The sequence below is a fragment of the Capra hircus genome, chromosome 18 (assembly GCF_001704415.2).
Source record: "Capra hircus breed San Clemente chromosome 18, ASM170441v1, whole genome shotgun sequence".
Classification (NCBI taxonomy): Eukaryota; Metazoa; Chordata; class Mammalia; order Artiodactyla; family Bovidae; genus Capra; species Capra hircus.
Window position 1 is genome coordinate 18258452 of NC_030825.1, and position 143846 is coordinate 18402297.

At 50.7% G+C, this 143846-nt stretch overlaps 1 protein-coding gene across 1 annotated transcript; it reads right to left on the bottom strand.

Annotated features, from left to right (window-relative positions):
* NKD1 (naked cuticle homolog 1) lies at positions 18625-114119 on the bottom strand. The gene is made up of 10 exons (XM_018061939.1): positions 113906-114119; positions 113745-113777; positions 112952-113085; positions 50623-50689; positions 35171-35277; positions 31049-31144; positions 25106-25253; positions 24530-24614; positions 23187-23314; positions 18625-22383 (listed from the first exon to the last, which is right to left on the bottom strand). Exons 1-10 carry the CDS (start codon positions 113928-113930, stop codon positions 21791-21793), a joined length of 1416 nt encoding a protein of 471 aa, XP_017917428.1. The 5' UTR covers positions 113931-114119; the 3' UTR covers positions 18625-21790.

The following is a 143846-nucleotide window of genomic DNA, read 5'->3' on the forward strand; positions in this document are numbered from 1 at the left end:
CTAATTCCACCTATTTATTTATGTGTTAGAAAATGGGAAGGCTATCCAAGTTTTATTACAAACCAAACTGGATTAAACAGAATGGCACCTGGCACATAGTAAATGTTAGATATTTCTCTTTCCTTTACAAAAGACTTTGTCTCCCTATTTTCAATTCTTCCCCCTTCATGTTGGTGACATAAATGTTCCATATTAAATTAAATGCATTTAAGTTAGGAAAAGGGAATTTCATGAATTGTGGCCAGGTGATGGTGGATATGGCAGGAGTTTCTGAGAAAAAGAAGAAGGGAATCCTGAATGCTCGTCCGGACTCTGATGCAGAATGGACAAGGAGGCTCAGACAGGGGATAGGACGTGTCTAGAGTCCCATGCAGGGCTGGTGGTAAGGCCAGTTCTCTGGACTCCCTGCCCCAGTGCTCTTCTCCAGCTGACCAGTCAGCCTCAACAGTCTGTGATTCATGATGCCTCAAAACTGGGCTGCCACTGTCTTCCCAGAAACTTCCCTCTACCAAGTCCCGTGGGGACCCCTACCCCCGCAAGCTCAGAGTTCTTGGCCCATTTAATAACCCAAGCTGTGGGCGAATCCTCCTTAACAATCCCCAGACAAGCAAGACTGGAAATCATGTTTTTGCTTTGAAAACTGCCACTGACTGCCTTTCCCACCTTCTGCTCAGCAAATCTTCACAGGCCGTGTTTTAAATACTTTTTTCTCCTTTCGCTGTGATCAAAGGACTTGCTTGTTCCCCTGATAGGTGACAGAAGATGTCAGGGAGACTAATGAGAGAATGTGGTGGCCTCCCTCTTCCTTTCTCCCTGGGGAAGAAGGCTCGCAGGGCGTTGTGGGCTGGGTGGCCTTTAGGATTTGGGGGTGAGCACAGAGAGAAGGGTAGAGGCTACAAGCAGGGATGGAGGAAGGGACCTCTGGCAGGCTGATAATTTGGTTCTAGTGGTTGACATCAGTTGGGTGGATACTCCCAGCATGCATTTCTCCTGGGCAGAGCGTCTCAGTTTTGCTTTAGGATAACCATCCTTCCTTCACCCTCATCTGTTTCAGGACGTGTTGGCTCCAGCCTCAGCTATGGGCTATATGCCTGACTCAGACCTTGTATTCTCCTGGCCCTGGCAATTATGGTGGGCATGTCAGCCCATCAGAACCATGGAGAAGCAACCTTGAAGTTCCAGTTGGATTGACTATGGACAGAGAAGACAGCTCTTCCAGCTGGTGAGATAAAATGCAAGCCGGTAGCTGCCAGAAAGTTTGTGCAAGAGGGACTAATGAAATGGAGCCCCCAAATGGAGAAAGAAATGGACAGACACTGAGTCTTGATGATCTTAAACTCCTTGATTGAACCACATCTGGATACAAAAACAAAAACTCCCTTTTGCTTAATCTGTTGAGGTTTTTCTTTCATCATGACAAAGATGACCATTTCATGATCATCTTTTATTATCTGAACATGTGTCTTCAGGCACCTCACTCCCTGCAGTGACCCCACCCTATGCCCAAGGATATAAATACAATTTCTTCCATTCTCCCCATTTCTGGGCACAATTTTGGCCCTTTCCAATCTCATCACACACCAACACTGGACGACTCTCTGTTAGAGGACACGAGCCCGATTGTGGAAACTGAGGCTCACTCACATAGGGTGCAATAGGGAGAGCTCCAGAGTCACCTCTCTGGGATGGTCTCTGCCCAGGTATCTTCCCACCCAAGAGACAGTGCAGAAGAATGGATCAAACATTCTCCCTAGTCCAGGGACTCCCGCAACTCACACTCCTTGAACATGACTGTCCCATTTCCCAGGTTCAAGGCTGAAGCACCTGGGACCAGCACACCCAACACTCCTGCTCTCAGCTCTTCATCTTGACATGCACTTAGCATATAACCCTCCACTCTGCAGCTAGGAGAGAGGGAGAATGAGAGCTGAAAACGCTGCTTGTGCTCCTGGGTTCAGCCATGCCTGAAGACCCTAGACCTACCTCTTGGATCTTTCAAAGACCCTTAAGTCCTTTTTTTAGGCTAAGACAGGTTACGGTGGCATTCTGTCACTTGCAACCAAAAGAGTCCTAATTATATAGCTGCTTTCAAGTCTTCAAGGGTCTCTGTGTCATGGACAAAGAAACAGGTCTATCCAGCCAGCCCCAGAGGTCAGGAAGTAGACCTGTCACAGGAAGCTCACATTTCATGGGCCTCCCTAGTTGTCTAAGTGGGAAAGAGCCCCTGGAAGCAGAGGGAGGGAAGGCTGACAATGTGGGGACGTGATGACTTGGATGCATAGGTGACCACAAGTGCCAGGACAAGGTGCCCCTGAGATAGGGGCTTCTCTTTGAAGAACTGGAGCCATAGGTACCCCAGACCAATGGTCCTCAAAGTGTGGTCTCTGGATCAGCAGCATCAGTGTCACCTGGGACCTTGATAGACGTACACATTCTCAGGCTCCACCTCAAACCTACTGAATCAGAAACTGGGTTTGACACCAGCAATCTGTGTTTTAATAAGACTTCCAGGGGGTTCTCATGCTGAGCAAAGCTTGTGCACTACTGATTTAGACATTTAAATAAATTCAATGTGCTTAGTGAAGAAAGCAAATTATTGCGAAAAGATAGGGGAGCCCAGAGCCCAGCTATGGAGATTTCCTGTTCACAAGGAACTCGGGGATCCTCAGCAGATATATAGGCTAGTACAGTAGCCCTATGCCTCTCCCACAAGCTCATGCCAAGCAAGGTGGCGAGGCAAGGGATGCCACCGCCTAAAAGCCCCTCCAAGCCCACTTGCCTCAGCCTCCTCTTGAGGACCCTCCTGAACTGAGGAAACTCCAGGAAACAACTGCCAGGCCCGCATACAGAGAGGAGAGCATAGCACAGACGGTATAAGCATTGTGCTGGGGTTGACCAGATGACCTATAGCCTGACCAGCAGCAAAAGTAGATACTAGCCAGATTCCTGACTGTAGCCCTTCTTCTGTCCCCAGATCCATTTCAGTAACTCCACCTCATAATAGTCAGGATAAGGCTGCATTGTCCTAGCAGTAACATGCTATCCTGACCTCTCAGTGGCTTTGTACATCGCATAATACTTTCTTGCTCTCAAAAAGTCCAGAGCAAGTGTATGACTCTCAAGGATAGCTTTCTTCCTGAAACATCATCTTAGCAAACCAGACTGCTTTCCTCTTGCAGCTCTGCCCTTCCAATACCAGGCTTTAGGGGCAGGGAGAACAGGGAGGGATGGGCACAAGTTCTTAAATCCTTCCACCTGGGTCACTTCCACTTGCAGTCTACCAGCCAGAGCTGGCCTGTGGCCCTAGGTAGCTGCAAGGGGGCTGGGACACATGGGGAAACCTGTCAGACACCCCTGGCTGTGGTCCCATCTGCCACCCTCCTGGGATCACTCATTCCTTCACCAGACACCTATTGAGGGATGACTAGGAGCCTTCCCCATGGGCAGCATGGGATCCACCACCATTAAGGGGACAGACTTGGTCCCAGCCTTAAGGAGTTCATGGGAGTGGGATGGGAAGATCAAGCATACCCTCATCAGTTTCTCAGGCTCCCATTTCTGTGTCACCCCTTGGTTATAGCATCACCATCCTTCCTGACACGCCAACTATGATTAGTCATCTTTCATTCCTTGGCTGAGCCTCAGTTTTCTCATCTGTATAATGGGGATAATGAGGGCAACATCATCTGATTAAAATGAGATAAGTCAGTCACTTGGGCTCAGATGGTAAAGAATCTGCCTACAATGAGGGAAACCTGGGTTCGATCCCTGGGTTGCGAAGATCCCCTGGAGGAGGGCATGGCAACCCACTCCAGTATACTTGCCTGAAGAATCCCAATGGGCAGAGGAGCCTGGTGGGCTACAGTCCATGGGACTGCAAAGAGTTGGACATAACTGAGCGACTAAGCACAGCGCAGCAGATGTCAGTCACAGACTGAAGAAGCCTCACAGTCCTGGGCAGTGGAGCCGGAATTCATCAGTTGATTCCTTGGTTTGAGTCTCTTCAGTGGCTCTGGTCTTTTCAGATCTCCCTGGGTGAGTGGCTTCTGCAGAGTTCCCTGCAACCTTTCAAACTCTACAGTGGGGAGATCTGACAGCCCAGCCTCCTGGCTAAAGCCAAGGTTTGCTGTGCCTGGCCTTGAGCCAACTTGGTCCCCTGAAGACTACTTAGGGACCTGACCTCTAAGGCACCCCTGGAGCCAGCTGCTGGCTCGGGTCATTCCAGAAGGGTCTCCCAACCCACTCCACCCCCGGGGCCATGGACAGAGTCAGCTCCGAGCCCCTCACCCCCCACTTCTCTTTCTCCAGACTTAGATGTGGTTGAAAAGCTTACCACGGGACCAGCAAGGCCACCACCACCACCATTAGAAACCTGATCCCGAGTTGCTGATTAAAACCAGGAGGGGGTTTTAATCAGCTGGGGCCATATGCTATTTAACTGAAGATGAAAGGACAAATGATAAGCATCATCTCGGAAAGGATGTCGTTAAAGGAAGAGCAGAACAGCAAGTGGCATCTTTTATCATTACAGCAGCCCCTCGCAAAGCTCTCGTTAGGGGTTTTGAGGACCATCTGGGCCGGTCTTCATTATGCAGCACTGACGGTGTCATTGTGTTTGACGGCGGCTCCCGCGCCCATGCCACGCTAAACTCCTAAATATACAATTAATGCCTATTAATTATCGTTTTCAAACCAGCAAAATGATCCTTCATTAACTTAATCGCCTCTTCTATTTTATCAGGAAATTGTGTCCTCTCTTTTCATAATCCCCACGTCTGAAGCCACCCGTTGGCGGCGGCATGCGCTGCTCGGCCGGCTGTTTATGGGGCAGGCTTCCTGCCGGGGCTCCTGGCCATCTCGACCCTGCCCAGCCCAGCCTTGCCCCCAGCCTAGAGATGGGGAGCTACCGCAGGCCTCCAGAGCATTCCTACAGGTTGTCTGAGCAGGTGTGGGGTCCAGAGGATGGAGGCGAGGCTGGGGCAGCTGCCATCCCGGGAACCTGGTCAACCTGGACCCTGGGTTGGATCAAACTGGATTTAAACCATCATGGGGGTGCGGGGTGAGGTGGAGGCTCAAGAAGGAAGGGGTATATTTATATATGTATATATACTTATGGCTGACTTGCATTGTGTGTGGCAGAAACCAACACAACATTGTAAAGCAATTATCCTCCAATCAAAAATTAAAAAAAAAAAATGAAATGTGAAAAATAAATAAATAAATCATTGTGTGGGGGGCCATGTGGAGAGGAAACGGGTCATCACCTTCTGACTGTGTATAGTTCTCATCTTCACTGCTGGAGTCTACCCTCCCAGCCACAGTAGCCAGCTACTTACAGTATTATTAACCCATTGCATGGATGGGAAAATTAAGGCTCACAGAAGAGAAATGATTTCCTCAAACTTGCAGAGCAAGTCAGCTGCCAGCCTGGAACCCAGACACAGGTCGTTTCATCCTGTTTGTACATGTAGCGTCAGCACTACTGGACCGAACATTTCCCTGTCTCTCTGCCCACATTGTGGTGGCTGCTCTCCTGCCCTTTTGCCTCTGGGCTTGGCCGTGTGACCTGCTTTGGCCAATGGGATGGGAACAGATGTGATGCCCACCACAGCCCCTGCGTAATGGATGGTCAGGAAATGCTCAGGGAAAGAAGGGAGGCGGGAGGGTGGGGAGGGGGAGAAAAGGGAAAAATGTCACAGAGCATGAACTTTGCAGCCTGAGTGGGCCAAACGCCTTAGAGAATTGTATAACCTACCGGCTTTACCGTCCCCATCTGTAAAATGGGTGGAATAGAAAATGGACCTCACAAAGTGAAGATTAAATGGGCAGTGCTTTGCCTAAAGGGTCGCTTTGCCGCCAGTGGGATTGGGACAGCGTGGCATCTCAGAGAGCCTAGAGGAAGCGGCTGCATCCTCACCACCCCCACATGGTTCACAAGCCTGTCCCCTGTCTCAGTTCAGTTCAGTCGCTCAGTTGTGTCCAACTGTTTGCAACCCCCATGGACTGCAGCACACCAGGCCTCCCTGTCCATCACCAACTTCTGGAGTTTACACATACTCATGTCCATTGGGTCAGTGATGCCATCCAACCATCTCATCCTCTGTCGTCCCCTTCTCCTCCCACCTTTAATATTTTGTTAAAGCCCTATTACAGTTATCTATAAATTAAAAGGGTTTCTGCAATGCCCTCTGCTCCAACTTCATTTTTACAGCCTTAAGATCTATCGTTTTATCTCTTCAATGCCTTAAAGTAGTTTACAGACCAACAGCTGTGATACGGGGATGGGGGGTGCAGTGTGGGAGGCTCAGGAGGGGCACATGTCCCAGCCTAGGGGATCAGGGGCTTGCTAGAGGAGCCAGGTCTCAAAGGAGGAGTGGGGCAGATTCACACAGACCCAAGGCCACCTGTAACTTCAGCTGTGACCGCCAGGGACAGCCCAAAGCACAGATTCACACTGCCCTGGCAGGAGCGCATCCATGTAGAGTCCCGGGACCCTCTGCAGTCACCCAGGAACCCGCATGCAAGACACAGCCTGGTAGTAAGGAGGCCTCACCCAAGACATGGGCTGGGGCCAGAGAACACGTTCCCCCGCCTCTCGTCCTCCCAGAGGCCCACCGCCTCCAGGGGCAACCGCGGGGACACATCCTAAAGTCATCCTGTCATCTGTCTCACTCTCCTGCTCCCCTGACCCTCTTCCCTGCATCACTCTCCGCAGACATGGTCTGTTCTCATGTCCTTGTCTTGGGCTCTGCCTTGGGAACCCAGGCTAAGACCAATGGCAAGAGTAGGCTTTGCAGGGAGGAGGAGCAGCGTCTTCTAGGGGAAGCAGAGGTCTCTCTTGTTCAAGGACCACTGGAGGTTCAGTGCAGCAGGATGGAGCACAGCAAGAAGCAGGCAGGAATAGCTCGTAGACGGCCTGGTCTGCTGGCCTGGGACTGGGCCCTTGTCCTCAGGGCAGCAGGTTGGGTCTGCAGTAGGGAAATGTCACGGTCAGATTGGCGTTTGAAAAGGCACTTTCTGTCTACACTGTGAGGACTGACAGAGGGAGCAAGACTGCAAGAGGAGGTGATCAGGCTGGGGACAGCTGATGGGCTCCTGGTGGGCCCAGTCCCCGAGGGTCCTGGCAGCTGGGATGGAGGAGCTGGGGAAAGGTGGAATCTCTGGAGGATGCAGAACCAAAAGTTTTCAGTGACTGGACTAGGGGAGAGGGAGGGAAAGTAGGGAAGAGGGAGGGAAAGTAGGGGAGGACACCCAGGCTTCTGGCTTGGGTTACCTGGTGGGTTATCATGCCATTTACTGAGCTTAGAACAAGTTTTGAGGTGGGATGACATGCTTCCTTTGGGGGCATGTAGTTGAAACTCCTTATCAACAGCCTTGAAGTGGTCATCAAGGCCATGGAAGTGGGTGAGGTCCCAGAAAGTGAGTCCATGGAGAAGACAGGGAAGCCAAAACTGACATTGAAGCAATGCCACTATTTTTAAAACTTTTTATTTTGAAATACTTACAGATTCTGCAAAGATAGTACAGAGAGGTCCCATGTACCCAGTTTCAATGCTGTGATTTTTAAAGGAGGATTAGGCAAAGCTGACTGCTTAAAAGCAGCTCAGACAGGCTGGAGAAAATCCAACAGGGCTTGATGTCAGGAAAGCAATTTCACTTAGGATTTAATTTGGCTACAAGGGAGAGTGGTTTAAACAAGTGAGAAGATGATTCCTTCCTCATTTAATAGTCTAAATGTTGGTGTCCAGTTCTGGAATAGAAGCCCTATTTCTCTAACTCCTCAGGGACACAGGCTTCTGCCAGTCACCGCACCATCTCTGAGGTGTTATTCTTATCCTCATGGTCCAAAATGGTGACTAGAACACCAGCCATCACATCTGCTTTCCAGGTAGCAGAATGGAAGAAGGGATGGAGAATAAAAGGGAGAATAGGAATAAATAAGCAAATTCTTAAGGTGGATTTCTGGGAACTGTCACATAGCACATAATACTGACTACATACAGTTCAGTCACAAAACTTGGTTGCAAAATAGTCTGAGAACTGTACTGTTTATTTTTGGACTCAAAAACCAGAGATCCTATTACCAAGAAGAAAAGATGAATGGATACAGGGGAGTAACTAGCAGCCTACGCACAGAATCCAATCATGGAGGGTGTTCTGAAAGGAGGGGTACGGTCACTACCATGAAATATAGCCAGGAAGTCAAGAGATGTAGCTGCTGAAATTCCCATTGGATTTTGGGACCAAAAAAGTGGAGATAATGATCATTGTCCATCCCGAAGCCCTTCATCCTAATATTTTACTTTTCCAAAGTGGGCATTTGTCAGGTGGATGGGGCAGAAGGACAGTAAGTGATGGAGTTGAGAATGGCGGAAATCCAGATCACCTACTACAACAGAAAAAGCAGGAAGTAAAGATGAGAGAGTGAAAGGGAGTAATGCATTGGGGAGAACCACAAGGGACGGTCAGGAAGACAGGAGTGAGGACAGAGGGAGGTAACAGTCCTTGCGGCTTCCAGGGTGGGATGCTTCTGGGGCCACAGAAGGATCAGGAGTGGGTGGCTGAAGAAAAGAGGAAAAGGGGTTTGTTTCTGGGAGGGGGTTGGTTTACAAAATTTAGAGATCGGATCCAGATGAGTGCTGAAGTCCCCTAAGATGCTGGCTGGATGTCAGGTAAAGGTGGATGCCCAGCTTCCTGGAGAAGACCCAGGCCAACCTCCCCTCCAACTCTTTAAAATTATCATGGTCATCATGACACTGCCCAAATAGTTGTCCTTGAAGAGTTGTTCATGGATTCCTAGGAAAACATTCAAACCTGTCACCTTTTCCTCTGAGGTTCTCCATGATCACCGGGCATAGATTAAGAAGCTGTCAGCAACAGAAACCCCAAGCAACGGACGATGCCAGTGTGTGGCCCGAGTGCCCGGATGAAGCATTTCTGCCTGCTAGTGCACTTCCCAACTCCTAGCGCTTGTGATACATTATGGAAAGCTCTGCCTGGCCACTGGAGCTTGTCCTGCCTGTGGTGGGAGCAGCCCTCAACTAATGACTGAAGGGTGATAAATGCCCAGGCTTGCTGGTTCTGTGGGTGAGTAACTCTGAGGGGCATTCAACTTGGGTTCCCAGCAGAATCAAGCTCTAGTTACCTCCCCTTCCCTGTCTCCCTCCTCACTCCCCTCCAGCACTTTCCAGATTGCCTCAAAATAAACAGCTTGCCCTCAAATCTTCATCTCAAGATCTTCTCCTGAGAAAAGCCAAACAACCAGGGTACAGATGATAAGTAGCCACTGGGTACCCTACAAGTGGTAGTTCAGTGGTATCCTCTAGGGCCTGGGTTCTTACCCATGTCTGCTCTGCGATCCTCAAGCTGGTGGCAAGATGGCTACCACCCAGATATGTTACAGCCCCTCAACAGAGTTCCCTTCAGGTCTCATTGGCCAGAATAGGGTCATGTGACCTCTCCTGAACCAATCACTGGCAAAGGGCATAGTGGCTTTATCAAGACTTGCTGAGACCAATACAGTTAGTAGAGAAGACCCCCTACTTCTGTGAACTTGTTGAAAAAGATGGAGGAGGGGGAAAGAGGAAGAGGAGGAATGGGGATGGGGTAGTAGAGGGAGAAGAAAAGAAGATGAAGCAAGAAAATAAAAAGAGCCCAAAGGTATAATGCTTAAAGAACAACCTTACAAGCTAAAAATTTTTTTGGTTATGTTGTCCATATTAAAACCAAAGTGTATTAAAAAAATTATAAAATAAAAAAAAGACTGGCTTAGACTAATCACCAAGAGACAGAAAGGATATTGGGGTCAACTATAAGGACCAAAGCATACCCTCTTCTTCCCTTCCAGTCTGAATCTTCCACCATAGATGTGAAATACTGAAACGAGGGAGCTGGTTGATTCTGAATGCCATTCATTCACTGATTGCGTTCACTCAACAAGCATTTATTGTTTTGCCCTTGCCTTCAAAGAGCCCACAGGCTAGCTGCTGGGGGTGGAGGCTAGGGAGACAAGAAAGGCGCCGAGGGCTGAGTGTGGTGGGGGCTGAGCAGCAGAGGCATGATTCGGGGATGTCCTGATTCAGCTGTTTTGCCATCTAGAATCTCACTCCCCCTCCCCCCAGAAGGGTTAGGTTTAGGGCCCCACTGAGTCACTCTCTTCCAGGAAGCCTTCCCTGATTTCCAGGCCTCCAGTCTCTACTATGTCCTGAGCCCCCTGGACTCTGGATGGATCAGGCAGGCCCTGGGCTGGCACTGCCTTGGATGGCTCTGAAGTGCCCTTGTGCCATTTGTCTCGTCTTCCCCCTGAAGAATGAGGGCTCCTAGAGGGAGGGGTCGTGTCCCCAAGTCTGACCCAGAGCCTAGGCCAACCTGCCTGATCCCATCTCAGCCCCCTTACCTGCCTTGTGGCCTCCTCCCCCTCTCCCTATCTCTCCCATCAATTTCTTATTTCATAAAAATCAATTTTTGTCCCGTTTTTGCCATCTACATAAAAGACTGTGGCATCAATTAGCCTACGTTCTCTCTCTCTCTCTGTCTCTTTTTTTCTCTTCCTCGTCTTTTTTGGAAACCTCTTTGTAGGGAAAATCTCATATTTCAGCAATTTGCATTATCCACACACCCAGCTTTGAAGTTCTAAGTTATGGTAAGAAAAGGACCCACTTATCTGCCCATAAAAAATGTTCAAAGCTTATAAATTCCCTGAAACAGATGTACATTATCATTGGATTTGCCTTTCTTTTTGCTAGAGCATGCCTAATAGAGTTTCGGCCGCCCCCTGGTCCCCTTCCCCCGCCCCTGTTAGCATCTAGTCTCCACAGAAGCCCACTCCCCACTGGGCCAGGCCGACTTCAAAGGTCCCAGGCTGTCTGTTAGCAGCAAAGCACAAAGTGGGAACATAGGGGCCTTTTAAATCCCCCACGTTTAAGTCAATATCGTGCCTCCCTTCTTTCCCCTTTCCTGGCAGAGGGACGTAAGTCAGCCATTCCTTTTCTGCCTTCATGAGCGCCAATTCAGCAATTACCAGAAAGAGGAAAGTGAGACCTCTGTCTCTCTGTCTTTGCCCTCATGTTCTTTCCAACTTTACTTCTGTTCCTTCTCACGTTTAAGATGTTGTTCCGCATCAGGGAAGGTGTTGCTGAGCCCGGGTGTAGACAAAGGCCCTTGTCTCCTCTGACAATCGCTTCCTCTCCAGGCTACTGTTTCCGGTTCCTTCTGCGGTCCTCTCCCGTCTGCTGTCTGTGCTCAGCTTCTCAGACAGCTCCAATGGCCTGCCCTCTCCCTCACCTCAGGCCCTTTGCTTGAGCTATTTCCTCTAACTTTCACCTGGTTCATTCCTCCTCCTCCTTGAGGTCCCCACCTGATGTGGCTTCCTGCAGAGGTCTTCCTCTCCAAGCCCCATTCTCAATCAGATCCCCTCTGTTATTCCCTCACCTGCCTCCCCAGAAGTTATCACAGTTAATAACAATGTGATTGTTTGGTGTGACAGCTTTCTCCTTACCAGACTGAAAGCTCTCTGAAGGGAGGCAGGGACGCCTGATTTATTTCCTGCTGAGTGTGATTCCTGACATACAGCGGTTGACCAGTGAGTGTTTGAGAGTATAAATGGATCAAGGGAACTGGAGATGAACTTGAGACAGGTGTGGTCCGGGGAAAAGCCAGCTGGGCCTGAGAGGGGCCTCTCTGAGCAGTGAGAATCAGGTTTTGGTCACCCTTTGCTGGGAGCAGGTTTGATTTTGGCAGCTCCCTGTCACCAGGGGGTGGTCTGACCCCAGAGACTGACTTGCAGTAACTAAACTGCACAGCAAGCCCCAGCGAGGTCCTCAGATGATAGATTCTTTCTCCACAATGAAAGAAGGAAGGAGAGAGGGAGGAGGAAGGGGGAAGAGGTCATGTGGACCACATTAGAATATTCTGGTATTCTGGCTAGGAATTTCTGAACAAATCACAATCAGATGCTGCTTTTTGAGAACAGAGCCAGAGGAAATGTAACCGGGTGACCTCTGTTAAGATGGCCAAGCACCCGCCCCATCAGAAGAGAATCTGGCCAGGGGACTGACCCACTCGAAGTCACCCAGGACTCCGGCCCCTGGTCTGTGCTGGGAGCCCATAGGCCAAGCTGCCAGTGGTGCTGCCTCTCTGCTCCCCAGCACCCAGAACATCCCCTGCACATCCCTGGGTTTCAGTCTGTCCAGAGGCTGCTACCCCTTCCTGGAGGCAGAATGAGCATGTCAAGGAGCCTGAGCAGGACCCTGTGAGCGGGTGTCCCCCGCCTGGTTGTCTTTATGAATCCAAACTACAGAGGCATGTTGAGTGCCAAGAGCAGGCCACATGCAAGGTCTGGCTTGGGGCCGGGTGGGCAGGCCAGGAACGTGCTATGGTTCAGGCGCTCGGTAGATATTTAACAAGCACCTATCTTTGCTGGGCCTTTGGGATTCCAAAATAATCTTTGGTGAACAAGATAATGCTTTAGTGGAAACAGATGTTAACCAAATAATCAGAGGCACAAACGAGCTCCTACAGTCGATCCTGATTATTCACAGATTCTTCGTGAATTCGCCTGCTCACTAAAATTTATTCAGAACCTCAAAATCAATACCCACGGCGCTTTTATGGCCATCCCTGCTCTTGCACAGAGCAGCGAAAAATCTGAGCCATTAGCTGTGCATGTTGTCAGCTGACATCAAACAAGGCAACACTCGGCCTTTCCGTTTCAGCTCTCGTATTATAAATGTGTTCTTTCCATGGCCTGTTCAGCACTGCACTTTTTGCGTTTTTGCGCTCAGTGTTAGCGATGGCTGAAGGGCTGACTAGTGGTCCAATGAGCAAGAAGGTTGTGATGTGCCTTATGGAGAAAACATGCGAGCTACGGACTTCCCAGGTGGCCCAGTGGTTAAGACTTCACCTTCCAGTACAGGGGGTGTGGTTCGATCTCTAGTCGGGGAGCTAAGATCTCACATGCCTTGCAGCCAAAAAACCAAAACGTAAACAGTGGAAGCAATGGTGTCACAAATTCGGTAAAGGCTTTAAAAAGATCCACATCAAGAAAATCTTAAAAAGAAAATACATGTGCTAGACAAGCTTCATTCAGGCACGGGTTATGGTGGCTCTGGGCCCTGAGCTCAGTGGTAACACATGAACGTGGTAGAATAAACCTGGTGTCTTTAAACAGAAACACATACAAAACAGAGCTGATGGAAATGTTGTGATCAGAGGCTCACAGGAACCTAACCCGATATTTCCCCAAGATCAGTGGTTCAGTATTGGCTAAATCAGTGTTTGTGATGACTTTACTGCGAGTAAAATGCTGCAAATAACTAGGCTCAGCCGCAATTACAAACGTGATCAGTGCTATGAATGAAGGGATGGCGGGGCACCCAGAGAGCGTGGGTACCATCTTGCTGCAGCTGAGAGCTCGGGCCAGGCCAGCAGCTCCACCTCCCAGACCTTCCCTTCACTCACATTTCCCTGGGCTTGTCTGGGCTGAGGGCAGAGGAGTGGGAAGACTGGTCTTTGCTAATCTTTGTCCATGCCCACAGGCTCCTGGCAAGGGAGGGTTGAATAACAAACAGCTTGTCCCCGTGGACAGGTATCACGCTATGTTTAACGCTACCACACACTAACGATGACCCTGCCAAGTCACTTGGCTGAAATGTAACTTGGTTTCCTCCTTGGCTTCCACACAAGGCTTTTCGAAGGACGTCAGCAAACGCAGGTTGAGCATACAGTGAGTGCTCCATAATTGACTGATATGGCCATTTAGCTTCCTCGTAATCCTAGGGCTCTGGGTCTGGTCCCAGGGGCTGGACCAGATTCCTGAAGGGACAAGGAGAGACCCAGATGCAGGGCAGCCAAGGACTGTTCTTGGGGCTCCCTCGCTCCTCACCAGGGGCAAGGAGCTGCTGGGCATGACTTTCAGGCTGCCAGTCCCAACCACTGCCCCATCCTTTTGGGAGGGCAGAGCTGCCACCCCCAGGCCCAGTTTATCAGAGCCATATGGGCAATCTCATGCACATTTGGGATTGCTGGCCCACAGTGGCCTGGGCTTCCCCAAGTTCACACCACAGGTTGGATCTGGAGGGAATGGAGTGAATTCACTGAAGGTAGAAGGGAAAATTAACTAGGCAGGTGGGAAATGGCACGCTGCCACCACTGACCCCCAGGGGCTCTGCAGCTGGGGTGGGAGTGGGGCACCTGGCATCAGTCAGGACTGCACCTCCTTCCCCACAAGCCCTGCGGGGTCAGATTCTCAGAATAGTAGCTGCCATTTCCTGAGGGCCTGCTCTGCACCCAACAGTGAGCTGAATGCTTCAGGCCCATCAGATCATTTAATCTGATTCTCACCACAGCCCAGTGAGCTGGGTACTCTGATTAGTCCCGTGTTGCAGAGAATGAAGGGCTTTCCCAGTGGTTCAGTCAGTAAAGAATCTGCCTGCAATGCTGGAGACCTGGGTTCAATCTCCGGGTCAGGAAGATCCCCTGGAGGAGGGAATGGCTACTCACTGCAGTATTCTTGCCTGGAAAATCCCATCAACAGAGGAGCCTGGTGGGCTATACAGCCCCTGGGTTCGCAGAGTTGGACATGGCTAAGCGACAAACACTTTCCCTTTCACAGAGAAGGAAGCTGAGGCACAGAGAGGCGGCGCCTCTTGTCCAGGGTGGCACAGCTGGGAAGTAGCAGGTCCAGGACTCAGTTCCGGTCTGCCTGACTCCAATATTCATACCCTCCACCCTGGGCTGTCCTGCCCATCTGAGCCAAGGCCCCAAGCCTGCGTTCTCTGGTCTGGCTATTAAACCCAGTCACCTCCTCAGCTCTACCCACCAAGCCAAAGCAGGCCTGGTAGAGGTACCATAGGGCGCCTGTATGCTTGGGGACCAAGCCCCGGTCTGCAGCATGGCAAAGCAGCGTAGCTAGGTGGTCACATGGAGCCTCCCCTTCCCCAAGGCTGGCTTTGACCACCTGCACAAGTGCTTCTCCAGGGAGCCAGGGCCTCAAAGCACAGCAGGAAGACTGGGAAGGGCCCACGGGGATATCCCCAAAGAGCCAAGGGAGGAAGGGGAACACGGGATCCCCACACCGGGGGTTACTGTGGACACACCCTAGTCGGAGCACCTGCCTTGACTCCTGCCAAATCTGGGTCTTTGGTGCCTGAAGTTTTATGAGGAGGAGCTTGGTAGGTTATTGAAGGCCTGAGAGGCAAAGCAGGTAGGAAAGGAGCTCAACTGACACCTACAGGAGAGTCATTAAATTCCCCATTTGTGTCCTCTGGCATGGTCATGACCACGTGCTCCAACATCATGAGGCTTTTTGGAGGTTCTGGGTGGGGCAGGTATGTGGGGTGCTCTCTCTGTCTCCCTTACACCTCAGGGCACACACTCCTTATGCTGGGCCACCAGAGTTCCACCCTGCTTGTGCCAAGGCCCTGGGCTCCTCACACTGTAGTCTGCAGGGCCAGCTGCCACGTCATGTCCTGGGGTGGGTGCTTGTTAAAAGCGCCGATCCCCGCGCCCAGCCCCAGGCCCATGGAATCACAGTCTCGGGGGGTGAGCCTGAGTCTCTGCATTTAACATGCTCCCTGAGAGATTCTTATGGCCCCTAAAGTTAGGCATGGCCCTCAAAGAAGGTCACCTGGGTCCTCAGCCTGTCTGCCCAAGAACTTGGAACACCTTGGTACCCAGGCCAAGGAATCTACACCATCAGAGGTGGGGCCCGGGCACCGGAATTTCAGAATCTCCCCAGGTGATTCTGAAGGACTCATAGGATGAGAATTTCTGATTGTAAGCATTCCATCCCTGCCTGTTCCCAGCCCCCTCCCCCACAGGCTGGTCTAGGCCAAAGTCTGGAGGGTCTCCATTGAGGTAGAGACCCTCTTGTCTCCACCAGGCATGTGAACTGGACGCACCACAATGCTCCTACTTTATGGAGAGAAAATGGAAGGGAGAGGAAAGCTCTGGGGCAGTCAGGGAGTAGATGGGGAGTCTAGGCAGGCCTCTGCCATTTCCTCCACCTCTGAGGTCACCTTCCGCTACTAGGAGATGGACCTCATTCCCATTCCCTCTTCTCACACTAAAGCAAAGTGGGGGTGCACAAAGCCCTCGGCAGGGACATACATTAATCAGAATCATTCAAGGGCATGAGCCCCACAGGAGAGGGGTCAGCTGCTTCGCAAGAAGGTGACAGGGCCAAGAATAAGATCAGAACCCCAAACAAGGGACATGACAGTAAGAAGTGATACAGCTTCAGTGGTTGGAGAAGGGTGCCCTTATACAGCCTTTGAGAGTCAATACACAGCTTTTGAAATAATATAATGCAATAATGGAATACTTGCTTGTATGTGTTAGTCGCTCAGTCGTGTCCAACTCTTTGTGACCCCAAGGAATGTAGCCTGCCAGGATCCTCTGTCCATAGAATTCTCTAGGCAAGAATACTGGAGTAAGTTGCCATTCCCTTCTCCAGGGGATCTTCCCGACCCAGCAATCAAACCTGGGTCTACTGCACTGCAAGCAGATTCTTTACTGTCTGAACCTGCTGGGAAGCTAATACACAGCTTTTAGGAGTCAACAAAGCATTTGTCTGAACCACCTGTATTGGTTCTGCAAAACACAGCCACGTACACATGGGGAGAAGGGGTGATATTGGGGCTGGTCCCATGCCTGGAGGAGCAAAGGCAGGAGCTGGGAGGGTGGGTACTGGGGCAAGGGGCAAGGCTGCCTTGGGGTCCTTGGGGCCTGCAGTCCCTAGTATGTGCTAGTGAATTCCTGTCTTCCGAGAGGAGGTGAGGGCGGTGGGGGTGGGGTGCCACAGCCCGCTGGCACAGAGCACAGCTCAGGGGACCCCTTTCATTTCCAAGAGCGCTGACAGGCCTCACAGAAGCCGGTTATTAGTGCAGGCAGCCTTCCCCTCCTCCTGCGACCTCCAAGGTTGCCTTCCCTCTGGCCCTGTAATGATTTGACATCTGAATGCTGAGGAAAAGGTGGGATGGGAGTCAGGGTGGGGGAGAGTCAAAGCAACTGCTCCTGGCTGTTTCCTTTGCCAGAAACTGTAATTGGCACTGCTGGATATGAAGTGCACGGGCCCCTCCACCCCCTGCCCACCTCCTCCCCGACCCCGTGTGCTTCCTGGGTGACTAGAGCCTCAGCTTAGTTGGCTGCCTGAGCCAGACATCGCTGGTGTCAGGGACAGATGAGCAGAAGCGGGCATCCTAGTGACCAAGCACCCGGAGTTTTGCACATGCGTACAGGCGGCCGGCAGACCCTTAAGTCGGGTCCCTAGATCCCAGGGAAGGTCCGGCCCTCAAAGCTCAGGGCCTGGGGAGCTAGAACAGTTCCTCTGCAGCGGGTGTCAGATTTGCTTGCAGGAGAACGCTCACGACCTCACCAAGAAGCATGGTTTACCGCGCGTTCATCCTTTCACTCCTTCCCTCCCTTCTCTCCCTCCCTCTCCTTCCCCCCTTTCTCTTCTTCCTTTAGCTGCCGATGACTGGGTACCACTTCTTTTAGAGCTCGTTCACAATCGATCAACATCAAATCGCACAGGCTCTTGAACTCAGCAGATCAGCATTGGCACTCCAGGTACCAGGGCTCCAGCTGGTGGGCACCAGACAAGCCAGGCACAAGGATGTGCCTTGGCCTAGGAGGAGACCCACCTGTCTGCAGGAGGGGAAGGGCAAGCCTCAGTGGGGATGGCAGTGCCTCAGAGCAAGAGAGGGCTTGAGCAGCTGTTGGAGAGGAGCGGGCAGAGTTCTGTGATGGACACAGGGAGCTCACCAAATACATTAGGTCAGAGAGGAAAAGGGCCTAAGTATGAATACTATGCTACTCCTTGGGTAAAAATAAAAGGGTGTGGTGGGAAGAGGATTAAGTGGTAACTGCAGTGTTTTCTTTCTTGAAAACAGATCTGAAATAAATATTGCAAAATGTCAGCATTTGTAAAATCTGGGTAGTGAGCCTCACAGTTACTGTTACTCAGTTTTCTGTTTCAAAGTTTGTTAAAAATATTTTTTAAAATAGCAAGGTGGGAGGGTAGGGGAGAGATGACTAAGCAGGGCATGGAGCATTTTAAGGGTAGTGAAAATACTCTGTACGACATTATAGTGATGGAAACACATCATTATATGTGTGCGTGCGTGCTAAGTTGCTTCAGTCGTGTCCGACTCTGTGCGACCCTTTGGACTGTAGCCCATCAGGCTCCTCTGTCCATGGGACTCTCTAGGCAGGAAACTGGAATGGCTGCCATGCACTCCTCCAGGGGATCTTCCTGACCCCGGGATCGAACATGCGTCTCTTAGTCTCTGGCATTGGCAGGCAAGTTCTTTACCACTAGCACCACCTGGGACCCTCACACATCATTATGCATTTGTTCAAACCCATTGAATGCACACCACCAAGAGTGAGCCCCAACATAAACTGTGGATTATGGTGTGTCAGTATATGTTCATCTGTGGTAAAAAAAAAAGAAAAAAAAAGTACCCTCTGCGGAGTGATGTTGATAATGGGGAAGGTGATACATGAAGCAGAGAAAGGCTATATAGCAAGTCTCAGAATCTTCCTCTCAATTCTGTTGTAAATCTAAAACGGCTCTGAAAAAAATAGTCTTAAAAAAAATAACAGAATTTAAATGGGGAGATATCTCATTTAAATGTATTTATTTTTATAAAAACTGTCAGTGACACTTTCATAGTGTTCCTGTGGGCCAGAAGCTGTTTTAAATCGATGAATTCTCACAACAGATCTGTGGGGTAGGTCTCTTATGCTTCCCCCTTCATACATGGGAAGCTGAGGCTTGAGAAACACACGTAACTACTAAGGGAGGGTGTCAGGATTTGAACCCAGGCAGCTGGGCACCAACATCTGTGCTCACACCACCACGTCACACTCAAAAGGCACCAGGAAGCTGGGATCAGGGAAGTCAGAGGGTTGTGTGCTTTTCTGCGTGCACTGTTGTGAACTGTTTGAATATTCTACATGTGCATGTTACTGCTGGTTTTTTTAAGTTAGGTAAATTCCAGGTACCAAGAAATACTAGAACCCTGACAGGTGTGGGGCTGGGGGAGGCGGCACGGACCTCCTCCCAGAGGCTGAGGAAACACTCTAGAGCCACCAGGCCACAGAGAGGCTCCCTGCATGGACCCAGTGCCTCGCTCGTTCCCATGGCTGCAGCAGTTCTGGGCCTGGGGCGCAACCCACTGTCTGCTCAGCATCCCTCTTCTTCCTTCTTCTGGCACAGACCCCACCCCCTCTCCACAGGTTAGACATATGACTCCAGGGGGCCACAGTGATTGGTCCAGGGATGGGTACCGGACCCAAACCCAGCCAATCAGAGTCCTTCCCTGGGCTCGTCTTAGTGGAAAATCCTTTTCCACTGTGGGTGCCAACAGCACCCACACCATGGCAAAGCATGTCAGTGGAAGCATACATCCAGAAAGGGAGCAAGAAGAACCAGGGAGTCTCAGCTGCATTCATAGCCTGTCATCTCAAAAGCAGCTCCCTCCCTGACTTCCCTGGTTTGGTTACATTCCTATCAATTTCAGTTGGTTTCTGCCTGAGAAAAGCCCACAGCCCCAAACTTGAGAAGCCCAGATCCATTGGTAAAGGGGTCCTGAGAAAGACTAGAATCCCACCTCTGCCACTTGCTGTGTGTTCTCAAGAGAGTTACTCAGTCTCTCTGAGCCTGTTGTACTTACTCCCTGAGCTTCTCCTGGCTGCCTCAAAACTCACGGTTGTCACAAGAATTAACTATACTAACCCAGTTCCAGGTATGGCAGTAAGTAATAAAATTAATATGGTGACAACAACTCCACACACTATCTTCAAAAATTACTCCTTACCAACCCCAGTAAACCAACACCACCAAAGGCTCTGGAAAAGGGGGTCCCTGCTGGGAGACCAAGTAGCAGAAAGGCAGGCAGCTGGAGCCACTTTTTCTTCCTGTGTCCCTCCAGATTCACCCTCCACTCTCCTCTTTCCTGGAAGAATGCCCGTGTGACCCCCATCAGTAACTCCCTTGCTCTCTGGTTCCTGGTGGCTTCAGCCGAGGAGGCCTCAGCAGGACACAGGAGGCAGGAGAGAAAGGTCCAGAAGTCGTTTCCCTGGAGGGTCCCCACAGGCTGGCTGCACCCTTCCAGAAAAGGCCATGGCTCCTTCGGGTGCCCCCAGCCTTCCGTCTGCTGACGATGATCCCCCAACCCCCACCCCCTCCACTACAGGGGTAGGAATGGCACCCAGAGTGCCGGCACAGGGCCTTTTACTCTTTTAAGAGGCTTGCCCCCACTATGTAGATATTCCCTTTATTAAGCTCACGCACTCATGTTCAGTCGCTTCATTCATGTCTGACTCTTTGTGACCCTATAGACTACAGCCTGCCAGGCTCCTCTGTCCACGGGATTCTCCAGACATGAATACTGGAGTGGGTTGCTGTGCCCTCTTTCAGATTAAGCTCACTCCATTATCCAATTAGAACGTGTGTGTCACCAGTTTTCACAAGGTCCCTGACTAGTTGACAGGGGTCCTTTTCCTGGCCTCCCCAGGTCTCAATCAAAATTCTCTTCTACAGAGGACACTGCTCCAGGGTCCCAACTCTGGCCACTGTTCCCATTTCCCTCCACACTTCCATAATCCCACAGTCCTCTCCAAAACCTATCAGATCCTAAACCTTGAGAAAGGACCCCCTGGTGAGGGGCAAGTGGCATTTAATGAACAGCAGCCCCACAGGGAGGCAGACACAGGGTCACTTCTGGACTTTGGATGTGTCTTGAGAAGCAAAGCACCAATTTCTGCACACCAGAAAAGATACCTGAGAGTGTATATTTATAGAAAGATACATAGAAACGGACAGATGGCATCTATCTACAGATACAGGAAGCTCTGTTAGAGAATCACGTAGGTATGTATATATTTGCCAATGGCAGGACATGAGGTTTCCGCATCTTCGTTCACAACCAACAACACACAATTGCCTGATCTTGGAAAACCACACTTGTTTATGTGGTTAGTTCCCTCTCCAGATGTTTCCAAAGTGAGAAGTTTCCAAAGTGAGAAGGCTGGTTTCAGGGGCAGTCTTTAAATATGTGTGTGTATCTTTCTAAAGAAGAGAGGAGGAGAGAAAAAGGAGAAATGTATTTTCACGTTGCACAAGGCAGGAAAGATGGGGCTGATTTGGGGCAGGGGGTGTGATCCCACTGGAAAGGTGTGAAAGGTTAACTCCAGAAAGGACAGCTAAGGTTTCTAGGTTGGGACATCAAAACACAACAGCCGGGAAGGTCGCGCACTCCGCTGAAATCCCTTGTAGCACATTACAATCAGTTAAGGGCAAAATAAAATCAGAATCATACTAAGAGGTAGCAGCTGTTTATCTTCTCGGAGATTTCGAGGGTCTCTGGAAGCCCGGCCAGGTAAGGGTGTTCTTCTGGAGTGGGGCAGGGCTCTGGCCCAGGGCTCCAGGGGTGGGGGTGGGGCTGGGGGGGGGAGGTGGGGGAAGGGAAGGGTGTGGGATGGCCCAGCGTGGACACTGGCAGCTCCGGAGCCCCAGGGAGCCTCTGCCACTGCAGGCCACTTCCAAACCCACAGTCACTTCTTGGGTAAGTTATGCAGTCCCCACAACATATAAATAAAAGTTTAGTTCTGTGTTTCCATATATCTTCTACATGGAGGCTAGCTGAATATTAGTGGAGTAACAATAATTATTAATAAACAATAATCGTCATAATAACAATAATTAATAGAATAATAATGCCTTGGGGGGCTGGGGGGGTCCTTCATATGGTGGGGGCGGGGCAGGGGGCGGGGCTCTATGTCTCTATGTCTGGTAGAAGTGATGGTAATGGTGGTGGTGTTCGTGGTGGTGGTGATGTTCGTGTCTCTGGACCGCCTGGCCGGCCTGGCTCTCGTACACCACCACGGCGGGCAGCTCCCTCAGGTGGTCCCGCCCCACGACGGTGCCACCCACGGCCAGCGGCGCCTGCAGGCCCCTGCACCCTTGCTGGCTCTCCTTGGCGCGGTGCTTGTGCTTCCGGTGCCCGAGGGGCGCCAGGGTGGGAAGGAGGGCCGGGCTGGCGGCCAGGTGGGCCGACGGAGCCACCGCAGGGACCGCGGGTCCCCCGGGGGGCTTGCTTCGCGCCCCTCTGGCCATGTGGCCCACACCCACGCTCTTGCCCTGGGCCTTGGGGGACCTCACAAAGTGCTTGCTCCCGTCCTGGGTGCCGCCCCGGAGCCGCTGCTGGACCTCCGAGGCCTTGGCGAAGGGGGCGTCAAGAAAGTGGAAGGAGCCGGGGTCCGCGCCCGGGGGCTTGCGGTGTGGGACGTGGATGGCGTCCGGCTCGTGGGAGCGAGATCGAGTAGGGTTGGAGGCGCGAGGGGGCAGTTCTGACTTCTGGGCCACGGACGGGGAGCCTAGGAGTCAACGCAACAGACGTTTAGTGAGCACCTACTGTGTGCTGGTGTCGCAGGGTGCCCCAGAGATCACCCGCACCCCTGGTTCTCCCATACGGAGAGAGGCAGCTGCTCCTTATCAGAGCTCCTCTTCCCCACCCACTGCCGGCTCCTCCCTGTCTTGCAGGAGAGTTTTCTCGGATGGAAATTTGCCATCTGCTAAGTGGGGAAAAAACTGTTTCTTTGTTAGGTCTTTAAAAATAATTAATTCTCCTTCTGAGAGTTTGAAAAGAGAGGAGACAGAGACACTGTTAACTGTCTAAGGCCACCGGGGCACGAAGAAAATCTATGAGCATGTTCCTTTACTTACAGAGGTAACCCAGAGAGGAATTAAACACAGGAGGAGGGGGAGAAGGGCGCCGAGGGGAGTGAAATTAAGTGGGCTGCGTCTTCATTTATCATAGCAAGAGCCAAGATGTCAAGGGCTCATAAAGACAGAGCGGTGTTTTGCTTAACCAAGCCCCGGGTCCTCACTGGAAGAGAGGGGAACTGGGTTGGGGGGGGGGGTCAGGATACAGCGCTGAACTGCTGTTTTCACTGAATTAGAAACCCTTGGATAATATTTGATTTTGTTCAACTTCGTACATGTATTACTTTAATCTTTCAAAAGTTTTCTGGATCGTCTCCTCGAAGACTAGAATCACTCTAGCAAAAGCTACGCCTCCCCCCAGCCCAGGGAGCCAGTGAACACCTTCGCCCCGCCCACCTGCCCGCCCGGCCACGCCCTCCCCTGGCCACCCGCTCAAGTAAAGGCGCTCCCTTACCAGGCCCAAACTGGGACGTGTAGTTTTCTATCCCGGCGAGATCTAAGTAGTGGTTTCTCCTCTCAATGTTCTCATCCACGCAATGGTGGTAGCAGCCGGACTGCTCCAGATGGCTGTCACCCTGGAACCTTTCGGGGAAGGCAAGCGAGAGGGTGGGCCCTGGCCTCACAGTGGGAGAGGTCTCACAAAGCTCCTGGGAAGTCACCAGACAAGCATTTCTGGACCCTCTGTTAATTTCGGTCTGGGTCTTGGGAGCGGGGGAGGGAGTGACCACTTCAGTACTCGGGCCCTGCTTTTCCTCCCCTGCCTGGCCTCCCTGGGCCAAAGCAAAGGAAAAAGTAACTGATCAAAAAGATGGTCCAGAGCCAGGCTTCTAGCCGTGTGCCCCCAGTGTGCGCCTGGCTCCCCAGGGGGTGGGGAGAACAGACGCCCCCAAGCCATTGGAGTCCAGGTCAGCAAACTTGCAAAATCCAGCATGGGCTGTCCCCGTGTGTGTGTGTAATGGTGTGTGTGTGTGTGTGTGTGTGTGTGTGTGATCAAGGGTCTCTGTGATCTGCCCATGCTAGCTTGTCTCCTCCCTGCTCCCCTTAGGACAGCCTCCCACATCTGTAGCCAGCCTGGGCACCCCTGATTCCTAGCCCTCTCCTCACACCATGCTGCATCCCTGCTTGGATCCCACCTTCTCTCTCCCCTCTGTGCTACTATTTCTCAAATCCCAGTCATTTCCTTTCCACATACACAGTAGATACTGATACATCTTCATGCCTCCCACGTTACTATTACATTATATCACTGTTTAACTCAACAGTTACTTTACTCAGTCTCTCTCTTTTCATCCCTCCCTCCCTTTACTTCCTTCCTTGCAGTTAAAGAAAAACAACAGGTGAAAGCTAATTGCAGTCTTACAATCCTTTATCCACATTTCTGAAATCCAAAACGCCCCAAAACAAAGATTTTCCATAACTCGTTTGGCAGCCAAACTTGCTCTAAACAGATGTGAAGGTAGCTATAGTCTATATCTCACTTAGCGTGAATATTTATACATGTCCCTGCAGAAATATTTCTGTGCTAAATCCTGGGTTGCTGCTCAGACCTCAAACAGAAATACAGTGGAAGCACCTTTCTAAAACTCAACAAATGCCAAATTCCAAAACAAATCTGGCCCACAGCATTTTGGATGAAGCAACGCAGACCTACATTTAGGTATTTTGGAAAACTGAGCTTGATTTGTGAACCTGTCCTCTTAAGTCACACACCCCCACCCCCACTACCACTTCCCTCCCCAGGAGGCTGCAGAAGCTGGTACACAGCTGGTGCTCAACCCGTGCTTGGGACCGCCTTACCTGAGGAGGGCCCGCTGCTTCTTCTCCCAGCTTCGCAGCTCCTCAGCAGGCTTGGTCTCGGCTCTGGGCCTGGCACTCTGCAGGTCTGAGTCCCATCCAAAAAACAAATGGCTGAGCTGCTTGCTCCTGTGCCCACCCACCTCCCAGCCCTTCCCAGGCTGCCTAGCACACAGTCCTTAAAAACTGGCCCACAGAAGCTTCACAATAGCTCTGTGGGGAGGGTTCTCCGAGCCAGGACTAAATAGAGGGGTCTTGCAGCTATGTGCCTGGCTTAACTCCTTCCCCAGACTCACCTCCTCCCAGACCTCTTAGCCACCCTTCGAGGCTCGGCACACTTGCCCACTCTCCCCATGCCCAGGCCCACCTCCAGCACTTTGCTCACCCAGGGCCTTCCATCTCTAGCCAAACCCTGGTCCTTCAAGAACCTGCTCAAACCCCACTTGTCCACGGAGCACCTCACAGGAAAAGCCCTAGGCTCCCCAGCCCCACCCCCGCACTCCTCCCATGTGGGCCCTGAGCCTCCCTGAGAGCCTGTAGTGGACGACCCCATGGCCAGCATGGCATGCCAGCCCTCACCGGGGTGATTGAGGACGATGCCCTTTTTGCTCTGGCTCCCATCGGGGGCCACCGTGAGCTTGACCCGCAGCGTCTTGCTCGATGTCGGGGAGTGGTTGACTGAGGAATCGACCACCTCGTAGATGGTGTGCAGCAGGCTGGTGATGTCCTGGATGGGGAAGGAAGCAGAAAACCACGTGCATTTAAAACAGAGGACTCGGAGGGGCAGTGCAGCCTGAAAGGCGGAAACCTCCCCAGTTCTCCCAAAGCCCAGCCTCAGGCAAAATCTAGGATGTCAGAGGCTCACCTGGACCAGAAGCAAGAGTGAGGGAGAGGGCAGGAGAATGACCTGAATGCACAGGAAGAGCGGTGGGCAGCAGGGCTCAGTGGCGCCTGGGCCCACAGAGGCACTGAATGGAAGTCGCTTCAGAAAGCTCATGCCTCGCAGGTGCAGAGTTGGCCCAAGGATTCTACATCCTCCGGACTTCCACAATGTCCTGCCAACACTAAGCCATCTCCCAGGGACCAGAGAAAGCTCTTCCGCTGGGCACCATTTAACAGGTAAACTGAGAGGAGGGGCTCAGATACTGTGGGCATGAGCATCAGCAGCATCTGCTTCTGATTCGAAGAGTGAGCACCTTCTCAATGAAAAATAAAAAAGTGGATGCGTCCCTAAAGATAAACTCTTTTGTGAGAACTTAACCAAAACTCCTCTTCTCTCTAGACCTCAGTTACCCCCTCAACCAGAACAGGGCTCTCCAATCCTTTGGGTTGGGGGATGGAGCGGGGACCAGGTCCCCCAGTAGGTCCCACCCGCCACATCTGCCTAAGGTCCTTGGCCTGAGGGGAGGCTTCATGCTTTAAATGATGTTGGAAACCTCTAGAAAAGGTATTTGCCCTCTATAAGGCCAGGCTCACAGACTCTTCTGCCCAGAGACTCTTCATGAATACAGATGGACTCAGCCCCCTGTTGCCCCCTCACCCATAAGCCTTTAGGCAGAGGTGACAGCAAGTACTGCCACGGCTCTGAAGTAGGGGGATAGATGACCAGAGGTGGTGGGACCAACTGGGTACATCGCCACCCGCAGGAGGTGGCAGCCGCCCAACTCAGCTACTTGTAATGTGACAATGCTGGCTGAGGGTCATTCCAGAGAAGCCAGAAATCCAGAATCTCCTGTTACATTTTCAGAATCTTCGATACTGGCAACTAATTTTTTTTTTCCAACTCGGTTTCCTTCTGCCCCCAGCCCCTGGCAACCCCCATTTTATTTCTGTCTCTATGAATCTGACTATTCTAGATGCCTCATATAAGTGGACTCATGGAGTATCTGTCTTTTTGTGATTGGCTTCTTTCACTTAAAATAATGTCCTCGAGGTCCACCCATGTTGTAGCATGGGTCAGAATTTCCTTTCTTTTTAAGGCTGAATAATATTCTATTGTATGGATATATCACATTTTGCCTACCCATTCATTATTCATTCATCAATGGACCGGAGAAGGCAATGGCACCCCACTCCAGTACTCTTGCCTGGAGAATCCCATGGATGGAGGAGCCTGGTGGGCTGCAGTCCATGGGGTCACTGAGGGTCAGACACAACTGAGCGACTTCACTTTCACTTTTCACTTTCATGCATTGGAGAAGGAAATGGCAACCCCCTCCAGTGTTCTTGCCTGGAGAATCCCAGGGACGGGGGAGCCTGCCGTCTATGGGGTCGCACAGAGTCCATGGGGACACGACTGAAGTGACTTAGCGGCAGCAGCAGCAGCAGCATCAATGGACACTGGAGTTTGTGCTCACCTCTTGGCTACTGTGAATAATGCTACCGTGAACATGGATGTGTGCAAGTATCTCCTAGAGGATCTGCTTTCACGTCTTTGGGGTATGTACCCCAAAGTGGAATTTATGGGTTATATGGTAATTCTATGTTTAATTCTTTTGAGAAAACTCCACTATTTTCCATAGTGCTGAACCAATTTACAATCCCACCAACAGTGCACAGGGGTTCCATTTTCTCCACAATCTCACCAACACTTGTTATTTTTTGTCCTTTTGATAACAGCCATTCTGACTGTGAGGTAATATCTCATTGAGGTTTTGACTTGTATTTCCCTCATGATTAGTGATATTGAATATCTTTTCATGTACTTATCAGCTATTTGTATATCTTGTTTGGAGAAATGTCTAGTTAGTCTCTGCCCATTTTTTAATCAAGCTGCTTGTTGTTGCATTGTAGGAGGTCTTTATATATTCCGGATATTAACTCCTTCTCAGACACTTGATTCTCGGATATTTTCCCCTATTCTGTAGCTTGCCTTTCATTCTGCTGATTGTGTCCTTTGATGCACAGAAGTGTTTAATTTTGATGTAGTCCAATTCATCTATTTTTGCTTTTGTTACCCATGCTGGGCTGAAACCCCTGGGGGCTAGATGGGGGTTGTTGGGGGCTGCCAGTTTGAGACCTGGGCTCCAGCCTCTCACTTGCTGGCTCACTGGGCATCCCAGAAATTCTAGCAAGGCCCACAGAGGACTCCCTCTTTCTTCTTCTCTTTCCCTTAAGCTGCCCCACACCACCACAATTGCCCACCCTCTCTCATCATCTTAGGAAGCCCATGAAGGCGGCATCATTACCTCTATTTTACAGATGAGGAAAGTGAGGTCCATCAACATCATTGCCTAAAGCATCACATACCAGGCCTGGGGCTCTGGGATGCCATCCCCGAGGGTCCCAGAAGATTCAAGGTGCAGGAACAAGTGTGCTTTGGTAGTCCCAGCTGGAAAATCAGCCCTGTTGATTACACAGAGTCCAGCACAGAGGAGTAGGTGCCTGTGACTATTTATTGTACAAATGAACACCTGAAGGATGAACAGGTACTTTCTTCTGAGTTGGGAAGCTGGCCCAGACGCCAGCTGTAGACTGTGGTTGCAGTGAGGTGGGAATCTGAAAGCCCCAGCACATAGGAACGAGCATGCTGACGGCCAAAGCGCGTGGAGGGAAGCGGTATTTATAGCCAGATTTGAGGAGTGGCTTTAGAGCTAAAAATAAATCGGGGGAAACACCAGGCTGGGTCCTCCCTGGACTGGGAGCCAACCTCCTTGCTGCTTGGCAGGAGACAGACACCAGTGAAGGCTCTCCCTGCAACTGGGCTGGGGCACCCTCTTTGGAAATCTTCACATCCTTGCTGTTCCTCATGTTAGCAGGGGGTGAAGGATAGCAGAATAAAGAATGAGAAAGCAGCATCTGCCTGCAAGTTTTCGTGAGGCCTCCGAGGTGGGGGCAAACCCTTTTATGATCAACTCCTGAGACTCCCTCAGTCTCTTCTGAACCAGAAAGGAAGAGGGTGGCTACCAGGGGCCACCGCACATGTTAGGAGAGGTGAAAGGCCACCACACCCCTGAGAAGCCCAGTCTGGCCTTCCCTTGAATTGCCACCTCCATGCATTTCTGTTACCCAGGCTTTAAGCCTGGGATGCATTCTCCTGTGAAGATAATGACTCCATTCCCAAATAGCCTGGGAGGGGATGAGGGCATGGAGGGAAGAACAGGAGCTTCTCAATCTGAAAAAAACAATGACCCCTCACAGACAGCATGATAGCTGGAGGGCACTTGGGTGTGTGTGTGTGTGGCGGGGTGGGGGGGGGTGGTGGTCTCACCTATAGCATCCCCCATCTCCCCAGGGTCCCAAACCGGGAAGGGTCTCTGCTGCTTCCCAAATACTCAGGTCTCTCTGGGGGCTTTGCCTGCTCAGAATTCATTCCCTTCCCCAAATAACAGACCCTTGATTTCATTTTGTGATCCAAATCCATTCCATTTTTCATTCTATGTGACTCGCGCGTCGACTTTCCCTTGACTCCAGAATGAGCACATGTACTCAGAACCAGCCATTAAAAGCATCACAAACTTGTGGCCAAAATGGTTCTGGACCAGTCATGTCACTCAGTCAAAGCTGGTCACATTCAGCTGTGGAGCTCCACGTGACATTCTGAATTTGGGAGCACTGCAAACAGGCTGGGGTATAGATTGAAACTATCAGTCATTATCTTGCCAATGGGAGAGACTGTTGATAATGAAGGAACACAGAGGAAAGAACCATGACGAACAGCTAGTCCTGAAGACACTGAGCCTCTGGATCCAGCCATGCCTGAAGTCAGTGCCCATGGACTGAATTCTCAGTTACATGAGCCAGTATGGTCCTCTCTCTCTCCCTCTCTTTTCTTAAAAACTTACAGTAGTTTGTACTGGGGTTCTGTCACTGACACCCAAAGAATCCTGAATGATTGAAATTCACTCACAGCTTCTTCCTCCAATCTGTTCTAACATCCCCTAAACCACAGCCTGAGGAAGAGGTGGCCTTTTGTCACCTGGGTCTCTCCTCTGGCAGCTTCTCCTGCACTATTTACAGAGAAGAAAATACTAAGTCCTGAACCGGGACAGGGAGATAAGATAGCAAAGTTTCAATTCTCCCTGGGAGCAACCTGAGGCCCTCAGGTGCTGGGCGAGAGGCAGGCGTGGAGCCAGACATGCTCCTCTCGGGTCTCTGCGGATCTGTTACAGGCCACACACCTGGGCCTCCTGGGGAGGGAGTGGATGTCAGAGAGAAAGAAACAGGGCTGAAAAGGCAACAAGGAGGCAGAAAGGAGGATATCAAGGCCCAGGCAAACGAGAGGCAGCAATCATCAGTAGTAACTCAGATGAGGTCACGCGCCAGCCTAAGTAAGCCCTCCCCTGGCTGAACACCTGAATTGAAGTCAGGTTGCCAGCTGCGGCCTCCAGGGCCCCGCACGACACGTCCTGCTGGCTCCTGGCTGCAGCCCTGTCTTTCCAGATAAGCAGCCATCGCACCAGTCTCCTCTGGGTCCTTAAGCACCCTGGTGCTCTCATTCTCCCCAGCCCAGGGCTCTCCCCCAGTTTGGTACCTGCAGGGCTCAGTGCCCAAGTCATCTCCTCCAGGAGGCTTCTCTGGTCACTCCAGCCCATCTCATTCCTGTGCATGTGCTAAGTCGCTTCAGTATCATCCAACTCTTTGCAACCCTATGCACTGTGGCCCGCCAGGCTCCTCTGTCCATGGGAGTCTCCAGGCAAGAACACTGGAGTGGGTTGCGATGCCCTTCTCCAGGGGATCTTCCTGACTCAGGGATCAAGCCTGTGTCTCTTATGTCTCCTGCATTGGCAGGCTGGTTCTTTACCACTAGCTCTACCTGGGAAGCCCTTCTTAGTCACACCACTCCATTTATTCCTGTCACTGAACAGATCACAGCTTACAATGATCCTACAATGGTTCAGGCTCTGCTTCTCTCAGCTGACTGTGAGAGCTACATGGCTAGGAATTGCATCTGTGCCATTTCCCCAAAGCGCACCCAGTGCACAGGAGGTGCCCGCCGTAGATGCGCCGTCCGCAGACCCAAATATAGAGGAAGGTGAGAGGAGCCCAGGGAGGAAAGAGATGTGGGAGAGGTTTGAGGGGAGAGAGAGACACACGGTCTGCAGCGAGGTGCCGGGTGGGGTGGCGGTGGACAGGCTTGTAACAGAGCCGCTGGCAGCACCCTGGGGGCTGGGCTGCTCATTTTTGCATCAGTGTAGAGAGGCACTGGGTGCCCAGCCCACCCCAGCTCCTGGGCAGACTGGCCGAGATGGGAAGTGGCTTGGGGCGATCTTGGAGCTCCAGGACCACAGAGAGAAGGAGGCTGGACAGACTCTCTGGGGACCGGGTCCCCGTCTAGGGAGGCCTGGGGCCCTGCGCCTGCCTCTTGCCCCTCCCCAGCCGAATGGTGCCCAGAGCAGCCTGGCGGCCCTTCCTCTCTGTCGCCTCTCCCTTCTCGCTGGTTTCCATGAAGCTCCCAGGGGCCTCACTCCTGCCCTCCCCATCTGCCCTGAGGAGAGGGGAAGGGCCAACAGGGGTGGGTGCACGACAAAGGGTCCTGCGCCGAGGGCGTGGCCTGGCAGGAGGCCCAGCGGGTACACTCACCTCTCGGGTGACCTTGCCATTGTTGTCAAAGTCGTACAGGGTGAAGGTCCACTCCTGCCGGCTGTCTTCCTCCACAGACACGTCACACTGCAACTCCTGAATGTAAACAGACAACAGGCACGCGTGGCCGGTCACTCGGCGCCTGGGACACCTGGAGGCTGGGTCACAGGGCCGCCAGCCTCCCCGCTGCCCACCCCAGACCCTGTGTGAAGGAGAATGCGATGACCAAGACATGCCAGGCCTGGGAGAGAGGCCAAGCCGGGCTGGGGAGCTTGGGCCTGGGGAGAAGGGCCTGCCAGTACCAGACACTCTAGGGTCTTCAAAGGCCGAGGAAACACAAGGGAGGGCCCTGGGAGGATGCGTGTGGCCTCAGGAAGAATGAACTTGGAGCCGAGGGCAGAAGCTACCGGAAGACACGTGGGGTAACTTAGCCATGGGCAGCCACACAACCTGGAAGGCAGGATGGGAGGAGTGTTAAGAGCTGAAGGGTCAGCCCCAGGTGCCAGCCTGGGCTTGGCCCTCTGCAGTGGCGCGACCTTGGACATGGCCTTTCTCTTCTCCGTACCTTAGTTTCCCCTCATGCAGACTACAGAAGATGATGGTACAGACCTCAGAAGGTTGCTGCGAGCATTAACTGCCCCGCACCATGTCCCCTGAGCCCCCTCCACGTTCCCCTGTAGTTGTGGTGGGCCACTCCCCACCTCACTCTGTGTGCCGAGGTGGCCGCCTCATGCGAAGGGTTGACTCATTGGAAAAGACTCTGATGCTGGGAGGGATTGGGGGCAGGAGGAGAAGGGGACGACAGAGGATGAGATGGTTGGATGGCATCACTGACTTGACGGACGTGAGTCTGAGTGAACTCCGGGAGTTGGTGATGGACAGGGAGGCCTGGCGTGCTGCGATTCATGGGGTTGCAGAGTCGGACACGACTGAGCGACTGAACTGAACTGAACTCCCCACATCCCACCTCAAGCATCCAGCCTCCCTGTCTGAGGAGTCAGGGACTGAAGATCCCCAGGAACCAGAACGAGGAAGGGGCCAAGCTGGGGAACACATCTGAGACTTTCAGCGTGGCTCTCTGGGGAGCCCTGGCAGCCAGAGCCCTGCTGCCCAAGGCCTGCTCTTGAGCCAACCCCCACTGCCCCCAGTGACAGGCACCCCTCCTTCCCTGCTCCCTGGGGTCACCTCCCAAGTCCTGTCTCAGGGTCTGCTTGGAGAGAACGGGACAAATACGTAAGCCGCTTGGCTCAGAGAAAAGCCCAATTAATGGTGGTAGCTGCTATTGTCTTTGCTGGAATGACTAATACAGCAATGACGTCATCACCGTGGCTCCCACAGCCCGAGGTGTCCAACCGCAGGGACCGTGAGCAGGGAATCGGGGAGCTCCGTCACTGGCCACCTGCATGCAGGGGCTGGCTGAACCCCAGACAGGTCCAGAAAGGATGGCCGTTTGGGGAAAGAGAATCCACAAACAGCCTTTTAGGTCCACAAGTCCTATGAAAACAAATGAAGACACCCCCATACCATCCAGTTCCATGTCTTGCCTTGGCCCACTTTTCCTTCTGCAGGAGGACAGACTCAGTGCCCCCAGAGAGGGGCGGTGCCTGGCCTCCCAAGGCTGGCGGGAGTGAGCCCCAGCACGGCAGCCCTGCCCCAGGCTTCTGCGGCTCACAGCCAGCTCCCTCTAGCAATTCTCGGGCGGCCCACGCTGAGTTCAAAGCCGGCCTTCCCTCAGTTGTGACACGCCTGTCTGATACCTGCCAAGTGCCTGCTCTGCTCTCCAGCACTGTCCTGTAGCACTAACCCTGCACACATGCATGTACACAAGTGTGTGTGTGGGCATGTGCACACACACGTACATATGAACACACACACAGACATATGTCTACACACCGATACACACATCTGCATACACATTCATACACACACGCACACCTGATGCCCTCTCCCAGCCCCTCCACTTGGCTCCAAAGACAGCTCCGGTCAGAAGTTCAGAAACATGGGTCAAGTAACTACCCCCACCTCCCGTGACCTCTGTCACATATGTCTTCTTGTCCCCCCAGCCCCGGACTCTCAAGTGAGTCCTCCTCGGAGACCATGGGTGACTCACAGGCATCAGCCGGCCCCTATCTGGAAGCAGACCCACTTGGGCTTCCAGGAAAGCTGTCTGAGTCTGGGCCTTTCCTCTGCCCTGGCCTTGATGTTGGCTTTGCCAAGCACCCCCAGAAGACCCGCAGAGACCCAGGGTGGAGGGCTCAGGAAGAAGTTAGCAACCCCAGCTCCTCAACGAGACGCTGCCTGCCCCCTCGGCTCCTCGGTCAGGAGGATGCAGGGCCCTTAATGACCTATCTCACCCCCTCTTCTGCATCATCTCCCCTTTGCTATTCCCACACAGCCAGCCAGCACTGGCAAGCCTCCAGGCCTTCTGCTCTTCCCTCAGCTGGGAGTGTCCTCCTGATCCCAAAGGCTCCCCCATGCAACACCTCTCCCCAGCTCCTGCCTCTATGCCCAGAGGCTCAACACAGACACTTGCCCTCCCCAGCTTCTGCCTGCAGCCCTGGCTCCCACCTCAGGGCACTGTGCAGAGTTTGGAATTGCCAAAATGCCCATCACTCTGCACCCTCTGAGCTGACTTAGGGGACCTCTCTGTCCCCTCTCCACACTCTCAGACCCCCATCACAACACTGACCGTGCTGTTATTGGGCCTGGGTCACTCATCTGTCCCCCTGACCACACTGTGCTCCGTGAGGCAGGAACAATGCCCCCCACTGCCAGGTTCCCTGGAACCAGCGGGTGCCAATCCCCATTGCTTGGAAGGAAGAAGGAAAGTACTTATTCTGCACTGGACACCTTTTTAAGCACCAGAGATGCCTTAATTCATCATGTTTCCGACATCCCAGCAGATAGATATTGTCAGCAGTCACCAACCTTTTTGGCACCAGGGAACAGTTGCATGGAAGAAAATTTTCCACAGACCAGGGGGTAGGGAATGGTTTCAGGATGATTCAAATGCATTACATTTATTATGTACTTTATTTCTATTCTTATTACATCAGCCCCACCTCAGATCATCTAGCATTAGATCCCAGAGGATGGGAACCCCTGGATAAAACGACTATCGCCATTTTACAGGGCAGGCGAGTGAGGCAGTGGCAGAGGTGGGAACTGAACCCCCGTCTGTGGACCCCAGGGCTCTGTCCTAGTGATTTTGTAGGGGAGACAGAGCAGGAAGGAGGGAGGGTGAAAGGAGGGTGGGGATAGGCCGGTAAGCTCCCTGCGGGCAGCCTGGGTCTCCCACTCAGCACCTGGACCTGTGCTTGGCACACACGAGGAGCTTAATATACCATCTACAGAGGCAGGACAGACGGACTGTGGGCTCTGAGCGGGCATGTCTCTTTTGCTGTTGACCATCTCAGTCCCACCTGGGTTTCCCATGTGGTGCTAGTGGTAAAGAACCCACCTACCAATGGCAGGAGATGTAAGGAATGCAGGCTCGATCCCTGAGTCAGGAAGAGCCCCTGCAAGAGGGTTTAGCAACCCACTCCAGTATTCTGCCTGGAGAACCCCATGGACAGAGGAGCCTGGCGGGCTATGGTCCACAGGGTCGCACAGAGTCAGACACGACTGAAGGGACTTAGCACACACACATCTGAGTCCCAGAGTGAGGGACCTGCCCAAGGCCTCCTGGTCACCTGCCCGACCTGAGAGCCACATCGTGGCCCCCTGGACAGCCTTGGGAGGGAGCTGGTAGCAAAGATCTCCTTCACCCACGAGGAAACGGAGGACCAGAGAGGAAGTGCCGGCAGTCACGGCAGCACCGGGGCCAGAGTGCCGTCTCCCCTGTCCCCTCTCCTGTCTTTCCCCCAGACCAGCGGCCACCGCCTCTGGCCACCACCCCACGGTGAGAAGCCAGGGACCTGAGCTGAGAGGGGAGGGCGGCAGGGAGTCCCCAGGGCCTGTGCTGAGCTGGGGCAGCCCCAGATGTGGCAGGAGGAATGGTTGTTCATGAGGGAGGAGAGGGGCCGTCACATCTGGAGGGGCCTCAGTATCCGCCCCATCAAAAAGCAGCACCGGGCAGAGAAAACTTCTGCCCAGGGCTCAGCACCAGGAAAGGAAACTTACTTCGAATTTCAGCTGTTTCTTGGAGCCCGGGCAGGGTTCACCTGACTTCTCCATCCTCTTCTCATCTCCGCTGGCCAGTCCGTCTGTCTTCTCGGGAGGCAGGGCTACTGCGGGGGGAAGGAATAAGGGAGCAGGCGTGAGTTGGAGGGCCCCGAGCCGCCCCAGGCCCAGACCCTGTGGCTCTGTCCGGAGGCCATCCTCACCACAGCGCAGCGGACCCGCTCTGCCCAGCAGCTTTGCTAGAGTCAAATCCCCTCCCAGGGTGCCTCTTGGCCAGCCGCTCAGGTTGCCCAGTGGACCTTGCAGGCCTGTGTTTTCTGTGGCCCAGAGAAGCAGCCTGAGGCCACCCACGGCATCTTTGGCCCAAAGAGCAGGTGAGTGAGGACAGAGCGGAGCTTCTGGAGACCCCAGAGGGAGCTCTGGACCACGGCCGCTTTCTGCAGTCTCCCTGTCTTCCCTGAGAACACTGCAGTGACCTCAAAGATGCCACCCGCCTGGGCTCAGCATGTCGCACACGGGTGGGTGGTCAGGAAGGGGAACAGAAGTGGGGAGTGACGGAAATGGAGGTCACTGAGGTAGGGGAAGCACACACACACACACGTGTGTGCACACACACACTCATGCACACCTTGGCATCTTCAGGAACCAGCTCACCCTGGGCCTTCCGTCTGCCTCTGCTCACCTAGAAGGGCCTCCCTCTGCCAAAAGTGTGGAGTAGAGGGGTCTCTGGTCCTTCCATGCCCTCCCAGGAGCAGTGGGAAGGTGGGCATGAAAAGCTGGTGGTCTGTGGACATCACTTTCCCGTGAACACCCCCAAAGGGTGCCAGGGCACAGGGCTGGGAGCAGCCATCAACCCTGAGCCCACGGCTCCATCAGATCTTGACTGTCCCAAGAGAACCCTCCAGCCAGCCCCTTCTGTCTCTGCCTGATAAACGGGACTCAGGTTTGCTCAAGAAAGTGCTTTCTAGAACCTCACAGCTCCTCTCCTTAGATTCCCTCAGCTTCCCTGGGGCAGTGATTCTGTTGCCCTGTTTTACAGGGGAGAAAACAGAGCCTGGCTCTCACTTGAGGAACTTTCCCCCTATGTCCAACTAGGGGTGGCCCAGGAGGGCCTGTGAGCAGCTGAGATACCTGAGCAGTGGCCCCAACCAGGGCTGGACTTTCTTGGGAAGTCAGGAGCCTGGAGATATATGTCTACCAGGCCAGGAAACCAGGTGGAGGGCCTTGCCTCTCCCCTGACCCTGTTCCTCACCACACTCACACACCCCAGCTTTGCAGACTGGGACCCAGGAGTGGCTGCTGGGGAGTGCCCCAGCTCTCCCACTTGACCCCTGCCCTGTGGGCCCAGCAGTTATTCAAAGCCCTTCCTAGGGAGCCCTCAGAGCTTCGTGGTTGACTACACTGCTCATTGACTCACTCTGTCCTCACAGCAACCCCAGGAGGCAGGTACCAGGATCAGCTCCACTTTCCAGTTGGGAAAACTGAGGTACAGAGAGATGAAGTGCTTTGCTAGTAAATGGCAGGGCTGGGATTTGAACCCAAGCAGCCTGGCTTGTGCTATTGACCACTCCGTGCTGGTCTTGGCTTGGTTCAGCAGACTTGGTGCCAGCCCTGGAAGAGGGTACTCTCTGCTTGGGCTCTGATCCTCCCAACACTGTGTGGCTCCAGGCAGGTCACATAACTTCTCTGGATATCTCCATTTCCCCAGCTATACAGTGGAGATGATAATAGTCCCTTCCCCAGAGGACCCTTGTGTGGATTCGAGGAGCTGCAACTGAAAGGGCTAAGAGCCCGGGGTCAGCACATGGGGTCCAGCCATTAGTAGTGACCGTCTGGCAAATGATGTCCCTGGGTCTCCCCGGGTGGCTCAGTGGTAAAGATTAAAATCGCGCCTGCAATGCAGAAGCTGCAGGAGATGCAGGTTCAATCCCTGGGTCGGGAAGATCCCCTGGAGGCTGGCGTGGCAACCCATTCCAGTTTTCTTGCCTGAAGAATCCCCAGGGACAGAGGAGCCCGGTGGGCTACAGTCCATGGGGCCACACAGAATCGGACATGACTGAAGCAATAGCACACACACATGATGTCCCTACACATTTTATTTTTCAGGAATCAGGAAGTGAGTAGCAAAGTTTTCGAAAAGCTGAGGCTTTTGGATGCAAACGGACACAAAAAGTGTCATATCAGCCTGGGTAGGAAGCAGGACAGGGAGGAAGACATAAAGATAAGGATGCTCCAGCCACCAGGCCAGACAGGTGGGGACACGAAGGCCTCCACGGCCAATGATGTCCTGGCTCCATCACAGCTCCCTTCTTGACTGAGCCTGGGGGCCGGGCTCAGTGGGATGCAGGGAGCCCCCAGATCTCCATGCTTGCACAGCCGACAAGGGCTCCAGCTAGAGTCCCCATCTCAGTCACAGACCCCAGCTCCTCCCTGGTGGTTTCATAGAATGAGGCCACTGAGAATAAACCTGAAAGATGCAGGTGGGGGCACCTGGCATCCTCATGGCTGGGGTGGTTGACAAGAGGAAGGTCAGGATGCTGCCTGCTCCTGGCGTAGAGGGTGAAACCAAGTCCAGCGCTCTCTGCTCCTCCAAAGCAAACACCTCAGTGGCCAAGAGGTCTGGTTGTGACACTGAGCCCTGGAGAAGTCGGGTGGGAGACTGGCCAGTGACCCAAGGACAGTCAAGCACACAGCCTGCACCACCCTGACCCCTCCATCTCAAATCTACCAGCACACCGCTGGGCCAGAGCTGCTGCCATCGTGGGAAGAAGAAAAAGAAAAAGAAGAAAGAGAAACAAAAGGCAGCTCCATCTTCAAAGCTGCTGCCTCCCTCTGCCAAGGTCCTGGCTGGAGATGCAAGCCGGCGAGGCTTATCGAAACCAAACTTCAAGTTCAAAGGGAAGTTATCAGAAAACCACCTTCAGGTTCAATGTTGCCTTTCAAGTTCCACTTGATAAAACCCAAAGAAAAGAAACCTCTGTCCCTGCTCTCTCCTCCTCCGGGGCACCCCTCCCCCTGACACCCAGACAGCCCATCCTCCCTTAAGCCCTCCCCTAACTGCCCTCCTCTCTCCTCTCCCGGGGAGGAGGGGAACCTCCCCCTCGATCCCTTATCCCCTTCATACATCTTCTCCAAAGACCAGGGTTTGTCCTTTCTTCATCAGTGGGTCCCACCTCTCAGCCCATCCTAGCTCAGAAGACCACCTGGACACCCCCCAGGGGCCCCTTCCTAGCATGAGGGGCAGGCACAGGTGGGTAGTATTACTGGAAGCCATCTACCCTGGGGCCTGGGACCAGGAACAAGGACAGTCAGCACCCCGTTGCCCCCACCAAAGAAAGCCTTTCCCTTTCACTGTCCCCTGCCCAGGGGCCAGAAGAGGTGGCAGATGATCAATCAGAAAGCCGTGCAGACCCTGGTGCCAGACGCCCAGGCTGGGACTCAGGGGCCCTGCTTCTATATCCACATGTGAGTGAGCCCCCTGAAACTAAATGACATCAAACCACTGCCCACCCCAGCCACCCCTGTGCAGAACACACCCCCTTCTCTCCACTGTCCAACCTCGGGCTCATGGGTAGATAAGAGGGTGAATGGGGCTCAACTGCTGGCTTCCCAGGCCCCACCAACCGGAGAACAGTGTTTTTGTCAGGATGGATTTTAGCACCAGACCCTGAGCCCATTCATTCCTCATCCCCTACGCTATGCCTGTTCAGCCCACAGATTCCCCCACCCCTTCCACAGGTGATCTTTTGGGGGGCACGGTTTCAGGGGGGCTCTGGCCACTGTTCAGTTGCAACAGTTACAACATGGCTAGTTGGAAAGCAGTGGAAGGAGGAGGAGAAAAACGAAGGGAAGGGACTGAGTGAGGAGGAAGGAAAGCCTTTCACTTAGCATGACATATCCTTGGGTGACCTAGAGCAGGGGCTGGCAAACTACAGCCCGTGAGCTAAAGCCAGCCCACCACCTATTTTTGTAAATAACATTTTACTGGGACACAGAGACACCTACATCCTTTGTCTATGGTGAAAGAGAGTTGAGTAGCTGCAACAGCCACTCTAATGCCCACAAAGCCTGAAATATGTACTCTTCCTGGCCCTTTAAGTAAACGTGGACTGTGCAGTTTTGCACACCCATGAGGATACAGCCTTGATAGGCAGAGCGCAGGGTGATTTCACCTGCTGTTCACCTGCTTGACTGGAAATCCTTGTGCAGTCCACAGCCTGCCCAACCATACACAGCAGCCATAGAAGAAAGAAAATGTCAACTCTGCTTTCTTAAAACCAAGTCTCAACTCCAAAGAGTGGGGCAGCGTGCGGAGCTCCTTCCCCGTGGAAGCTGTCCCCTGTCCCTCCTCTCACCATAGCCATGACCATGAGGAGCCAGCCGGCCGGCTGTGTTTACCAGATGATGGCTCTGTCCCACATTAGCTCCCAACCTGGCATCTCTCCACCCCCAGCAACTGCCAGATTAAATGCATTACTTGACCATCTTCACCCGGCTCCCTTTGATGTTCCCTTCTCAAGCTTCAAAATACCTTTTGGAGGGAGATCAGACAGCATTAAACAGAATTACTAATTAATTAAGCAAAGTTAAATTTTAAACACTGTTTGTTGTGTTAGCCAAAAGCCTGAACAGAACAGACTTTTTTCCTCCGCTGAGATCAAAGACAGCCTCTTCCCTCTCCCCTCCCCCAGTTTAAAAAGGGGGTGGGGGTGGGGAGGAAGAGAGGGAGAAAGAAGAGAGTGTTGAGTACCTCCAGGGAGAATAGGAAATAACCTAAACGGGGGCAACTCTGATCATGGGCCCCCCATGAACCTAGTGGGAGGCATCCGAGGCTCCCTTGGAACCTCACGCTGTGAGAGCCACGGTCACTTTCTTGGGACTGTTTAGCAGTGATCCAGGGAACAGGATGGCATAGCCAACCCAGCCAGAGCTGTTGACAGCTGGCGCCGCCCAAGCAGTATGGAAAGAAGAAGGGCTGTGAAATGAAGCAGATCCACCCACCCGAGACCCCACCCTCCTGAGTAGGATAAGTGCCCCAGGGCTCCTCCCTTGGGTTTGGGGTCAGGGTCACTTGGGGTCATTGGGAGACTGGCTCTGAGAAGCCGACAACTGTGCACGGTACACCTCAGGGGCGCCATTCACATGCCGGACATCTTCGGTTGTGTATTGTTCATGACAGATGGACAGATGGCAGAGAGGTGTCTTGAGGAGGGGCCCCTTTTCCCACTTTGCACAAACGCATTTGTTGCTAGCAGAGGGCTGTCTAAACTCATTCAGTCTGCAGTCCTCTCTGGGATTTTCTGATAACGATGGGAGCCTACCATGTCCACGCGGCCAGAATGCAAGTTTCTCAAGAGCTGGCCCTGCTGGCTACTGCCCCGCAGCTGCCCACAGTGTACCACACGTGCACAGAGCAAATATTCCATCCCAGGATGACCCACTGCACCAAATCCCCCAGGTGGACAGAACATAGGCTACGTAACAAACACTATGAATTCCGGTGTGGTTGGGAATGGAGTGGGAAAGAGGGCAGTTTACAAGGGGTAGGTCCGTTCTGAATCCAAGACATCGGCTAAAATCCAAACCCTGGATGATATCAGCAAATGCCAGCTTATTTTAACACAATCCAGACGGGCCTGGTAGATATTAAACTTTGGAAGAAGAGACAAATTTGAAACACAGTATGATTAAGTCAGCCCCACCAAAGACCAGAAATGACTAATGCCGGAAGGCCTGGCGGACACTTCTCTTAGCCTGGTTACCTGGCAGGTTCTTCTCAGTTGATAGAACATAAGATTTAACACAAGCCAGAGCTTCCTGGCTGGAGCTTGGACACTGGCCTTAACATACCCACAGGCCTTTCTCAATTGTCCACGTCCAGATTATCTGCCACAAATATTTTAGGCTCAGGGTGGCTTGCCAGGATGTCTCTGACTCCCCAACCCTTCAAGAGCAGCTGTTAGAGGGAATGCAGATGAATTTTAATATTAGCCTATGCCAAATATAATTAGGAGGGTAAATCTGCTGCCAGTAAAAAGAGAAAGATATCGTATGTGCATTCCAGACCAAATGGTTTCTTGCACTATCTGCACGAGGCTCTCCTCGGGGCACGAGCGTCCTAGAGACACACAAATGTGTGTGTCCTTGCACACAGCAGTGGCTTGTCCGGGGGTGCTGGTGAAGTTAGTGGGTACACACATTATCCCATTATGTCCTCTTAATATCACCATGCAGGGTGTGGTACCGCCTGCATTTTACAAGAGGGAACTAAGTGGAAGAAGGCAACTTGATGGAACCATCTCCCAGCCCTGTCTCTCCACAGAGCCGGTCTTCCCTGCCAAGAACACTCTTTCTGTCTCTCAACACCTGCTCCTCCTTCAGGTCTCCAGGTTAAACGTCCCTATCTTCTGAGAAGCATGCCCTCCTGTGCTCCAGGGCTGGGTTAGGTTTCCCTGCCCTGATTACACTGCTATCATCAGCACTCGTGTGACTGGATCTTTCTGCTGCAGCCCCAGCCTGTCACCCTACATAGGACTGTATCATCATCGTCATCAAAACGCAACAACCAGCAGCAGCAGCATCAGGATGTGAGCACAGAAGATGCAGAAACAGAACGAAAATCCCTGTTTCCTGCCTCCCCAGCCACTGGTCTGTCCACTCCGTCACAGGACAATGGCTAACACCTGTTCCTGCCTGTCCCGCAACCACGCTCCTCTTTCTGATAATAGCATCTGGATTTTCTCCAGTGGGCCGCCCCTCCCCGAGCTCAATCCCTGTGGTTTATGGGGGCGCTGATCCCACTCCAAGCTTCCTGGAAGCACCCAGACCCGACCAGCTTATTTTATCCTGGTGGCCCTGTGTCCTCTCTCTAATGCCAAAGGACAGTTGTTCGTGAAGCTGACGAGGTTAAAGTTGCTGGGCCTCTGACTTGCACGGGCTCCTTCCAAGTTGGAATGTGTGGACGTGGTTGGTTGTTTTTGTGACGCTTTCAAAATTAGGTATTTTATCCTCGCTTGGTTAAGAATGCTGTCTCTTCCCATTCTGACTTCCCGCCCGTCCCCTTGTGTCATGTGGTATTGGAGTGAACACAAGCATTTCTGGAATCGAGCTAAGGGGAACTTGAATTGGGGATATATTTATTTAGGTTTAGTGAGAAATAAATGCGTAGTAAATAGAAATATGTAAATACATATATTTGTATATAAATGGTCCACAGTTATGAAAGAGAATCGTGTATTCTTTCCCTTAAAAAAGACAACCCCCAAACTGGATAAACTTGGGTCCCACAAAAATCTAGACCTACCCTGGCCAGTAAAGTAAGAATCAAGCTTTTGCAAGAAATAATGGACTTCGGTACTATCTTTCACCTATGATGGCTCAGCTCATAGGATATGAGGACTCAGAGCCGGGTAGTCACCTTGGCCACCTTACTGGGAGGGAAACGGAAGGAAACAGAGGGAAAACGGAGAGATGATGGAGACAGAGAGAGAAAATGAATGAATGTGTGTGTGTGTGTGTGTGTGTGTGTGTGTGTGTGTGTGAATGACATGGTTTGAGCTCCTGGATCAACCAGCCCTTCTTTGGCAAGATCTACCTTAGGATTTTTCGATTCTATGAGCCAGATTTAAAAAAAACAAAACATTTATTTATTTATGTGGTGCACTGGGTCTTCAGTTGTGGCATGTTGGACCTAGTTCCCTGACCAGCAATTGAACCTGGGACCCCCTGCATTGGGAGCCTGGAATCCCAGCCACTGGCCCACCAGGGAAGTTCCTATGAACCAGATCTTAAGCAAGTTCAGGTTGAGTATCCAAAAGACCCCAAAGAATCCTGACTTAACTCTTCATCACTTGGGGCCCTTGCTTTTCAGGAAAAACAAAACCACCACCAACACATAATTGACCCAATGCAGTACTCGCGAAGCAGGCTTCCAGCAGTTTCTGACAGTGGGTGTCTACCCCTTCCAGGGTCTTTTTCTCCTCACTCCTGCTTCCCCAGGTTACATTTTTCTGTAAGTAGATTTTATTTAAGGGCCAGTTGTGACTGAGGGGAAAGAAGAAAGGGGGAAAAAAAACCTTCCCAACAAATAGCATTCTGGCCTTTTTTTCTCATCAGAGCATAAGGTTGATGGCCATTCTGCTTTGAGGTTTGAATAGGATTGAGACGAAACATCTGTTGGGGGAGGGAGGGGAAAACGCCAGGAGAGGGAGAGGGAAAGGGAAAAAAGCCTTCTTTGGGCTAAAAATATCATGTCCCTGCCACTCTCCCCCCATCCCCGCCCAAGTTAAAACATGTGATGAAATTCAACTTTTAAAATCTAACCCCGAGCTACTTGAAGCTATGAAAGCCTCCTCGGTATCTGACACAAGTCAGAATTTCCACTGTTCAAGCTGAGCTTTTATGAAGAACAGACTTGAGAGAGACTGCTGTCACGGCTGCGGCCCGGGCTTCTGGGGGGACTGCAGTGGACTGGAGTCGGGGCGACTGACACTCGCCGGCAGGACAGGCTCTGAACTGAGGGAGAGGAGCCAGCGGGGTGTGGCCCGCCTGCCCCCTCCATCTGGGGGTCCCTGCTGCTCGGCAGTGAACTCCCCTTCCTCCCAGACTGACGGGAGCCACCGGCTGCCCCATCGATTGAGAGCCTCGCCTGGGACTCCAGGGCTCTGGTGGAGCTGTCTGTGGCCTCTTCCTGAGAAGTCCCCTCCCTCTCTCTGTCTTTCTCTCTCTTCCCCGGCTGCTCCCTGAACTCCAGACTCGGTGTCCATCTGTCTTCTCATAGCCCTACCTGCATGTCACACAGGCCTCTTGAAGCCAACACATCCAAAAACAAAAGACATCGTCACCTGCTGAAACCGCCACCTCAGAAGTGACCGCTTAGTTCCCGAAGCCCAATCTCTAAGGCGTCCCTGGGGCCCCTTTCTTTCCTGCACCCCCGTCTCCCAGCCCTACCACCCCACCCCTCAGGCCCCTCGACGTCTCTCCAGCCCCTCAGCCCCACTAGGCCGAGGCCATCACCTCTCCTCTGCACTGATGCAATCGCCTCCTGTTCTCATTGCTTCCCCCCACCTCAGAATGACCTGGCCTTCACAGAAGCCACAATTCGCTGGTGAAAAGGGAAGTCAGAATCTGGCACTCACCTACCTCAAACTTGCCAGCAGTCTCTCTTCAAAAGCAGCGTGAGATCCCAGCCCAGGGCCCCACCCTTGCCAGCTGCCCCACCCCCATCCCCCAGTCTCTGGCTGCCACCTGGGCCTCCCTTCTGTGTCCCCCAAACCCCACAGCCCTCCCACCCTGGGGCTCCCCTCACTCCTCTGACTGTTCACCCCTCACATCCACCCAGGGCGGCTCCTTCCTGGCACCTGCATCTCGGCTGAAATGTCACCTCCTCAGAGAGGCCTGTCACCCTCCACCTTCCCTCCACCTTCCCTGGGTTTTACCTCTTCACAGAACACCCCTCCCAGAGCCTTGTGTGAACCCGATTATCAATTCTCTACCTGCCTCCCTCGTGCCAACGCCCTCACAGAAAGGCCCACCTACCTTGTCTGTGGCTGGAACCCAAGGGCCTAACAGGGCCCCACACCTGCAGTAGGCACTCAGCAAATACTGAAACATGCTGAGTGGAGAATAGACTGTCCTCAGGTCTGCTGTGTGACCTGAGACAGGTCATGCCCCTCTCTGGGCCTCAGATTCCTTACTACAGATGAAGGGGACGAAAGGCCTCCAAAGGTCTCCTTCTCTCTGTGAAGGGTTGACATTTCCCACCTGGGAGCCTTGATGGGCTGGAGGGGGGCACACGGGGCTTTCCTGGGAGCTGGACTCCAGTGACTTCCTGGTGTTGGCTTCATTCTTCCAGAGAGCACAGTTGGGGCCTGACTAACAGTTTTTTTTGACTTTACAATGGTACAAAAGTGATACACAGCTGTATGTGGAATCGCAAGTCTGGGTCTTTTCCCAGGCTGGCGATATGTGGTACAACTCCTCTTGTGATGCTGGACAGAGGGTCCCAGCCCCCAGTCAGCTACGTAATCACGAGGGTCAAGAACCCATACACTTACAACCATCCTGAACTCAGACAGCCAAACTTTTTTTCACTTCCAGCACAGGATTCAGTAGATGACACAAGCTATTCAACACTTGATTATAAATAGGCCTTGTGATAGATGATTTCACCCAAGTGTAGGCTAATGTAAGGCGGGCAAGGCTAAGCTATGATGTTCAGGAGGTTAGATGTATGAACGCACTTTCAACTAATGATATTTTCAACTTACAATGGGTTTATTGGGACGTGACCCCATCCTAGGGCTTCCCAGATGGTGCTAGTGGTAACGAATCCACCTGCCAATGCAGGAGACATAAGAGACATGGGTTTGATCCCTGGGTTGGGAAGATCCCCTGGAGGAGGGCATGGCAACCCACTCCAGTATTATTGTCTGGAGAATCCCATGGACAGAGGAGCCTGGCGGGCTACAGTCCATAAGGTCACAGAGAGCTGGACATGACTGAAGCGACTTAGCACGCACGCACGACCCCATCCTAAGTCAAGGAAGATCTGTTTTTATTGAGCACTATGGCATGCCAGACTATGTCACGCACTGGGAGTGGAAGGAGACATTCAGAGATTCTAATAGGATTAAAGAAGCTTTGAAAATAGGCCGTCTTTGATCTGGACTAGTAAATAATTACAAACACCAGTTGGCTCTTCTTCAAGAAAGAGGAACCCACGAAACAAGAGTCAGGACAGCTCACAGACGCTGGCATACTCTGAACCAGCGCTGCACTCTGGGCTTATATAAATAACCTCGCTGTTACAGGCCCTCAGAGGAAGACGTGCTATCTCTGCCCCCAACAAGAAACTGAAGCACAGAGAAGTTAAGTGACTCTCCTAAGATCACACAGTGAGCTACAGTACAGCCAGGCTGGATCTGGGGTCTGACCGCAGAATAAAAGGAGAAGGGTGCCTCTCATGTACTCCCATGGGGTGGCAGGAAGACCAAGTTCGGGCCATGCCAACTGGGACAGGCCCTGAGCTCACAGTGGGGCTGCTTTGCCCTTGGGTGTCAGTCCCGACGCCACTGCTCTGCTCCACACAACTCCAGGCACCTCCCTCTCGGGCCAGAGACGCCGAGACCCCTGCAGACTCTGCCAGGTGACACCTGGGTTAGGCCAAAGCAAGGCCTGTCTGTCAGCAGCCCTGGGGGCCTAGGGGGGGCCAGGCCCCAGAGGGAGGGGCTGCCCGACTCACTTTTGGTCCTTAATAAATGCACGACCAGCAGGCAGAGCTCTGTGGACTCAAACTTTCTATGGAAGATGCTGAGCTAACGCACTCTGCCCACTTTCACCTCCAAGCAACGAGGTAGAAAGACAAGAAACAGTCATGATGTTGAGGGTTGGTGGTCAGAGGTCAAGGGTGAGAGGTGGGAGTGGGCAAAGATGCTGGGCAGGGATGTGGCCAGCACTAGGTGGGGGAGAGAGGGGACGCAGGGAGAGAAGGGGCCTGTGGCTATGTGCAGGTCCTTCTCCCCTGAAGAGCGCAGAGCCAGAGTTCAGTCTGTGCTGGGTTGAGAGGACACGCCCAGACACAGGGCTTCCTGGAGCCCCTGACACCAAGGTCCACCTCAGGCCACAAGCCACAGGCTGCCACCACCTGTCGTCCTGCCCAACTGGGGAGGTGGGGACCTCAGGTGGGCACTGGAGTGAAGGGGGGGGGTGACCCTCCCCAGTCCTCAGTGCCCTGCTGGGTCAGCAGAAAGTGGGGGGGTCCCTTTTCCCTCCCCCTACAAGCCGCAGGTCCCGCCTGCTGCGCCAGGACAGCTCTGGAGCGCGGGACTTTTCATGCTTACTTTGTTCTCTCCACAGTTCAAAAGGAGCTCGCAGTCCCAGCCCTCACTCCGGGCCCAGCCTTAATCTCCCATCCCTCGAGCTCCCAGCTGGCCAGTTAAGGCAGTTAAGACGCTGGATTAGGGCCGGCTTTACATAACAACGCTGGAGCTAAAGCCATCCTCTCCTGGGATGGCTAAAAGACTTCTTTTTATCTTCACGCCTCAGATGGCCTTTTTTCCCCCTTAACAGCCCTCCACCCAGCCAAGAGGCAATGAACTTGGCCAACAGGAAGACAAAGAGGAGATTCAGGATTCGGCTTGCTCTCCCTTGGCCCAAGGCTCGGAGGGATGCCCGCAGCCCCAGCTCCAGGCCAGGTGGCTGCTTCGTCGTGGCCAGGACGTGGCAGCGCCCACCAGGCCTAGCCGTCCACAGCCACGTCCATCATCCTGGGAGTGCTGCCTCGGACCCGGCACCAGCGGTGGCCCAAGAACCACAGGCGGCCGCTGGGGCCAGCATCCCTTCCAAGAAGCCTCAGGGGCCACACAGGCAGGCCCAGCACTACTGCCTTATTTACTTATTGTTTTCACTTTTTAATTCTGTTGTTAGTCTTTCGCTTCAAAGGAATACATGATCACGTTCTTCTTGTAAAAGTTGAAACATTAATTACAGTTAATACTACAATCCTCTGACCACGCTTTCCAATTTTAACTTCTCCTCCCCTATTCAGAAGGAACTACTCTTTCTGCCTGTCTAAGCTTCTAGCTACACAATTCTATACATACATATGTGGTCCACATTCATACACACAAGGGAATACAGAGTGCTGTCTGGTACCCTTTGTTACATAAAAGGTAATTAACATACTATCTCTAACACACTGCATCTTTGAGCAACCCGGTCTGTCTTACATTCTGTGCTCTGTATAAGGTTTTGTTTGAAGAAAAGGAGCTGGAAACTTGACCACCAACAACCTAGTCTAATCCCTAGTTGGAAACTGAGTCAGGCTGGTGGCTCCCAACTCCTCCTCCCCCCGCCACCAATGGTGGTACTGATATACTTGGACGCTGTCAATGACTGGCAAAGTGCCCAGTCGAGGCACCTTCGAAGCTGTCCTCGAAGCCTGACCTACAGCTGGTGGACCACAGGGATGGACCAAGTGCCACCAACATCCCCACACTTTCTCTGACAGGAGCTGGGACTCTTGGGCACCTCCTGTTTATCTCCCCTCCATCAACCAGTGTTTAGAAGTGCCACCCCACAGCAGTTTATCCTCTCTACAGGGCGCCCACATCCTCTGCACATGCGCGGAGCCCACACCCCCATGCATCGTGTTAGAGAGGGAGGAGCCTGGCCAAAAGCCATAGCGAGTCTCTGTGGGAGCAGGAGGGGAGCGGGGACTTGGAGACAAGCCTGTGGGTTCCTCGGCCAAGGGCTCCTGCTGCTGCACCCAGCAGGGCTCATACTATGATCAGAGGTTGGACAAAGCCCCCTCCCCTTCCGAAGAGGAAGATTCCATGGGCATTTCATGTCTGCAGGGAAAGATGCCTCATGTGAAACCAATTACATGATCTCAGGCTGAGCCTCAGTGGCCAGAGAAGTGCCTCATTTGGGGCAGTAACCAGGGACTCAGCAAATGATGAAAATATAGACAGAGGGTGAGATGAGTGAATGACAACTGGAAGATGGTTAAATGGGTTAAGGAATGAGTGATAGATGAGGACAAGATGGGTGAAGGATGGATTTTGGACGACTGGGTGGTAGATAAGGACTGGCCGGATGGGTGACAAAAGAGCAGGTAGACGAATGAACAGGCGGTGATGGAAGGACGGGTGGGTGAAGGATGGAGCAAAAGATGGATGGATGAGTGTTGGATGGGTGGGTCATGGATCACTGGGTGGATGATGAGTGAGTGATGGGTGGATGAATGGATACATAAGTGGACAGGTGGGTACTTGAATGGCAAGGGATGGATGGAATAGATGGAAGGATGAATGAATAAGAGGATGAGCTTGCTAAGTTACCAGGTGACTGAGCAAATGAATAGAAAATGGAATGAGTGCTGAAGCCCATGTAATCCTTGTCTGGGGTCACCTTAGCCCCCAGATCCTACATCCTGCAGGCCTTCACCTGACTCCCCAGATCAACTCTAGGCACCAGGTGCTGGCATCTCTCCATGGAGCCAAGGATGACAGCTGAGGCTTGGGGAAGCCCAGGGAACAGTGAGAATCAAAGCCACTGAGCCTGAGTGTGTCCATCAGATCCAAATATGCTCAAGAGAAACACCCTAGAGTCTGTCCATGTGCCTCCTTCTCCTTCTATATGGGACCTGCTTGAATTTGGGCAAAGTCTGAGAGATACTCCGGTCCCAGGCACCCTCCAAATCCTGGGCCACAGAGAGAATCTCTCAAAATAGTGCTTCTCAAAGTACAGCATGCACACAAGTCATCTGAGGGGCCTATTACAGAGCAGACCAGATTCAGCAGCCTGGGTGGAGCTGAGGAGTCTACATTTATCACAGCTCTCAGGCCGATGTGGCCACAGTCCTTGGGTCTTGCCAAGGCTCCCCTCCAGAACGTCCTGGCATGGTCTACTCTCCTTTCAGGGCCCTATAGCCCTTCTAAGACCTATATTTCCCCTCAGAGACCCCTGCCAGCCCCTTGTCCCAGTTCCAGAGAGGGCTTTACTGTACAAAGAGTCACTTAATCAAGTCTGACTCTTTGTGACCCCATGGACTATAACCCGCCAGGCTCCTCTGTCCATGGAATTCTCCAGGCAAGAATACTAGAGTGGGTTGCCATTCTCTTCTCCAGGAGATCTTCCCCACCCAGGGATCAAACCCAGATCTCTTGCATTGCAGGTGGATTCTCTATTGTCTGAGCCTCCAGGGAAGCACATTTATTGCCCAAAGGCTGCACCAGTTCAGCAGTTCTTTCCTCTAATTCTGAGTGGAAAAAGGGAAATGCTATCCCTTTCAGCAAATGCTTTCATATGCTGTCCAGTCATTGTACCAGCTTAGGGAATTGAGTAGGAAGAGGCCCTCATTCCCATTCTACAAGTATAGAAACAGGCTCAGAAAGGGGACGTGGCTTCCTAAAGTCAAATTAGTACACCAGTGGCCCCCAACTCTCTACTTGAGTGTCCTAATTCTTTCTACAATGCACTGCTTCCTTGAAGAAAGAAAGGAGTGGGAACTACAGAGGAAAGCAGTGAGGGGTTGGGGCTCTGTTCGTGTGTGTGCAAACCTGTGCTCCAGGTGTGTGATGTGAATGGAGAAATACAAGGGTTGCTTCATACAGTATATACTACATGCCCAGCCCTGCTTGAGAAGCCTATGAGTGGCCACTCCCCTGCAGTGGGGAAGATGAGGTCATACAACTTATTCAAGACCCCATGGCTAACACAGAGCAGGATGTGAGCCTGGGTGGCCTGAATCCACTGCCAGTGAGGACCAATGAGGCACTCCACTTCCCTCTTGCTCCTCACCCCATCCACCCCCAGTGCACCCCCACAGAGAGTTCTGTCCTCCTCCTCCTGGTCTGCAGACTTTCTGGAGGGTGTGCAAGGTGTAAGGTAGACCAGATGGTCCTTCCCCACCTCGCTGCCCTTGGGAAGAAAGTAATAGGTTCTGGTACCTTCTAGCCGAAAGTCTTCCTCTTCCTCTTCGCTGAGCGTTTCTCTGAAAACTTCACCCACAAGCTCCTAGAGGAAGACAAAGCAGGAATATTAAAGAAGTATTGGAGTCAGGTAGGAACCTGGCATCCTTACGGTCAAGGTGGCATTGTGAAGGTGTGTGTGGCTGGTCACAAAGAAGCAGGGACCCTGTTCTCATTCTTCTGATGGAAATTTAGGTCAAGTAGGGAGAGCCTAGGACACTTGTAAAGTTCATTACTGCTCTGCTTTTTAGAAAGTAAGTTTTTCTCAGCCTGTAGCCTGCCACGAAACATTACACAGGCTCACACTTCCCACTTGGAAAGGGAGATCCACCCTCCACCCAGGAAAATGACAAAGACAAGCTCAGAAAATGTCCCTCCTCTACCCCTCTGAGCCAACCCGATAGACTCAGGACCAGAGCCACCCCTCTGGGTCCCTAGAGTAGACCTCAGTTTGGATCCTTCCTCTATGAGAGGGTCCCAGGCAGGTGTCTTGATGAGTTTATAAAGAGGACCTGGTTTGCTGAAGGGAGCACTCCCTCAGCATAAACCCAGCTGTTAACATATACCCAAACTTGACATAATCCCTAAACATAAACCCAGCACAACATCTTCAGTACAACATCTAGGAACCTGTAGGCTCTGCCTTTTGCTGACCTTCAGTCATGCCTCCCACATCTCCCCCTTCCAGCAGCTGGCCTGATCCTTGCACATGCCTTGCCTTGGTCTGTAGGCATGAGTTTAAAATGTCCAGTAACTCATGCCATGTAGCAGAGCTGCTCCCAATCAGCCTGGTCAGGCTGCCACCCACGCATTGTCAGGTTGGCAAGGGAAGTTAGTTAGGTCCACAGGCTGGGAAATTTCTGGGATCTCAATAAAGATCCCATCTATCTGATCCCGCTCCAGTAGGATGACTCTAGATACAGAGGAGCCCAGACTAGTGCTTGTCAAATAGCTTCTGTATTTATTGGTATTCTGCCAAGAGGAGTAATGAGATCAGAAGAGATTGTTTTAAACAAAGTTAAACAAGACCCTTTGGGCTTCCCAGGTGGCTCCAGTGGGTAAAGAACCCACCTACCAATGCAGGTGATGTAAGAGACACAGGTTCAATCCCTGGGTTGGGAAGATCCCCTGGAGGAGGGTGTGGAAACCCACTCTAGTATTTTTGCCTGGAGAATCCCATGGACAGAGGAGACTGGTGGGCCACAGTCCATGGGGTTGCAGAGTCAGACACAACTGAAGCAACTTAGCATGCATGCATGCAAACAAGACCCTTTACTGCAAGACTTACTATGGTAACAGACTGCAGATACCTAAGCAGTAGCTTATGCTGCACCCCTCAAACCTATTTAGACCAGGACGCTTTTTTCAAAAGCATCACATGGGATTTATGCTCCAAGGAACCCACGTTGGGAAATGTTCCTCTTTTGGGGGAGAGATGAGGTTTGGGTGTGGGGGGAAGGGTCACACTGCTTTCTCTCTCTTCATGCCCACAGTGATGCCATGGCAGTGTTTCATGAACCACAGAAAGAGGAGCAACAAAAAAGCCTCAACTTGGCAGCTCTTGCCAGCTTCTCCTTTTGAAAAAAAAAAAAAAAAAAGTATAAAGAAAAAGAAAAAACACACTCTTCAAAAATTAGAAGGAAAAAAAAAAAATCCTGCACTGGAGATGCTTAAGAGAAAAACCAAGAGCTTGCCTCTATTAACAAAAGAAAAACAATGCTTTGTATAGATGATCTTATCAATTGGACACAGCTAGAGATAAGTCTCGTGTGTGTGTTTTTTTAAAGATGGACAGCTAACGTTTTATGGATTAGAGGTGGTGTTCTCTGTTCTCTTTCTTCTTTCAAATCATTCTAGGGCATCACACACCCTTTCTTAGACGTCGTTCAAATGTGGTCATTCAGACTGCTGGTGTCCCATGGACTTCAAAACCAGGCTGCATTATTCTTCAAGTCAGGATGTCTTCTCTCTCTCCTCCTCCGCCAATTATTATAATCACTGAACACTTCCTGGGCTTGTAAACTGGCTGTTTGTGTTAACAGAGCTGGAGCTGACAGGGGAACTGGGAGATGGTGACAGGAAAGGGCTGCACTCGGCTGGCATCATTAGATGGCTGGGACGCCTCTGCAGCCAATTAAAGCCGATCTTTCATGCCGGAGAGAGACGGATGCCGCTTCTCCAGAAAGGCTGGCAGGCAGTGCTTCCTCACAGGAGTAGGGTGACCGTCTTCAAGGGAAGCGCAGACCCGCGTGTGCGGAGGCCCAGTGGAGGCTGGGAGCCGGCGCTGACCTCTGAGCCACCCTGACCGCTCCTGGCAAGGTGGACAGGACCCATGAGATGGAAACTTCTGGGCACTGGCATCTTTTTACTGGCATACTCGGAGGAGTTTAACGACTCCAAACGTCACTAGTAACAAAGCAGCCTTCTGGAAGAAGCCCCATAACGATGCTTCGCACTCACAGTCATCACTTGGATGACGGCTTCAATGCTCCCTGAGAAGAACTGTCTGCTGAGCGGGCCTGGCTCTCTTGACATATTAAAGATACCTCTTTGCATATGAAAGCAGAGTTCTGGCAAGTTCTGGGGTTGGTCTCTTCCCACTAAACCTCACTCTGCTCTGTGTAACACATCGACAGCTCCTCAGCACTGTGGTCTGCTGACACCCAGGGCCGTGCAGCTGCTCAACTATGGCAAACATTCATTTCCTCCACTGACCCAGACAGCCTAGGGCCTGGGGAGTGTGGTGTCTGTGGTCCTCAAGCTTTGAATCACCAGGCCAGAGGCCACATAAAATGTTGAGTCAGACGCAGGATCACATCCTGCCTCCGTGGCCTCCCTGGCCCTGGATGTGGGGCCAGCAGCTGCCTTCTGAGAAATCTCAAACTACTTACCTGTAAAATGGGCACAGTGATAAACCATTAAAAAGTCAGCTGACACTTACTGTGCATTTCCTATGTGCCAGGAACTTTATATTATCTCCCTTTATCATCATAACAGCCTTGCTCTTTCCATCTCTTGAGGAACAAATGCTCATAAAAATGATGTGCAAATTTTAAAGTGAAAGGTATAATTGTTACTGTTTTCCTACAAAGTGTCTCAACCCTCAAGGAATGAGATAGGAAAACAATGCCAACGACAGTCACTCACATCCCCAAGCCCTCATGATATATACAAGGTACTGATCAATCGGGATATTCACCAGAACCTCCAGAGAATGGGGTTCCCAACAGTCCTGTGGGTTTAAATGAGAAGGAGCCTCTAAGAGGCGAAGAGACCCTGCGGTGAATCATCAGCAGAGCCAAGACTTGAGCCAGCTCCTTCAGGTGCCTGGCCCAACCTCGTACAGTGGAATTGGGGCTCCCGTGGGCACAGGGATGGAGGTGGCCAAGAGTCCTGGCACTTGCTGGGGACCAAGAATCACGCTTAAAGAAGTGCAGAAAATCAGCCCAGCCAGCAGCTCCGGTGAGCCAGAGACCAAACACTCGCCTCTGTCCTGCAGGACTCGAAGGCCCCACGGCTCCTCCTCACTAGGCTTAGGACAGGGCCAAGTCTCAGCCAGAAGCCTTCCTGCAGGATGGTCCTAAGGGCCTGGCTCCAAACCCTGCATGCAGGGCCCTAGCCATGAGTCCCAGGGGAGCCCCAGCACAGAGGATGCAGGGCACAGAACTGGTGGTGCTCAGACCTTGGTTCAAATCCTTGCTCTACGTGGGTGAAGGAGGTTTATCTCCAGTGTTCTTCAGTCTTCCCATCTCTGCATAGGGATGAGAGCAATCATTCTGTCTCAGGGCAGGTGTGAGCCATTGCACGGAAAGTACTTAGCATTACATCTGATAGCATGACTGGGGCTTGACATACAGTGGTTACCGTTTATTACTTGCATTCTTACTGTCAAATGGCTACCAGAACATTGCTGGGCAAAGCTGAATGGCTCAGCAGACCCGAGGTGCCCCCACAGACAAAGAAACAAGACACAGAGAAACACACTCTTCTCCTGTCTGGTGCATATTTCTGGTGCTTTGCGTTTAACCCCTATGGCAGTCCTTTGAGGTAATACCATTATCATCCCCACTTTACAGACGAGAAAACTGAGACACAGAGAGGTTTAGGGACTTGCCCAAGGTCACACAGCTAGTAAGTGTCAGAGCCAGGATTAAAGGCAGGCGGCATGGCTCCAGAGCCCATACTCCTCACCACACTGCCCTGGAAGAAGCCCGAGTGTGGGGTATCGTGTGCAGTGACCTCCCTCACTGCTCTCTCCATCAGCTCAGCCATCACAGCCCACTTTCTTCTGGTCTCTAGGATAGTCAGACTCAGCCTCTGTTCCAAGTTCTGATCAAAGACCTCCCTGGATGCACACACCTCTGGCCCCATCCAACCTGGTGCCAGGCTGCCTCCTGCCCAACGGCCAGGCTGAGTGGCCTACAGGGCCCAGACCTGCCTCCCTCCCAAGTCCCGGCACTGCCCCTCCTCTGCCCCACACTGGGCCCCAGGATGAGAGGCCAGCTCCTCTGGGCGCTGAATGTGCAGCCAGCACCAGCCCAGAGCCCAGAATTGCAGGCACAGTGCCTTATAAGGCCTCCAGGGATGGGAACCCACATCAAAGCAAGGCCTTGGGGAGCGGGCTGGAGTTCAGTTAGGGTTTTTTCCTCTTTGTCTTTGAGACTTCATACTCCTGAGCTTAATATCTTTCCCCACCGCCTGCCCCAGCAGTTCTTTGTCAATCTTTCTATTCTCTAAGAGCTAACAGATGTTGGTGCCACGGGGTTTCAAAGGCAACTCCTGGTGCCCACAGAACACGGCACAACTTACAGATTCCAAGAATGCACGGGGCTGGGGCAAGCCAGGGGAAGAGAAGGGCGGGAGGCAGGACCCAGCCACCCTGTAGCCCTGAGATCCAAGCAGCCTGCCCTGGAGCTGTTCCAGGAAATTCCTGGCGAGCTCCCTCTACCCAGCACACTCCACAGAGGCGGCGTTCCTGCACTCGGGGCGTTTCTGGGGAGCCAGTGCTGAGGCAGGCAGGTCCCTCGGAGAGTAAGCTCTGGCTGTGCAGGGCAGGGATGCTTCACTCCCAGAACCCAGCTGGACATGAGAGTCAGGCACGCACCCACTCCTTGGGAGTTGAGTGATAGCAGATGCCTTACTTAACCCCTCTGGGCCCCTTTTTGCTCCTCTATAAAATGGGGATTTCATTGTCAAAGAGGAGTTAGTAAGAAAATGCAGACCAGATACTTAGGACAGTGTCTGATGCAAATGGGGGAAGGGAACACAAGCGTGAACTTCTCCTTCTGCAGCACCCTATTCCTGCCATGTGCTTGGAACACTCTCACATTTTATCCTTGCAAAACCCTAACACCCAGCGATTCAATGCCTCAGTGTCCATCCTGGTGTGCAACACTCATGCGTGTGCACCAGGAAGACATGTTCAAATTCAGTGAGGTTGAGGGCAAGGCTGTTTCTATTAGCCCACAGTCAGAAACACTCTGGACGCCCAGCAAAGGAAAGAGTACTAGATCTACGTGTGGAAAACCACACAGAGGCTCAAAAGAGCCAGGTAGATCTGCACACACTGACACACAGAACCCATGCCACATGCAAGACACGCAGGGTATGATTCTACTTGTATACTCAAGAAAACACCAAACATACACATGTACCATGAGGTTGCCAACAGGAACACAATACCCACTGTTACTCCCAAGGAGGGGAGGGAGACCAGATGAAGGGAAACAGAAGTCACAAACTTCATCAGAATGGTTCCAGTTTTTAAGGCAAGCATCCTCCTGTGCCACTTGGGTCATTAAAACCCTGTTTTAGCAAAATCACACACAAGAATCTGCTTGACAAGAGAGGGGCCTGAGGCTCAGCCAGGAGACTAAGTGGCTGGTTCAAGGTCACTTAAGAAAAGAAAGTGACAGGGAAGGGCTAGGGCTCTGTGGCCCTGGGCTCCTTGTCTGGAAAATGGGGCAGAAGGCCACCATGATGTGCATGGGGCCTCAAGCACAGGCTTTCTGGGGCTCCAGCCCCCCACCCAGCAGCAGGGAGACCCTTTCTCTTGGGCTTCACTCAGGAATCAAGAGTGAGAAGGCCATCTACTTTCTGAGTTGCAATGTCCCCAATTCCAACATGCACCTCTAACCTTTGTTATTTCTGCCCTCTGAGAGAGTTCTCTGGCTCCCCAAGTGTGCGCTATGCACACGGGCTGGGGAATAGGTACCTGTGCCAGCAGCAGCACTAGAGGGGACTTCTGGGGGCCTGGACTCCAGTGTCAGGGGCTGGGGACCCCCTCCTCCCCAGAGATGAGAGGGAAACAGACACACTCTTTCCAGACCAGATTCCAGCAGAGTACAGCAGACCTCAAGGGGTAGCTTCCCAAGAGAAATGGCACCTCCCCTCAAAAGAGCGAATGGAGGCAGAGCCCTCGGCCACTCCCCTGAGGACACTGCAGCCTCGAGGGGCCACAGGTCACCTGGGGGAGCTCTAGGTCCACCTGCCCTGCATGTGTCCTATGGCTGCAGCGAAGCCAAGTGGAGTTGTCCCCTGGGATCCTGCACACGGGAGCTGGTGGAAAAGACGTCTTCTCTGGTGTCGAGGCTGTGCCTCCTCTCCTCTCCAGCTGCTGGAGAAGATCCACCCAGGAGAGAATGCCCCACCCACACCCCCGGCCACAGGAACAGAGAGAGACCCATGTGGGAGAGGGTGCTCGTCCACCGCCTCAGATCCAGCCACCTCTAACAAGGAGGCCCCCTGAGGGCAGGGATCTGAGTCCATTTTGCTCTAGGACAGGGCTTACTGCACAGCAGATACTCAAATATCTGCTGGATGAATTCTGAGTCAGACTCACTCTCATCAGCCTTTCCTGGGGACCAAATAGCTAAATTGCCACAGAAGCCACTAAACTGCCCTCCTTGTTCACACCAGTTCTTACAACCGAAAACTCTGACCTCCAAAGACCTCAGCACCAAGCCCAGGATTCCCAGCCAAGCTTGGAGGCCAAAGGGAGGAAGCAGCCACAGCTGGCTTCACTGCAATACCTCCAAGAGTGTCCCCAAGTTCTACCCCACTGCGGGAGCCCCGCAAGCTGGGTGGGGGATGGGAAGGTGGGCCCCGAGGGCTGCAGCCTGCAGTGCCAGCCTGCGTGTTGGTCTATGAGGACCAGCACTCCAGGGATGTGTGGCAGTCATTAAAATTCCTCAGATTTCTCCCTGTTTTTAATCTGCTCGAGATGTAATCCCTGGGCCCATGTCTCAGGGACTCCAGCCTGAGCTTGCTTCCTAGACTTGAAGGACTGCTTCTCAGGAAGGTGGATGGTAGGCAGGGGAAGGAAGGGGAGGACTTCTGACCCTTGGGGCCTGACTCTTGGACTACCACATTCCCCCTCCTCTGAGCCCCAGGTCCTAGACCCTACAGGGTACAAATCACCCCCCAAAACAGGTTTGTCCCATCCTGGAGACACAGCCGGCCACAGACAGCAAGAAGCAAGGCCCACATCCTGGGCTGTCAACCTGGCAAGCCGTGGGCACCCTTAAGCCATTGTCCCAACCTCCCCAGGAACTGGGTCCCACCTGAGCCACTGTGAGTACTTAGTACTTTTCTTTAAATTGTCTCTCTCTGTCCTCTTGAAGAAAAAAAAAAGAAAACCTAGAGAAGGAAATGGAAACCCACTGCAGTATGCTTGCCTGGCAAATCCCATGGACAAAGGAACCTGACAGGCTACAGTTCCTGGGGTCACAAGAGACTCGGACATGACTTAGCAACTAAACAACTGTACAGCACGGGGACCTCTACTCAGTGTTTTGTGGTGACTTAGATGGGAAGAAAATCTGAAAAAGAGGGGATATGTGTATATGCAAAGCTGATTCACTCTGCTGTACAGTAGAAATTAAGATAATACCCTAAAGCAACTCTATTTCAATAAAGATTTATTTTAAAAATCCTGAAAGTCTTACCATAAGGAAGATCAATAAAATCATGGGTGTGATATCCTAGTTGAAGCTGAGGTTTAAAAAAAATATGATGCGTATGAAATCAAGATGAAACTGTTAAAATACAAGATGTCCACCACTGACCTCAAATCCCATCCCCCCAGCAGAATGTGGAACACACCCTGGAAAGGACAAGGTTTAAGGAGCCCAAAGTTGAAGTCTCTGCCCGCCGCCTCCACCCTGAGCCATCAGGCTGGTTCTGACAGGAGGAAAGGAGTTGGGGGAGGAAGCGGGGAGGCGGGGAGCAAGGCGAGTACCTGGTGAGGTCAGATGGAAGAAGGTTCTCCTTTGTCAAAGATAAGATGTCCATAGGTGCATGGATTTATCTCTGGGCTTTCTATTTTGTTCCATTGATATATATTTCTGTCTTTGTGCCAGTACCATACTGTCTTGATGACTGTGGCTTTGTAGTAGAGCCTGAAGTCAGGCAGGTTGATTCTTCCAGTTCCATTCTTCTTTCTCAAGGTTGCTTTGGCTATTTGAGGTTTTTTTGTATTTCCATACAAATTGTGAAACTATTTGTTCTAGCTCTGTGAAAAATACCATTGTTAGCTTGATAGGGATTGCATTGAATCTATAGATTGCTTTGGGTAGTATACACATTTTCACTATATTGATTCTTCCAATCCATGAACATGGTATATTTCTCCATCTATTAGTGTCCTCTTTGATTTCTTTCACCAGTATTTTATAGTTTTCTATATATAGGTCTTTAGTTTCTTTAGGTAGATATATTCCTAAGTATTTTATTCTTTTCATTGCAATGGTGAATGGAATTGTTTCCTTAATTTCTCTTTCTCTTTTCTCATTATTAGTGTATAGGAATGCAAGGGATTTCTGTGTGTTGATTTTATATCCTGCAACTTTACTATATTCACTGATTAGCTCTAGTAATTTTTTGGTGGAGTCTTTAGGGTTTTCTATGTAGAGGATCATGTCATCTGCAAACAGTGAAAGTTTTACTTCTTCTTTTCCAATTTGGATTCCTTTTATTTCTTTTTCTGCTCTGATTGCTGTGGCCAAAACTTCCAAAACTATGTTCCTTACCTTTGACAAAGGAGGTAAGACTATACAATGGAGAAAAGACAATCTCTTTAACAAGTGGTGCTGGGAAAACTGGTCAACCACTTGTAAAAGACTGAAACTAGAACACTTTCTAACACCATACACAAAAATAAACTCAAAATGGATTAAAGATCTAAACATAAGACCAGAAACTATAAAACTCCTAGAGGAGAATATAGGCAAAACACTCCCCAACATAAATGTCAGCAGGATCCTCTATGACCCACCTCCCAGAATATTGGAAATAAAAGCAAAAATAAACAAATGGGACCTAATTAAAATTTAAAGCTTCTGCACAACAAAGGAAACTCTAAGTAAGGTGAAAAGACAGCCTTCAGAATGGGAGAAAATAATAGCAAATGAAGCAACTGACAAAGAACTATTCTCAAAAATATACAAGCAACTCCTGCAGCTCAATTCCAGAAAAATAAATGACCCAATCAAAAAATGGGCCAAAGAACTAAACAGACATTTCTCCAAAGACATAGAGGTGGCTAACAAACACATGAAAAGATGCTCAACATCACTCATTATCAGAGAAATGCAAATCAAAACCACAATGAGGTAGCATTTCACACCAGTCAGAATGGCTGCTATCCAAAAGTCTACAAGCAATAAATGCTGGAGAGGGTGTGGAGAAAAGGGAACCCTCTTACACTGTTGGTGAGAATGCAAACTAGTTCAGCCACTATGGAGAACAGTGTGGAGATTCCTTTAAAAACTGGAAATAGAACTACCTTATGACCCAGCAATCCCACTGCTGGGCATACACACCGAGGAAACCAGAATTGAAAGAGACACGTGTACCCCAATGTTCACTGCAGCACTGTTTATAATAGCCAGGACATGGAAGCAACCTAGATGTCCACCAGCAGATGAATGGATAAGATATCTGTGGTACCTATACACATGGAGTATTACTCAGCCATTAAAAATAATACATTTGAATCTGTTCTAATGAGGTGGATGAAACTGGAGCCTATTATACAGAGTGAAGTAAGCCAGAAAGGAAAACACCAATACAGTATACTAACGCATATTGGGCTTCCCTGGTGGCTCAGAGGATAAAGCATCCACCTGCAATGCAGGAGACCTGGGCTCGATCCCTGGGTTGGGAAGATCCCCTAGAGAAGGAAATGGCAACCCACTCCAGTATTCTTGCCTGGAGAATCCCATGGACAGAGGAGCCTGGCGGGCTACAGTCCACGGGGTCGCAAAGAGTCGGACACGACTGAGCGACTTCACTTTCACTTTCACTTTAACACATATATATGGAATTTAGAAAGATGATAACGATAACCCTGTATGCAAGACAGCAAAAGAGACACAGATGTATAGAACAGTCTTTTGGACTCTGTGGGAGAGGGAGAGGGTGGGATGATTTGGGAGAATAGCATTGAAACATGTATAATATCATATAAGAAATGAATCACCAGTCCAGGTTGGATGCAGGATACAGGATGCTTGGGGCTGGTGCACTGGGATGACCCAGAGGGATGGTACGGGGAGGGAGGTGGGAGGGGGGTTCAGGATGGGGAACACATGTATACCCATGGCAGATTCAAGTCAATGTATGGCAAAACCAATACAATATTGTAAAGCAATTAGCCTCCAATTAAAATAAATAAATTTAAATTAAAAAAAAAAAGAAGATTCTCGTGGCCTACGGATCCTCCTTTTCCTGTAACCACAGGCCCTTCCCTCTAGGGCTCACGCTTTTGGAATGTGACTCTGGACATGGAGAACATGGCTGATGCCAACAGAAAATGGCAAAACTTAGCATGACCCAGAATGCGCCCTAACCTCCAGCCTCTGGGATTTCAGGCTCTTCTGAGGAGATGACCCGACGCAAGGCAGATGGTCTAGGGCCGGGTGGGGTGCGGCACTCGCTGCTGCGTGACTGGAATTTTCCTACAAGTCAGTGTTCAAAGAAGTTTCTACAGTGGAAACCAGGATCTGATGGGCTTGTTGGGGCGTGGGAGTAACTGAGGTCATGACTATAAAGGACTCAGTGATCATTGTAACCAGCATCTCTTTGGTAAGGGCTGGCCTGTGCCAGAGCTCTGCTCAGCACATTTGATGCATGGCTAAATGCTCCAAACAGCCCCGTGGGTTGGGCGCTGTTATCACCCCATTTCAGCCGCCAGGAAACTGAGGCTTAAAGAGGGGAAGTGACCATCTGATTTTGACCCTGGCTCCTCTGCTTTTGAGGCTTCCCAGGTGGCGCTAGTGGTAAAGAACCTGCCTGCCAATGTAGGAGACACAAGAGATGTGAGTTAGATACATGAGTTCGGTCCGTGAGTTGGGAAGATCCCCTGGAGAAGGGCATGGCAACCCACTGCAGTATTCTTGCCTGGAGAATCCCACGGACAGAGGAGCCTGGCCGGCTACAGTCCATGGGGTCGCACAGAGTCGGACACGACTGAGGTGACTTCACTTGTCTGTGCCTCAGTTTCCTCATCAGAACATGGAAATAACGGCGCCCATCGGGTGGGGCAGCTGCAGAGAGGCACTAGGAGGGCAGGTGGAAGCGTGCAGCACACACCAGGCAGTCGGCACGTCATCAACACAGCTGTGCCTTCTCTGTCTCTCTGGGCCTCCTCTTTCATTCTCTGCCCTCCCAGCCTCTCTTCCAGACCCGCTGTTTTCGGGACATCATACAGCTGATCAAAGCCGGACCTAGTGAGGCCTCAGCCTACCCCACAAGGCCTTGAGCGGCAGGCCCGGCAGGCTGCCTGCACTCAGCACCTCTTAGCGTTTCTGCCTCTTGCCTGGCCACTGGCCAGTCATGCCACCACCAGCTGACCCTGCCACACGATCCGTGTGCCACACCCCTGGCCTGCCACGTTGCGGACCAGCCATGCCACCAACGTGCCACACTGCTGGCCTGCCACGCCCCTCAGCCAGGTGCTGATAACAGGAGAGGCCAAAGGGGCTGGGGTGCACGTCTGATCACTGAACAGCTGGGGCTGCCGCTGCCAGCAGTTCCTGGCCTTGGGACAGGCCCCAGGTTGGCTGCCAGGGTCCAGCGCGTGTGCCCAGCCGAGCAGGGTGGCAGTGATCCAGGTTGCTTGTGACAGACGCACGGGCGTCTGTGGACCAGAGAACGGGGCCCCCACAGACCACAGGCCACCTCTTTGTGTGGAAAGGATGTGCAGCCCTGCCCAGGGCCAGGACCAGCTCAGTCAGGGGCCCTGAGTGGCCAGGGGACCCGGGGAAGAGTGGTGTTTCTCTCACCCTTGAGAGTAAGAGATTTAGGCTTCTGGCTTCTGGCTAATGTAAATAAACAGATGGAGTACGCTTCTCTTATTTTGAATATCCAAAGACTCCTCATCAGTTTCATGAGAAAACCAGACAACAGTGGTTTGGGCTAGACTCTAGGACCCTTCTACTACACACACACACACACACACACACACACACATACACAGCCCACTATATCTGGCCTTGAAGCTCTTGCAGGAGTCATCTTCCTGCCCCTCTGATGCTAGCTGACATTAGGCCTGCCTTCCTCTCTCCTGATCCCCCTCCCTACCACCCCTAACCCCATAACCCAGCGTTGACACCCTTCCCCCAGCTGGACTGCCTGCCTCGGAGTCTCCAAATCCCACCTGTGCTCTTTTCTCCACTGGGAGAGCCCTCCCCCCTTCATGGCTGGATGAAGTCTTACCCCTGCTCCGCTCTAGTGTGACTGCTGACTCCCAACACCCACCCCTCCACCACCACCAAACTGGAACAGAATCAAGGGTCGCCCCTCTGGGCTCCCAGAGGACGCAGTTCATTCAGGATCATAGCTAGTGCTGTGTCACCTGATCTGTACCTCAGAGTCCACATCTTTAAAATGGGCCTGTGACTCAGGAGTGCCCCAAGAGTCACATATGAGGTGGCCGTGAAAGAAGAGAAGAGTTAAAGATACTGTCTGGGAGTGAGTGCCGTTAGGTGGGCAGGCAGGTGCGGGACAGCCGATCCGTTTTGTTTATAAAGTAGAGTCACATTCTCTGGAATACTTCTGGAAGGACACACAATAGCTATTCTTGGGGAGTTGAGGTGCTGTCCTTCCCACTGTCCAGGTCTGTAGACTGCCTGGGTTCTCTGTTGTCTCTCTTCTTTCTCTTTTTAAAATCAAGAACATGTAGTGTTTTTACACTAAAAAAGAAATTAAACTTTGTTCCATGAAGAAGAATGACACAGCTCCCTGTTTACCCAAAGGTTCCATCAAGCCCCTGGGCTGGCTTCTCAGACCACACTGTCCCAGCCCTGCTCCAGATTTCTTTCCTGTGTCCAACTGGGGCAGCTCCCTCCTTCTTGTTTTCAGGCCAGAAACCCAGGAGTCCTCCTGCCACGTGTCTTCAACCCTTCTGTTCAATCCACAGTGCATCCTGTTGGCTCTGCCTTCAAAAGGTACCCTGAGACCACATCTTCCCTCCCCTGCACGCACCAAACGCTCCAGGCCAGTGCAGCAGGACAATGACAACCCTTTTCTATTCTCCACACCCACCTCCCACCCCATTCTCCAAGGTCCTCCTAACGCCCCACAAAGCCCCACCCAATCTGTTACAACACCTCCCTGCCTTCATCTGTTATTCCTCTGTCACTCTGCCCCAGCCACCCCAGGCCCCTTGCTATTGCTCAAACACTCTTGGCACCACCTCAGGGCCTTTGTCCTTTCTGTTTCCTCTGCCTGGGAATTTTTCTTCAAATATCCTCTCCTCCCACTCCTCCAGGTTTTGGTCGCCTCATCACCTGGGTGAGATCTTCCAAACACCCCTATTTAAACTTGCAGCACCACCTGTACCCCCTCACCCTCTTCCCTGCCTAGCTTTTCTCTGGGGCACTTACCACCCTCTACACACATAGCAGTGCCTGACAGAGGAGGCAGACCATGAACACGTGTTGACGACTAAACACGGCTCTACAATTACTGACTCAGAAAGACATACCCCGCATTTTCGTCAAAGAGAAAAGCAGTTGCCAAAGATCAGACGGAATCCGATTGCATCTGCTAAAATCATCTGCGTGTTTCCAAGCCGAGTAGTCTGAGAGGCCCACGTGGAGGGACCAACGCCACACCAGCATGTTCCCGGAGGTTTGTGCTGGGCACTGGATTCAAGGTCTGCAGTTGTTTGCCATGAATGTGCAGGAGGATTTCTATAGTCAGAAGTAGCAGCCAGGCATTTGGGAGGAAACAAAAGTGGGCACCTGAGCTGGTTCTAGAAGGAATGGCACATGGGAGACTGCCCACAGAGTCTTGGAGCCAGTGGGTGGTGAGGTTTACAACTCTCCAGTGACATGGGACGGAGAAGGCAATGGCACCCCACTCCAGTACTCTTGCCTGGAAAATCCCATGGACGGAGGAGTCTGGTGGGCTGCAGTCCATGGGGTCGCTAAGAGTCAGACATGACTGAGCCACTTCACTTTCACTTTCATGCATTGGAGAAGGAAATGGCAACCCACTCCAGTGTTCTTGCCTGGAGAATCCCCAGGGACGGAGGAGCCTGGTGGGCTGCCGTCTATGCGGTTGCACAGAGTTGGACACGACTGAAGTGACTTAGCAGCAGCAGCAGTGACATGGGGGCTTTTCCAGTCCTCGTGGAAGCCCTGGGCTTCTCGGCACCTCAGACCCCGCTGCTCCCTCCCACAGCTATGCTGAGCTCGCAGACCATAAAAAGACCACTGCTGGAAACCCACTGCTTCTCACTGCCTTTGGCTGTGCACACATAGGAAGTCAGGGGCTGGCAAGACCCCTCTTTGTGGTTCGTGTAATGCAGACAAGGTTTTGATTCCAGAAATGGCACAAGGCCAGCTGAGCATGTGAAACTGGGCTGTCATTGGGAGTGGGGGAGGGTGGCAGCTGCCCCCCTTCCCTTCCCCGAACCCACTGCACACCGAATTCTGCAGTTTCCATTCACAGGCAAGGAAGGAAGGAAGGGAAGAAAGAAGGGAGGGAGAGACAAAAAATAGGTTTTGGGGATCAGGAAGGCAGCCCCTATCTGATCTGGTCAACCACCTACGTTTACGTCACCCCAGAGTGGTCCTCTGGGAAGCCCGTGGAGGTCTGGGAGATGCTGTGTGGTTAGCATCCAAGGTCTGAGGATGTTCTGAAGCCTGGGGGCAAGACAGCATCTCCGCCAGCGACTCCATCCATCACAGCTACACTTTGTTCCATCACAGTCCTTGGGTCTTCTGACTCACCCAACAACCCTGGGAGGTCACCAAGGTCAGTTATCATCCCCTTTTACAGATGAAAAGCCCGAGGCTCTGAAAGGGGAGGAAACAACCTGGTACAGTGGGAGGGCCAGGGCCTCATGGGACCAGCTTCTCAGCGGGACAGGATACCTGGTGTGAGTCCATTGGGCAGTGGAAGCCAGGCGTGTCCCACACGCACACCCAGCCTCCCAGACCACAGGAGCTGGGGCCAGACCGGCACCCTGGTTCAGGAAGGCCCATACCCCTCCAAAGTGTCCCCCCAGAAAAATGCCACACAGACAAAATCGCACGGTGAGCCTTTTCGCAAACTTGAGGTTAAGGACTCTCAGAGTACAGATGGAGAACCCAAGTCCTCAAAAAGCAACAGGATCTGCTCAGAGTCACAGAACTGAAGAGCAGCAGGGCCATGATCAGAACCCAGAGCATCCAAAGCAGGCAACAAAAGATGAGGCCTCACAGGGGCTGAAATAAAAACCAGAGTCTCTCAACCCTACCACAGTGGAGGCCACTGTGGGAGCACTCTGACCAGACTCTCCAGGTGGTCCATGCAGGACCAGTGGTCCCTGCAGTCTGGGGAAGATCCGGGGTTCTGCTGTGGAACTTCTCAAGCCTTTATAGACTGTTCTCATTAGGAACCCCTGAGGTGTCCACAACATGAGGGATTTCCCCATCTTCTCTAGATTCTTAGATGTAGACTCACCCCTCTGTCATTTACCATTTCCGCATCCCCCCAGCCCCCATTCAGCATACAGTCCCTGCCATCAGCCCAAACCAGTGAGGTTTCCTCAGAGAACAATCCCTAGTGCTTTGATGGGAGAGTCAGAGATCCCCAAGTCCGCCCCCTCCACCCTCCACCAGGTGGCCCCAGGCCAGTGATTGCCTGGAGCAGGGGAATGAAAGCCCAGCTTCCATGCCTTCTGTGGGGACTGACTCAGCCACAACTTACAGAGCTACCCACAGGGTCAGGCTAAAACCAAGACTCTGCCTGAAATTGCACCTTGCCTGCTCCTTCCCCCTCTCTCCCCCGCCTCCCCCTCCCCACGCCCACCCCACTGCTGATATGCTCTGGGAGAGCATCCTCCAGAAATCACTGACACACAATCCTTGTCTCAGGCTCTGCTTCTGTTTCTGTGAACCTAAGCTATCTCTCCACTGAACTGCCTAGTAGTTGGAGGAATCCTGATACATTTGGTGAATTCACAGGGAACAGACAGGCTGATTAGTCTCAGACAAAGGCATCATCCCATGGCCAGGCCAGCATGGTCAAGGACCAAGGGTCTTCATGCCAGGGCTTGGACCTAAGTGGCAGGCAGGTGAGCACTGACATTTTTTTGGTAAGATTTTTTTTTTTTAATGTGGACCATTTTTAGAGTCTCTATTGAGCTTGTTACAATATTGTTTCTGTTTTTAGTTTTTGGTTTTTTGGCTGCTGGGCACATGGGAGATTAGCTCCCTGACCGGGGATTGAGCCCATACCCCATGCATTGGAAGGCAAAGTCTCAGCCACCAGACTACAAGAGCAGTCTTGAGAATGGACATTTCCTCCCACCTACCACCCACCTTATCCCGACTTTGAGAAAGCCTCCTCTTCTTTGAGGCCTAATTCAAGTACAGGAAGGCCTCTCTGAGCACCTCAACTGGCGGCCCCACCCCTCCACCAGACTTCCCTCGCTAGTATCCACAGCTCTCAGACTGCCTTCACAGACTGTGTCTTCGGGGGGTGTCCAAGGCTGAAGCAAAGCTCTTGGTCCCTTTCATCACCTCTGCAGTGGGCACCTGTGACTTGGACAACGTCCCCTCTTCCCTCAGCATCCACTCTTCCCTCTTCTGGCAACCATGCAATTTTCCTTAGAAAGCCACCCCTTCACAGGCTTGCCAGATTTTACAAACAAAAACCACAGGACACTGAGTGAAGTCTGAACCTCAGATTCAGTCACTGTTTAGTATAAGCCTATGCCATGCAGTACTTGGGATATACCCATATTTTTAAAGAGGGAGGCCCAGATGGCCTTACTGGTAAAGGGCTTATCTACCAATGCAGAAGACATAAGAGATGCAGGTTTGATCCCTGGGTCTGGAAGATCCCCTGGAGGAGAGCATTGCAACCCACTCCAGTTTTCTTGCCTGGAGAATCCCATGGACAGAGGAGCCTAGCAGGCTACAGTCTGTAGCATTGCATAGATTTTAAATATATACTCTTTATTTGAAATTCAAATTGAACTAGTCACCCTATATTTTATCTAGAAATCTTCCCCTCCACCACTTTCATCCAAGAGGTGTGGACAGGACTGATTTCTCCCCCTAACCAGACAAGGAAGGACACATGTCCCCAGATCTGACCAATGAGAACTCTGTACATCCCTGATCACAGGGATTGGCCAAGTATGGGCACATGGTCCAAGGTCAGTCAGTCAGTTCAGCCGCTCAGTTGTGTCCAACTCTTTGCGACCCCATGAATCGCAGCACACCAGGCCTCCCTGTCCATCACCAACTCCCGGAGTTCACTCAAACTCATGTCCATAGAGTCGGTGATGCCATCCAGCCATCTCATCCTCTGTTGTCCCCTTCTCCTCCTGCCCCCAGTCCCTTCCAGCATCAGAGTCTTTTCCAATGAGTCAGCTCTTCATATGAGGTGGCCAAAGTACTGGAGCTTCAGCTTTAGCATCATTCCTTCCAATGAACACCCAGGACTGATCTCCTTCAGAATGGACTGGTTGGATCTCCTCGCAGTCCAAGGGACTCTCAAGAGTCTTCTCCATCACCACAGTTCAAAAGCATCAATTCTTTGGCACTCAGCCTTCTTCACAGTCCAACTCTCACATGCATACATGACCACTGGAAAAACCATAGCCTTGACTAGACGGATCTTTGTTGGCAAAGGAATGTCTCTGCTTTTGAATATGCTATCGAGGTTGGTCATAACTTTCCTTCCAAGGAGTAAGCGTCTTTTAATTTCTTGGCCCATGGTCAAAGAGATGCAATCCCGAGGACATCTGCTCTCTTTCTGGTGACATTAATGAGATATGAGAGTAGGGATCTAACACTGAGGAAGACATCTTACCTCCTTACAGGGAGAGGCTGTCTAAGGAAAAAGCCATCATGGAGGGAAAGGGAACCAGGAGGTAAAACAAAAGAGAATATGCCGTGACAACACTGTTCATCTGGATCAAACTATGCCTGAAGCTAGAGCTTCTCCTAGACTTTTCAGTTATATGAACAACTAAATTTCCCCTTCTCGCTTAAGCCAGTTTGAGCTTGTTCTCTGTCATGAAAAAGTTCTGCTCAATTCAGCCTCCTCTCACCCCAACCACCCCTGGGACAACAGTGGGCACAGAACCCATCCTCAGAGAGTATTTCAGCTGTATATGTCTGTAACTTTACACCTCACTGTGCAAGGCCGTGTGGGATTATGGGAAAGCCTGGGCTTTCGAGTCAGGCAGGCTGTTCCCATCCCAGGTCTGTCTTGTCCTTCTTCCAGGACCTTGCATGAATAACTCAACTCTCGTGAGCCTTAGTTTCCTCATTGGTAAAACAAAGATTCTCGTACCTAGACCTGGCCTGCCCATATAATTTCACTGCCCAAACTAGGACCCTTCTGAGAGTGAAAGGGGGCAATTTTAAGAACCAGGCCAAGACAACAGGAGCAGCTGGAACTGTCTTGGGTAAACAGGCCAGGGGTAGCATGGACCTTCAACTGACCTTGCCCATCTCCTCCTGAGCCACGGTCAGTGTGTACCATCCTGTCCACCCTCCCCTCTGCCCAGGACACTCCCCCCACTCTCTCCTAGCTACTTCCATCTCAGCTTTAATGTCGCCTCTTGGAGGCACTATTCTGTGGCACTCAGACTCAGTATGGTCCCCACTCTGTACCCTGGCCACCCTTGTTATCCTCAGGGGTCTTTCCAACTACTCCTTGTGGATGGCCAGTCTCCCGTATGGCTAACTCATCAAGGACAAGGACTGTACATTTCTTCTTCATTCCTGAAGGCCCTACAGACCTGGCCCAGTGCCTGGAATACAGAAAAGGGCAGCCAAAAAAGTAAACAGTTAACCCTCCTTTTCCTCCTCTCTACAAATCCCGTATTTTCTTCGTGTTGATAAACCCAGCTTGGGTGAGCTGTCAAGCAGGGCCAGATGGGACTAGGATCACAGAGTGGGGAGGGTGTGGGGCAGGGATACGGCCTGCCCCCAGCTGGGCAGGACACGCTAATAATGGTCTCAGAGCCAGAGACTCTGGGGACGGCAGCCCCAGGAGGCTCCGCCCAGCTCAGCAGTCCCTGGGCGGCAGCGACGATGCACTGGCCCCACGACAGTTTTCATTGATCTGGGGCCAGCAGAGACTGGACCCAGGCCGGCTGCCTATTCCAGAATCCAGCCCTGGCTCCTGCTCAAAACACAGGCCCGGCATCTCCCCGTGGCCCCAGCCAGCTTTGTCCTCGGCAGACACAGCCAAGTCACTGCCCAGAATGCAAATCGGGCAGGTGCAAAGGGGCCCCTCCAACCTGAGACCAAGGCCGTGACATCCCACACACAGCCCCAACTGTTCCACCCACGAGCAGACGGCGTCCCCTTGGGATGCTCAGCCCCTTCCCACGCAGCAATCCTGGCTTACCGCAGGGAGGTCTCACTGCTTGAGTTCTTGGTCCAGACAGGCTCCCAGCCTGAGGTCAGCTACCTGGAGAACACTTTGTCAGACCAGCTGCTTGGCTCGCACCCCCATCCGGATGCCACAGTGCTACTTTATTTCCACAGGCTCCCTCCTCTGCTCTACAGGCCTCAACGGCTCCCTCTTCCTGACCAACTCAAATCCCTCTGTAGCCTTGCCCTTCCTTCCCAGGCCTGCTCACTGGGAGACAAGTGGTTACAGGGGTGGAGGAATACTAGCCTGGGAGCCATACACCCTGCCTCATTTTCACTATTTGTACAAAGTGAGGAGACAGGGCTCCAACGGTCCATGATTCCACGGCTCACAATAAAGCCAGTCCAGCCAGGTCCTGACCTCTTCATCCTTCTGCTCTTCAGGCTACCCTGAAGGGCTCTTGCCCACTTACAAAGCCACTTACAAAGTCATCTCTCAAGACAGCTGCTCTCAGGAGCAAATGTGCCTTGAGGAGAACGAAGGCGATATGTAGAATCTGAATGCTTCCCTCAATCAGATTCTGGATCAGCCCAGCACGTAGCTCCCCTGGCCCCACATTTCCTGCCCCGGAAGTGAGACAGACTGAGAAATGGCAAACACCTAAAACACTCAAACACTCCAGGCAGGACCCCAGCAGCTCAGCTTACGGATATCTCAAAAAATAATACCTATCAAGGTTAATTTCATGAAAGATGGAGTCCTAATGGCCATGAGCTCAGATGATGTTGCAGGGGCCAAGAGAATCACAAAGTGAGGTGGGGCCCAGATTCAGCCCCGGGTGTGGGTCTTGGCTCTGTCACCGACCGTCTGTGAGATCCTGGGCAAGTTGTTAACTTCTCAGTGCCTCAGTTTCCTCCTTTGTGTCATGGGGAAATAATAATACCTACCTCGTGGAGTCATTGTGATGCTTAAATTAGATAAAGAAGTGCTTAGAACAGTGTCTAGCTCTATATAAATAAGAAGCTCTTTATATATATATAGAAGATTCTTTATATATATAGAAGCTCTATATAAATGTTGGTTCAACAAATAAAACTAAAGGTTAATATAAACTACCTTAAGAGGTACTCATAGAAAAGAAGAATGATTCCTCTCCCCACCAAAAAGGATGACTGAGTACCTTTAGCATTCGTTGGCTTTTACATATAGGAAGGTATAAATTTTGCTTTTTCCACTGGAGGTATGCCAGTCTTATATGAGGTTAATACAAGTACAGAGGGATCAATATGGGGAGATGACGTTGGGCCAAACAGCCCTGGAAAAGGCTGGGCCTCTTCCAGAAACAAAGGCTGGACTGGCAGGAGAGGTTACTTACAACGCCAAGGTCAAAAGAGGGATTCCACATCATTTGCCTGCCCATTTCCTTTAGACGGGAGCAGGAATGGCCCAGACTGGAGCCACCATGCCCCAGGAGATGAACCCTCAAGGTGGCCCCACTAATTAAGGACACTGCTAGCAAGGCACAGCCCTACCTTCATAGTGCCCCTGTTGCAGCTGATACTTCTCAAGGCCAGGGGAGAGGGCTGTGAGCACTGGCCCCTTGCTGGCTGTTGGGTACACTGGACTACAGAAATGCAAAACCAAACAAAACCCCACGAGTTCCTTGTAGACAGCACACAGTTGTTGCTTTCTCCTTTATTTTTTATGTTTTTAATCTACTCTGCCACTCTATGTCTTTGGACTGGAGACTTGAATCCATTTACATTTAAAGAAACTACGGAAAGGGAAGGATTCACTATTGCCATTTTGCTCATGCCTTCTCTTAGTCTTAATTCTTTTGCCCTCTTGCTGTCCTCTTTCCTGTTTTATTGGATTTTTTACTGGCATGCTTTTCCTCCTCCCTTTTTTTCTTTTGTGTAGCTTCTGTGCGTATTTTCTTTCTGGTTACCATGGGGCTTACGTAGAATATCTCAGTTATTAGAGTCTATCTTAAGTTGCTGAAAACTTAGGTTCAAAAACTCAAACATAGAAAAATTCAACACTTACTTCTCCCCCTACCACATTTTACATTGTTGTTCCCACAATTTACATCTATTTATATTGTGCATTTATTAACACATTTTCTAGTTATAGGTATTTTTAATACTTTGTCTTCTAACTTTTGTACTGGAATTAAAAGTGACTTGTGTGCATGCATGCTAAGTCGCATCAGTTGTGTCCGACTCTGTGACTCCATGGACAATAGCCCACCAGGCTCCTCTGTCCGTGGGCTTCATCAGCCAAAAATACTGGAGTGGGTTGCCATGCCCTCCTCCAGGGGATCTTTCCGACCCAGGGATTGAAACTGCATGTCCTGCAGTTCCTGCATTGCAGGCAGATTCTTCACCACTGGGACACCAGGGGAGCCCCTAAAAGTGACTTTCAGTTCAGTTCATTCAGTTCAGTCACTCAGTCGTGTCTGACTCTTTGCGACCCCATGAATTGCAGCATGCCAGGCCTCCCTGTCCATCACCAACTCCCGGAGTTCACCCAAACCCATGTCCATTGAGTCGGTGATGCCATCCAACCATCTCATCCTCTGTCATCCCCTTCTGCTCCTGCCCCCAATCCTTCCCAGCATCAGAGTCTTTTCCAATGAGTCAACTCTTCGCATGAGGTGGCCAAAGTACTGGAGTTTCAGCTTTAGCATCAGTCCTTCCAATGAACACCCAGGACTGATCTCCTTTAGAATGGACTGGTTGGATCTCCTTGCAGTCTAAGGGACTCTCAAGAGTCTTCTCCAACACCACAATTCAAAAGCATCAATTCTTCAGCACTCAGCTTTCTTCATAGTCCAAGTCTCACATCCATACATGACCAATGGAAAAACCAGAGCCTTGACTAGATAGACCTTAGTCGGCAAAGTAATGTCTCTGCTTTTGAATATGCTGTCTAGGTTGGTCATAACTTTTCTTGCAAGGAGTAAGCGTCTATTAATTTCATGGCTGCAGTCACCATCTGCAGTGATTTTGGAGCCCCCCAAAATAAAGTCTGACACTGTTTCCACTGTTTCCCCATCTATTTCCCATGAAGTGATGGGACCAGATGCCATGATCTTCGTTTTCTGAATGTTGAGCTTTAAGCCAACTTTTTCACTCTCCTCTTTCACTTTCATCAAGAGGCTTTTTAGTTCCTCTTCACTTTCTGCCGTAAGGGTGGTATCATCTGCATACCTGAGGTTATTGATATTTCTCCCAGCAATCTTGATTCCAGCTTGTGCTTCTTCCAGCCCAGTGTTTCTCATGATGTACTCTGCATATAAGTTAAATAAGCAGGGTGACAATATACAGCCTTGACGTACTCCTTTTCCTATTTGGAACCAGTGTGTTGTTCCATGTCCACTTCTAACTGTTGCTTCCTGACCTGCATATAGTTTTCTCAAGAGGCAGGTCAGGTGGTCTGGTATTCCCATCTCTTTCAGGATTTACCACAGTTTATTGTGATCCACACAGTCAAAGGCTTTGGCATAGTCAATAAAGCAGAAATAGATGCTTTTCTGGAACTCTCTAGCTTTTTTGATGATCCAGCAGATGTTGGCAATTTGATCTCTGGTTCCTCTGCTTTTTCTAAAACCAGCTTGAACATCTGGAAGTTCACAGTTCATGTATTGCTGAAGCCTGGCTTGGAGAATTTTGAGCATCACTTTACTAAGCATGTGAGATGAGTGCAATTGTGAGGTAGTTTGAGCATTCTTTGGCATTGCCTTTCTTTGGGATTGGAATGAAAACTGACCTTTTCCAGTCCTGTGGCCACTGCTGAGTTTTCCCAATTTGCTGGCATATTGAGTGCAGTACTTTCATAGCATCATCTTTCAGGATTTGAAATAGCTCAACTGGAATTCCATCATCTCCACTAGCTTTGCTCGTAGTGATGCTTTCTAAGGCCCACTTGACTTCACATTCCAGGATGTCTCCCCACTGTTATTACAATATTCTGTATTTGTCTATGTGTTTACCTTTACCAATGAGTTTTATACTTTCTCATATTATCGTGTCACTGTTGGACTCTTTAGTGTTTCTAGTAAGGCAGGTCTACTGGCCTCCCTCAGCTATTATTTGCCTGGGAATAATTTTATTTCTCTATCATTTCTGAAGAAGTTTTGCCAGGTATAGTATTCTTGGTTGGCAGGTTTTTATTTTTCTTTCAGTACTTTTAAAATATTAAGACTTCAAAAATATATTAGCATTCCCACATTTGCTACAGGATTCTTCACAATAGCTGGGATGAAGAAACGATGTCTCCTTCAGTAGATGACTAGATAAAGAAAATGCAGTATATATATGTATATATATATATATATATATATATATATATATATATATAAAATTGAATATCAGCCTTTAAAAAGAAGGAAATTCTATAATCTGCAAAAACAGACCAGCTGCATAGATGAATGTTATGCCAAGTGAAATAAATCAGTCACAGAAGGACAAATAATGCATGCTTCCACTTATATGAGGAACTTAAAAGCAGATTCATAGACTCAAAGAGTAGAATGGTGTCACCAGGGGCTGGGGAAGGGTAGGAATGGAGAGTTGCTAGTCAATGGGCATAAAGTTCCAGTAAAGCAAGATAAATAAGCTCTAGAGAACAGCTGTACAACACCATACCAATAGTCAAATAAAAAACAAAAACAAAAACATATTCTTGGACACTTAACAATTTGTTAAGTTAATTTAATATGTTAAGTTATTCTCATGTTAAATGTTCTTACCACAATAAAATACAAATAAAGTTTTTAAGCATAAATAAGTAGGGACTTCCCTGGTGGTCCAGTGGTAAAACTCTGTGCTCCCAATTCAGGGGGCCTGGATTCAGTCCCTGGTTGGGGAACTAGATCTCACATGCTGCAACTAAGAGCTCACATGCAGCAATTAAAGGCTGCGCATACATCAACGAAATTAAAGATCCTGCATGTCACAACTAAGACCTGGTGCAATCAAATAAATAAATAAAAATAAATATATTTTTAAAAAGCATAAGTAAGTCAATGAAGAAGAACACCCATAAGGACAATACAGGCTTTAAATGCCCTATTAAGTCACAAGTAAACTTTACCATTTAAATAAAGTTGATTGGTTGGTGGAGCTGAGTGACTGGTTCATGGGGACTCATTTCTATATTCTACTTTTGTGTATGATTGAAATTTGCTATCATGACTACTTTTCAAGGGGTTGGGAGGAAGGGCAGCTTAGCCTAAAAACTAAGAGCAAGACTTTGAATCCTTCTGGGAGAAGCAGTCAGATCCAAGGCTCACCAGGCATCGGCTAGTCAACAACCAAGAAACTGTGATGCTGGGTTCTGAGAAGGTGCTAGATTTCTTTTAGGCACAGCAAGATCACAGCAAAACAGGAGGGGCGAGCTGCTGCGCGGCACTGACTATGAGCTAGCCACCGTCCCAAGAGCTTTATGATTATTGACTCATTAAACCATCACAACAACCATAAGGTTCTCATTACTATTTCCCTATTCTACAGGTGAGGAAACTGGGGCCTGAAGCAGTTAAGAAACTTGACCAAGTGGCTAAGAAGTGTCAGCCATGGGATTCAAAACCAGGCCATGCTTTAGGCTGTGCTCTAACCATCATATTGAAGTGCCATTCCATGTCAGCCCAGAGCAGGTCATGGTCCAGCAGAATCGGATATAAAAAAATGAAACAATGGGTTAAAGCTGTAGCATCACCATAGCTTTGGAATAGATTTCATTACAAGTGCAGTAAAAAGTTGGTAACTATGATATCCACCACCAGGTTATTTGATCTGTCATTCTAAATGCATACTCACAATCCCACGTATTTATGGGAATTCAACTTGAAATTAGCATTTAAATCTTTAAGAAAAATTGGCTCCTCAGATAGACATGTAAGTTGAATGAACTGAGCAGTGAAAGTACAAATAGGCACAGGTGCCGCTCTCCATGCTGAAGTCACCTGGACGTCAGGGAATCCCAACAGCACCACGGTGCTGACCCATCACCCACACCGGGCCTGCTTCACTCACCACCAGCCTGAGTTAGCCACCTTGCCCTGAGCAATTCTGCTGTATAGGACCCTCTGGGACTCCCTCTACTGATTCAGTTTTGGGCTTAGTCACATGACACATCCCAGGGGCAGATGGACGTCCAGACACAAGTCATGTCTCAGAGATCCTCAGGTTCTTTCAGGTCCATCAAGCTGTATGCAAAGTGCAGGACAATTTTTTCATAAATCACTAGTTCAGACCAGTGACTTTAGAGGATTGAAGCTATCTTGATATTCAAGATAATACTTTCCCCTCCTATGCAATACAAACGTAGGTTGGATTAACAGAAGAATTGCATCTATATCACTGTAGATGATTCTGCCATCACCAGAATAGGGTAGACCCCACCTGCAAAATGAGCTTTGTATGTAAACAAGTAGGTACACTCGCCTTGCTGTTGAAAATGTGGCCTGAGGGGCAGCAGTCTCTACATGCAGAGTCTCAGGCCCCACCTCATCTACTAAATCAGTATCTGGATTTTTACATGATGCTTATGTAATTCATATGCACATTCAAGTTCAGGAAGCCCTAGTCTACTGATGACTGCATAGCTCATTTCAGTTCAGTTGCTCAGTCATGTCTGACACTTTGTGACCACAGCACGCCAGGCCTCCCTGTCCATCACCAACTCCAGGAGTTCACTCAAACTCATGTCCATTGAGTCGGTGATGCCATCCAACCATCTCATCTTCTGTCGTCCCCTTCTCTCGCCTTCGGTCTTTCCCAGCATCAGGGTCTTTCTAAATGAGTCAGCTCTTCACATCAGGTGGCCAAAATATTAAGAGTTTCAGCTTTAGCATCAGTCCTTCCAATGAACACTTAGGACTGATCTCCTTTAGGATGGACTGGTTGGATCTCTTTGCAGTCCAAGGGACTCTCAAGAGTCTTCTCCAACACCACAATTCAAAAGCATCAATTCTTTGGCACTCAACTTTCTTTATAGTCCAACTCTCACATCCATATATAACTACTGTAAAAACCACAGCCTTGACTAGATGGACCTTTGTTGACAAAGTAACCTTTCTGACTGCATAGTTAGAACTGGTATTTGTTTACTTAGCAGGTACCGAGCCCTGTTTTAAATACTTTAATTACTCACATAAGCCTTACAAGAATGAGGGGGGGACTATCGCAATCCCCATTTTACAGATAAAGAAACTACGACTCAGAAAGACTAAGTAAGCTACTGCAGAGCACACAGCTTCAGAGAGGTAGAGCAACAGAATGGTGAACAGGTGGAAACTCAAGCTGAAGACTCCAGATGATCTGCAGGAGAGGGTGGGAGGTTTTTCCCTTTCTGCAAAGTGAGAAGGTCAATTCTGGGTGCCCCTTGAAGGCAGAGCAGAACTCATAGCAGAAAGGGCTCAAAAACTATCCTTGTAGGAACTGGAGCCATCCAACAACAACAAAAAAGAGGCCATTCAAGGTGGTGAGCTCCCCATCACAGGGAGGTATTCAAACAAAAGCTGGGTGGCCTTCTATACAAAATGTACTGGAGAGGATACCTACTTCATGAAGGAGTCAAGCTGGATAGCTTGGACTTTCCTCTTTAATTCCAAGGCCAGGAAGATGTTTCTTACATCTGCTGGAAGACTGGAAGGTAAGAATGCCTTCCTTCCCCATCAAGGGCTTCCTGTACATAATGATGGTTCATGGGCACCTAGGAAGTCTCTGTGGCCTTATGAGTCCAAACAGATGATAGAAACATTTGTTACCCCTCTGGCCCAAGCACCTTCCTCATCCTGAATCCCAGACATGTGGCACTGGTGGTCCTCAGACAGGAGGCAGAGCTAACTGACCCTTAACTGGGGACTCCCCTCACCTGCTCTGAAGCAAGGCCATACCTCTGTGGCTCAGAGATTTGCACTTTCACACAGGGAAAGAAGCCCCCATTCACTTCACCTATGGGCTGTGGCTTTCTCTTAGCAGATCCCACTCACTGGCATCTTCAAGTACCCACAATTTGGGCTTAGCTCACAGAACAAAGTGAAAACATCAAACCCTGATGGGAACCTGTCTTCTAAAATGTCAGCCCATGGAGCTCTTTCAGAGGGACACAGTCCTGGCCTGGAGGCAGCTCAACCGAGGCTCAGAACCTGATCGCTGACTGTTCTGTATCTCAGATTCTTGTCTCGAACATGAGGACAGTAACAGCATCTATCTCACGAAGCACACTCAGAACAGTCCCAGGCACGCAATAAGCACTGCATTGAAACACAGACAAAAAAAGTGGGCCAAAACACCCTCGTAAAACAAAGCTTTGCTGAGTATGTTCACGAACTAGTGCACTCAATGAAATAATGAACAAAACACCTGGTGTGTCGGGCACACAGAAGTCTCTGGATAAATGGTGGCTGTTAGCACTGTGGATTCTGCTGCTATCATTTTTATTACAATGATCAGATTCTAAGGAGAGAAGAGAAGAAAACTGACACAGACCACAGGGTCCAGCCCAGGGGGCCAGGATACACAGGGGAAGGGATGGGAGACCCTGATAGCTAGGGTGGGCAGTACAGGGAGGAGGGGAAGGCCCTGCCTGGGTAAGAGCTGGGCGGCTGGATCTTGGAGGCAGTGAGGCCTCCACAGAGCCAGCTCCTTAGGCCTCAGAAGTCAGGCCAGCTTTCAGTTCCCGGCATTCCGGCCCCAAGTCCCCACTCGGGCCAGCTGCCCAGGGCACTCAGATTCTTCCAGGGCCCAGGACGTGCTTCCAAGGCAGCCTCATTGCAGACTTAGGCCCAGAATTCCTTGGCCGGCAAGGACCTCGTCTCCGCGTGGCTGACACAGCCCAGCTGCTGAGGCGCCTTCTCCTGCACTCCCACCAAGGTCCTGCCAGCTCCGAAGTGGACAAACGGGAATTGCCAGTGTCCCCAGATCCCGCTTCAGCCACGTGTTTGGTACAAACGCCAGTGAAGGGCCTTGGCCGTCTCTCCTCGTCCTTCAGTGTCTCTCTATAGTGGCCGATACTGCAGGGTCGAAATCGGAATCTAAAGACAGATTTTCCCCACCCTGGAACAAAAAAAATCCCTCGAAAGGCCAAGTTTGAAGGAAAAAGAAACAAAAAAGGACCCTCTCTGTTCTCCAGAGTAGCGCATCCCGAATCTAGCACTGTCCGTGATTCTTCAAGGGAGCCAGGGAAATTGCCATTGCCTGGCCTCATCACAGGTCCCTTCATCAGGAGGCTTGTGTGCACCCCACCCCATGTCTGGGACCGCAGTCTGGGTATGTGGGGCTTGTTTCCATCTACAGATGACAGCCTAGAGCCCTCAGGGGCACAGCGGCTGAAGGATGTGAGCTCCGGTGTCATGAGGCCTCTGCCATCCACAGTCAGGTACAGACAAGCTCAGCAGGGGCCACCCTAGATGGAAGAGACCTCTTGCTCATTCACGGAGGCCAAAGATGAGAAGCTAACCAGCTCCAGTCACTATCAATTAGCATGTACCTGTAAACTAGGGTCACTTCTAATTACAGTAATTGCTGACCTTCACTCTGTGCACGAGATATTATGCTATAACTTTATACTTTTCTCCTTTCTAAACCCTTGCAACATCCCTTCTGTTATTATGTCCATTTTATGAATGAGAAAACTGCAACAGGCTGAATAATGACAAAGATTACACATACATTTAGAAAGTGGCAACTCCGGGGCCTGTGGGCAGGAAAAAACACCCTCAGCCCAGCTGTGGCAAGCTGAGCGCATTAATGGCCTCGATCGGTTCACACGCCCCTGCACGCACCCGCTCCAGCAGTGTTCATCCACACTGACTATGAGCCTAGCCATGTGACTTGCTCTGGCCAATGGGACTATAGCAAATGTGATGCAACCAGATACTTGATAAGGCACTTGGGGTTTCCACTTCCTCTCTGGAATGCCAGCCACTGTAATGAGAAAGGTTGGGGCTTGCCTGCTGGAGGAAAGTGACACGCACTTGAATGACAGTCAGCGCATGTCAGATAGCTCTTTTCTAGAGCAGGCAGCTGCCAATCTACTGTGCCAACTGTCCTCAGAAGCACCAGTAAGCCCAACCCAGATCAGCCTAGCCCAGCCCAGATCAATAAAACTCCTCCAACCAATCCACAGAAGCGATAACTAATGGTTGTTTTAAGTCACTAAGTCTTAGGGTGATTTGTTACACAGCAATAGTTCAGTATGTTTCTATACACACACACGCACAAATACATATTTTTCTGTTACTGTCTATTCTCTTTTGACATAGAAAACAAACCTCCTGAGATTAACAAAGTGAAGTGATGCTACTGTGGATGAAAACTCCATTTAAATCGAAGGGTTCATGCTAAATGAGGGATCGCCAATGAGTTTCTTTATTTAGATGAGTCTCTGAAACCTAGAACTCTTGGAAACACCCATGAAGAGATTAGACCACATCTGTAGCTGTGACCCTCGTCGCCCTGACACACCTGTGCAATGGAACCGTTTATCACCCCCGACCCCGCTCTCTTCCACACTCATCAGACAATGTTCTACCACATGCCAGGGGATGCATCAGTTTCCTCCCATGCAAGCTGATGTTAAGTTATGACTCTATTTTGGATATTGGTATAAAAAACTGCCCCAAACTTTGTGGCTTAAAACTGCCACTTCCTTATCTCTCATGATGCTGTGAGTTGACAGGGCTCAGCTGGGTGACTCTGCTGGTCGTATCTGAGTCTCTCATGTGACTGCTGGGAGATGGAAGCTGCGCTGCCGTCATCAGGAGCTCACTTGGGCTGGAGCACACAAAACAGTTCACTCTGTGTCTGGCCCCTTGGCAGGCGAGGCTGGAGCCCCAGGGTCAGTGTCTCCCAGCTGAGACACAGACAACTGGGCTTCTCTCTCGCTTCATTCCATCTCTGAGCCTCACTCTCTCCATGTGACCTCTCCACCCAGGTCACTGGATTTCTCACAGGGCAGCCTGGGGCTCTCAAAAGCACAAGAGCAGGAGCTGCCAGGCCTTCTTGGTGCTTCTTCCACTGCTTTCTGAGGAAAGCAGTTACACGGCCTATACAGGTTCAAGGTAGGGGAATAAATCCCACTTCTTAATGGTGTTGGGGGTAGGGTGACGAAAAGTTGCAGCCACTTTAATTCATCACAACCTCCTACCTCCTACACGTGGCCCACTTGGCTGAACAACCCAGGTCAACATCAGCCCACATCCTGAAGTGGAGGGGTCACCCACCTTATACCTTAATCCACGCTAAGCAGCAGGCCTGGGATGGGTCTACAGCATATACATTGAATAAGCAAATAGGCTTTCCCGCCAGAACCACAGCAGGTCTGGAAAGAAGACCAAGGTGAAGGCAGTGGGCTGTAGACCCCAGAACCCCTGCCGGGTCACTGGAGACTCCTGAGGTCCCGTTCAGAATGAATGTATGAGATGACCCATGATTGGCACCTTTCCTATCCCTGGACACACATAGGGACATCTGGAAGGTGTGAGATCACCATGTTCTTTGCAAAGACCTCAGTCTAGAAATGGGCACCGGCACGACCTGGTCTCCCTTGGGCCCTAGGACAGAAAAGAATCTCGTCTTGGCAAGAGCCCTAAGCAGAGGCCTGAGGGACTGCTAGAGGGAGGGCAGCCCCGGGAGAGTCCTTAATCATTTAACTAAAATCACATTTGAGGCATAATTAGCAGACAGCTCCAAATTCATGATCTGAGGCCCATCGGCTCAAATGGACTAATTAATTGAGACATACTCGGGCGGGCAACGCACTCTGGCCTTCTCTCAAACATCCCAGGGAACTCAGCAGATCAAGGCTGGCATCTGGTCCATGAGTTGCCTTCCTATGGCTAGGCAAAGAGACAAACATGTTCCTGGGCAAGAAACACAGCTTGCAGCACGCACAGCTCAGGGAGGTCAACCAGGCAATCTCCCGACCCCATGATTCACCCTCCCCGGAACCACTCCTCCAGCCCAGCAGGCTCATAGCAACCAAGAGCTGTTGCAAAATTGCCCAACATCATCCTGGATCAGAAAAACAAAGTCACCCACTCTGTGGAAGCCCACAAAGCATCCAGAGCCAGAGACCCACCATAGAGAGCAGGTACTGGCTATTCAGCCAACTTGCTCAATCCAAGTTGCTTCTGAGCAAGCGGCTGGCACCCCACACAGCAAGGGGAAGTCAAAATTTCAGCGGAGAGCTTGGGAAACTGGTCCCCAAATTGAAGGAACACTGAGTTATACTAAAACCCCCATATTCGAGATTCACAAGGCACCTGAGCAATACAAAAGCCCTGGAAAGTCCTGCAGGAAAGAAACTTGGTTAATCAGTTGTTGTATCAGTTTTTTCCCAAACTTCTTTTAGCACAGGATCTTTTATTCCCTAGAAACGCTAGTAGGATACTATATTTGGGAAATACTGTCCTATGGGAAGCATAGGACAACAGCAAAGGGAAGACGTCATAACCAAAATCCTACAGGAACTCAATTATCCAAATAAGTGAAGTGGGCCAGGTTGCATATTTATAGAGTAAACACACAGAAACTTTCATCTCCACACAGAAATACACTCAATTTTCTTAAAACAAAGAACAACCTTGGCTCACCTTTTCCCCTTTCTTTGAGAGAAATCTGTTTTGGTTTTTTTTTTAGAGAAATTGAAACATTTATTGAAAAGAAACGTAGGAGGAATACACGCAATGGCAGTGATGAAGGCCAGGAGAGAGAGAAACAGTATTGGTGGGTGCTGAGGGGCTCTGGCGTGTGCCCCCCAGAGCCCTGGCCACACTTAGCTCCCGTTGAACTGATGCCAGTATCCACATCACAGTGTTGTATATCTGTAACTCATGTAACACTGAGTTATAATCAACTATACTTCAATTTTTAAAAGAGGAAAAAAATAACAAGAAGTCAGAAATCTGGACTTCTAAATGAAATTTCCCATTTTTTAAGTGTTGGTTCTATTTTTTTTTTTTTTTAGATTTTTTTTAATGTGGATTTTTAAAAAGTCTTTATTGAATTTGTTACAATATTGCTTCTGTTTCATGTTTCAGGGATTTTTTTTTTTTTTTTTAATGCAAGGCATATGGGATCTTAGTTTCCCAACTAGGGATCAAACCCACACACCCCTGCATTGGACAGTGAAATTTTAACCACTGGAACACCAGAAAAGTCCTTTTTTCCTTTTTTTTTTTTTTTTGATTGCGTCAAATACAACATTTCTTGGGGCCAGATATGGCCCATCAACTTGTAATATCTGCCAAAAGGACGAGAGCAGGGTGGTCATTGACCTGGTGCTGTCTCCTGTCTTCCAAGCTTCTCTGGCCAGGGCATCCTTAGGAAGCAGGGCTGTAGGGCTGAGTATGCTTGCCATTTTGGGCACTGTCCCTTGCATTCACCTAGCACATATACGGCATTCCCTATGTGTACCTGCTCTTATGCCAGATGCAGTGAAGGCTTCCTAAAGATGCGGGCTGTGCCATTGCAAAGGCTCCTGGACCCTCTCCGCACCTTGGCACACGTGACACGCAGTGAGCTATGAGCCCTACACGCAGTGGGGGCTCAAAGTGGCCAGGCCCTCAAGGGGAACCTTCATGGCATCACAACGCGAAGGTTACTTCCAGAAATGGGATCTGTTCCCAAATGAAAAATAAAAACAAAAAGGCCACCTGGAAAGGCTTACCAAGGAAGGGGACAGACAGGAAACCTGGGTGCAGGGCCAGGCTACAGGAGTATGAGCACAATCACAGGCTCGCTGGGTCCTTGGAATGGCCCCTGTGATAACAGAGCCAGCGCTTCCTCTGAAGGTTCATTTGTTTTCACAGACGAGGCCCATGGATGTAAACCGACTTTCCTCTAAGGACACAGCAAGTCTTGCGTTCCTGACAGGAGGAGATGTCATGAGAGCAGCGATGAGACGCAGCCTGTGCCGCAGCCAGCCTGGCTCCCAAGTTGCCCAGGAGGACTCAGGCCTCCAGGGCATCTTCTGAACCGTGAGGGAAGGTATATTCTTCTCCTTGCGTGCATCTCAGTCGCTTCAGTCGTGTCCGACTCTTTGAGACCCTACTGACTATAGTCCACTAGGCTTCTCTGTCCATGGAATTCTCCAGGCAAGAATACTGGTGTGGGTTGCCATGCCCTCCTTCAGGGGATCTTTCCAACCCAAGGACTGAACCCATGTCTCCTTCGTGGCAGGCAGACTCTTTACCACTGAGTCACTGGGGACGCCCAAATTAGTCTCATACCCTCCTCAAAATCAGATGGACAACCACAGAGGTGGCAGAGAGGGCATCCAGCTGGAACCTGGATGTGAACTGCTCAACAAAGTGCTAGCAGCCCCGAGGTGCACACCACTCACATGGAAAAGAGGCAGACACTTCTGGAGCAGGAGCTAGACAGCCAGGTGAGGACGTCAGCAGAAAAAGAAGCCCAGGCACCAACAGCCCCTGCAAAGGGCACAGGACTCAAGCTGGGGTGGCGTCAGGCATGGACACCTGTGCTCACAGGTTCATGCTCCCCCTCCACAGTTTGGGACTGTCACTGGGAGGTGGCTGCCCCAGACAGGACTACGTTTCCCAGCACATAATGGGACATCTCACAGCCAGGGATCTTAAGTAGTACATAGAGTTTCCCACTTCTCTTTCCATCACTAGATGGAAGAAAGGACTCAGAGAAGCAGATGAATGAGCCACAAGATGGAAGGAGCCTGGGCCACAAAACCACCACCACATGGGTGACAGTCAACTTCCAACTAAAGACACCTGTTTTTGACTGGTACATGAGTAATACAGAAAATTCTTATGTGTTAGGTCACTTACATCTTTGCTATAACAACTACTAAGTCACTTCAGGTCGTGTCCAACTCTGTGCGACCCCATAGACGGCAGCCCACCAGGCTCCCCTGTCCCTGGGATTCTCCAGGCAAGAACACTGGAGTGGGTTGCCATTTCCTTCTCCAATGCTATAACAACTAGGGTGACCCCATCTAAGCCAGGAGAAGAAAGAAAGGAAAATGCCATGGATTGAGAGAGGAGATCCTCATCAAGATGAGCAGCTCAAGGCCTCTGTGATACAAGAAAAACTCACCTTGCTAAGTCAGATCAGCCACTGCCTCCTACATGCAGCCCTCCTGAAAGCCCCTAAACAGAGGTCAACTTTAAGACCCCTGGGTGATTAATTATGCCTACCACCCTTGATCAAGAATACCTTATGAAAAGTTATTTTGAAAAAAAAAAAAAGCTATTTTCCAAGTGTAGTCTGCCCACCCACCCAATAACCTGCTGAAGGGTATTCCTATAGTCTCCATTGACAAGTGAGGACCACGGGGTCCAGAGATGCAGGAACTGGTCCAAGGTCAAGCAGCTGGGAGAGGCAAAGCCAGATTTTGATCTAAGCTCCTGTCCCTTCCATCAACCCCTCCTGCACTGGGGTGTTTCACACCTTTTCCCACAAATCACTTTCTGGATCACTCACCACACTGGGTACCTCCTAAAGAAGCTGCTGAGGTGAGGGTTGGGGGCCAGACTCACCAGTCAATGCAGAGGGTCTTATGCCAACCCACAGCTTTTCTCAGGCCAAATTCTGCTGTTTCCTGAGCCTGCCTGGGAGCTGCTGTTACTGCTGCTGTTTAGGCACTAAGTCATGGCCAGCTCTTCACGACACCGTGGACAGTAGCCTGCCATGTTCCTCTGTCCATGGAACTTCCCTGGTAGGCAGCCTACCTGGGAGGCTCCCATGCAAAACTAGCTCTCTAACCCAGCTCTCCTACAATCTTACTAGTCACTAGTTATCGATATTTACACCGGGCATTACTATCACTGGCAGCCTGTATTGTCTTTGTAGCCTGGAAGAGGGGAAAGGGGTGAGTGGCCAGATGCCATTATGTGATCTGATGTTGGAGGGTGGAGAAAGTTGCTCCTCCTAGTGGTTCTGGGGCATGCTTAGCAGGACACCCATCTGCCAGCCACCAAGCATCCATTTATCTAAGGCCTGGGCAGGGCTCTGAGGGGAGTGAGGGCAAATTACCACACAGTTCCAGCTTTAAATAAAAGGCAAGAATAAGCCAAGAAGCTAGTGACCAATCTCAGGAGCTGAGAATCCTCTAGAAGCCAGAGGTGGGTTTGGTGGGAGCAAAACATGGCCCCCCTCCAGCAAGATGGAGCGATGGAGGCCAGTTCACTCTTTGTTGGGGCCGTCCTATGCCTTGTAGAAGGTTTAGCAGCACCCCTGACCTCCAACACTTTGGCCACCTGATGCAAAGAGCCAACTCCTTGGAAAAGACCCTGATGCTGGGAAAGACTGAGGGCAGAAGGAGAAGGGGGCACCAGAGGATGAGATGGTTGGATGGCATCATCGACTCAATGGATATGAGTTTGAGCAAACTCCAGGAGATAATGAAGGACAGGGAAGCCTAGCGTGCGGCAGTCCATGGGGTTGCAAAGAGTTGGACACAACTGAGCGACTGAACAACAATTTAAAAAACGACTAGCCTCTACAGATCAGATGCCAATAGCAACACCCACCCAACTGGTGACAACCAAGAATGTCTCCACACATTGCCAAATGTCCCCTGATCCCGCTGAGAAACCCTGCTCTAAATTAGGGTGCGGCAGTGGCTGGCCATGCCAAAATTTAGGCCTGGTGCTCTCAGATCTTCCATCTTCTCATATCTGGACTTTCTTGTGTGAAATGTCCCAATTTTTAAATTTTGCCAACCAATTAATTAAAAATAATCTGCTTAGGCGATGAGAACCAAAACACTTGTGTGCCAGTTACCAGCTAAGCCTCTGCTACATCCAGAAGGAAGAAGAGAAAGGACATAACCCACCTACCAATGCTGAAGGCCATGAGCTCTCTACAGACCAAGCTCAGAGCCCCCACAGCCTGGAAGAGCACTCTGCAAGGCTCACACAACAAAGGTGGAGACAGACAAGGAATCTGAGTTATTTCTGGGGGAATATTGTCACCACCTCACAGGCTTTGCAGACACTCTCTCCCAGGAACACAGGCAGACAAACCCATCCCCAGAACAGATTCCCTCTGCAGGAAAACTGAATTTCCTCGTTCACGTCCTTGCCCCCACTTAACCTCCTCTCCCCCAAATACAATTACTCTCCTGCCGATGTTTCTGGAGCCCAGACCCTGTGTGGTTCTGGTCTACCAAGCAGATACTTATGAACCACCCCCTACAACAACAACCAGCCTCTGGGCACTGGTGAATCTTTTAGTGCCAACACTGCCCTAGAGGACTGGGCTCTGTATCTCCCAGCCCTTAGTTAGAGAACTTGTTCTAAGCAAGTTTCCTTTACTTCGAGTGAAAATCTGGGTTACTAGGGGGAGGGCAGGAGAGAATCTAATAAATCTTAGAATATACTTTTTGGCTAAAAGAGAGAAGAGAAAAAAAAAAAAACCTACTTACTGGTGTCATGAAACAACTTTCCAGCTCTCTCTGAAGAGAGCGGGTTCAGAAGTTACTATTGTATTCAAGCTGTATTAAATCAAGCTGTGAGCAGCACCGGGGTTATGCTTTTAAAGAATGCCCTGAGCCAATTCTGATGTTTAAAGGGAAAAGGAAAAGTTTCCAAGGCTTCCATAAATTCTGACGAGAGGAAGTTTCAAACTTGGGTGTTCACAGTCCGTGGCCCCCACATGGAAACAGCTTGGTTTCATGTATTTGGTTTTCCTGTTCAAACTTGAGGGTCTTTTAACTTTTTATTTTTACAGGGCTCCAAAGAAAAGGGAGAGGGAGCCATTAGTTCCCTGAGTGCCAAAGAAAACCCCGGAGCCTCCCTTGGAGGGCCTCTCTGCCTGGGGCGGCCGCGAGGCAGGGGTGTGGGCAGGGGACCCCTGGGTCCTGGCACACCCCGGCCGGCTCCTCCTGCCCGCTGGAGGCCAGGCCTGTGGGGCCAGCCGCTAATTAACTCCGACAAGATCAATGCAGGCCAGAGCGTGTGAGTGGAGCCCGCGCAGGACAGTCATTTGGCTGTGGCTGAGCTTCGGCCGCCGCCGGCAGCAGGGGGAACGAAATGGAGCCTTTCCAAAGACAAGAGGAGGCCCAGCCAAGAGCCGAGGAATCCTAATTTTAGTCCCTGGGGGGAGACGGCTGTGTCTGCTCGGCCAGAGCACCAGTGAGGACCGCATCCCTCAGAAACGTCAACCAAACCAAACAGGCCCTCCCAGGACACAGACCCCAGCTCTGACTTCAAGCAGCTTGCCCTCAGTTGGGAGGGCTGACTCACACATGTCAGGTTCCAATCCCCAGCCCCACTCTCCAAGCGCTGCCCGCCTGGGAGGTGGCCAAAGTCGGTGTAGGATACCCATCTGATAGGCAGGAACACTGAGTCCCGAGAAGGGCAGTGGCGAGGCAGAATGAACACGGGCAGTCCTGAATAGGGTCACACAACACTTGTGTGACCTGGAAGAAGACACCTTGTTACTCAGGGCCTCAGTTTCACCATCTGCAAAATGGGAGTGAGGATGCTTCCCTCAAAAAGTTGTGATAAGGCACAAATAAAAGCTGGAAAGGTATCTGTATATATTGTATGTATTGTATCTGTATATATTGGGTTGGTATCTGTATACACTGGTTTGAGTTTTGAAAGAACTTTTTGGCCAACCCAATATACACACATGTAGATATACTTTTAAAGGTGACTCTTGAGCTGCGCCGCAGACACAGAGGGTTGACAGCAGTCATCCTATGTCCATACATCCTTCCCCCGTCTGGGGTAACAGCACCCTGACCTGCCTTGGGCTGCTGCCTGCCCTCAGCCCCTGTGGCTGTGAGCCTGACCAATTTCCAGACACCTACTGAATCAGAATCACCAGGGGCTGAACCCAGAAGTAACTCTTTGTTTAATTTCCCCAGGTGCACAAGAGACAGTCTTAGGAACAGCTGCCAGAAAAACTCGAGAGGGCCCAGAGGCTGTGCTCACAGAGGGTGTTAATCCCCCCAGGAAGCTCACATCTGCAGAGAGTCTCAGATTCCAAAAGGCTGTCCAGATGGGACCCTCTCCCAGACCTGAAACAAGATGAGAGTCCCCGAGGGGCATTCCTGTGGGGCAGAGGCCAGGTGGAGTTCTGACCTGACCCTGGAAAGTACTCTCTGGCTCTTTCCGCCATGACCCTCCCTGCCCCCCACAGAGCAGATCAAGGAGAGAATGGACGCCCAGAGTCTCCACACGGAGCCTGCCCCTTGTTCCTGTAACATTTGACCATAGTCTCAGAGGCCTGAGGGGGAAACCAGGGACATCCACTTGCCACAGGGCAACTGCAGCATCAGGAGGTCTCCATAGCAACCCTGCATCTGGAGAAACTGACGAGTTACTTGGTGACCAGATAAGGGTGCAGGGTGGGCAGTGGCAGGCAGGGGTAGGGTGGTACTGAAGGATGGGGCTGGGGCTTTTCCAGAAAGGAGGGAAATAGCAAACATCTGTCCAGAGGGAGAAGAAATCTTCCAGCAAGATTTTTCCTTCTTCTATCTCCTCTTCCTCATAAGAAGACATCTTGCAGGGAATAGTTAGTAGTTATAATAGGAGCAGCTTTACCAAGCACCATCTATCTATGCCAGACCACGGGGTTCACGACCTTACTGAATTCATACACCAACCCCAGAAAGGAGGGTCAACCAGTAGTCCCATTTTACAGGTAGGGAGACTAAAGCCCCAGAGAGATGAGGGAGACTGCACAACCAGTAGAGGTGTGTGGGTGTGTGTGTGTGGGTGGGTGTGTGTGTTCAGTAGCTCAGTCATATCTGATTCTTTGTGACCCTATGGACTGTAGGCCACCAGGCTCCTGACTCCAGATCCAAATTCATCCGGTTCCAGAGTCCACTCTCCTTCTCTCGTCTGACCGGCACATCAACACCCCTTCCATCCTCCACATTCTCTGGGCTCAGCAGAGACTGGTTTTGGATCCAGCGCCGCCTGACCCAGAGGCACACTCAAGCCCTGACGCCACGCTGCTGCTAAGCTGGTTAAGAGAAACTGAGCACCCACTTTTAGGGATGGGCTCCTTGTGCAGAGAATTTGTTTCCCATGGTCCCCCAGTGGATGCTCTGAGTCCCTGCCCAGCTAGCACACCAAGAAGGGGGTGGAGCGCATGACCTTGGAACACCCAACCTCCAGTCTTTCCCAAATAACATGTGGAGTGGAAGAAAAAGCACTCGTTAATTCCAAAAAAAAGTTCAAGATTGAAGTAACTTAGTAGTAACTGAGTGCAACCTCCACAACCCTATTTATGGACGGGATAGCTGAAGCCCGGAGAAGGGAAGGAACGTGGGCAAGGCATAAGCAAAGCAATTTCTTTCTGCAGGTATTGATGAATGGATCCCTTCTATGTGCCAGGCACCATGCTAGGCATGGAGCTCTGGGGGTTAATAATAAAAACTGTCCCCTGACAGCAGAGTTGATGTTCCTATAGGAGGTGAGTAGTAACTCAATGACCAGTGGTGATGAGCACCCCAAGGAAGTGGAAGGAGTAGGGTGCTACAAGGCAGCAGACCCCAACATTTTTTGGCACCAGGGGCCAGTTTTGTGGAAGATGATTTTTCCACAGATGACAGGGGGTCGAGCGTAGGGGAGATGGTTTAGGTGGTAATGCAAGCGATAGGGAGTGATGGGGAGTGGCAGATGCAACTTGGCTCCCTCGCCAGGCCACCACTCACTTCCTGCTGTGCGGCCCAGGAGGTGCCAAGGACCAGTACTAGTCCACAGCCTAGGGGCTGGGGACCCCTCCCATGAGGGACAGCAGTGGCAAAGGAGCTGGCCCTAAGTGGGGCCTCGGGGAAGGCTGCTCTGAGGCCGTGATGTGGAAGTGGCATCTTGAAAGGCGGGTAGAGGAAAACCGGGCTAAGAGTGTGGAGAAGAGCACCCCAAGTAGTGGGACCAGCCTGTGCAAAGGCCCTGAGGTAGAAGCATGATGGATGAGTTCCAAAAAGGACCAGAGTCGTGGGGACAGAGGGAGCTCAAGGGAAGGCAGTAGGAGATGAGAGGTGCTGCTGCTGCTGCTGCTGCTAAGTCACTTCAGTCGTGTCCAACTCTGTGTGACCCCACAGACGGCAGCCCAGGCTCCCCCGTCCCTGGGATTCTCCAGGCAAGAACACTGGAGTGGGTTGCCATTTCCTTCTCCAATGTGTGAAAGTGAAAAGTGAAAGTGAAGTAGCTCAGTTGTGTCTGACTCGTAGCAACCCCATGGACCGCAGCCTACCAGGCTCCTCCGGTGGGAAGCAGGCAAATCATGGGGAGTGTTACAGAGTATAGTAAGGATTTCAACATTCCACTCAAGGGCCTGGGAAGTCACAGCAGGGGACTTAGACAGGAGCGTGATTCTGTAAAACCTCACTGTGTTCTGTAAGATCAGCCTGGCTGAACCACAGAAGATAAAATCAGAGGCTGGTGGAATCCTCCAGGAGTGATATGATGATGGCTTAAACCAAGATGGGGACAGTGAAAAGAGCTGACAAAAGTTGTCCATCTGTTGGCTGTTCAGTTTAGGGAGGGAAGAGTTGGGAACGACCTCCAGGTTCTGACCTGAACAACAACAGGTGAACAGAGGGCCAGTCACCAGGCCAGGAAGGCCTGGAGCCCTCGCAGTTCCCTAGGAAGATGAAGAGGGTAGTTTTCAGACAGTTTATGTTTGGATGCTTGAGCAACGTGGAGAGACAGCGCCAAGCAGTGGTATCCAGGTCTCCAGTCGCCCTGAAACTCCCAAGGCCTCCATACAACCCCCTCAGGATGCCATGTACATACACCCTGGGTCTACCCAGCTGTGCAGCCAGCTGTTCATCCTCATCTTAGCTGCTCTGCGGGCCTTTCTCCATCACCTCCTCCCACAGAAGGCAGAGCCTCAGCATCTGTGTCTCTCACATCATGATCTCAGAAGAGGGAATTTGCTTTAGTTATTGGAAGGCTGCCGTCTGCAAGTCCCCAAGCCAGGACCCATGTCACTGACAATTTCCAAGGCCTTGAAAGGGACCTTTAATCCAATTGTCTGTGGCAGGCAGTTAATGGGCAGCCCCTCCTTCCCCCTCCACCTTCCTCCCAGCTTTCCTTTTGAAGGCAGCCCCAGGGAAGAGCTGCCCAGCGCAGCCCTGGCCAGCCCTGACAGCTGCACGCCCACACAGCCAGAAGGGTCTGCCAGGCAGCTGGAGAAGACCACCGGTGCCCAGCCCTTAGTGTCAAGCCCCTCTGTGCCTGGCGGGGGCGTACCCCTAGCCATGTTCCTTGCTCAGCACGAAGTGCTGCACAGATGTTATAGTGCCCCCAGCAACACATTTTCCAGATGGAAAAACCAAGGCTAACAGACATTACGGTCACCCTGTAAATTCTGGAAGTGGATGTCCGACTGCATTCTGCGTCCAGAAGCCTCACTTCTTACATATCAATGTGAACAATGGTGCTAACTGCCGCATGAACTGCTGTGTGTGTGTCAGGTCCTGAGCTGAGAGTTTCAAGTCCTCAACCTGCACAACAGCTCTGTGGTGTTCGTACCATTTTTCCTCCCATTTCACCAGAGAGGAAACAGAGGCACAGGGAGGTTAAGGAACTTACTCCAGGTCACACAGCTAATAAGTGGCAAAGTCATCATCTGCATCAGGTCTGGCTCTCTGAAGCACTTCTTATTCTTTATTATCTGTCCCTACCCATCAAACCAATCAATCTGAAGGGAAATCAACCCTGAATATTCATTGGAAGGACTAGTGCTGAAGCTGAAGCTCCAAAACTTTGGCCACCTGGTGGGAAGAGCCGACTCATTGGAAAAGACCCTGATGCTGGGAAAGATTGAAGGCAGGAGGAGAAGGGGACGACAGAGGATGAGATGGTTGGATGGCATCACTGATTTAATGGACATGAGTTTGAGCAAACTCTGGGAGACAGTGAAGGACTGGGAAGCCTGGTGTGCTGCAGTCCTTGGGGTCACAAAGATTTAGACATGACTGAGCAACTGAACAACAACAACCCCATACTTAGCCTAGTTGCACTTTTTTTCCTAATCACTTCCACATGAAATTTAGGTATACCACAGGTATACTTTTTGTCTCTCTGAATGTATGTATACATATGTATGTATGTATACGGGGGCAATGTCATCACCATTAAGAATGGTCTGGAATCTATACTAGGGCTACCCAGCAGGAACAGAATGCAAGCCATATGTGTAACTTTAAATTTTCTAGTAGCCACATTTAAAAAAAAAAAAGAGAGAGAGAGATGGGTGAAATTAATTTTAATAATGTTATTTAAGCCAAAATCTCAAAAATCTTGCCATTTCAAAATATTATTTGTTATCAATGTAAAAATTATTAAGGAAAAATTTACATTCTGCTTTCTCATGAAGGCTTTGAAATCTGCTGGATGTTTTCAACCCAGCCCAGCCCTATTTCAAGTCCTCAACAGCCGTGTAAGGCTAGTGGCCGCAAAGTGGACGGTGTCCCCCGTGCTGCAACCACTCTGCTGAAGTAATATTGTCTACCTTCCCAGAAGCCTTGAAAATAATGTTCTGAGAGACTTTTTTTTCAATCAAAGAACCCTTTGGAGAGTCACCACCATTCCTAACCAGCAGGTGCCACTTTCGTGTTCTGAGGCCTCCTATGGACAAGACACCATGCTAATATGTTCTCAAGGAGATACGAAGACTGAGAACTGTCGAGCAACTGAGGGGGGTGGGTATGAAACGTTACCAAACCCTACTGCTCTCCAGGCCTTGAGACTTCGCACCCATTATCTTTCCACCCTCCCACTCAGCCTGGGAGGAGGAGGGGTTCGACAGTATCATCCCATTCTACTGATGAGGAAACTGACACAGAAAACGCGGATCTTGTCCAGGGCCCCCCTATCTGACCTGGCCAACCCAGAGCAGAGCACAGCAGGCATCAGAAAGCATGCAAAGGCTTTTAGGAACAAGAAGGGCGGACCGGAGGGAAGGTTTTGGGGGGTTTATAAATGTGTGGTGGAGGCTGCATGAGAAGGAAGGAGGAAGCCAGGCTTCTGAGGATGGAGAAGGGGCATTTGCAAGGAATGAACAAGCAATGCATGGATTTCTGGCAGAAGACACAGTCAAGGGGACTCTGAAGAGGCAGGCAGTGTATCCAGGCACTAGGTGCCTTAGCAAGTAGCCCATGTGTGGGGCACTGTATGAGGAGAGTCCAAGCTCCATTATCAAGTAAAGCACCCGTTGCCCAAGCCGCGGAACATAATGCCAGAGGAATCCACCTTCCCAAAATATTTACCAGAAGGCTCTGGGCACCAGACTCCATTCTGTAAACTTGGGTACCATTCCAAAGCTGAAACGATAGATCTCCTGGAGAGCAAGATAAACTCTCCCTCACATTCTAAATAACGACAGGGAGGTGAGGAAGAGAACGAAATAAATCAACCTTCTCCAACTGCACAACTTAAAAGGGATTATGCTCAGAAGCAAGAAGAAGGCAGGGATGCCGTCTCCTTATCAGGCACACGGCTGCTCCAGACACAAACAGAACTCTTGGCAGGCATCCTTCTTCCCCATCATGGGGGGAGGGGGGAATGAAATCTTAATCCGCAAAGGTCAAACTCATCCTCCTTAAGTACAATCAAGCCGATGCTGTTTTTCCCTCATTTCCAGGAAAGAACAGTCCCTTCCGTGAGCTGAGGTACAGACTGGGGTTCAAGAAATGAAGCTCATAAATCTCCAATTTGCTGGCGTGACCCAGATTTGCAATCCTCCACCATGGAATCCAACCAGGAGTCTCATTCGGGACTCAGGAAATATGCCCACTGCACTCCAAGGCAAAGGAAGCTCCAGGATAAGTTGGTTTTGCAATATGAGTAAGGAAGGCCCATCTCCCTGCCTCTGACAATCACCACTGGACGCCATGGATTGAGCAAACAAGTAAGTACTTGACAGAGATGATCTCATTTAATACTCACACATGCCCATGAGGTGGATAACTCTGTTATCCCCAACTCTGCTATCCTCAACTTATAAATGGAAATGGAAGCTCAGAGGGGCAAAGACCCAGAGTCACAGAGCCTGTAAATGGGAGAGCCAGCTGACCCCAGGCTTGCTCTCCAGCTGGGGGCCTTCCCACACTGGTGTGCAACCCTGTTTCTTCCTTTCTCTGCCACCCCGCTCCCCTCCTTTATAGCTTAGGCTCCCTTCTGCCCACCTAACAAGTCCCAAATCCCCAGGGAGGGTTAAGAGAAGGTGGGTGCATGCCCAGGAGCCCCTCGCCCCCTAGGCTCCTGCGTCATCTCATATCACCTACTCCCAGCTCCAGAAATGCAGCCCAGCCTCTCAAATGGCCCATCCAAGAAGCGGGCTTCCTAGCATAATATTTTCCTCCCACAGAACGTGAGAATAAAGGGCTCTTTGCTTGTCTCCTGAAATAACTGGCTCTCACCATAAAGCAATCTTCTGCCCAGTAAAAATATTTCTGTAAAACTTGGTAACTCTATCTGCAGTTCCTTTTCTGAAAGTCAAAAACCTTGGAGAGTGAAACATGGCAGGGACAGACTTTATGACAAGCTCATGAAGTCATGTCTCCCCAGAAATTTCCTCCTTAACCCTGTGATTAATTTGCTGTTAACCACAGGGGTTTTGTGTCTTAATAATCTCGAAGCAAAGCACCAGTTTGCATTTCTGCAGAACAATACCCACCACCTGAGACCTAGTGTCCAGCCAGGTGGGCAGCGGAACCACTGGCTGGGGCTCAGGGGCCAGAAAGGACTCTGCTGAGATCGGGGACCTCCACCAAGCAGACATCATGCACAGGTGAGCTCTCACCTGTCCGTGGCCTGACCATGGCCACGCAGGAGGCACAGTTTATAAAATGAGTGAGAGGTGTCCTAAGATCAGAATGGAAAACCGCTCACGGCTAACTCACACTCACCCCAAGACGGCTGGATAAGTCACTGAAATCTCCTTGGCCTTAGTCTGCCCATCTGGAAATGGAAAAGAATCACTCCAGGGAACTCTTGAGTGAGCAAAGATGTTCTCTCTGAACCTCTTCATCCATCAAATAGCAACCAAGCCCCTTCCAGATGCTGCCTTGGGTCCCAGAGAGATGGCTTGGGTTCACTGGGAATCAGCAGCTCCAGAGAGGTCTTATAGGACTATTGAGTATGTTTACTGAGTGCTGACTGCATGCTAAACCTTAAATCGCAACATGCATTATTTCCTTTAATCCTTGAAATGACTCCAAGAGATGAGTGTTTTTCCCTAAGGAAATTAAAACCCAAAGTGAATACAGTTCAGTACAAACCCAGATCGGAAGTCCAGGTCCAAAGCTGTGTGCCCCCCTGGAGTAGAGAAGATCCATATAAGAAAAAAAAAAAAAAAGTTAAATGATGAGGTTTTTAAAATATTCATACAAACTCAGGCAGCAGTTCTTAACCTGGGGGCTACAGGTGCCCTGAAATTAAGGGTCAAGGTGTAAGAGCACTTATTTAAGGAGAAAGACACCATCTGATATAGCAGATTCCCAGAAGCATCTTATTACCTACCCCCTGAGGGTTAAGGATCACCTAATTATGTCATGCATGGATGTGAGAGTTGGACTGTGAAGAAAGCTGAGCACCGAAGAATTGATGCTTTTGAAGTGTGGTATTGGAGAAGACTCTTGAGAGTCCCTTGCACTGCAAGGAGATCCAACCAGTCCATTCTAAAGGAGATCAGTCCTGGGTGTTCTTTGGAAGGACTGATGCTAAAGCTGAAACTCCAGTACTTTGGCCACCTCATGTGAAGAGTTGACTCATTGGAAAAGACTCTGATGCTGGGAGGGATTGGAGGCAGAAGGAGAAGGGGACAACAGAGGATGAGATGGCTGGATGGCAGCACCGACTCAATGGACGTGGGTTTGGGTGAACTCCGGGAGTTGGTGATGGACAGGGAGGCCTGGCGTGCTGCAATTCATGGGATTGCAAAGAGTCGGACATGACTGAGCGACCGAACTGAAGTGAACTGAACCACGCTCATCACAGAGAGGCTAGGAGCTTGAAAGGAAAGCTATGACTCATGGGGGCTGCATGAGGGAGCCCCCCTTCTAGATTTGCATGGCAAACCACTTTTGCTCTTCCAAGAGCCAATGGCAAGCAATGGTCCTCCCCAGGTAGCTAGCTAATTGTCAGGCTGCCTCATCCCCACCCATGCCTGCCAGCTGCCGGCTGGAGCTGCGGTCAGTGCGTTTTGCATGCAGCACAGACGTTGGCTCCATCCACCCTCTGTGCATTCTGCAGTCTTCTTCTCACAGGCGGTTTTCCTTTAGGGAACCACCCACCCCCACCATCCCAGACCTTGCGGTTTGTGGGGAGGGGGCTCTGATCCCAGCCCCCACTCCAGGGTGGCCATGTGACCCAGAACTGGCAGAAGCAGAGGCTTTGGTTCTGGGATGGCCATGGGATCAAGTCACAACTACAGGATCCCAGCCTAAACTTTGGTTGAAACTATCTTCTACTTGCAGATGGAAGCCCAGACTGCTAGGAGCCAAATTTCCACCACCTGAGGGAGAGTCAGCTCAAGAAAGAAGCTGACCCAAAAGAAACCAGAGCTGAGAGCAGAAGCTGCCACCCTGGGACAGCTGGATGGAGCTCTAGGACCCAGCTTTCCTGAATTTGGATTTCCCTAGTGGCTCAGATGGTAAAGAATCTGCCTGCAATGTGAGAGAACTGGGTTTGATCCCTGGATCAGGAAGATCCCCTGGAGGAGTGCATGGCAACCCACTCTAGTACTCTTGCCTGGAGAATCCCATGGACAGAGGACTTGGATGGGCCACAGTCCATGGGGTCACAAAGAGTCGGACACAATTGAGTGAACTCAATTCACCCTCCCGACCTCCCCATTACAGAGGTCAATAAGACGCCTCTGTAGGAAACAGCTAAGATAGGCTTAAAATTCAAAGGGTCCTGACTCATCCACACAGAGAAAGGTCACACCTACTTAGCCACAACCCCCCCTGAAGCTTCTGCCCTTGTGAATTTTGAAGACTCTGGCTTGGCGGGGGGCGGGGGGCAGGGGGCGGGGGGAGGGCAGGACTCTGGCTTTTCCAGAAAAGAAATAGAGGGCTTGGTGGGGGAGGGACCCCTAAGGGCACTACCCTGAGTCCATCCCAACCCCACATCCCCTTCCAGCTACTGGCATCTCTCTCCATCTCTTCTAGAAATGCGTATCCCTAGAGCTGTCTATGTGTGCTATTTTCTCATTTCTCCTAAATGTATTGGCTCTTTGAAGAATACGAAGTGGTACTTCCTCACTGGGGGAAAAAAGTCAACAACGTAAAAATGTATAATGTGAAAACTGAATTCCTTCTCTCCTCACCATCTCCCACCACTGCACGCCTCAGGGAAACAGAGTTTGACAGTGTATTATTCCAGATCTTTCCATGTACATCAGCAAATATATAGAGACACAGGCCTGAACAGACTTTTGTATACTGCAAAAAACAGGGCCACTTTATACTGATGTTTTGTTCCCACTTTTCTCATTCAACAGCATCTCAGGGCCTCCTTCCTATCAGCATGTAGCCCTTATTCAACCTGGTTTTACCAGTTGTAGAGAGATCCTGAAATGGAAGGGCTACACCACTGTCTACTGGCCTATCTTCTGTGATGGATATTTGAGTTACTATAAGTGTTCCTTCTTTCAAATAACGTAGCCATGGATGTTCTCACACGTACGTGCTTCTGCTCCCGTGCACGTGTTCCTCAGTCCCTTCAGGACCCACGCCAGTCTCACCTGCGCTATCATGCCACCAAGAAAGACAGCTCCTGCCAAACCGGACTGGGAGCACCAGGACCCAAAGTCCAAGGGACACCTTTTCTTACTCAGGCTGTCAGCAGTTCCTCTCCAGGAGACCACATCCTCCCTCCTGGTAAAACACTCTGATGGCCCCCAACCTATCACAGCTGGAGATTCCCTGGTGGCTCAGATGGTAAAGAACCTTTCTGCAATGCTGGAGACCCGGGTAGGATCCTTGGGTCAGGGAGATTCCTCTGTAGAAGGAAATAGCAACCCACTGCAGTATTCTTGCCTGGAGAATCCCATGGACAGGGGAGCCCAGTGGGCTACAGTCCTTGGGGTTGCAAAGAGTCAGACACAACTGAGTGACTACACTTTCACTTGTACTTTTCTTTCATTCTATCACATCTCCCAGTACTTATGCCCCTGTGTAGTCCCTTCCCCTGAACCTGGGCTGAACCTGTGATTAGCTTTAACAAAGAGAATGTGACACTGCCAATTCTAGGTCTAAATCCTTAAAGGGCCTGGCAGTCTCCGCTTTTGCACTTGTAGGAACTTGGCCATCATATGAGAAGTCTGACTGCCCCGAGACTGCCATGCTATGAGGAAGCCCAAGCCAACCCTGCGGTGAGGCCACCTGAAAGAGAACCGAAGCCCCAGGCATGAGGCAAGTGGGCCTGTGGCAGCTGGCCTCTCGCTGTTGGAGCCAACCCAACTAGGCCACAGGGAGCTGGAGGCCAGGTGTCCCTGCCCAGCCCTGCTCAAACCGCATAATCTTAAGCAGATCACAAAATGATTAAGGCACTAAGTTTTGGACGAATTTGTTACACAACAAAACATAACCTAGACATCCATCTTTTCTTTACTACATTCTGAGAGGAGGAAGTGAAGGCCGGGAGAGGTCACAGGAGACACCTAATGGCTAAGCTGGGCTCAGGATTCCCCAAACAGTGTTCTGTCCAGAAGGACTGAGTTTGCAGGATGCAGCTGCTGCTTGTCATGCTCAGAGGCTGGTTTCTAAGGTCAGAGGACATGGGACCCCCCGAGGGCCCTCTTCACGCCCTAAGCAAAGGGAGTGGTTGCACAAGACAGCAACCATGGAAATCCTGGGAAATCTGTTCTGACCAGACTGTCAACAAACCAAGAAGCCCTGACGTCAAGAAAGAAAACTTAGGCTCAGAGAGGTTAGGGAACTTGCTCAAGGTCACACAGCCAGTGAGAGGCAGGGCTAGGTCCTGAAACCAGGCATTCAAACTCAGAGTCTAGACCAGTGACCAAACACCAGTGTTTTCTAACACTTATGGTGACCCGCAATAAGAATTATGCTTTATAATGGGCCTCAGTATATATGGGTTTGGGTATAGATATGCATTTAGATAGAGACATATCTGGGCTTCCCTGATGGCTCAGCTGGTAAAGCATCTGCCTGCAGTGTGGGAGACCCAGGTTCAATCCCTGGGTTGGGAAGATTCCCTGGAGAAGGAAATGGCAACCCACTCCACTCCTCTTGCCTGTAAAATTCCATGGACAGAGGAGCCTGGTCCATGGGGTCACAAAGAGTCAGACACGACTGAATGACTTCACTTTCTTTCTTTTTATAGACATATCTAGATCTATGTATCTATTTATTGGTATGGACATCCATGTCTGTATATCCATATCTATCTGTCATCTATAGACATGCCTGTCCATGACTAGCAACTAAACAGAAAGTAACACAAAGCAACATTTACTATTACTACACAGGATGTTCTCTCTTATTTTTGTTTTTGTCTATTTCATTTTTTTTTAATACTGGTCACTACATAGATTTCAAGAGCCATGAATGGGCTTATAAGACACAGTTTAAGAAAAAAAAAAACACTCACCTATAATGAGTTAAGACAGCTCTCAAATCAGACTGCTCTGAATTTGAATCCTGCTAGAGCAAGATTCCACTTCTAAGTCAAGTGACTTTGGGCAAGAAGGCAGATTTCCTTAAAATCTCAGTTTCCCCAGCAGTGAAATGGGATAATGGTAGTACCTGACTCATAGTGGGGCTGGGAGAACGGAGTAGTAGTGACCACTCTTGGCCCAGGGCCTGGCATACAGCAGATGCTCAATGCTGCACCCATGGCTCAGCACAGGGCTCAGCATACAGCAGGCACTTAACAACCACACTGAAGCTGCAGCCACAGAACCCCAAGTAAGGAGGCATGTACCCAAGACTGACTGGGGCAGTGGGTTCCTGGAGATCTCCAGGACAGGGGAGCAAGAAAAGTACTTCCAGCACCCACTTAGAAGGCAACTTCCTCCCTGGTTTGTAGTAGTTCTCTGACATCATCATTTGCTTTTGAAGTCTATCTAGATCCCTGGGGGAAAGAAGGCTAAAACAAGGTCAGGGTCAAAAGCTGCCCTGTAACAAGGTACCCCAAAGTAGCACCCTCAAGCCTACTCAGGTGGAGCTGCCATGAGTCAAAGGCTGCGTGAGAGCCCTCCCACCCCCAGCCTGTGCAGGCCACTGGAGTAAGAGACACATTTGGGAGGCTCGGGTCTTCCCCAGCCTCAGTTGTGGCCTAAGGGTGGCCAGGCCCATCCTGCTGACAGGCACCGTTTAGGCTCTGCGCCACCCTCTCCAGGGCCCCAGCTCTGTCCTCAAGCTCAAGGCTGGGGGCTTGGGCAGCACATGGCAGACCAGCCAATCAGCTCCAGGCTTTTGTGGGACCCGAGGTTCTCCCCCATCTCACACTCAGCTAGAAGGAAGAGAATCTGGAGGGATCAGACATGAATAAAAAATAAATAAAACTGTAGAAGATTTGCAGCAGGTGGACAAGGGCTCAAAATAAGTTGCAACACATAGCATCCCCCACCCCCCGCAACCCCCAAGCGCCACCCACCCCTGCGCTGGACCTTGCATTTCTACTTGAACATCTCAGGGACTGGACTGTCCTAAGCCAGACACCAGAAGTGGGTTAAAGACTCCCTACTCGGCAATCACGCCTTGTGGCCTTTGCACTTCCCAAACCCTTTGTCTGAGCTGTTTTTACCAAACCTTTCGTCACCTGGCTATTTACCCTTTTGGGACTCAACAACTTAGTTCCCTAAACCAAAGGAGAACCCCTCCTCATTCTCTCTTACCACGCCCTGTTCTTTCCCCTCATCACATGCGGTGCACATTTGGGTGAGCATCCACTAACCACACCAGACAGCTGCAAGAGGAGGGGCGACATCTGCTTTGTCCTCCCTGATTTACCAGAGTGAACGCATTTCACTCTCTGAACGACTCCACAAGGTAGGAAATTATGACCGTCACAGATGTGAAAGCTGAGGATCTGCGGTAAGCTATCAAGTAACCCAGGGCCACCCGGCTGGGAGAGTTGGGAAGTCTGATTCTCAAAGCTCTAAACATACTCCTGACACCTACTACAGGCACACTCTGGGCATTGGTATAAAAGGGGGCACAAACGACATCTACACTGTCCTTACCCCACCTGCCCTCCCATCCTTCTCTCTACCAACTGAAACATACTATCCATGACTCCCCAGCTCCCAGCCTTGGCTTGGGCTGTACCCTCCACCTTGGAGGCAGCCTGAATCCACCCTCCCTGGCTGGGCTCAGGAGGTTAACTTGCTGAGCCTGTCTTCTCAGCTGTATACAGGGGAATAATAATGTAAAGAACGCATGTACAGTATGAGGTACTTTAATATCCATTTGTATGCGCTATTATCCCTCACACAGTCATACCCCACCAAAATCTTGTAGGTTTAAATCAACAGTCACAAGCCAGGCCATATCCAGCTGTCTGGGTCCACCCAAAAGAGTGTTTTTGAAAATTTTTATGTAGTTGACGATAATTTTTTAAATTAGAAAAATTTCACATAAAACTCCAGACGGCTGGATTCTCTTAATGATCAAAAGATGTGGCAACACCAAGCCACATTCCCACATGACAACAGCTGGCTGGGGCTGAGGGGCGCTGCTCCCTGGACACGGCACATGTACTCCCCAGGGCATCCGAGCCCTCCCCATCACCCGGCTGTCTCCCGGCCAGCCTGACGCGTTGGTGAATATGACTCCTCTGGTCCCTGCAGGTCCTTTAGATTCTGACCCCTGGTCTCGGCCTTACCATCCTTAGAGCTGTATTGACATGCCGTGCCTTTCAAAAACATCTCCTCCAATCTCTATAACCCTGTGTCTCTTCCTGGTTTTGTAACAGTAAGAGCGAACTTACACAGTTACGATCCGTCCCATATTACGACCATTTTACAGTCTGAGTCCTCACAGCTGCCCTGTGAAGCAGACACTGTCATCATCCTCACTGTACAGACGAGGAAACACAAGCACAGAGTTGATTAGTCTATTTCATTCCCACCCTCATCCATTACCTGCCCCCCCATCCCCCGGCCCCCCCATTCCCCACCCCGCCCCCCATCCTGTGCTGCTCTGCGCCCTCAGGAAGACCACCTTGTGCACCCATTCACCAGGGCTTCCCAGTCTCTGGCTCCTGAATTCAGCTGCCAACGGGAGGCCCCGGCAAGAAACTGGAGGATGCCAGGAGATGGGGGTGGCGAGCTGCTTCTGCACCCCCTCACTACTTCTGTACCGTATCTCTGACTGCAGTTAATCCTCCATCTTTATAGCTTCTGCCTGGTCTCCACCCATCCTCAGCTGTGACTCCTACATGGATCCAATCCAAAACATCCAACACATCCTCCCTGGCCCTTTCTGCCCTTGGGGGGCGGTAACAGCTTCCACCTATTGCCAGGGACCCACCAGACACTGGGTACCTCTAGACCCCATGAAGGCTCCTGAATGCTGCCCATACCTCTGGAAGCTAATTTCACTTAGACTCTCCAGGGTGGCTCTGTTTCCCGCTAGATCTCTGGCTGACAGAGGTTCGACACTGTGCCCAAGTTCCCACAGGCAGAAAACGGCGCAGCAGGATCTGAACCCAGGACACTGGGCCGCAGAGTCCTCACTCTGGCACCACCCCCGACACCACCTGTTCGATTCTACTCCTCCCGGTCCTTCACCCACCTGTGGCCCCCTCAAGAGTCCCCTGGGCGGCCCTTGAGAACTAAGCGCTGTGCCTGGATCGAGGCAGACCTTCCAGAATCTCTCCCTCAGCCCATAGAATTAGTCACTTGATTCCTCTTCATCCTCTGAAGTATTTTTACAAGGGAGAGCCCATCCTTCCCCACATTCCTTCTTCCCCTAGATCAAAGGGCTTACCTCTGTCCTGCTGGCCCCTCACACACTTGTCTCTCCTCTGGACAAAGACCAAGCTCCACAGCATGGCTGAGAAGGCCCCCAGGCCCAGGCCGTGACCCCTCTTCAGCCAGCTGAACTTCGATCAGTATCTCAAACGGCCCTCTTCACTACAGGGCGTTCTCCCATGTGGTGGGTCAGTCCAGCAGACCCTCATGTGGCCGTTGCATGTCCTCTTCCCTTGCCTCGCTCAGCACTACCCCTCTCCCGATGCAACTCTGGGCTTAAATCACAGCTCCTCTGAGACCACCTGTGACCCTGGACCAGTTCGCACTCTCTGCTCTGGACTTTACGAGTGTCTAAAGAAAGTCTTTCAGACTTTCAGAGAATGCCCAGAACATTCTCTAACATTCCCTAAATATTGTCATTATTCAGGAGATAACTTTTCAAACATGAGCCAATCAAACATGAATATTAATGCAAAGTAAAGTATTAGCAAATCAAGTATGTGCTAAGTTGCTTCAGTTGTGTCCGACTCCTTGTGACCCTCTGGACTGCCAGGCTCCTCTGTCCATGAGATTCTCCAGGCAGGAATACTGGAGTGGGTTGCCATGCCCTCCTCCAGGGGATCTTCCTGACCCAGGGATCAAACCCACATCTCTTATGTCTCCTGCGTTGGCAGGTGGGTTCTTTACCACTAGCACCACCTGGGAAGCCTAGCAAATGAAATATAATAATATTTTAAAGCAGCAGTCTAGCACGGCAAAGAAGGATTTAGTTTAGGAATGCAAAGAAACTTAAACTCTAGGAAATCTGGCAATGTAAATCATTCATATAAATCACACATTATATTAGCAAAGAATCATCAGCTCCATCAATACTCCAACAGCATTTGATAAAATTCAATAATTATTCCTGGTTTAAAAAATCTTAGCAAGTCAGGAGATAAAGAAAGCTTTCTTAATTAATTAAACAATGAACATCATACTTAATAGTTATGAATCAGTCAAGGATATTCTAACCAATGCAATAAGATAAGAAAAATGGATGAGAGGCAAAGATGAAAGTTCAGTTTCACTAAACTCTAAGTTCTGTGAGGCAGGAAGTATGTTCTATTCCTTATAATTTCCACAACATCCTAACCACACTCAAAAATCTGTGGAATGAACAGCCACCCAGATTAGGTCTGATTCCCATTAAGTGTTCTCAAAGCACCCAGAACCTCTCCTTTGAGGCATAAATCACGACTTAGACTGTGTAATTTGTTTTTACAAACCCTTTTCTTTTCCGACTAGAATGTAAGGTCCATGAAAACAAGGACCATGCCTACTGACAGGGCAGATGTATACCTGGCATAAAGTAAGTACTGAATTTCTGTTGCACAGATGCATAAATGACTTGAATAGAAGGCATTCAATACAAAGTTTCCAAATTGCAATAAATGTAATAAATTTTATCCTACTTCTGAGCTAGAAGATTTGAGGCCCAGAGCAGAGAAGGACGCTTCAGCTGATGCCACACACCACTGTGAAGCCCACCCATTACCCTGGGTTCCTCTGAAAGGTGTCAGCCACACATAGGCCACAGCCCACACAGCTCAATAAGTAAGGAAAGTGAAGCCCAGAGCAATTCTTGGAGCCCTCAAAGCAAACACACATCCAGGACACACCCCGGTGGGCAGAGTCACCTGGTAAGAGCTCCTCATGCTGCCTTGCTGGGGAGAAAGATGACTTCAGCAGAGGGACCTGAGGCCTCCCTCGCAAAGCCCTGTGACAAGTACCACATGGATAAACAGCCCCCTCTGCTTTCCTGGGCAGTTATTAAAGAATTACTTATGTCTCTGTAAATGCTTGTTTAGAAAAGGTTCTCCACCCCACCTGGGCTTGGCAGCAGCGGCAGCATCACCAAACCTGCCCTTTGGGGAGTGATCAGCCTTTTCCTCCAGCTCCTGAAGGAACTCGGCCATTCTTCATGTGCAGAGTCTGAAGTGAGCCATAAAGAAGCAGGCAGCTTCCCAGGATAAACGGAGCACGGTGACATCAAAGACTGCCTTCCAGATTAAACAACCAAGGCCTTCAGCTCTCTCTGGCGTTTCTTCCAGGATATTCTGGGCTCCTGCCTCAGTTCTCCCTTGGATGGAATGGCAGATATTTTGTTTGTGAGAGTCTGAATTTTTTCCTTCCTTGGGGAGTGGGGGAAGCAAGGGGAAAGGAGGGGGAGAGAGAGTGAGAGGAAGGAAAAGAATGTCTGTGAGAGACAAGAGCCACAAAAAGAACATGTGTGAGTAGAAAAGAGAGCGGGAAGTCAGGGAGGCAGCCTGAAATGCCTGCTTTGGAATCCAACAAGTGACCTAAAAATTCCAAAGTTGTGAACCTTCAGTCACAGTGAGTGAGGTTGCAAGAACCCTCGAGCAAAGAGGATTGTGTATGTGTGTGTGCTAAGTCGCTTCAGTCGTGTCTGACTCTTAGTGACGCCATGGACTGTAGCCCGCCAGGCTCCTCTGTCCATGGGACTGATTCTCCAGGCAAGAGTACTGGAGTGGGCTGCCATGCCCTCCTCCAGGGGATCCTCCCGACCCAGGGAGCAAAACTGTGTCTTTTAAACCTCCTGCATTGGCAGGCGGGTGTTCTTTACCACCAGGGCCACCTAGGAAGCCCATAAGGAGGGTTGGGGGGGTCCCTGACTCCCTGGGGCCCACAGATCTCCTTACGGGCTCCTGCCCCTTGCTTGCCCAGAGGGTCACAATGCACTCCTCTTCCTCAGACACATCCTGGTAAACTGAGGCAGGAGACCCTCTTCCCTCCAGCACAGGCTCACAGCAATTCTGGGGTAGGACAGGCTCCCCTGGGATTGGCGTGTCACTACACCCCTTGGCCCTTGGGATGCCTCCCTCTGCCAATCCCATGGCTCAGGCACCACATCCCACCCACAGCTGGGCTTCTGACCTTCCTGCCACAGAGGGCAGCAGGGGCCACCCCTTACCCAAACAGCTGGGGCAATGCCCCCCAGTCCCTGGGCATGACACTGCATGCTCTACAGAGCGTGCTGGTGTCTGGACCAGCAGGCTGGCCGCCAGGCCAGCTCCACCCCACCCACCTGTCCAGAGGGACAGGGAGCTCACATGTGCCAAGAACCACTTAACTGCGGGGGGATTTGTAAAATCTAAAATTTGTAGCAAGAACGAGCACCAGAGAGTTTCAGACCCCACAAGACCCCACCGGAGCCACTTGGAGCCCACAGCCCCTTCTCAAGGGCTCAACCCAGCCACGGACACTAATGTGCTGGGGCCTCCCCCAGCTCCTGCTGCACAAACCCATCCCCTCTTTCCACACTTCCTTCCTCACTGGCCCAGCCTCTCACGAGTGTCACCGTCTGCCAGCGCACTGTGCACACGCTTATTCTTCATCTCCTTTATTAGACTGGGAGCCACAGGAGGACAGGCTCCACTTCTCTGTCATCTGCCACTGCAGCCTCAATGCCTGTCTTGGCTAGGGAATTAATAATTAGTAACAATCCATTATTGACCATAGTGAATGAACAGCTGAGAGTCTGGAAGAAAAGGCCGAATTACAGTCTGTCGTTTATTCCTGCTTCCAGCTTTACCTGGCCGGAGTGGGAAGAGGCAGTGATGGTGACCTAATCCATCTCCATTCATTCTTCATTCATTCACTGAGCAAATTTATCACGAGAGCCCACCACATGCCCCGGGACTGCCACAAGGAAGATAGATTTCTCAGGAGGTGATTCTCCCTTTGCTGACCGCTCAGCCTTGTTGCTTTAAGGCTTCAGAGGAACAGTCTGGCCCCTGAGCCCAGTGCCCAAGCTTCCTGGTATGAGGAGGAATATGCTCTGTCCAGTCATCACCCGCATTATCGCCTCACTCTGACACTCCCACGGGGCGAGGGGATTAAACATTCCCCAAGTCTAGAAGTTTGTGGGACATAGTGCGGTTGTCTCCTGGTTTAGCTTCCCACTGAGTTTACGACAGTCTGCACAAGGTGTGAATGTAGAGTGTTTATTTCTGAGTTTGAGGGAAAGCGCACACATAACAGCCTGATTTGGGGAACCAGAGTCCTTCTCAAGGACAAAAAGGTTTGTAGGGAGGATAAGACACTCCTCGAAGCCTCTACCAGAGACCCCGTCACAGAGACGCATTAATGTATCCAGAATGACACCTTGCCCACTTTCCACCATTCTGAGGGACCCAGATCTACCGGAAACCAGAAGCTGGCACTCTGCCCAGCCCCAGCTTGCCCCTGCTCTCCTCCCCATCCCCCACGGGTCCAGAAAGCTGCCAGGTGGGGCTATGAAGCTGGCCTGGGTGCCACAGGCAGAGGGCACTCTCTGTGGAGAACTCAAAGAAACCAGTGAGTGGAAGCCCAAACGCCTCCTCTAGCCTCAAAGCAAATCATCTTTTAATTGTGAAACACCAAATATTTAATTTATGCTCTACCTCAAATGTCAAGTCCACCTCCCGGCACATAGCTTTGAAACCACGTAAGGAGGCCTAACACTTTCCATATGGTGAAGACATGGGGCCTTTTAATTGTGCCAACTGGTATCATTCAAGGGTAATTCCCCTGGAATCCAGCACTCAGGCAGCAGCTGGGCCAGCCTCCAATCTCATCACCCAGCCCGATACGTCCCCGCAGGCTCCCACCATGCCTGCACCGTCCCAATCTCCCCCAAATATCAAAATGCACAAGGTGCCCCTAATCAAATTACCAAACCGCCTGGCAGCCACCTTTGATCCAGAGGCAGGCTTGCCTGCACCAAAGTGCTCAGCCTGTTGTCTTCAGGCGACTTTGCCATAAAAGAACAAAAGGGCCAAACTGGGGGTTGGGGGAGGGGATGGGCTTAAATGCGGAGGTCAACGTGCATGTATGCACACGCATGTGCATGCTACAGGAGTGTTCACAGACATGCAGATTCTGCTTCTCCAAGTGGTCTCCTATCAATAGCTCTGTGTCCATTTACTCCATCCATCTACTAAACTTGTTAATTTTACCCATTATATCTTCCAGATCCAACATTTCCAATTGCTTTCCTTTTGTTAATGCCTGTTGCTGCTTCATGCTTCTAATATCCTTTATCTCTGAGATTATTATGCTTACTTCAATGTCTAATTATCTAGCACACAGTTGCCTGGCATACAAATTGTTCATGTATCATTCATCTTCTGTAGAACTCATACAGCTTGCATGTCTCCTTATTTTTCTCCTCTGAGCTCATATTCCCTTGAAGCTCATCATGTACCACTGAAAGGGCAGATGTCTTAACCTGTGTCCCTTCAAATGAGGCTATAAAGTATGGGGGAAGGAAGCCTCTGGTTTCATAATCTGGGCCCCCATCTCCACCTTCCCAGGGCCGCAGGAACCTGCCTGGCTTTCCCCAGGTTCTACGCTTTATGAAGAGTTACCTGCCAAAACTCTGCCAGGGATGAGCAGGTTATTACACCCATTTTGCAGATGAGCTCCTTAAGGTAGACAAAGGTAAAATGGTTTATACAAGGAGACAAGCTACTGTGGCCGAGACTGACCTCATTTGTTTATTTATTTTTCGGAAGGGTAGGCATGGGTTAATTGCTGATGAGGTCACCCTCTCACATCCCAAGATCTTGCATGAAACTAAGACCCACCTTAAACACTTATTAAGCTACTCAGACCCCCTCAGGGAGGAAGAGGGCAAGCAGGGGCCCCTCACGCTTCTGCCTGCCTCACCCCAAAGTGCTCGGCAGCTGGCCAGCGTGCCACCTCTTAGGGATGAGTAAGTGAGACCCCTCCAGGCAGATGCTCTGGTGCGGGAAAGTACTAGTAAGTACTCCAGAAAGGGAGAAAACCAGAGTCCACACCAGCTGGCTGGCAATTTTACAGGGTTATGAGGAGGATTAAGATAATGTAAGCAAAATGCTTGACACACATGGGTGCTTAATAAATAGTAGTTATCTTTGCAATAATAATACTGCTGGTTGGATGAGCCAGGAATGTGTCCCCAGCTGCCTTGGTGAAAAGCTGGGTGATGGAGTAGAGACAGAAGCCATTCCCAGGACAGGGACAGGTCTGGGGTAGGGGGTGGGGGTGAAGCTCTGCCAGCGCTTGGAAGCACACTTTGGAGCCCACACCCTCCTACATCCTGATGAGATAATGGAAGAACCTAGAGCCACCCTTTCCGTGCCCCTAGAACTCATGGAAACTAAACAGACCGGGGGTTGCCTACTGCGATCCCATTTAATATCTCAAAGTTAAACTGGGGGCATTCTTTCTCAGTCACAATTTTGACCAGTTGTACTTAACATCTTTCTCAGAACTGACTTCAGACTATCTGTTTCAACTTAGCTTCATCCTAAGCAATAATATCCATGAAATCAAGGGTTTGATGTCCCAGCTATTTTTTTTCTGGTAAAAAGGAAAAAAAAAATGTAACTGTTAAGATAAAAACTATTCCTCTAAGTACTACTTGAAATCACCTCGCAGGCACCCACAGGACAGCCCCACACCTTGGGCTCACCCTGGCTTCTCCCTCGGCCAACTCCACCTCTGCAGGCTCAGGAATGAGGCCAGCAGTGGGGGGAAACCAGGCGTCCGGGTCCCAGTCACCAAGCACGACTCCCAAGGAGGCAGAATTTCTCTCTTCTGAATATCCTGGATGGCAGGGCCCACCCTCCACCACCCAGCATATGTCACACTGATGGCTCTCGGGCTCACATCTTCAAAAGTGCTTTGAACAAACACTAATGACCCCTCAGCATTTCTCTGCGAGAGGGGGCTGGGAAAGCAGGGGGCAGGCCCCATCCCATGCTGTCCTCAGCTGGGGGAAGAAACCAGGCAACAAAATTCCCGTGACTTCACCAAAGCCACAGACTTAAGCTGGGGCCCCCTCTTCCCCCTCCCCCATTTTCCCCAATGGCAACTTTTACTGGCTCACATCCCTCTTGCTGGGAACACTACTATTTAATTAAAAACGACAGACTTTTGTTTTCCTCTCCTTCCTTCCTCCTCCCTCCCATCCTCCAGGATTGGATGCCAAGGAGACCCACCAAAAACATGCGGGTAACATTTGTTATGGCTTTGAAGATAAAAGTCAATTGAAGTAAGCCCTCGCTGTATTTCAAGTTTCCCCTAAAGCATGGAGCAAGCTGCCTGGCAGTTTAGGAAAGAAAAAAAAAAAAAGGACTGCAAATAAATGTCATTCTGCAGGAATACTTTGTAAAAATAAACAAGCTGAAAAAACCCAAAACTTGATTAATGGAAATCCACTCAGTTGGCCTCTGTCTTGAGCTGCAAAATGCATTTGTTCATATGGCTAAATCGGATCATTTTCACTGGGCTTTAAAGAAATAAGGAGATCAAAAACTAGAAATGGTGGGGGGAAGAAAGGGAAGTTTGTACTTCTGTTTTTAAAGGGCCCTAACTGCAGAGCCCCCTCCCCCGACCCAGCGTTGGCCTTTACTAGGGGACAGTAGCTTCAATTCTAACCTAGCCAGCAGATGAAAAGAAATGGAGAGGAGAAGGCCCCCTGCTCAGCAGTGACAGTGTAGGAGGAGATGGGAGCTTCCTCTAGATACAGAGGTTATTTCTTACATGCACAAGAGTCACCTATCCACAGGGTCACCTCCTGCAACTGACTACACTCAGTCCCGATCCCACCACCCTAACACACAGACATACACACATACACACACACATCTGAAAACTCCACTGGCCCCTCCCCAGCCTATGAACAAGACCAAAGGACTAACCAGACCTGAAACTCAGTCTGTTCCCCTCTAAGTTTAAGAAAAAAAATTAAATGTCACATCAAAAAGTTGATTCATCCTTTGATCCTTGGCTTGCTCGAGTTCCACGCAGACCATCTGAAAGCCCTGTGCAGAGTTCCAGAGCCCATAGGACATCTGTGAACACCAGTCCCAGGCCAGGAGCTGCGGCTGGACTCACACACTCCCCTGTCACACCTACTACTCCCCTAGGAACAAATCCAGCCACAGGGACTCACTGGGTGAAGGCTGGGGGTGGGCCAGACTAGAGCACAATGAGGCCCTCTCTCTCCTTGTGCACCAAGCCAAGGGGTCTCCCAGATCTCAGTAACCCCCAAGTTCTGCCCCCGCCCAGATCACTGGCTGCTCTACTGGGACTCCAAGGCAGTTGGCACTGATGAATGCCACAGACACTTGGAACACATTTGGAGGGCAGAACAGTCCTGCCTTTCACCCAGATTCCCCCAACAACCTTCCCTCTTCCCTAGCGCAACTCCAAATCCACCTTTGAATGCTGGCCACAGAAACAAGAAAGAAATCAGAGCAAGTCCCGAATCCCTCCAGCACAGACAAGTTCCCCATCAACTGGCCCACCTCACCTAGGACATTTCCCCCCAGGCAGCCCTCTGCTCCCCAACTGGCCCCTCCATCTGTGTCACCAGTAAGGTTCCCCGAGGCAGGGGGTGTGCAGGGTCAAGTTGGTGGGGCAGGGGCACCTAAGGGATTTCTGGGCTTATAAGTTGTGCCAAGAGGTGCTAAAAGTTGGTTGGGGGGTGTATGGAGACCCATCTCTGAGGTTGAAAGGGAGGTAAGCGGGGATCGTACCCGAGTTCCTCTGCCAACGGTGCCCGCCGCCCGCAGCTGTCGGGGTCCCGAGCTGCCACCCGGGCAGCGCTGCCTCCCGATCCACTCCTCGATGCCTTTCCGAGCCCAGGCGGCGCTCACAGCGAAGCTGTCACCTGGGGCGGGGACGACATGAATCAGCCCCTGAGTCTGGCCCCTAGGCTGAAAGTTACCCGAGAGAGGAGAGAAAGAGTGGGCGAGGCAGAGGCAGCAAGGGACCAGGAGGGTGCTAAGAGCTGCGCACGATCCTGAGAGAGGGACGCAGGTAATTAGGAGAAGGGGGTTCTCGAAGCGAAGCCCCGAGAGCAGGGACCTAGAGGCGAGCCAAGAGGGACACGTCTGGGGATCAGGAGAGCGAGCGCCAGAGGCGAGGACTGCGGAGAGGAGGGACGGACACGGGGCGAGGGGAAGAGGGACCTGAGGGTCAGGAGAAGGGGCGCAGAAGCCAAGGTCTCCGAGTGGGGGCTGACGACCAAAAAAAGAGGAGGCAGGCTCTTGGTGACGGGGCGGCAGTGAGCGCGGAATTGGGGTGCCGTAGGGGAGGGGTTGAAGGTCAGAAGAGAAAGTACTGGATAGCGGGGAGGGGGTAGGGGGGGCAGAGAGGGGGACACAAAGTGTGCTCCAAGGAGAGGGTTTGTGGGACTGGTGGCTGGAGTAACGGGTGGGGGCGGCCCTGGTAATCAGATCCGCGGGTTAGGCCATTCCGCTGCCGTCCGCGGTGCTTCCCCGTCTAGCCCCCACCCTTCCCCCCGGTCCGTGCCCCGCGCGCCCCTACCTTCCGGGCTCTCCCTGCGCTTGCACACGGCGGCTGCAGGCACAACGCGCGCGGCGGCGGCGGCGGCGGGAGCCGGAAAGAAAGGAGAGGCAGAGAGTTAGCAATCGCGGGGACGAGGGCGGCGGGGGCCAGGGGGCCGGCGCGCGGGCGGGGACACTGACCCGGCTTGGAGTGAAGTTTCCCCATGCTGGGGGCGCGGCTGGAGGGGGCGTCCCTAAGCCATGCGCCCGGCCGGCGGGCCCTGAAGGCTCGCCGCGCCTTGTCTCGCTCTCCTCCTCCCGGAGCGGCCCCGGAGCTGAGCGGAGCTCGAGGCGGCGCCGGGACTCGCTCCTGCCGCTGTTGCCGCGGCCGGACTGACGCCCGGGCGAGCCGAGCCCCCAGCCCGCCGCCGCGGCCCGCGCCTCCCCGCGCGCCCATTGGCCGGGCGCGGCGCATCAAAGGCGAGGCGGGCCGCCGAGGGGGCGGACTGGGGGCGGGGCCGGCGGGCTGGGGGCGGGGCGTGGAGAAGCGCTTAGGGCTGGACACAGCGCCCCCCTCCAGGCTTCGGTCTTCGACCCTGGCCGGGGGCGAGGGACCCGGGACTGGGGACCAGAGGTGGGGTTGGGTGGTGGAGGGAGGCGGAGGAGCTCTGGTCAGTAGGAATATTGGGACAGACACCCTCTTGGGTCCTGCCCGCTGTAGAACAACTGCTCCTCTCACAGCGCTGCTCACGGCGCTATGTGTTCCCTGCGCTCGATTTTTCCTGGAAGTGGACTGGACTCTGCGGCTCCAATTTACAGGTGATGAAACTGAGGTCGGAGACGAGATGCTGCTCGGAGCGCCCGCAACGTTTCCCTTTCCCAAGTCTTGCACGGTCGGACTTCGGCAGAAAATTTTCGCTATTCCCCGCCCAAAGCCCGGCCCTCTTCTCCGAACCTCTCTCTAGGCTTTGATTTGGTTGTGCAGGAGAAGCCCCCATTGCGCCTCTGGCCAGCTGTGGACCCAGCCAGCTCGCGGCGGCTACAAGTGTCCGAAAGCAGCGAATTGCCAGCTAATCGCTCTGTCCTCTCCTCCCGGGCCCGTGGGTGCCCGCCAGGGGGTCGGGGCGCGCTGCCAGCTGTGCGGCCCGGAAGGGGGTAACCGCTGGGCCTTTGATCTTCCTGGGTTTCCGCTCCCCGCTGCAGTTCGCCAGACCCAAGGGCTTGTTTGTTTTGTCTGGGGAGGTCTCTGCGGAGAGGAGGGCGACATCAAGGGGTTCCACTCCACCTTTGTGGTTCTCAGAGAGCACGCCTGCTCTGCTGGGGACACTGGAGGCCTGTTAAGTTCGGCCTGGTACTGGGCAGTCTGGGCGTGGGAAAAGAAAACCCTGTGCTAAGAGAGAAGAAAAGCGCTGCCCCTTGGACTGAGTTCTCTGTGCGAGCCTCCGTTTTACAGATTGTAAAACGGAGGCTCAATTCTGTCCTTTTTGCCAACTCCTTAGAGGGACACTGCCCAATAGAAAGATAATGTGAGCAACATACGTAATTTCAAATTTTCTAGTAGCCACATTTTTTTAAAGTAAAAAGCAATATTAACTAATTTTAATGTATTTTATTTAACCCAATAGATCAAAAATATTTCAATTTCAACATATAATGAGATGTACATTCTTTGTTTTGCACTGTTTAAAATCTGGTATATTTTACACTTAGACCATAACTCAACCCAGATGAGCCATACTGCAAGGGATCGATGGCCACAGGTGTTTGGGCATCACAATTCTGCAGCATCTACATGTCTCCAAAGGATATTGGGGACTGTGTGGCCCTCTACAGTCATAAATCCCTTCACCCAACAGTGTCTTACTTCCATCCTTCAAATTTGCTTTTTACATCCCCTTTTGCAGAGAAATGAAGGCTACTCTTATAAGTACATTAATGTTCACAGCAAGCTGGTTCCATTTAAGGAGTGCTGGGACCACCACCCCCCCCCAAAAAAAAGTTATTATTGTTCATTTTACATTGCATTTCTCTATACAGTACCTGGGGCTTCCCAGGTGGCACCAGTGGTAAAGAACCCACTTGCCAATGCAGGAGAGACACGGGTTCAATCCCTGGGTGGGGAAGATCCCCTGGAGGAGGGCACGGCAATCCACTCCAGTATTCTTGCCTGGAGAATCCCATGGAGAGAGGAGCCCAGTGGGCTACAGTCCACAGGGTCACAAAGAGTTGGACATGACTGAAACGACTAAGCACCATGAATACAGTGTCTACTGTATATCAGCCATTGTCTTAAGTTATGCATAACTCTTACACAACCACTGTCTGATGCAGGCCCGTACTTGTTCTATAAAAGAGGAAACCTACTAGGCTCAGAGAGGTGAAGTCACTTGCCCAAAGTCACACAGCTAGTCAGTGACCTGGTTAGGAACTGAGCCCAATCCTGTTTATTCCATTGTCCATGTTGTTTTTACACTGCCCATGTTGTCCCAACACTGTCCAAACTTAACATTCCACTGTTAGGGACAGACTCGCCCACCTGGAAACAAATACTGATTCAGTGCCAGCTGTGTGACAAGCACTGTTTCAGGCACTTAAGATACGTCAGTGAACAAAACAAAAAAATCCCCACTCTCACGGAACTTGCACTCTACTGGAAGGAAGACTGAGAACAAACATAATGAACGGGCAAATAGTATGCTAAGTTCGCAAGCATCACCAGCTATAGCAGTGGTTCTCAGCTGAGGGCAGTTTTGCACTTTGAGGGGCATTTGGGATTGTTTGAAGGCATCTGGTAAGTAGAGGCTAGGATTGCTGCTAACCATCCTAGAATGCACAGGACAGCCACCTGAAAGACTGATCCAGCCCCGAGTGTCAATAGTGCCAAAGTGAGAACCTCTGGGCAGCAGGAGAATGAACGAGCAAAGCAGGCTGCCAGGGATCAGAAGTAAGAGGGAGGTGGGGGCTCTGCGTGTCTGAATTCCAGTAGGAGCTTTCCTGCAGACCCCACCGAAGGAAATGGAATTTGGTTGAGGGGGGAGGGATGCTGGATGTCTCTCTCACCCCCACCCCCCCACTGGTGCCAGGGTGCATCTAAATCAAAGCAAAACTCGGATCGGTCTTTCTCACAGTGCTCAGAAAGTTGGTTACTTCCTTAAACCGGTCATGGCTTTCTTCCTGCATGAGAAAAAAGTATCCCCTCATCCCCTTGGGAATTGCTTTTTACAGTTCAAAAAGAGATAAAAGCAAGAACTAAAACTCTGCAGTTACCAGCTTTGAGTCTTGAGGGAAGTAAATCCCAAATGTCCAGCCCAGACACAAAGCTCCCCCTCCACCTTCAGCCTGGCCCTTCCCAGCCCGGCAGGCGCCTGGGGCTTCAATGCTATGGCAAACATGACATCCCCACCCCCACCAACCTGGTCCTAGGGGGAGACACAAGAGAAGTGGGCCTGATGCTGAAACTTCAGGCTGTCTAGAGCTCTGAGGAGGGGTGCCCCAGAGGCCACCAGCCCACCATCCACCTGGGATGGCTATTCGCCCTTTGTTAGCTTCTGGCCCCACGACTCGCCGTCTTTTTATGTGTTTTAATAATTTATCTGGCCCACTTCCTGGGCCGTATACTTACAGTGGCACATCTTTTTCTTTGAAGATTTCCCATCCTTTGAGGGAGGAGAATGGGGAAGGAAGGCAAGGAAGAGATAAGAGGGAGAGATTATAACAGAAACGGGTTTCATGGGGCTTGAGATTTAGCAAGGCTGGTTTAGGTGAAATCTGTTAGACATGGAGCTGGGAGGTTTAAACACACACACACTCATCACCCTGGTTGGCTGTCCCATGCTTGTCCCCAAGTTAAGCCATCTGCTCTGGTCCCCTTCAAATGCCACTTCCTAGAAGAAGCCCTTCTTGGCCTTCCTGCCTGAAGAACTCTGACCACTCTGAAGAGTCAAGTTCCCTCCCCCCCTCTCTCTCCACTTAGCACTCCTTATTTTTTAAGGATGGGGCTAAATTTCCCTTCTGGAGTTAGGGCTCCTTGAGTTGGGTTCTTGCCTGACTTGCACATCTAGATGCAGTACCCAGCATTGCCCATAGGAGGTGCTCTATATGAAACTAGAGGAGCCCACCCAGTCCCATCTCTACCTTGTGACATGTTGTGGTCAATAAGAGGGTGTGAGGGCTTCCAAGAATATGAGCTGGGATATATTAAAGAAAAAAAAAATGAATGTCCAAATTTTGCTGGCTCCCCCTAGATCCCTGGAGTTGCTTCATGCCACAGCTGCCTGGTAAGTTTTGGGACTGTGTGTGTGTGGAGGGGGTGGGGAAGGTTAGTCATTCAATTGTGTCCAACTCCTTTGCAACCCTGTGAACTATAGGCTACCAGGCTCCTCTTGTCCATGGATTCTCCAGGCAAGAATACTGGAGTGGGTTACCATTTCCTTCTCCAGAGTATCTTCCCAACCCAGGGATTGAACCCAGGTCTCCTGCATTGGCAGGCAGATTCTTTACTGTCTGAGCCACCAAGAAAGCCTGGTTTGGGTGAGAATAGGAGAGTTAAACTGTCCTGCCTGGGGCTTCCCTGGTGGCTCAGTGGTAAAGAATTTCCCTGTCAGTGCAGAAGACACAAGTGCAATCCCTTATCCAGGAAGATCCTACATGCTACGGGGCAGCTAAGCCCATGTGCCACAACTGCTGAGCCTGTGCTCTAGAGCCCAGGAGCCACCGCTGCTAAGCCCACACGCTGAAGCCCACGAGCCCACGAGCCCGGGCTTCACAACCAGAGAAGCCACTGCATTGAAAAGCTGCACACCACAGCGAAGAGTAGCCCCGCTCACACAACTAGAGAAAAACACAGGCAGCAGCGGAGACCCAGCACAGCCCAAAATAAGCAAGGTCATGGATTAAAACAGAACCTGTCCTACGTGAAAAAGTTGCAGGAATTTTCAATATGGCAACCAGGAAAGAGAAGGAAAGAAGGACAAAGGAAACAGTATGAGAAGAAAGTGACAAATAAAAGGGCCACGAAGGGGCAATCCAGTGAGGTAGGGACAGTCAATCCATTTTCAGGGCAGTGAAGATTAAAATGTGACTGGCAGTTGTCATTTGCTCTGCTTGGTGCTGGAATTGCCCTTCATCCCTCCAAACCTCGGCAAAACCCTGACCACATCTCCAGGGTAACGGCACAGGACAGAAGGAAGGAAGCAGAAAGATGGCCCAAACATAGATCATCCATCCATAGGTCATCAGGCCACCATCTTCAGAGTGGAGATGTTCATCAGGGGGGAAAGATGGGAGCAAGAGGGAGCCAGGAGGCACGCCAGCCCCAGCATCAGTCCTTGGAGGTGAGCGGAGGGGCGTCTGGACCAGGGGTACGGTCCTCAAGCCACTCTATCCAGGTGTTAGAGGAAAGAGACCCCAAGGACAGCTGTTGGCGCCTAAATGTTGATAAAACTGAATTGAATTTTTGTGCTGCTGACACCTCCTGGGTCAAGAGTGTTTTAGCAAGTTCAGAATGCAGGCATCCCAGGTGACCTTGGAGGAGGGAGAGAGACAGCCCAGCCTCAGCATGGCTGGCTCTCCTCCAGTCCCTGCCTCTCTGCTCCTCTCCAGGCCCCTCTGAGAAGCCCCTCTAGCCTCAATACCACTCTGTCTACTTCCAGACTTCTTTTACAAAAGGGAGAAAGAAACTCCCATCTTATGAAGACTTTGTTTTTCAGTAACAACCTGGGCCTAATCCCCATACTCAGTCTGCTCATCCAGAAGACAGAAGGAAGGGCCCAAGAGATCAGTCTTTCCCAAAAGGATGTCCATTGAACACCAGAATTGTGAGATGCTCTTATTACATGAAAGAAAGAGCTCTGTGGGCCCTGGCCTAGCAAAGAGAGACAAGTTCCTCTTCTGCAGAACTTGTCAGAACCTTCAGGGAGTGCCCCAGCTTTGTGAGTCTCTGAAAGGAGGGCATCCTAAGCAGTTTTTTTTTCAAACTCACTCGACTGGGGAACCCTTTCTGGGAAACACAAGTGAAAACGAACATTCATGGGACAGTCTTTGGAAAATGCTAGACTTGGTGTCTTCTAAGGTTCCTTCCAATCTGAAATTCCAAGTGCTAAATCCAGGGACCTAGCCTAGAAGGGTGGCAGGAAGGAAAGTTCAGTGGGGACAGAGCCAGTGTGGGGAGGTTCCCTGAAAGAGTAGTCACATGTGTGTAATGGTGTGCATTTAATGTGTTTCAGAACACATGCGTCCACCTCCATGCCTTTGAACAGTCAGACATCTACAACATGTGAGACTCCATGTGGGGCTTCTTAAGGCCAAAGCTCGAGGCAAGACGGAAGAGCATCACTGTTGCAAAGCTTGTAGTATGTGCCTGCCTCACCTACCTTCCCTTCTAGTTCAGCCTCGCCTCCCTCTCCTGTTCCTCCACCACCATCACCTTCTTTCCTTCCATTTCACAGAGCACAGCTTCAGGGCGGCCCTGTTGCCATGTTGGTACACATGACCTCTTTACCCCCTGGCCACGGCTGATTGGATGCCTAACCCACAAGCTTGACCAATTAGGATCTCTTTGCAGAATTTGACTAGCAAGGCCCAGGGTCTGGGGTCTGCTTGCTGGTGATCTCTGAAGCTGAAAGGCTCTGTAGTTTCCGTAGCCCCAGGGACTGGAGCAGCTGCTTAGGCATCCATGTGGGCTGATGAACAAGCAGAAAGAAGCAGGGGTAGGAGCTGTCGGAGAGAGAGATAGTAAGCCAGGTGAAGAAAGATGTGCAGAGAGACAGACAGAATGTCTTGGTCCCTGATGCTGCCTGTACCCAGCTCCTAATCTTGTTGGTTCTGCCAATGTATTTTATTCAGAACTGAGAGATCCTTGGTACCCCCATCTTGGGCTGGTGTCAAAGAGCCTAGATGAGAGTTCCCTGGAATTTAATGTGCATATGAATCCCCTGGGATCATGTTAAAATGCAGTCTGGTATGGGACCTGAGAATCTGCTTTCTAAAAAGCTCCAGGATGAGACTGATGCTGCTGGTTTGTAGACTGCATTCAAGACTCTAGAAAGTAAAGTCTTCTCAACAGCCACTAGTGTTATAGAACTTGCCTCTTCATTGAGTAAGTTGCAGTACTGGGCAGAAGAAGGAGGAAAAGACATCAGGAGAAAGGGACCTGAGAAATAAAGATACTCTCTTTCACCACGTGATTCAACAAAGACTTTTGAGGGTCTACTTTACACCAGGCTCTTATGTATACAAAACAGACAAATATAAGTCAGTGCAATATTTGGTGTGTCTATGGGGAAAATCAAGAAGGAAAGAGGGAGACGAAATACTAGGAGAGGGGTTGCAATTTTAGATAAAGGGGCCAGAGGGTAGTCTTTATGCAAAGATGTGAAAATTAGGAAGGGAGCCATAAGGATGCCAGGGGAAAGGAGGTCCAGGCAGCAGGAACAGCATGTGCAAAGGTCCTGAGGCAGGGACCTGCCAGGAATGTTTTGCAAACAAGGAAGTCGGTGGCTGTGAAGCAGAGAAAGTAGGGAGGAGGGGAAGATGAGGTGGGAAGGGGACAAGGCTTCCCTTGAGAACTTTGTGGGTGTTGGCAAGAACGTCAGCTTTATTAGAGAGAGATGGCTGCTGTTAGGGGATTGTGAACCAGAGTGACAAGGCTGCTGAGCTGAGAGCAGAGTGGGAAGACAGGGGTGGTGGAGGAGATCAGGCAGGGGCAAGGAGACCCACCCAGAGGAGACAGCAGCAGCCTCGGCGAGACGCCAGTGTGGTTGAGACCAGGGTGCTGGCAGTGGCGGAGGTGAGAGGTCGTGGGCTGAATGTACTTGGAAGTTAGAGGCGACAAGACTAGGTAATAAACTGGCCGTGGGGTGGGAGAGAAAGAACCGAGTTAAGGAAGATGCTCAAATGGCCTGAGCGGCTGGGAGGAGGAAGCTGCCACTAACCGAGATGATGAAGCCTACGGTGGGCGCTGTCTGCAGAGCAGAGAAGCTCAGGACTCAGACTGAACGTGTTCTTTGGAGAGGCCTGTTGGGTATCTGAGCAGTCAGATCAAGTAGGCAGTTGGATCCATTCACCTAGGGTTCAGAAGCTGCGGACTGAAAGCTACACCTGGGTGTCATAAACCTTGAGAGGGAATTTAAAGCCCGACATTGGATGAGCTCCCCTGGGGATTGAGTGCAGACACAGAACAGAAGAGGGCCAAGGACAGAGCAAGTTTGGGGGATGGCGAGTATCTGCCCATCTCCTGGGAATCTCCGCAGCTCCGCAACCTCTTGACCTCCATCCCGTCTACACAGCTCCCCTCCTAGAGAAGCCCTGCTCAGTAAATCCTTCTCTTACCTGCTCACCCCACCCCTGCCACCCGCCCCCACTCCACAGCAGGCAGGATTCCTGGCTCAGCATCTGAAGTCTCAAAGCAGTTCTTTGTTCAAACCAGCCCTGGAGATAAACGAGACAATGTGTGCGAAGCGCTCCGGGCAGCCGGCTGGGGACCCGTGGAGGCCAGCTCTCTCTGATCGGCAGAGCTCCGCACCCTCCCCAAGTTAGCCATGTCTGGGCCTGTGTCAGAGCACCCCGTGCCTGGCACACAGTAGGGGCTTTAGACAGGTGTGTTGTGGACAAGAATGACAGCAAAGGGGCCCATCTGAGAAGAGGTGATGCTATCTCTCCTTGGACATCTCCCAGAGTTCTCTAAACCCCCCTCCCACATCATTTGTGTTTCTTCTGACTCTGTGCCCAAGAGAGGTCACTGCCACCCTATGGCTCCCAGCAGCTTTTGGCCATATCACACCTACCCCCAGCCAGAGCAGGAAGGCAGATGGAGGTGTTCATACACCCAGCTACTACTGTGGTCCTTTCCCTCTGAAACCACAGGGCCGAGTGTTTTCTCCTCCGCAGAACAGAGAATTCTTCATTTGCATCTTCCAGCAGAGAGCTGGGGTGCATCCTCCACCTGGAGCCTCTTTTGACATCCTCGTCTCAGACCTCTCTGGGTGACAAGTATCTTTGTACTCAGCCCCCTTCCCCAACCCCTCCCTCCCTCCCTGGGTTCTGACTCTTTCTCACAGGCTTCCGTCTGCACAAAGGGACCATTGAGAGGCAGGCTGTGGGACGCCGCCTTTGATCTGGGGTTCTAATAACGTGTGTATGTTTGCGTTCCAAAACAATGCAGCCGCCTCACTGGACGGATGGAGGCGGGGGAGGACCAGAAAGTCGGCAGGATGCTTATAGTGGAGGCTGGGCAATGAGCATCAGCTTGCTGGTTGGCACCTTTGGAGAGCACCTCGGCTGAGTCTGGCTGGTGAGGTTACACAGACCAAGACCCTGGCACAGCCGTGCTTTGCCAGATGCCTCTGAGCTCCACAGAGCCGGTGATCATGGGTTCACCAGGGGAATGGGGAAAAGACAAAGGAGGGGTTTGGACAGGTAGAAGAAAGAAGTGAAAGTGTCAGTCAGTCATGTCTGACTCTTTGTGATCCCATGAACTGTAGCACACCAGGCTCCTCTGTCCATGGGATTCTCCAGGCCAGAATTCTGGAGTGGGTTGCCATTTCCATCTCCAGGGGATCTTCCCTACTGAGGGATCGAACCTGCATCTCCTGTATTAAAGGCAGATTCTTTACCATCTGAGCCACAGAGTTGGTGGCATCTGCCCAGTCTGAAAGGGTAGCTGCAGCTCACGCCAGTTTCCATTCAAGGACCCTGAGTTGCTAGATCTTTCAGTTTTTCAGGAGTAGCTGCAAATCCATGTTTCTAGGTGAAATCTCCAAATTTTCAAATATTGGCAGTTAGTTCAAAAAAACATATAAATTACGATGTAGGCCAAATGAAACATGCACTCCTGCTGGGATCCTGCCCCTGGGCACCTGCTTCACCCTCTGCTTAGGTAAACGCTTCCAGAGAAAATGTACAGTGGAGACAGGCGAGGCGGGGGAAAGGCAATGATTCAGACCAGACCCAGGCTCTCTTTAAAAGGGAAAAACAGGGTGATAATGGCGGACTCATGCCCCCTGCCCCCGTGTCCCCCAAACGCCACCCTGCCGTTTGCATTACTCCTCCAATCTCTCAGCAAATGGGTACTAAGTCCCTCCAGTGGGCCAGGACTAGGCAGGAAGCAGGAGATGCAGGAATGAATCAGAAAGGACTCCCTCAAGTCCAGGCAAGCAGACAGAAATGTGGCGAGCTAGGCTATGCTGGGGGCTCACTATTCCCAGGCTCTGTGTGAAGGGTTGTATGCATTTGTTACTTCACAGGGATTCTCAAGGAGAATAACAGAATTTACCAACACAGCGACAGAAGCTAGATGCCCCACTGCCTGCTAGCCGAGCTCTTGCATGCGGTCACTACTCTTCACTGTTTCATGGGCTGCAAGATAGGTCTCCCAGGTTTGTGCCACATAACACTTGGTATTGTGCAGTGTATAACCTGTGCAACTGTACGTGCTAACCCTGTGGTAGGACAAATTACAACAAATTAAGTGTTCGTCAAGGTACATATAAAGTCCAAGAATGTTGTGGCCAGGGCCTCTCCTGAGAGCCTTTTTCCCAGCACAAATCCTGGATCTGGAGAAGAAAAAAATTCCTCCTTTGCTCAGACCATCTGCCTCCCATGGTACCTGAGAGAGGCAAAGTTGAACGTAGCACTTCCTGGCTCCAATATTTGCCATAAGTTTTCTTGTCTATAAGTGGGGATTGTAGTTAAGACATAATTCTAACATCCCCGAAACAAGTGAAGCGGGAGTCTAGGCTAAACAAGGTAGCTCTGCCTTCCTCACCTGCCAGGAGAGCAAACTTGAGCCCCTATTTACCCTCACTTCCTCCACCTATCAGCTGATAAAGAATCTGCCTGCACTGCAGGAGACCCCGGTTTGATTCCTGGGTCAGGAAGATCTGCTGGAGAAGGGTGAGGCTACCGACTCCAGTTTTCTCGGGCTTCCCTTTTGGCTCACTTGGTAAAGAATCTGCCTGCAATGCAGGAAATTGGGCTTCAGTTCTTGGATTGGGAGGATCCCCTGGAGAAGGGAAAGGTTACCCACTCCAGAATTCTGGCCTGGAGAATTCTGTGGACTGTATAGTCCATGGGGTCGCAAAGAGTCGGACATGACTGAGCAGCTTTCACTTTCACCTCGATCTATAAACAGTAGACAGCTCCCAGCTCGGCCGGGGCTCTTGGTAAGCTTCCGCCGTCACTAATGTTGCCTAACTCTCATCATCATCATCTCCGTAACCTTCCGTGGTTGGAACTGTGCTGCGGAGGGCCATGCCCTCCTCCGGCAAAAAGCCTCCCATGGTCCCTGCTGCCATCAGGCATCAGGCCAGCCCTTTCCAAGAACTCACTGGGCTGCGCAGGCCAGCTGACCTTTCGTGTTTGCAACATAAGAGCAACGGGATGGAGCTCCCAGACAGTGTGAAGTGGAATGGGGCCCGCCCAGCCTGCCGCCTTCCATCTGGGCTGCTCTTCCCCCAAGCAGGGGGGCCAGGGGTCCTCTATCCATTGCCCCAGATCGCTTCAGGGAGGGAGCTGGGGAGGAGGGCTGGTCACAACTCATTATCCAAGGTTGGCAGGCCAGGCATTAAGAAAATGGCGCTGGCCTCAGAAAGAAAACGGCAGAGGAGGGACGAGCTGACAGGTCTGGGAGCCCTACCTGCTCTGCTCCCAGCTCCTCCCCTAGACCCTTAACCTCCTTCTTTGTAGGAGGATGCTCTTGGGGGCTCAAGTGGTTCAAGGGAAAATACAGAGGGCTAGTAATAACCTTTACAGAGCTCCTCAGCCTCACTAAAATCATGGAGAATGGGAAGTAAACAGCAATAAGACATTTTTAAAGGGCTTTAATCAAAGCAGAGCTGTAGTCACTCTCAAGCCCAGCGTCCCCTTCATACAAGGCAACGGTTTAAGGCACATGTAACATTCTAGTTACTCTTACTTTAGAATGCAACCCACTGCAGTACTCTTCCCTGGAGAATCCCATGGACAGAAGAGCCTGGCAGACTGCAATCTGTAGGGTCGCGGGGAGTTGGACATGACCGAATGACTTCACTTACTTACTTACTTTAGATGAAGATCATTCAAATGTCGAAAAGACTTAAATGTCAATCAAGCTGCCAGTTTTTCTGTTCTTAAAAACAACTATATGCAGGGTGTTTCTGGGTGGTCCAGTGGTTAGGAATCCACATTTCCACTGTAGGGGCATGGGTTCGATCCCTGGTTGGGCAACTAAGATCCCTCTAGCTATGTGATGCAGCCATACACAAAAAAATAGGAATAGGGGCCAGCATTTCAAAAGGCAGCGCTGGGGAGCCCTCTTATCTCATATCCTATTCCTCCTTGAGCTCCAGCATCTGGCCAGCTCATCAGGCACCCAAGGGGCCTCCTGCGTCTGTCCTCTTGCTTTGGCGCCCCTCCCTGCTCTCCCTAGTCCAGCCTCCTGCTCATCCTTCAGCCACAGCCTGGGTGTCACCGCTTCCTCCACAGGTCAGCTCTTCTCTTCCTATTTCAGCCCCCAGCTGGAGCCCTGGAGGGTTCTTACCTTCAAGACTTGGTGGGTCCAGCTTGAATCAGATGCCCAACTTCGTGGCCAGATAGAGTTGATTGGCAGCCCCATCTCAATGACAATATTCAATGAGAAGGAGCAAGTCCCCTAAAGTAAGGGGGGAAAGGAGACATTCTCTTACCTAAGGAAAGCAGAATGTCCTCATAACTCCACCCTTCTGATACATGAACTCAAGGCCTGCCAAAGAGGTATTTACCTTCCCTTTATGGATGGGGAGTCTCAAATCTATCAAATGACTTGCCCAAGGTCACGTGATCCATAAGTGGGGCCCCTGGGACCCAGTCTAGGAGCATCTGCCTCCATAATTTTCCTCACATCTAACCCCTTTCTCTCTTCAGAAAGAACAGACGGATTGACTGTACACAGACACTCACATTTCCCCAACTCAGCTACCTTCTTGGGATAGTCCAGCTCATTCAGAGCCAAGCTCGAGCTTTGGAAATGTCTTTGAATGGATGAACTCAACCTCTTGAAATTGACCCCTGGGAAAGCAAAAGGGAAGACAGTAGACACACAGGAATGAGAGTGAACAATCTGAGAAGCAGGTTAACAGTCGTCCTTGACCTTGAAACACGGGTGACCTGGAGACCAGAAAGGAAAGCGGGTCAAAAAAGGAAAGAAAAGCTGCCTTGGTGAGGAGGCCAGAGGAGGAAAGATACTTTCGTTGAAAAAAGAATAAAAATATATATATCATACCTGGCCCAGGGCTACCCTCTGAAGCCTGGTCTTGATGTTGAGAAAAATGATTCTAAGATTCTCTCCTGAGAACCATAAGACCTCTCTCTCCAGATGCTCATGGGCCTCCAGGGATGAAGGGAAACCATGAAGGGGGTGTCAGCATCAAGACAGATGCCCTGGGTCAACTGACACTCCTGGAAGGAGGCCAGGTGCCACCCTTGAGAGCAAATAATTCATTCTCTGATGAGATGGCAAGAAATTTACTTTTCAGAATAATCAGAAGCCAGTCTCTCTCCTTCTTCCTGACCTGCCCACAGTACATCCTAGTCTGGCTTCTGCAATCCCCTTCTTCCAAGAACATCCAGTGATTTTCCCTTCCTACCTCCTTACTATCCAAATCTACCTGTCCTGTGGCCTCTTCATTCAGAGCTGTACAAAGAGTCCAGCTAATCTGCCTGATGTCACTGGAGTGACTGTAGGTGTCCCAGGTGAAGGTGCCAGTCATCTTTCCTTCCCAAAGAACACACTTAACACATGACAGAGGGCTTGTTCCCTAGGCTGACCTTAGGGTTTGAATAGGGCATGCCAACAAGTCATTTCCAGGCTTTCGGGGCATCCCAATACATCCTTTCACGACCAATAAGGTGCCAGGTCCCATCCATTCTTCTGAAATCTCCCTTCGATCCGCATTCTCTCCCTCCACACTGCCACTGTCCAGGTGTGATGATAGGTTAAAAATGGCCACACGTGGTCTGTCGCTCTCCCTATGGAGCAGAGGTCTTTATTTTCCCCCTTGAGTTCGGGCTGGCCCTGTGACTGCTGGGCCAGTGGAGTGAAGGAGAAGCGAGCCTGTGCACGTGCTGGGCCTAGCCTTTAAGAGGATGGGCAGCTTTGTTTTCTCCCACCTGGAATGCTCTCTTCTGGAACATTCACTCCCAGAACCCAGCTGAAATGCTGGAAGCCCAAGCCGCATGAAGAGGTCATACATCTGTGTCAGTCAACAGCGCCAGCTCAGCTTCCAGCAGACAGCCAGCCACAGCCACCAGCCATTGCAGTGCGCCATCTTTGATGTCTACCATGAAAGAGTCCCAGGTCGACAGCAATGCCAGTCAACATCACACGGAGCAGAGGAGCTACCCCACTGGGCCCATTTAACCCTCAAAATCACAAGAGGTAACAAAATGGTCAAGTCACTGAGTTTTCTGGTGGTTTGTCTCATAGCGATAAACACCTGAACACCAGAATCAAACTTTCATCTCCCCTGTTGCGACCATTTGCTAACTATCTCCAAGCATCCACACTCGTCTATTCTCAAGGGTTCTTTTCCAAGCCCAGGACTGAGGGTGTCATTCTTCTGAAGCATTCAACAGCTTCTCATTGGCCATAATAGTACTTAGGCCGTGGATTACCAGGGCAGCTTTATTAAATACAGATGTGCCATTGGAATCAGGGTATCAGATGGAGAAAAAACACGGCTGGTGTGGCAGATTAAATTATTTGTCCATGATTCTTCCTTGTCTGCCTTTACCATGAGCCCTGATGAGCAGAGGGAAGTCTCTCACACCAGTGGGCTTGGCTGTGTAATTTATTTCACCCGGTTGAATATGGGCAGAAGCAACACTGTGCCAGTTCCAAGACAAGACCTTGGGAGGCGTTGCATATTTCTGCTCCTCCCTCTTGCACTGTTGCCGTTCACTGTGGAAGAGTGGGCGCCAGATGACCACCACCCTTTCAGCCTGGGTCCCAGCATGAGAGATAGGAACCCAACCCCCAGCCTGGACCTGATTGATTTACAGAAATGTAGTGAGAAAAATTTGTTGTTCTATCCCTTAGGGGTCACTGGTGACACAGCATCATTGCAGTAAGACCCTATGGACTGCAGCCCACCAGGCTTCTCTGTCCGTGGGATTTTCCAGGCAAGAATACTGGAGTGAGTTTCCATGCCCGTCTCCAGGAGATCTTCCTGACCCAGGAATCAAACCCTGGTCTCCTGCATTGCAAGCAGATTCTTTATCATCTGAGCTACCGTATCTCAACTAATACATCCAGTGATTCCAAAGCACATCTCTGATAAAGAACCACTGGCCCAAAGGATGAAGTCACAGATGCTCAGACTGGCATTCAAGATGCTCTTCAGTCTGGCTCCCAGTTATCCTTCTGGCCTCATCTCCCAGCTTTCTCCTCTGTTTTTGTTTTTGTTTTTTCCTTTTTTCCTTTTGTTTCCTTTTTTTTTTTTTTTCAATTTTCTCTTCTGAACCAGTCAGGAGTCTGGGTGCTAAGACAGAATCCAACCCTGATGAACCCTAACATAAAAGGCACCCAGAGGTAGCTGTAAAATCAGACAGAGAGAATGGGCAGAAAGCAAGAAAAGTCAGGCAGATGAGACCAGGGTCAGAAGAGACACAGTCAGAAAAAGAGGGCACTGTTGGGGACCTGGACTCTGGGCACTGGATCTTTAAGCCACTGTTTCCAGAGAGGGGATCTTGGGTTCTCCTACTACTTTAGAGAGGGAAGCACCCCCACTGGCGCAGTCACACACTAACCACCACTAGAGAAAGACCAGGTGGGACTCCTAAAGAGGACAGGGTCAGACTCTAGGCAGCCAGAATCCCCACAAACCTCCCCTGAACCTCCACACTCTCTACAAAGAAGAAATGAGTTCACATTTGTAAAACTGTTGGCTGTTTCCAGCAAATAGAAAGTGCTATAGGAAAAGTGTTAGTTGCTCGTCATGTCCGATTCTTTGCAACCCCATGGACGGTAGCCCTCCAGGCTCCTCTGTCCATGGGAGTCTCCAGGCAAGAATACTGGAGTGGGTAGCCATTCCCTTCTCCAGGGGATCTTCTGACCCAGGGATCGAACCTGGGTCTCTTTCATTGCTGGCAGATTCTTCACCATCTGAGCCACCAGAGAAACCATAGGAATATTTCTCAAATAAATATTGCAATACATAACTTCTAGGCCATGGGCTAAATAAGGACTTTTAAATTTTTGTTGTTGTTAATATTTATTTATTTGGTTGCTCCAGATCTTAGTTGCAGCATGTGGGATCTAGTTCCCTGACCAGGGATTGAACCCATGCACCCTGCATTGGTAACTTGGAGTCTTAGCCTCTGGACCACAAGGGAGGTCCCAGTCTTTTTTATTTTAATTTCCCTTCCTCTCCATTCTCTTAGGTTGGGTTCCCAGAAGCAGATTTCAAAAGAAGAAAATGTATAGAGGGTTGGGTAGGGAGGCCAGAAAGAGAAGGTATCAGTTAGGGCACAGATATCCAAGGGAGGATGTGTTATCGAACAAGGATGTGTTATCAGGCAAAGCCCTCCAGAGAGTAGCTTGGGGTCACTCCCACAGAGGAGCTCTGGAGTCACATGAGCTGCGTGAGCTGGGGTAGTGATACTCCCACACTGACGGACATTGGTTGTTGAGGTCTCTTGTTGCCTCTGGATCAGAGCTTGCCCACTCTGGTTCCAAGACTCTCTTCTTGGAGCTGTCAAGTGGCAAAGCACTTCCAAATAGGAGACTCCATGTTTGACATCCCAGTCTGAGGAATTAGGGATTTTGACCCAGACATATATTGCTCTGTGGCATTTCACCAGCAAGCCCTGGGCTGGGCCAGGCTGCACACAAATATTAGCCCAAGCTCAAGTGGTGTTTCCACTACTCATATTTTGAGGGTTCAGATGCAGGCTGGGCTTTCACAATTGGCAAAATACTCCCTTGCTCAGGCATTCTCCCAGCACTTCCTCAGCACCCACCAGGCACCAGACACTGGCCTCAGTGCCTGGGAAGACCTCAGGCCTCGCACATTCACAGATGACTCCAGGTTCTGCCCAGCATCAGAAGAGAAGGACGGATCAAGTGGGTCAGAGTGCTGAGGAAAGAGATGCCACTTCCCACCTGGAGCTTAGGGACTGGCCTCAGGGAAGGGTCATTTTTGAGCTGGCCTTGAAAGGATCTGAACGGACTGAACTGGGAAATTATCCTCTGGAAGGCTTTCCTTGAATGCTTACTCTACTTCAAGACCTTCTCATGAATTATCTCTTTTAACTACCTCAACTGCCCTGCAAGGGATATTTATCCCCATTTTCAAGATGAAGAAATTGGGGCTTCCCTGGCAGTTCAGTGGCTAAGACTCTGCACACCCAATGCAGGGGGCCTGGGTTTGATACTTGGTCTCCAACCAGTCCATCCTAAAGGAAATCAGTCCTAAGCATTCATTGGAAGGACTGATGCTGAAGCTGAAACTCCAATACTTTGGCCACCTGATGCAAAGAGATGACTCATTTGAAAAGACCCTGATGCTGGGAAGGATTGAGGGCAGGAGGAGAAGGGATGACAGAGGATGAGATGGCTGGATGGCATCACCAACTCAAGGGACATGAATTTGGGTAAACTCCGGGAGTTGGTGATGGACAGGGAGGCCTGGCATGCTGTGGTTCATGGGGTCGCAAAAAGTCAGACACGACTGAGCTGAACTGAACTGGAAACTAGATCCCACATGCCACAGAAAAAATGCTGTATGCCATGGCTTAAAAAGATCTCATGTGTTGCAATTAAGACACAGAGCAGTCAAATAGATAAAATTTTTGTAAATAAAAATGAAGATGAAGAAATGGAGACCCAGAGAATTGAAGTAACTTGCCCAAGGTTATACAGTTAATAAGTGTTGAGCAAGGTTTTCTAACTGCTATAAGTACTTGCTACCTTCCATTAGAAAGATGCCAGTAGAGTTTAGACACATGTCTATAAGTTAAACTTGAGAAAAAAGCCATAACCAATCCATGAAATAAACATGGATGACAGAGCACATCCACAGGAGTTGGAAAGTGTGGTAGTGATTGCTTTTGTCTGTCAGACATAGCTCCCTCTCTTCACCCCATCTTTCTCTAATATAAGGTAGAGGTACGCATGTGCATGCATGCGTGCGTGCTAAGTCACTTCAGCCACGTCCGACTCTTTGTGACCCCATGGACTGTAGCCACCAGGCTCCTCTGCCCATGGGATTCTCCCGGCAGGAACACTGGAGTGGGTTGCCATGCCCTCTCCAGGGGGTCTTCCTGACCCAGGGACTGAACCTGTGTCTCTTGTGTCTCCTGCAGTGGCAGGTAGGTTCTTTTCCACTAGTGCCACCTGGGAAGCTCCAGGTGGGTGTGCCAACAAAATTCCTTTCCCCAGATCTAGGCCTTGAGCTCAGGGGTGAAAGGTGACTGCCACAAAAACATCAGGTAGAGACCCCCTGTCTCTGACATCCTCTGAAATAGAACTTCCAGATCCAGCTGTTCAGCACCATCTTCAATCCTCTGTATTACCCCAGGGTTATTTCAATAAAAGCCCCCAAAAGGCTCAGGTTAGTCAGAACTTGTTGCTCCAGTTTGTCAACAAGACATCTCAAGTGACATAGCAGTTGATAACAGGAGAGTGGTGTTGAAAGTGACCTACCCTAAAATATGGAATTGGTGAGTATATATTATCTCATTATGTAAGCAAGTGTGTGTGGAATGTTTGCACGTGCAGCCAAACAGATCCTGAGTGATGTATGAAACAGGTTGGGAAAATCCCTTTCTTGAATGATCTTCCTTAAGCTACATCTCTCTGCTTGTTCTTCTTTTTGACTGTGGGTTTCAGGTTTGCTTCCCTCCTTTCCCTTTTTAACTAAGTCAGTGCTTTGCAAGGTGACAAAGGATGAGGAATCAGGTGGCCAGCTCAGGTATGGAGTCCCCTGATGAGTCCAGGAGGGAGCAGAGAGAGCTGAGTGGCTCAACAAGGAAGGCAGTGGGCTGGGGGAGGACAGTTGGTTCTAGTGACACCTTTGACTTGCTGTGTGTCATTGTGAGTCTTCCCTTTCTGGGGTTCAGCCTCCCCTTTGATAGAATGAGGTCTCCTCTAAACCTAACAAGTTTGGGGTAAGCATGAAGGCATCTGTCCTAGACCACATGAAGAGCCTGACAAGATGAAGACAGGTAGTAATCCTGGGGTACCATGTCTATGTAACATCTCTGGACTCTCACCTGAGAGTCTCTGCACCTGACCTATACATGCCGCATTCTTACTATCCCCACATCTTCCTCTCCTAATCCTACACCACTCCCATTGTAGCAGAAAGAGCTATCTTTCCCCCACTATCCACTCTGCCTTCCTGGCGTTAGTAAGAGAACGGCCTCACAGCTACAGGCTCCATTTTCCTGCCTTCCTCGCAGCTAAGCAGGGCCCTGTGTGAGCAACACAAGAGCAGAGGGGCTGTCTGTTTGCCCTTCACCTTATTCTTCCCTCATTTTGCAGGTTGGCGCATTGACACAGGGTAGAGATCCAGCATTAACCATGGGGATGGGCAGAAGACAAGATGGAAGTAGCTTGGACCACTTACCCAATTGCCCTCCACTCCCACACCACCTCCCAGGTTAAGCTTCACCTGAGAGGAAAAAAAAAAACCTTCTACCTAGTTCAAGTTGCCATACCCGGGGGCCGTGGGTGGGGGGAGTGGGGAATGTTCTTTCTTTAATATTTATTTACATATTTATTTTTTGGGTCTTAGTTGCTGCAAGTGGGATCTAGTTCCCTGACCAGGGATAGAACCCAGGCCCCCTGCATTGGGAGCACAGAGTCTTAGCCACTGGACCACTAGGGAAGTCTTGAGAGGACTGTTCTTAAAGCCGCTTACCATGTGCCCTAGCAGACATCTCCTCCCCCAGTTCACACCAAATTCTCAGAGACTTTGCCAGCTGGGGCGAGAAGCTAATATCCACCAAGAAGGGAGGAAAGACGGACAGAACTGAGAGCAGGAGAGAGGGAAGAACAGCTTTTTCAGACACCCACTCTGGTCCAAACATCCATTATCTTGAAAGCTTAAATTGTATCATTGGCAAACACGGTCCATTTTTTCTCCTGAAGTGACAGGAACGCTTCACTCCTTTTGGCAAAAAGGTCTCAAGTCTGAATAACTATAATTTCTCTCTTAGCCTTTTCTTCCCAAGTGAAAATGATGCTCAGTTAGGCCAGCTCACAACTCAGACAATCGCCCAAGTACTTCTCTTTAAGACAACTACTGTTCTTCAGTGCCCAGGACAGATGCTTTATGCACTGGCCACATAGAACATGAAAATGGCTTGTACTCGAAGGTGAAGAAATTAACAAATCAATCCATTTTTCCTGCTTCAAGGACATTCTTAAGTGATAGCCATCTCTTTCTGTTTTTTGTTTTACCACGAGTGTATCACAGCCTGATTCACGTGCCAGCACAGTCAGACTTACCCAATATTGCTCTCGCACCATCAGTGCAAATCAGTCCACACAGTGAAAAGGGCAAATAACATTTCAGTGTTATTATGAAAATAGTTCTGACCTTGTAGGCCCTCTGACAGCGACCCAGGCATTCTCAGACCACACTTTGATATGCCCTGCCTTTCACTATTTTGTCTTTTTCTATAAGCATACAAGCATGCATGTGCACGCTCCCACACACACACACACACAACACACACAGCTTCTATCATTTGATTTTGAAAAGGGCATTTGAATATCAAAAAGATGAAGGACATCATTTCAGAAGAAAGCACAGCCCAGTAACTGCATGCGTTTAGATTTATGAACAACCCACTGCATTGTCCTTATGTTTCTGGTTTTGCCAAGGCCGGAGGGGGGGCAGATGTTGGCATAGAAGACTGGTGTTTGGAAACCGCCTCCAGGATGGCACACCCCTTCTCGAACAGATGAGAGAAATGAAGCCCTTCAGGGGCTGAGTGCTAGCTGAGACACAGCTAAGCATGGTTGGACATGGCTGGAGCCTGGGTTCGCCTCCAGACAGGCACCCCTCAGAGGAGGGCCCCAGGTAAGCTTTTACACCCAGCCTACCTTTCCAGAAGATCTTGGAGTAGACCAGCCCCCCGGAAGCCCCCAGTGAGGCATGTGTGGAAGTGGGTGAAGAGCTCACACCCATCACGAGCAGGCTGGAGAAACAGTCTGAGCTATTAACCGGCTGACACTGCTTGGCCTCTGCCTCACTTCCTCCCCTCAACCCCCAACCCCATTCCCCCATCCAGTATCCACTGTCTTGAGTCACTTCGTAGGAGCCGCACAGATTCACATACCTACTCAGGTGCACAGCACATATATATCTGCCACCTACCCCACAGCTCACACTCACACCTTACCTGCCCCGCCTCCATCCCCAGTTGCATTCTTTACATCCTATCTCCCCATCAGGCCACAGCCCTCACCTCACTGCCCACCCCTCCCACTGTCCCCTGGGCACACACAAGAAGACCCAGGCCTGAGGGTCAGGGCAGCCAACAGGCAGGTGGCTTCCCCATCCCAGGGCTCAGCTGCCTGGCTATAAGGAAGGACAGCAGGACTGGAGGAGAAGGTCCATCTCTAAAGACCCTGGCCAGTTTCAACACCCCACGAGTCTACGATGGTAGAAGAACATGTGGAAGGCCAGCCCAGCCGCCCAGGGGGATAGGGAGAGAGGGGACTTGGGAGGCAGGAGGGAAGGGGGTGTCAGCAGGAGGTGTAGGCATCTGGGAGCACCCAGGACTGAGGCTCCAGGGTTGGATGTGAGGGTAAGCGGGACTGGTTGCAGGTGGTGGGTCTGAGGAGTTGGGCAGGGAGAGTCATATTAGGGGACTTCAGGGTGCAGTTTAGGGGGTTCCAAGGGCTCCTCAGTGGATGGTGAAATTGCAGGACAGTCAGATTGACCCTCCAGAGTCTCCACAGTGGTGTACAGAGTGGCTTATGCCTTTCTCTGCACAAAACTTTCCCCCCAGCAACGCCAAGCCAGCAAGCACAGAGACAGATATCCATCCCTTTATTCAAATAGTCAGCTTCTGTGGGAGGTGGTGATGGTGAATTGTATGTGTCCACTCAACTGGCCTCCAGGGTGAAAGTGTTAGGAGCTCAGTCCTGTCAGACTCTTCACGACCCCATGGACTATAGCCCGCCAGGCTCCTCTGTCCATGGGATTTCCTAGGCAAGAATACTGGAGTGGGTTATCCTTTCCTCCTCCAGGGGATCTTTGTGACCCAGGCATTGAACCCAGACATTGCAGGTAGATTCTTTACCATCTGAACCACCAGGGGAGCCCCCAGGGTGCAAAGACAGTGGATGGAACATAGCCTGGGTGTGTCTGTTTGGAACTTTCTGGATGAGATTAACATTTGAATCAGGGGTCTGAGTAATGCAGATTGCCCTCCCCAGTGTGGGTGGGAATGCCAGATGGAATTTGCTGACAAGGGAGCCTTCAGCACCCAGAATCCTGGAAAGGGCAGGGACGCTCTTCACTGTGCTTTGAGTCGCTTGGATTTACACTCGGCAGTATGGTTGGCTTGTGGGAAGGCAGAGGTATGACTTTGTGAACCTAACTCAAAAGTCTGATGATTTTAATCTGTGGCCAATGAGAAGAAATGGGTTTTCCTGGTGCTGCTGCCGCTACTGCTAAGTAGCATCAGTCGTGTCCAACTCTGTGAGACTCCACAGACGACAGCCCAGCAGGCTCCTCTGTTCTTGGGATTCTCCAGGCAAGAACTCTGGAGTGGGTTGCCATTGCCTTCTCTGTTTCCTGGTGGCTCAGTGGTAAAGAATTCACCTGCGCATGCAGGAGATGTGGGTTCAATCCCTAGCTGAGGAAGATCCCCTGGAGAAGGAAATGGCAACCCACTCCAGTATTCTTGCCTGAAGACTTCCATGCACAAAGGTGCCGGGCAGGCTACAGTCCATGGGGTCGCAAGGAGGTGGACATGACCTAGCCACTGAGTGCAGTAAGAAGAGACACACACCTGTGTGTCTCTGAAGCTGCCTCAGAGTGGCCTCCTGGATTTGCTTGTGCTTGCCCAGAGAGGAACTAGCTTGACCTCGTGGGCTCAGAAATCTCCTCTGTTTCAAGAGCTAAATGACAGTCACAACCCCAGAACCCCTCCTCCCTGGATCCCTGTCCCTACACCCCAACCAGGAGGATGGGAGACAGCGGTCTTCTCGGGGAATTAAACTCTTAAAGCGCTGTTCTTCATATCACGGAGGAGACAGGAACAAAGCTAACCTTCCCATTACCTCCACTCACCGATACTGCAGGTGCAATGGATGTCAAGTCATACCAAATAAGCTGAAGCTACTAGTTAGAAACAGAAGCAATAAATCTAAAGGGATTCCATGCCAAGGAAAGGATTGCCTTCTACTTTATACCCTGTGCAAAAGTCCAGACTATCCTTGGGCTTTCCCCCCACAAGTAGGACCCCTCTGAGGGAGCGAGGGGGAGACACATGGAGCAGGGAGATGTAGACTGCATGGCTCAGGTGCTGAGAAGGAGGAAAACCCCATCATGCCCAGGTAATTCCTGCTCTGGTGTCCTTGCCCACATGGAAGAGATAAATGCGGTCTGGAACAGAAGAAATAGTCTCCCCACCCCAGGCCTTCTCAAATGAATGGAATCATTGATTTAAAGCGGCGCGGGGCAGGGGTGGGGGGTACAAAGACCAAAAATTCAGACCAAGTAGCCAGACATGAGGTAGTCACGATGACAAGATGGCAGAGTGGGTAACACCAAAGGCTTTAAGGGTCCAGCATGTTTCGTTCAAATATCTGCAATTCTGTTTGCTAAATGTCCAAATGACTTCAAATCCACAGCCTTCCTCAGCTTCCTCCTTTGTAAAGTGAAGATGATAATCCCTGTGACCACCTCGCCAGGATATGTAAGGATCCAATGGCTTCATGTCACAGAGCCCTAGAATCTGTTTTTGCTGTTATTTACTCACCATGTCATGTCCAGCTATTTTGCAGACCCATCGACTGCAGCCTGCCAGGCTCTTCTGTCCATGGGGTTTTCCAGGTGAGAACACTGGAGTGGGTTACCACTTCTTTCTCCAGGGGATCTTCCTGACCCAAGAGTCAAACCCACATTTCCTGCCTTGGCCGGCAGATTCTTTACCATCACACCACCAGGAAAGCCCCGATCCCTGGAGTAGTGTCTACTAAATAAATATCGATTCCAGGCTGTCACCTTTGGCGTCATATCCTGTTGCGGTAACATAAGGACATCAGAGGCCAGGAGGACCCACATTCCCAGCTTAGTCATCTTGCTTGGAGGATATCATTCAACCCCTCTGAGCTTCACTTCCTTCATGTGAGAACCAAAATTAGTTCTCTGAAGCATTATCATGAAGTAACACGGAATGATGGAAACAGGCAATCCCTAGACTGTAAATGGCTACAGTCCATGGGGTTGCAAGTCAGTCGCAACTTAGTGACTAAACCACCACGGGTGGTTTTTTTGTGCAGTGCACAGCCTGAGCAACCGTCTACAGCAGCCCGGATGATGAACGTCAAGCAGTTGGCACATTGGAGATACCACACCTGTGTGAGCTAACCTACCAAACCGTCGACTAGAACTCAAAGTCTTTCCTGTGCACCTTCCCCTGCAATGAGTATAATCGATGCCAGGGCTGAGGAAGATGGGCCACCTTCCATTTGTGAGGGTTCCTACAGATGCTTCTAGCAGGAAAAAGCCTGAGTCCTGCTATAAAGCAGAATCCAACTCCACGGGTCAGGCTCCAGAGAGTGAAGCAGCCTACAGCTGGTGACGGGGACAGGGCTGGGAGAGCAGAGGTGTCTTCCCCACAGGAGGGTCCCTGGGGAAGGCCTGGACTCCCCTGCTTTGACTGATGACGGTGGAAGGGGCAGTGTCTACAGAGGTGAGGAGGGGGACATGCTCCAGAAAATAGGCTCCTCTGGGGGCCCTTCCGTGTGCACCTAGGAGCGCCCACCCTGTGCCAAGTGGGGGTGAGGCAGAGTCCCGGGAGAGCCTCTGGGGACTGGCCCCGATCCTATCCCGTACCAGTCGGTTAATCCACTTCAAATGGGACAGCTCTCGGAGAATCCCAAGTGACACCACTGTTCTATTGCCCTTCATTACCGCCACTTAGATCTTTTTAGTTTATTACAAACATTCTTTAGCCCAGTCACGGGCTGATCTCCTAATTGGAGCTGCCGCTTCCACCCCCGCCCAGATCAAAGCCGCCCTGTTTGTTTGTGGAGGACAGAGGATGAACCGTCTTGCCGGCCTTTGAACATGAAGGCCCCTTTGTCTTCCAGCTGAAGTCATCCCGGGCACCCGCGGGGAGGAGATTGTGGAGGGGGGGATGCTGCAGCCTGGCCAGAGGCTCAGACCACTCAAGCTCTGGCCCGAGCCTTCAGAATAAGACCCCAGACCTCTCTGCAGGCCTCTGAAGAGGGCTCGCAGACCGGCAGCACACCCCGGCCTCCCGGCCCCGCGGTGGTTTGCTCACTAGGTTGCCACTGACTTGCAGCCCCATGGACTGTAGCTGCCAGGCTCCTCTGTCCACGGAATTCACCAGGCAAGAATACTGGAGTGGTTTACCATTCCCTTCTCCCGGGGATCTTCTTGACCCAGGGACTGAACCAGGGTCTCCTGCCTTGTGGGCAGATTCTTTACTGACTGAACCACGAGAGAAGCCCCCGAGAGACGTCTTATTTGACTGCTATGGTGACCTTTTATCTAAATGTTTAATTTTAATACTTTTTAAATTTTTAATATAGCAGATGCTTAAATATTTCTTAAAGAAATAAAGTATAGTCTTTGTAGTTTTTTTTAAAAAATTCGAATACCTGTCAATACTGGGCCTCTGCAGAGAGAGTGAGCTAACCAGCTTTCTGAAGGTTACTGTCTCATCCGAGGGGCATCCATGAGGCATTTCAGGCACCTTCTTATTTTTTAACACTTGCTTTTAAACTATTATTTCCCCTGAAGTTCCCTGGGCCAGAACCTGAGCCCTGCCACTGGAGATGGTAGGAAGCAGTGGAGGAAAGGTTGTGCCCATTTTACAGACAGGAAAACTGAGATCCCATGACATTCAAATAAGTGGCCTGAGGTCACACGAAGGCTAATGATAGACTTGAGAGGTAGAAATTACAAGACAAAGGGAACTGGCAATTATTTATCCTCTCTTATTTTGATGTTATGATCAATATGACTACTTTGGAAGAGGAAAGCACAAGAAAACTACCTTTCTTTAATATAGACACCCTTGAGGTTAACACTTTGGGATCTATTATTATGTAAGAAGCTGAGTACACATCATCTACTCTCTATAACAAACCCTGGTGCTGGGTTATAGTTTCTACACTTTACAACAGAGAAAACCAAGGCTTTGACCCAAGGTTACCCAGGAGGGTCAAAGGTTAGACCCAGGTCTGCCAAGCTGGTTGGTTCTGTTCTGGGTTCATCATGAGCTGGATGGTTATGTTTTAGAACTTCTGGTTCTCCTACACAACATGGGGGCCACCTACTCAGAGGACCTCCCTACCTGCAAGTCATCTGCAGCCTTGCTTATCTGCCCCAACTAAGCCCTCCCTTGAAAGAGCCAACTGGACCAGAAGTGGACACCTGACCCAAGCTGGGCCAATGAGATCCTTCCTGCTAGGGAGTAGAGATTGGAGTTCAGTTATAGACTCCAGTCCAGACAAATGGGATAATAAAGTGTCTGAAAGGAAAGAAAGATGGAGCAGGGAGAAACTGATGCTGAGGCCCGATCGCCCCACAGGCCTCCGTGTCCAGTTCTCGCGGCCTCACCCCCAGCCCTTGGCCTTGACCATCACCCCATATCCTTTCTGTGGAGCACCATTTTATTCTCAAGGTGATTTGAGAGATTATCTGTTTTTACAGCCATATAATCCCCCAGGTAAACAGAGTAAGACAGAGCTGGGTTTTAATCCTGCCCCTGCCCCTGGCCATGTGCTTTTAGACAAGTTATTAACTATAGTTTCTCCTATTCATAAAGTGGAAGAAATAAATTCCTACCTCATGGGGCTTTGGGGAGATTCAAAATAAATAATGTAATTGGAGATCCCTGCAGATAGGACCCAATGCAGCAGAGCCCCAGCACCTGGCTAGAGCTTTTACCATCATTGTTATATTACGCTAGAAAGCTTTCGTGACAGGGAGAACAAGCAGTCATTTCAACCAACTCTTGACTATTCCACTTTGTAGGGTATCCACAAATTAATTTTTTTATCATGTGTGGATGTCCTTCCACCATCAGTTTCTGCACATGCTTAGGAAAGACAGAATTATTTATCAGTGGCAAACTCTATAATTGTGGAGACAGAAGCTGTTGTTCAGTCACTAAGTCATGTCCTACTCTTTGCGACCCCATGGACTGCAGCATGCCAGGCTTCATTGCCCTTCACTATCTCCTGGAGTTTGCTCAAACTCATGCCCATTGATTGAGTCGGGGATGCCATCAACGATCTCATCCTCTGTCGTCCCCTTCTCCTCCTGCCCTCAATCTTTTCCAACATCAGGGTCTTTTCCAATGAGTCAGCTCTTCGCATCAAGTGGCCAAACTTTTGGAGTTTCAGCTTCAGCATCAGTCCTTCCAGTGCGTATTCAGGGTTGATTTCCTTCAGGATTAACTAATTTGATCTCCTTGCTATTCAAGGGACTCTCAAGCGTCTTCTCCAGCGCCACAGTTTGAAAGCACCAGTTCTTCAGTGCTCGGCCTTCTTTACAGTCCAACTCTCACACCCATACATGACTACTGGAAAAACCATAGTTTTGACTATAGGAATCTTTGTCGGCAAAGTGATGTCTCTGCCTTTTAATATGCTGTCTAGGTTTATCACAGCTTACAACTAAATCATCTAGAGCAGGTCTGAATTTCACTCCATGATCCTAGATATGAAAAAAAGTTCTTATTTTATTTTTCTAAAATCAAATTAAAGTTGATTCCAAGCACCCATCCTGCAGCCTGACTAGAAATTTGTCCCTGGCCACTGTTGATCAGTCCGCAAACCAAGGCAGAGCTGGACACAGGGTTGCTCAGAGGTTGCAGCTCGGATACTTTCAGCCACTTCTTGGCATGGGATCTTTGCTTAGGCCTGGGGTCTCGGTCCAGCCACCCTAGATATGGCCTTTTCTCTCAAAGGGGCTACCACAGCCCTGTCTCCAGGTCCCATCATGTTATTTTCAGAATTTGAGAGTTCCACACAGCCCTTTCCTCCCTCCGGGAATTTAATTTTCCTCTCATCACCTCCTCTCCCCAAATCAACCTCCTCCATTCAGAATCACTTTCCTTCACTCTGGAAAGACCCAAGACAGCAGTTCTCAAAGCGTGGTCCTAGGCCAGCAGCATCTGTATCACCTGGGAGTTCTAGAGAAGTGTAAATTGTCAGGCCCCTCCAAGACCTGCTGAATCAGATGCTCTGGGGGTGAAGTTCAGCAATCTGTGTTTCAACAAGCATTCCAAGTGATGCTAAAGCTTGAGGATCACTGGTCCAGTTTCATCATCACAATGAATTTATCAGTTTAAAACCAAAGCCAAGAAGGTGGGGTTGTCTTGAGACAACTTCAGGCTCTGGTTTCAGCTACACAGCATCCTCTCACCTGGTGAGTGAACAATGAAGACCTGAGTCCTGAGCTAAGGAGAGACAAAGGACTTGGCTAGTGCTCATGGCAGTGTATGTTGTGAACTGCACAACTCCAGAGGGCGCCACTCATGTAAACTGCCACCTGAACGGCAAAAGATGGTGGCCAAGTGGGAAACATCAAGGAACCAGAGGGCATAAGGCGGGGGCTTGTGATTATCTGAATAAGCGGGTTTGGGGGATTCCATCCCATGCAAGGGGTGAGTGGGAAGATGGAAAGAAAAACAGTGCAAAACCCGAACTCAGCCCTAGGGGGCGCTGTCTATGTGGACAACACACACTGGTCAAAGAGAAGAAAGCGTTCCGAAGGTCTCAAACTCACATACCCAGAGGAACCAGGCTGGCAATAAAGAGGCAGGAGGACGCAGCCCATGTAAAGACGCAGGCTCCAGCCTCAGCCACTGTTGCCACATGGGGTGCTGGGCTCAACCTTGTCAGATTCAACTTTCACATGAAATCTCTTGACTTATTATAAACAGATTTTGATTTTTAAAAACACTTTATAGCATACCCAAACATAAAAATTACTCTCAAAATCTAATTGAAAACAAATTTAACAAAAGATTTGAATACTTCACCAAAGAAGATATATAGAGGGCAAAGAAGCATGGGAGAAGGTGCTCCACATCATTAGTCGTCGGAGAAATGCAAATTAAAACCACAATAAGACAACACTATGTACCCACCAGAACTGAAAGAGACACATGTACCCCAATGTTCATTTCAGCACTGTTTACCATAGATAGCTAGGACCTGGAAGCAACTTGGATGTGCTTCAGCAGATGAATGGACAAGGAAGTTGTGGTACATATACATAATGGAATATTACTCAGCTATAAAAAAGAATGTATTTGAGTCAGTTCTAATGAGGTGGATGAAACTGGAGCCCATCACACACAGTGAAGTAAGGCAGAAAGAGAAACACCAATGCAGTATAGTAACACATATATATGGAATTTAGAAAGACGGTAACAATGACCCTATATGCAAGACAGCAAAACAGACACAGATATAAAGAACAGTCTTTTGGACTCTGTGGGAGAAGGTAAGGGTGGGACGATTTGAGAGAATAGCATTGAAACATGTATATTACCATATGTGAAATAGATGACCAGCCCAAGTTCAATGCCTGAAGCAGGGCACTCAAAGCTGCAGAGTGATGGGGTGGGGAGGGAGGCGGGAGGAGGGTTCAGGATTGGGGGACACATGTCGAACTGTGGCTGATTCATGTCGATGTGGCAAAAACCACCACTGTATTGTAAAGCAATTAACCTCCAATTAAAATAAATAACTTAAAATAAAATTTAAAAAACTGACAATACCAAGTGCTGACAAATAATGCAGAACAACTAGAAATCTTAGCATTACTGATGGGGATGCAAAAGGGCACCGCTACACTGGGAGCAATCTGGCACTCTCATACAAAGCTAAACAGATTTTTACCATGCAACCCCGTCATCCCACTCTTAGGTATTCCCCAAGAGAAATAAAAATGTATGT

Coding starts and splice junctions, on each gene's coding strand:
- NKD1 (XM_018061939.1), bottom strand. CDS start 113,930: ATGGGGAAACTTCACTCCAAGCCGG. Junction 113,086..113,744: donor GCGCAGGGAGAGCCCGGAAG/GTAGGGGCGCGC, acceptor TCCCCGCCCCAG/GTGACAGCTTCGCTGTGAGC. Junction 31,145..35,170: donor AGAAACAGCTGAAATTCGAA/GTAAGTTTCCTT, acceptor GTTTACATTCAG/GAGTTGCAGTGTGACGTGTC.